At 38.7% G+C, this 144,179-nt stretch overlaps 1 protein-coding gene across 1 annotated transcript; it reads right to left on the reverse strand.

Annotated features, from left to right (window-relative positions):
• Positions 1-8,386: 8,386 nt before the first annotated feature.
• Positions 8,387-118,833, reverse strand: NXPH2 (neurexophilin 2). The gene is made up of 2 exons (XM_066346145.1): positions 118,712-118,833; positions 8,387-10,792 (listed from the first exon to the last, which is right to left on the reverse strand). Exons 1-2 carry the CDS (start codon positions 118,760-118,762, stop codon positions 10,049-10,051), a joined length of 795 nt encoding a protein of 264 aa, XP_066202242.1. The 5' UTR covers positions 118,763-118,833; the 3' UTR covers positions 8,387-10,048.
• Positions 118,834-144,179: the final 25,346 nt, after the last annotated feature.

The following is a 144,179-nucleotide window of genomic DNA, read 5'->3' on the forward strand; positions in this document are numbered from 1 at the left end:
AAGTAAAACTAGCATTATTTGCTGATGACATGATACTGTACATAGAAAACCCTAAAGTCTCAGTCAAAAAACTACTAGACCTGATAAATGAATTCAGCAAGATGGCAAAATAGAAAGTTGATATTCAGAAATCAGAGGCATTTTTATATACCAACAATAAACTGTCAGAAAGAGAAATTAAGGAAACAATCCCCTTGTTGCAACAACAAAAAATGTACCTAAGAGTAAATTTAACCAAGGTGATAAAAGACTTGTATTGAGAAAATTATAAGACATTGAAAAAAGAGATCAAGGAAGATACAAACAAATGGAAGCGTATACCATGCTCATGGATTGAAAGAAAAGGCATCATTAAAATGTCTGTACTACCCAAATCAATCTATAAATTCAATGCAATTCTAAGTAAAATACCAATGGCATACTTCAAAGATATAGAATAAATATTTTAAAATTTATGTGGAACCAAAAAAGAAAATGAATAGCCTCAGCAATCTTGAAAATGAAGAATAAAGTGGGAGGTATCACACTTCCTGATATCAAGTTATACTAAAAGTTCATTGTACTCAAAACAGCCTGGTACTGGCATAAGACAGGCATGGAGATCAACGGAACAGAACAGAGAACTCAGAAATAAACCCACGCCTTTATGGTCAATTGATATTTGTCAAAGGAGGTATGAGCATACAATGGAGTAAAGACAGTCTCTTTAATAAACGGTGTTGGGAAAATTGGACAGGTACATGCAAAGAAATGAAACTAGACCACCAACTTACACCATTCACAAAAGTAAACTCAAAATGGATAAAAGACTTAAATGTAAGTCTTGAAACCACAAATATTTTGGAAGAAAACATAGGCAGTAAAGTCTCTGATGTATCTTGTAGCAATAGTTATGCTGATTTTTTCCCCATAGGCAAGTGAAATAAAAGACAGAATGAACAAATGGGACTATATTAAATTAAAAAGCTTTTGCAAATAAAAGACACCATGAACAAAATAAAAAGACAACCCACACAATGGGAGAACATATTCACCAATACATCTGATAAGGGGTTAATAACAAAAATTTATAAAAAACTTGTAAAACTCAACACCAGGAAGGTAAACAATCCAATTAAAAAATAGGCAAAAGAACTGAATAAACACTTCTCCAAAGAGGACATACAAATGGCCAATAGGCATATGACAAAATGTTCAACATCACTAATCATCAGAGAAATGCAAATTACAACCACAATGAGATACCACCTCACACCTGTCAGAATGGCGTTCATTAACAAAACAATAACAATAAGTGCTGGCAAGGATGTGGAGAAAATGGAACACTCCTGCACTGCTGGTGGGAATGCAGACTTGTGCAGCCACGATGGAAAATAGTATGGCATTTCCTCAAAAAATTAAAAATGGAACTGCCTTTTGACCCAGCTATTCCACTTTTATGAATATATCCTAAGAATATCAAATCACTGATTCAAAAGGAGAAATGCACCCCCATGTTTATGGCAACATTGTTCACAATAGTCAAGATCTGGAAACAGCCCAAGCGTCCGTCAGTGGACGAGTGGATTAAAAAGCAGTGGTACATATACACAATGGAATACTACATGGCTATGAAAAAGAAGGAAATCTTACCTTTTGCAACAATATGGAGGGACCTGGAGATTGTTATCCTAAGTGAAATAATCCAGGCAGAGAAAGAAAAATATCATATGACCTCGCTTATATGTGGAATCTAATGAACAAAGTGAGCTGAGGAGCAGAATAGAGGCAGAGGGGGGATCAAAAGAACCAGAGGGAAAGAGGACAGAGGGAAGGTGGATGAGGGGATGGGATCAGAGTAGGTAAAGGGATTAGTGAAACTATATATATAAATAAAAATTAAGAAACAGTTTGCTGTTTAAAAACTATTTTATTTCATTTTGCAAAACTAGTTCGAAGTATGCACACTGAAATCCTAGACAGATGAAAATGCTGAGTTTGAGACTTTTTTGGGGTTGGGGAAGGGAGATACAGCCTTTAAACTTCATGACAGTAGGTTATATATATATAACATGGAGATACAGATAACAGGACAGCAAACCCTAGAGGAAAGGGGGAGGGGTTAGGGGGAGGGGGGCAAAAAGGGTATATAAAAGGACATGGGGTGGGGGGGGGTGAGGGAGTTATATTTAGTGGGATGCTTGAATCCATGTAAACACAATAAATTAAAAATTAAGAAAAATTGCCTGACCTGTGGTGGTGCAGTGGATAAAGCGTCGGCCTGGAAATGCTGAGGTCGCCGGTTCGAAACCCTGGGCTCACCTGGTCAAGGCACATATGGGAGTTGATGCTTCCAGCTCCTCCCCCCTTCTCTCTCTCTGTCTCTCCTCTCTCTCTCTCTCTCTCTGTCTCTCCCTCTCCTCTTTAAAATGAATAAATTAAAAAAATTTAAAAAAATTAAGAAAAATTAAAAAAAAATTCCACCTCTATTTTACATTGGCCAGTTGTAAAACAAATGCTTTTTTAAGTAAATGACTCTATGATACTTTCTAATGTACCTCACCATTATGTATTGTACATATTGCTTAAAAGCAATAGCTTTATTTGGGCATTGTGGGACTTTTAAAATGTATAGAATGTGATATTTAGCTTTAGTGAACTTACTTTTTTTTTTTTATAGAACTCCTGAAGAAGTATAAAAGAATGAGTTAGCTAAAAGTTGTACATATGAAAATATTACTGCAATGCCCAGCATTGACTGGGAGAAACAATCCAAATAAGGTGCAGTGACTAACCCACCCTAACAACGTAGTGACTGGAAGCATATATTCGTCTCTGTAGCAGTCCAGAGTGGGCTTTTGGTTAGCTGGGTGGCGCTCCCGGATTGTTGGACAAACTGTCACAGGCGCCGTTGCTTTGCCTCCTCCACTGTGCAGCACGTCAGGTGCCCCAGGCGTCTCTCTGAGACGGCCAAAGGGGAGGGCACAGAGAAGCATGAGGGCACTTGAATGTGAGTCAATGTATGAGCCTGGAAGCATACACATCCTCTCCTCTCACCTTCCATGTACTGTCGCTCAGCAACAAGGCCGCACCTCACTGCCGGACACACAGGCATCAGTCCAGTTAGCCAGACACAACTGACTTTCTATTGCGATGGGAGGAGGAGGAGGGTCCACTCTGGTGGACAGCTGACAGCCTCCATCATAAATATGGAACAGCCACGATTTGTAAGAACAAAGCAGAAAAAGAATGGCTTTACCCAGGCAGGAAGAAAATAAGAATTACCAGGCTGTTAAACCTCATCAGGCCTCTTTTATCTGATAAACAAAACTTATTCTAGATGATTTCTAAAATTGTTTCCAGCTTTCAGGGTTCTGTGGTTCTGGGAGCTACCACGCAATGGGCATTGTGTTCAACTGGAGCAATGTGTTTATGTTAAAATGGTGCAAGATAACACTTACATTATGTGGGTAGAGTGGGGTCTTGATTAGTCACTGCATTGCACTGAAGATTTTTTTTTTCTGAAGTGAGAAGTGGGGAGGCAGAGAGACAGACACTACATGTGCCTGACCAGGATTAAGCTGGTGAGCCCACCAGGGGGCGATGCTCTGCCCATCAGGGGTGTTGCTCTGTTGCAACCAGAGCCATTCTAGGGCCTGAGGCGGAGGCCATGGAGCCATCCTCAGCGCCCGGGCCAACTTTGCTCTGATGGAGCCTTGGCAGTGGGAGAAGAAGAAAGAGAGAGAAGGAAGAAGGGGAGGGGTGAAGAAGCAGATGGGGTGCTTCTCTTGTGTTTCCTAAGAATCAAACCCAGGACTTCCACACGCTGGGCCGATACTCTACCACTGAGCCAACTGGCCAGGGCTTGAAGATTTTTTTAAAAAGCAAAAGCAAGTGCCAGATATTGAACAAGTACCTCATACATAGCAGACACTTTGTCAGGTGCTGTAGAAGATACAAAGAAATTAACTCCACCTCTTTTTTTTTTTCTTAAGTATAGATTACCTACTACTTGTGGAGGAGTTTAGATGGCTGGAAAAAAGAGAAGACTGAAAATAAAGATGGATGGGAAATATTCTCAGGATTTCAGACTTCATGTTATGGGGTAGGAGAAGAATGTGAATGTGAATATTGTTACAAGATTTTTACAAAGAAAAAATAAATCTCTAACATGAGCTTGTTTCCCTGTGATCTGTGTCTTATAATTGGAGATATTAAGTTTCCATTTGTTGAAAGTTGTGATTAATTAACTTGGGGTTATCTATAATTTTACTGCAAATAAAAATGCATAACTCCATTTTCTATTGTATAGACCAATTAATTAATTTAAGATTCTTTATGAGGTAGAGTTGAACCTTTAGGGGATAAGATATTCTACACAGTTTACTCATTTCTATGAAAATACATTTTCAGGAATTATAATCACTTGAAAATTCTGCCAAATGTACTGTTAATTCTTAGCCAGTCATACCTCTATTACCCAGGGCTCTTACCTTTTAATATAATGGCTTTATCCTGACTTTATTTTTTTTAGTTTTAGAATTCAAAAAAAATTGTGGTTTTAGAGAAATTATAATCCTGAAAATTTTGAAGAGAGAGTACTTCCAGGTTTTTTTTTTTCCTTTTTTTTTTTTTAGAGAGAGAGACAGGGACAGATAACAGACAGGAAAGGAGAGAGATGAGAAGCAATAACTTGTTGTTGAGGCACTTCAGCTGTTCATTGATTGCTTCTCATACATGCCTTGACCAGGGGCTCCAGCTGAGTCAGTGATCCCTTGCTCAAGCCAGCAACCTTTGGGCTCAAGTCAGTGACCATGGGGGCATGTCTGTGATCGCACATTCAAGCCAGCTACCTCAGGGTTTCAAATCTGGGTCCTCAGCTTCCCAGGCTGACGTTCTATCCACTGCACCACCATCTGGTCAGGCCATTTCCAGCCATTTTTATGTTTAGTTTTGGCTTCTGGATCATGTCTTGATATGAACTCCCTGCAGTTATTTTTGTTTTGTCTTGAGTATCTGTTTTACTTTAGCTTACTTATGTAACATAAGACCTGGGACTAGGAAACAGGTACCCTGCATTTCAGTTAGGCTTGTCACTTACTGCTGGGCATGTCCATTCCTCTGATGGGGGCCTTAGTTTTACTTGTCTCTCAAAGGAGAGGGTGGAACTAAAAGACAGTACAGGCTACACTTTCTTTGCAGCATTACTCTTCTATATGGGTGCATCATTTTTATTTATTTGGTTAACAGTTTTCTGGTTTAATTTAGGGTCAGTTCCTTTAACTTTTTTTCAAAGTATTGTCAGAAGTCCATTTGAACCACATACCCTAGGGAGTCTATTTACTATGTAGAGTCTTAATTCCTATAGTATTTTCACGCAATTAGATTTTATAGGGAAGTGCTTCCCAGTTCTTAATGTTTAGACAAGTTACACGGGGATATTGTTAAAATGAAAACTACTGTGTAGTGTCTAGGGTAGGATCTGGGAGTCTGTGTTTCTAACATACTCACAGGTCACATTGCTGGTCTGGAATCGTATTTTGAGTAGCCAAAATGGCAGCTCCAATCCAATAGAACCAGATCTTGAGTGGAGACAGATTAAGCCTAATGGGGAATGTTTGAAGTACAGCAATTATGCCTAAAATGTAACACATAGTCTCAGGGTTATATAAAGAGGAGGTGTGTTGCAGAATAAAAATTAAAAGCTATCCTTGAGTGGCCATATCAGAGAACCACACTCATTGTTGCTGTTATTCTAAATCATTAAAAGGTGTTGAAATTCCAAGTAACATGAAGGAATAAGGAAATTTTTTCTTTTTTTTACTGATTGCTGCTTTGCTGCATGCTGTCCACGGATCTTTCTTGTTTTCTTTCTGTAGATTTGAAAGTGTCTGTGGCAGATGATATCACATTGTACTTAGTCATAGAAATATAGTCTTCTCTGATTCTTTGTGGTGATGAGTAAAAAGATTGTTTCTGCTGGGGCATGAAAAGGTCTTCAAACTAGTTTGCTGTATAGTAAGCGCCAGCTCTACAGGGACCATGCGAAGGTGCTGATATCCGCCTGAGGATTACATTTCTGCTAGTGTTGTTGGATTTTTTAAGTTTCGAAAAAATTCTTATTGACATATAACATTATATACATTTCAGGTATATAATCTGTTAGTTTAATTTTCATTTTTAAAGGGTCTGCTCCTTCGTCGGCCTAGCGTGCGGAGGACCCGGGTTCGATTCCCGGCCAGGGCACACAGGAGAAGCGCCCATTTGCTTCTCCACCCCTCCGCCGCGCTTTCCTCTCTGTCTCTCTCTTCCCCTCCCGCAGCCAAGGCTCCATTGGAGCAAAGATGGCCTGGGCGCCGGGGATGGCTCTGTGGCCTCTGCCTCAGGCGCTAGAGTGGCTCTGGTCGCAACATGGCGACGCCCAGGATGGGCAGAGCATCGCCCCCTGGTGGGTAGAGCGTCGCCCCTGGTGGGCGTGCCGGGTGGATCCCGGTAGGGCGCATGCGGGAGTCTGTCTGACTGTCTCTCCCTGTTTCCAGCTTCAGAAAAATGAAAGAAAAAAAAAAAAAAAAAGGAAATAAAGGGTCTGCTCCTTTCAATTTGAACAACCAGAGATTGTGTGTACAATTGTTTTACATGAATTTCCTTTTCTTCCACTTCAGTACTTAAAATGGTTTTGAAGAAATTTGTGCATTTGCATATTTAAATAGAATCTGATTTATACTGTGCCAAGCACCAATACTGATAATTGTGCAGGCTTTGAAATAAAGTTATGACTAAAAAATACATGTGGCATGTGTTCTACACTGATATAAAAATATGCCTGAGGAAACTTTCTTTGTTAAAAAAAAAAAAAACCTTGCTAAAATCTAAGACTCATCTAAACTGATTTAATGTTTTTACTTTGCATGGATTTAATGTTTATATCACTAAAGAAATGCATCCCCATGTTTATGGCAGCATTGTTCACAATAGTCAAGATCTGGAAACAGCCCAAGTGTTCATCAGTGGGCAAGTGGATTAAAAAGCAGTGGCACATATATACAATGGAATACTATGGGGCCATGAAAAAGAAGGAAATCTTACCTTTTGCGACAACATGGATGGACCTGGAAACTATTATGTTAAGTGAAATAAGCCAGGTAGAAAAAGAAAAATATTATATGACCACACTCATTTGAGGAATCCAATGAACAATGTGAACTGAGGAACAGAATTAAACCCGAAGGGAGGGGGGGGAGCAGTTGAGAGGGGGCAAGGGAGATGTTGAGGGGAATACGGGGGAGGAGGGATGCATTCAGGGCAACACTAGAGTCTATGTAAACACAATAAATTAAATTAAAAAAATCTCATACATAGTATAATAGAAACTTGCAGCCAGGGCTACGTGTATCAGTCAATGTGTTTTCTAAGTTTATAAAACATGTGAATAGTCCCAAGCCTGTGAGATAAATGCCAAGAAAGAGAAGTCTTGATGGGGGGACGGAAAGGATTAAATTAAAATTAGATTAAGTACCATCAAAAAAACAAACAAATAAAAACAATGTTTATATCACTGAACTGTTGACCATCAGATAGCTTTAAGTTTCATTTTTTTTTTTTTTTTTTTTCTTTCATTTTTCTGAAGCTGGAAACGGGGAGAGACAGTCAGACAGACTCCTGCATGCGCCCGACCGGGATCCACCCGGCACGCCCACCATGGGGCGACGCTCTGCCTACCAGGGGGCGATGCTCTGCCCATCCTGGGCGTCGCCATATTGCGACCAGAGCCACTCTAGCGCCTGGGGCAGAGGCCAAGGAGCCATCCCCAGCGCCCGGGCCATCTTTGCTCCAATGGAGCCTTGGCTGCGGGAGGGGAAGAGAGAGACAGAGAGGAAAGCGCGGCGGAGGGGTGGAGAAGCAAATGGGCGCTTCTCCTGTGTGCCCTGGCCGGGAATCGAACCCGGGTCCTCCACACGCTAGGCCGACGCTCTACCGCTGAGCCAACCGGCCAGGGCCAAGTTTCATTTTATGTTGTAATAATAATAATCATAATGACAACACACTTATGGAGTTCTTACTAGATGCCAGGCTATGTGTTAAGTGCTTTATATGAATTGTTCTTTTACTCTATAATCTCCATAGTTGACCTGCTCTGTTTAATATGTGCATATGGAGAATCTTATCAGTTGATATCGCACACACAGGCATATGCACAGATACTCACATACACACTCGCACACACGCACGTACATACATGCATGTGCACACACAATAAATAATTATGAAGAAAAGAAACAAGAACAGTCTGAAAAAAATACCCTGCAGTCATGTGACAGATTTAGCAAATTCTCTTTATTTACATAGAAATTTGTGCACATACTTTCTCTGTACACAGAAAACTCTAAGTATATATACATATACGGTTCTCACATATTTTACAATAAATAGTATTTTAATCTTGTTTCTAGATGAAAATAAAAAGATGTCTCAAAATCTATCACACTAACCGCAAAATTACAAAAGCACCTGATAAACTCAGAGCAAAAATTTCAAGCCTGTACTACCACACGCTAAGCCTAGTACAATTTTTACTAAACACAAAATCAAACATTGTGCAGATAGCAGGAAAAGGAAAGGGACAGAGATGCAAAGCAGAGGACAGAGCTGTGGACTTTTCCAGCAATGTGGTAAGAGCATTTTTGTTGGTTAGGACTGGTGTTCCTTCAGTCCTCAATTTAATGGTTTACTTTAACTAATATTTTACAGATAAGAGTTGGGGAGTTAACATCTAAAAGTTAACATGTCAAAAAAGGTAACCATTCCATGAGTCTCACGAGTTCTAGAAACCTTTTGACTGGTCACCCAGACATTCACTGAGTGCTAATTCCCAGATCATCCGTTCTACAACCCAGGATGACCATCTACACTTCAGAGAGGACAGGAAGAACTTTGATTGTAAAGAAACATTAATTTGAAAATAATTTCAAAATCCTGGTGAGTCAGGTGTCTTGGTTATCAGCACTTAATAATAATCAGTAGTGGTTAGATATACTCTTTATTTCCTCATAGATTTCATCCTTCACTCAAATAATAAACAGTGGAAGGAGAACTTAACATGGGAGGCTAGAAATAATGAACCTATATTCTTGGAATTTCCTCTCTTCATTGTCATTTTTTTCTCTCATTCTAGCCTAAGAAACAATCACTTTCCATTTCAGAATTGTTCTACACATGTATATAAAAATCATACTACAAAATGAATAGAATGAGGCAATAGGGAGAATACAGACACAACATTTTTGACAATCTCTCACAGCACTGAATTTGGCAAAAGAACCTAAAAACATCATGATCTTTATCATTGTTGAACTGAATTATAATATACCCAGATTTTTTCCCAATACATCATTTACTACTCACATGAGAATCATAAGGGTGGTGACCAACATAGGACACTAAGTGTTTAAATCACATTCATTCAAATCTAGCTCAGATAATAATGTACTGACTTCCACTGTGGCACTGTAACTTCACACACGAGTTTCAAAAACACATTTCACCCCCTGCATCTCTCATATCATAACAGCACAGATATGTGGGAAAAGACAGCAATAAAAAAAGAATTCGATGTCAGAAATGCAATTCAACTATCAAATACAATCTTTGCAGTTACTTTACTGAATCCATTATTTTTATAGTAACCTTCCAAAACATATTTCAAGGCAGGCTCATTTCAAGAGCAATATTTATCACATGCATAATTTGATTCTTTCTTGTTCCATGTTGCTACGTTGATGCTTCTTTTAAAGAAACAACAATATTTCTGGTCCTTAGCCATCTTACACAAAGGTGGTGGCTTCATAAACAGTTTAACTCTTTAGATTAATATACTTATGATTGAGACAAACACATTTCACATTTAGAGATGCTTCCTTTTCTCTTCTTTTTTTAAATTGGTGAACCTGCTGGGGAACTAAAGTTTACTGCTAGAAACAAAGGGATCATTTACCATGGAGAGCGGGGCTTACTTCTTGTCCATCCTAATTCAATATGTATTCCTTCTTCATTTCTATCACTGTAGAAAGGGTCAGCCAGAAGATAGGTAAGGAGTCTCACTATGGTAATTGTAGTCAGGACAGACTTTCTGCACGAGTTTATAATCAACGCTGTAAAAGGCAATGTAAATGCAAATGACCTTGAAGGGCTTGGAGCACAACCAAGACACATGGCTCTGAGTCTGCTCCTGGTAGCAGATCTTCGACGGGTCGAAGTTGCACAGGGCCGTCTTCTTTGCCCGATCTGTTTTTTCATACTCAATGCGACAATTGAAAGACTTGGATTCCTTGGTTTCCAGGGAAGACTGAGGGGAAACTTCAAATTCCACCACTTTGGAGGGGGGTACCAAACTCACTGAAACATTGCCCAGGCCTGTGGAGTTATGTCGGAAATAGACACTGAAGGTTCCATTTCCATGGTCAACAATCTTCCCTGTGATCAAGAGGTTGAGTTTCACAGTTTTAATGTTGGAATGGAAGTCGCCCCACCCAAACATTTTTTTAAATTTTCCCGTTTTTACTATTGGCCTCCGTTTAGTTCTTGCCAATGGCTCCTGAACCTCCGTGATGTTGGCCAGCCAATCCCAGAAGTTTTCCATGTTGTCCGCATAGGCCACGTGTCCAGGCTTTGGGATGGGGGACTGTTTGACAAACAGACGCAGAGGACTGATGATCCTTGAGTGAACCACGTTCCCGACCAAGGTCCCTGGAGCATCTTTGTCGTCCCAATCCAGCCCCTCTGTGGCATGCACCGCCTTTTTACTGTCACAAACTAACTGCGTGAAAAGGAAAAAAGAGAAATAAATTTTAGGTTAGGCTTTGAGCACACACATCCTATAAAGCCAACAACACAAGAGAAAGACTTGCAGTATAATTTCGATTCTTGCTAAACAGCATTTCACACACACAGCTGGCTCAGCGGTGTTAACAAGACGAGTTATTTAATTCAAGCAATGTCAGTCATGAGGACAAAAAATTAAGTTGAAGACACTATGAAGAAAGGGTTTCATTTCAATGGGGTGATGTAATTGTAGTCTCTGTTTCCTAATCTTTGCAATTCTGTCTTTCCAGATTGGGAGAAGTAGTATGTTTTGGTCTTTTTTTTTTTACCAAAAGCATTAAATTTGTGTTGTCTTTTCTTTCCAGGTAGAACAAATATATAGAATGCTGAAGTTTTCTCTCAAGGAACTAGAAACCATCTGAATATAAGATATTGATAAGTCTTAAGTATACTTAAAAATATTAATGATAGCATATTCAAAGGCTTACATCATATAATTTCATAGCTTTTGATACAATTCCATCTCAAACCCTGAAACAAAAGAAGAGCATGACTAGTAACAGAAAGAGATACAAAAGTTTTAGTTTAAAAAAAATTCAAATTTAGTTGCCTTTATAGAAACAAATAAATTAGAAATGTATAATTTGAATTAATAGACTGTATATGATGCCATTCATTTTATTACAACTGAATTATACCCCCCCAAAATAGAATTGCTAAGAGTTATGTGCATGTGGTTTATAAATTTCACCATAATTTAGTTCAAATCATACCCACTGAAACAACAGTTTATCTGTATTTCCTTTTATTTTTATTCTTTCTGTAGTAGTGTAAGAGTCTTTATGATTTCTAAAAGTTATTTAGTTAAGTCAATATGGATTCCAGGGCACAGGGTCGTAACACATGATGAAGCTGTTGCCTGCAGTGAATATTTATGAATGAGTTATAAAGTCTGGAAAACAGAGGTTTCTAGTGGAAACACTGATAGCCTCTTCTCTCTAATGGCACAAACCACGCAGGTAATGATTCTCAGGAAAACTGTCGGCATGATGAAAAGGATGAGAAGAAACCGAGGATGTGTTTACGTACTCTTTCCCCAACCTTTTCAAACTTGGCCAAGCACCTGGGGAAACCAGTCTCAGATTATTATAAAATTTACTGCTTTCAATCAAATTTTGAAAGAAAAAAAAAGAAGAAGACGGCCTGAATTATAAATATTGTACTCAATCACATGGTAGAGTTTAATAACAGTTATCTTTTATATGTTCATAAAAGTTGTGGAGTTCAAATTCTAAAAGAACTTTGTGAAAAGTGTGTTCGCTATACCTCATCTCCAAGATCACTTTAGAGTAGGAACCTGAGGACTTAAGTATATGTGTGGGATTTCTTATTTCTTGCTTTGGGAGGAGTTTTGGACCCTTTGATTAATTTCTTGAAGTGTTTTCCCCCTCATGTCCCATATTTTTTTAAGATTCTTTTCACTTAAATTACTGAGGTTTGGCAGAAGAGCAAACTGACATTTTCACTATTTTAAGAACCTAAATTTGTACTACCTCTTCTCAGGGGCTTACACATCTTGAGTTGATACATATTTTTCTCTCCCGGTTTTGAAAGGCTAGCATATTTGTTAGGAAAAGAGGAATCTGGTTCAAAATATTCTGGGTATTCTGATATGGTAACAAGTTTTTTGATTTTGAATACATTTTTTTTAATTAAAAACTTTTATTTATTTATTGATTTTAGTGAGAGAGAGAGAGAGAGACAGATAGAAACATTAATCTGTTCCTGTATGTGCCCTGACCGGAGATCGAACCAGCAAACTCTGTGCTTTGGGAGGAAGCTCTAGTGAGCTATCTGGCCAGGGCCTGATTTTGAATTCTCTCAGTTATGCTGCACACAAAACTAATTCAGATCAATTAGTAATAAATAGCCTGTGGAGTTAGTACGGCTCTAGTTATGACTTGAGTTTCTTGAGAACTGATGCAGCTCGGTCTAAGTGATGTGTCGTGGCCCCTTCTTCTATGAGAGACCGAGGGATACACGGACAGACAAGAAACTCCTTGATGATCAAGGTTCAACTTTTCTTCTCTGTGATCATGGTTCTTGTAGCTCACAGTCTATTATATATTTTTTCCCATGTTACCAGTATTGCATGAGCTCAGCCTTGCTTGGTGAATGAGAACCACTGGTATACAAGAAATTTTCCTTGACTTCTGTCTGGCCTCTACTCCTTAATTTGGTACAAATTCCTAACCTTTTCCCTCACTCCTGCCTTACATTCTCTCTTTCCTAAGGTAAATCCTTTCTGACATTTTCCCCTTTTAGTTATTGTTTTAAAAAACGATATATCTCAATTATTATCTTAATGGATATTCTGCCAATGATATATTTTTCCACTCATAAGTATGACAACAACCTTTGCTCCCAGCAACAACATGCTCTTTTTGTTTTTTCTTAAAATGTTTGTTTTACATTATACATTTTCCTGATTTTTTTTCTCCCTGAATCTTTTTTTTTTTTTTTTGATTAAGCACATTGCCTGATTTTCTCCTTACTTTTCTGTTATTGGAATCCTATAAACATTGAACCCAAGGACATTTGCAATCATGAAGTGTCTTTCTTAAGTTCACCAGTTGATACATTTTGGAATACATGATAGACCCCATTAAGAGATAAACATTATGAGATTCTTCTCTTAAATCTAGTACTTCTGTTGTGGTTCTGAAATTATTTAATGATAATAATAACAAAAATATAGCTACTTACTGAGACTTTAAAAAAATCTGATGATTATCTTTGTAGTAATTTATTTTGTAACAAGTTGGCTCAAACATGTTACTCACCCTAAGAAATATGGGTTAAAAAAAATCTACATTTATCAAACAGCTAAATTAGATGTGATTATTTTCTTTTAGAAGAGCTCCTTAACTCCTCAGAAAAGATCTCCATATGAGAATTTAAAATAAAATTTAATTTCTAAAAAATAGATTCTAACAACAATGTTTAGGTTCAAAGCTGCTCAAAAAGCACTTGATTTTATGATTGGCCTATATATAAAAAAATAAAATTTAAGAGAAAAGATCTGTAATTGTTCTTTGTTTCACTGAAAATACCCACTGACAGTTTCTTGATGAAAAGTATATGTATATATATTTTAAATTTTTTTTGGCCATCACATTTCTCACTTGCTTTGAAAACAACATTAAATAAGGTGAGAAAAAGCTGTATATAATTCCTCTATTTATTACTCTAAAATACATGGATAATTCTCACAAATACTACTTTCCATATCTAGACCCAAATCTCAAAAAGCTGTCAGAAAACAATGTATAATTAAAGGCGTAAAAATAATTCTAGTTGTCTTAAAAGCTGACAATTGCACCTCCTCTCCCTTTGGTATAACTTGTTCAGCTTTCTTCCTGGAATATTTTCTTAAAGTTTGTGCATCAGTATTGAGAGTGTATCTTCTCTTTTGGTTGTATGATCTGAGACCACAGGCTCATGCTTAACCTGCAAAGACCTAATCAAGGATGACTAAGGTTGGATGAGTACCGATCTAGCCCCCCTACCCCACATCTACACACTCCCAATATGGAAGCAGTATAGCTCTTGGTGCCTGATGACTCACCACCCCTGGCTTAAGTGTTTGATGTGAACCTAAATGTTTTCACCTGTATGTATACAGCTCACAAAAATTAGGGGATATTTAAAAAACAAGTATGAAGTGATAAAAATATCCCCTAATTTTTGTCAGTGGTGTACTTTGCTGGTTGATTATAAGGACTAACTAAAAGAATAGATGGAAATTACTGAGCCCAATCTCTGGCAAAAGATGTTCAATGACTGATGGCTTTTGCACAGTCCCATTTCTCCTATTTTAGGATTGTCTTAAAAAGTTTTATGGGCCTGACCTGTGGTGGCACAGTGGGATAAAGCGTTGACCTGGAACACTGAGGTTGCCGGTTTGAAACCTTGGGCTTGCCTGGTCAAGGCACATATGGGAGTTGATGCTTCCTGCTCCTCCCCCTTCTCTCTCTCTCTCTCTTTCTCTCTCACTCCTCTCTCTCTAAAAATTAATAAATAAAATTTAAAAAATCTAAAAAAAAAGTTTTATGAATTCTAAGGCCTCCAAGTAACTGATTGTGGGTTAATTTAAAATTTTGTTCAGTGCAATATAGTACATTAATGACCAAGTAGAAATCAACCTTCTCAACCTCAGAGCATCAAAAATTTTCCTCATGTTTCCAGTCTCACTGGCATGAGTCATATTCAGAACACAGGTACAGATGAAGCTCTCTTGGTCAACAAATATGTTTGTGGATTTTGATTCTAACTTACTAAATTAGCAAAGGGAGCTGAAAGACATATGTGGCATGTGTCTTCATTCTTTAACAGACAATTTCTATGATACAACCTACTGGGAGAGGGTTGTAGGTGTTTCTAAACCTGCTGGCAAACCACTCTGTCCAAGGCTGTTTGATGTTTCCTACAAAACACAAGCCTGTATCCTGCAGACCGCTTTCGTACTGCGAGGTTCTCTATGCTAAAATCAATATCACTGCTGTCTTTGTCCCATTGTATTACAATAATAATGCAAAAAAATATATATATATATTTAACTGCGAACACAAAATGGAGTTTTAAAGAGCGAGAAAAAGAAGAATTGCTGTGCTTTATCTGTTTGAACATTCTTTGATTTCAACACATTTATCAAAGCTTAAGTAATTTATGTCTTGGCAGGGGTATCAATTTCACAAAGCACACACATTAGCTAGATACAATCATATCATAATAGCTATTTCTGCGTCTTACAAAAGAGCTCGAAAAGATTAATAAAGGCTCAAACCTTCATCAATTAAATGAAGCAGGTGGAAGGGAGTAGAGGAAGAAGACTGCATTTCATTTTAGTTCTTTTGTTTTTAGGGAGGGGAAAGCTGACAGGTTGAAATCATTCATCATAATGAGCTGGAGTTGCATTTCACTGATAATTAAATGCATTTCCCCCCCAAGAGGCAGAGAAGCTGCAATGAATTTTATAATAGCAGATGTGAGAACTGTCACAAATAAGGAAAATAATTCATAAACTAAAAAGTATCTTCCTCTGCAAATACTATAGCAGAAGATTCCTTTTCAACCATATTTGTTAAGTATTTTTCAGTAAACATTTTATTTTAGAGTAACTTTAGTTATTGGAAAGCTGTGTAGGACAAAGAGTTACTGTGTACCTTGCACCGAGTTTCCGATACGTACAGTTCATATCTTACAGTATAATGCATTTGTCACAACTAATGAGTCAATCTGATACACTGCTGTTAACTGAAGTCCATACTTGACTTGGATTTCCTTAGTTTTTCCTACTGTCCTTTGTCCGCTCAGAATTTCATTCAGGATCTCACTTTACATCTGGTCCTTGGAGATCCTGAGGTTTGTCTCGGCTGCAGTAGTTTCTCATCTCTCCTTGTTTTTGATGACCTTCAGTGTTTGGAGGAGTACTGGTTAGGGATTGTGAAGAATGTCCTTCAGTTTGAGCTGGTCTGATGTTTTTCTCATGATTAGACTGGAGTTTTGGGTTTGAGGGGGGAGTGTTGGGCAGATAAAATATATTATGCTCACTTTGTTAAAGATGGCACTGCCCACGTGGAGGCTGTTACCCAGGTGATATTAATGTGTGTTGGGGGTGGGCTGTGGGCAGGCAGTATTCTTGTAGCCTAGGGCTTGGTTTTGGGATTAAGCCTTTCTCACTCTTTTTGATGTGGGGTGGTACAATCCCATCATGCCCCAGATAAGTGACTTTGTATTAGAGACTTCCCTATTTTGTATATTGGATTAAAAGTTTTGATTTCTACACTATAAGATGAGGGCAGAACAGGAGCTTGCTCTCTCTGTTCCTGAGATTAGCATTAGAGAGCAGAGCAGAGAGAGGCGACGTGGAGGAGGCCAGGAGAAGCAGCCAAGATGGCGGAGTGTTGAGTGAGAAAGAAGCCAGTTTGTGCAGAGTTTGTGCAAGGAGAAGGAAGGAGATGGGGAACAGAGGTGAATAAGTCTGGTGAGCTATAAACCTTTGATTCTAGGAAACTCGGATAAGTCAGTAGCTTTGTGAGCACTGAATGTGAGTGGGTTTTGGAGCCCAGTGTGTGTTTTTACTTTCCTGCTGGGTGCAAGTTAGGATTAAAGATGATGGCCCATCAGTTTTTGGCTCTGTTGTTTCTTTACCTATTGTCCAAATCCAATGCGAACCTGCATGGGCCGGGCTGCTGTGACGGTAGCCCTGGCTTCTGGCTTTACAGGGGAGGAACACAGAAGTGTCACTTTTATCACTTTATTCTAACAGCATGCTAGCAACACAACATCCCTGTTAAGATTCATCTTAATCTGGTTTACATAGAGAAGATCCTTTTTTAAAGTTTTGTTTTCAGAATCCTAACAAGGCCTGTATCTTGTTGTTATCGGAAGTTTAGTTTAATTTACATTTAGTTCAGTGACACTTAGTTCAGGATTAGGTAATAAAGGTCAGGAACCCTTAAGCACTTCAATTTATAACTCTTTATCACATCACTGAATGATCACAAATAACCATCTTATTTGTTATTTAGGAAATCATACACTACTTAGAAATTATTCTGGCGATTGATTACTATGTGCAGTAAATGTCTCTGTCACTATTATTACTATTATTGCTATTTTTAATATTAACTTCTTAAAGACTGGAGCCATTTTGATAATTGGTAACTTAAATAATAGAAGCTTATTCTATAAATTCTTACATAGAGTTGGAATTACTTTCTGACTGTATTAGAAACAACGCCCCTTTTCTGGGCTTTGGAGTCAGGCCGTTTTCCTGTGTTTCAGTATGGACCTTTGGATGGGGCTTTCCTTGCAGGTCAACCTGTCTGCCTGGGGGAATGGAGCTAATGACATAAAGCCTCACAAAGGAGGATTCTGTATTCATAGCGTCTTGTGCTGCAGGTCCATGAATGCTACTTGTCTTTTATCGGGATCTGGGACAGTCAGCCCTTTGCAATAATCATGATAAAACCTTTTCCTATGCATCCACCATTGTGATAACTTTACTCCCTCTCTGTAGTTGCATGAGGCTCTGGGACTTAAATGTGAGGGTTGGGGGGAGGGGGTTTGAGATAAAGGAGAGGTTTCTTTATAGCCAGTGGCTAACAGAAAGTTAAGAGCATTTAAAGTTTTGAGCTTCTAAATCAAAATTGAAGAACAATAGCAATTGCAAGGATATATTATATTTTTATATAAGAAGACTCATGGCTTAAAGAAGACAATCCTCCCCAACTTAATTATATATAACTCATAAAACAAATAAATAAAAACAGAAACAAAGCTTTGACCTTCTGAGGTTCAAATTTCATTCAATACATACTATACCATTGTTAGTCCAGGTAGCTCTATCCTATGCCAGTACTAACAGGCAGTATTTGTCTTATTTGAACTAACACCAATGGAAGAGATGTCACCGGCAGCCTTACAGTCCCAGTCCAGTGTTTAACACTTCTAATTGACGTGCTTATTAACACCTATTGACTCTTCACTGTCATACCAGGGCAGTGAGAGGGGCTTGAACTTCCTCAGTAACTTGAAGCTTTGCAGTTTAAGCTCCTGCCTCTAACTATAGCTCTCCTGATGTTGCCACAACTTGTTTAAGAAAGCGGTAGGCCTAAAACAGTTTAGAAATATTTCCATAAAAATATGATTTTATTTTGCAGGAGGAATTTTATTGCTCCACTGACTTTAGCATTTACCTGCAATCATATGAATTCCACTGTACTCCTACATCACACTCGCAAATTACTAGGCTGTGAGAAAAAGGAGAAGCCTGTGTATTGTAGGAAAGACTCTGCCAGCACATCTTCCGGTGGCCTTATTTACCCAATCAGAAGCTGTTCCAAGAGTGAAGGAACGAAGAAAGAAGCAGGGCAACCAACTCAGTCAGGACAGGTGAACATGAACCAGGAAAGAGCAAGGGATGAAAACAGTAGTGATTTGATTCACTGGAAGGATGTGGGGGTAAGAAACCGTGAAATGGAAATCTGGCACTGTCACTGATGGTCCCATCATCCTGTGCAAGCCACATGCCCTCTCTGTGCCTAGTTTTCTCAACAGTAAAATAGTGAAAAGGAAAGGTTACCGCTGTGCTTCAAAGAGACTAAGTGGACTGCGACATAGAAAGGGAACTAGAGCGAGTCAGGTACTTTTTGCAAGGAGGTGAGTTTGTAGTTCAAAGCAGTGAGGAGACCCGAACTGGAACTGTGATCATAAATACTTGCATTTATTTTTAATCACTGATTCACCAAATAGTTCTGGAATGCCTGCGGGTGCATTATTTGTGCTCAAGGCTCTGGGAGCACCTGCGGAACAGGGCGCACATAGTTCCTATCTTCACGCAACAGTAAACAAATAACCAAGTAGTTCTGGAATGCCTGCCGGGTGCAGTATTTGTGCTCAAGGCTCTGGGAGCACCTGCAGAACAGGGCGCACATAGTTCCTATCTTCATGCAACAGTAAACAAATAATCACACACCAATAATATCTCAGATGTCACTTATTTATAGTTGTCATAGACGTCTGGGAATATATATGTATAGATCTATATATTGATAGACAGATATAAATGTAACAGGAAGCAGGGAGCATTAGTCCCAAACAGGAAAAGTAACAGTGGAGGGAGTGAACAGAATTGAATAATTAATATCTTTATTCTGATGAGAGAAATAAAATCTAAGATTTACTAGTTGATAAGTGCAAACGAATGAATTCAAGACAGGAAAACAAATCAGTTTTGGTATTTATAGACCTTTTCTCTTGTTCCAAATTGTTCATCGATTTGTTTATAATTACTAATGAGAGTGTGATAACATTATAAGAAAATAGTTATTTACTAGAGAAAGGCTAATTCTCTTTATTTTCTTTTTTCCAGCTTGGTTGAGATTAACTAACAAATAAAATTGTAATATAGAGGGTGAGGCAAAAGTAGGTTTCAGTTGAGATTAAGCAAAACATAGAGTTTATTCTTGTACTATTTATTAATTATTATATTATTTCCCATATTAAAAATGGTAAACCTATTTTTGCCCCACTCTGTATTTGCAGTGTACAAAGTGATGATTTGATATACATTTACATTGTGAAAGGATTTTCACCATCAAGTTAATTAACACATCTAACACCTCCCCATTGTTCTTTTTTCTATTTGTGAGAATACTTCAGAAAAGGTTCTTAGCAAATTTCTATTATACAATACAGTATTATCAGTTCTGGTCACCATGCTATACAGTAGGTCCTCAGAACTTGCATCTTGTAATGGAGAGTGCATGTCCACTTCTCTTAACCATAAATGGACTTTAATAATCAGACAGTACTCACTCCTGATTTAGAGGTTTAGTGCCTGGGGTGCTCACCTAAGCAGGCCTTGTCTGTCACCCTTAAACCTCCAAAGAGCTGTCGAAAACTTATGATATCTAATCTTGGATTCTGGGACAGTTAAAACTTTGCCTTAATTATGGTATAACTCTTTTCTATATTTCCATATAATTAATGCAATGCATATTAATGTTTCTTGATAATTAAGTATGCCCTGGATAAATAAAAATATTCTAAAATAAAGGAGATATGTCTTTATGTTTATAGGTATGTTAAAACATGCTAATAGACAACAAATCTTGTTAATGTCTATGATTTTCATAAGAACTGATGAATGTTGTGAATGAAAGGTAAAACAAAACAACCTACATTTTTCTGTAATCATGGCATTGAAGAGGCAGCTATACCTCTGTTGTCAATTTTCTGTGTTTATAGTTATTATAAAATATTTACAGCCTACACTGGTTTACTATAAAACACTCACCATAATGTATGCAATAAACAATGCATAGATTGAATACATCACCTACCATTAACAAGGAAGGTCATATCCTTAAACTATAGTATACTATACCAAAATATATGGTCCTCTATTTATCAAAGAAAAATACGACTCTCCAGGATCAGGAAAACTTAGCTGACTCTCAGATTTGTAGATTTGTACCAAGCTGGAAGAGGTGGCTTTTCCTTGACAACAGAATTGGCATATGCTATAAGAGATAAATGAATACAGATCTGTATAAATATTTTTTAAAGGCAATTGGCTTGCTCCTCTAGGATATCCTGGAAGCATTTATTAATGTTCTTTTAGAGTGGCAATCATTGCTAGGTGCCAGTTTGGAAGGATAACTGGTTTGTTTAATAGATCTGTTTCTAATGTTGTTAATGATGAAATCTATATAACTAGTCATTAATTATTTCAGAGGGGATATCAGTTTAAGCCAAGAGCTCCCGAAGTGACCACGGTTATACAGTCTAGAAGTGTCTTGCAGATCTCATTATAGCTGATGAATTAGAGAACCAATAATAAAATGTGGTCTAAAGCCTAGTTTTTGTTGCACATGTATAGTTTATATAATGGGATTGCTTTAACAATTCTGTCCTGTATCCTGTAGTTAAAACTAAAATGACAACCTGATCAACCTCAGCATCCCATTAAATATTTTGCTTGTAAACAAATCTTGGAAAGTTTCTTCTCTGGGTAGAAATTTCACAGAATATCATCTCTGCTGACAAAACAAGAACGTGTATCTCCTGGACAACATGCAATGCTGTATTGATGATTAGTGGTCTGGCTAGCCCTAGAGTTACCTTTCCGGGGCTCCATTATAGAACTGTCACAGCAGATTAAAAGAAGAATGGCATAAAGGGAATGATGAAAGATGACAGACTCAAACATATATCAGTGTGTTAATTGTACCTATTAATATTTTGTGGCATAATGTGACATTGTTTCAAAATTCATTTTGCAAGTTGAAAAACAAATGAATGCATAGAGGAAGAAAGCTAAACAGCAGACATCCGTTCTGCTGAGAGTAGCAAATTCATTTACTTTCCAGATAGCTTTTAATAGCTACTCTTTACAATTTTCTAAATTGATACAGGAAACATAGATGTGAAGACAGAAGTTTTAGCAGTGAGAGCCAAAAAGCTAGACTGCAATGCTTGGCGGTAGTTTTATTGCTAAAGTTAAATATGGTAACTCTTATTTTATCGTGATGACAGTAATCTGGAAAATCAATGACACGACTGCTGCACAAAGTACACACACACACATATACAGAAGTGTCATGTGTAAACATACACGTGTGCATGCACTTATCATACTTTCTATAAACACTTAAAGGAAGTGGTGTGAAAGAAACCTTAGATTTTATTTTGTGTTAGCAAGCTGAATAAAAGGGACTCCTTAACAAATTATGAACAGGCTAGAAACAAATGTTAAAGATGTCTTGTAGTAAGGGGGCTGCTATAACATCATGATACCATAAATAATATGTTATGGGTACACTTCCTGAGTAAAATCAGGTCAGATTGCAGTCTCATTTAATGCAGGTTTTGAAAGTCAAACAAAGTATTCTTTTGAAAATCAAATAGATAGAAACAGTGATTTTGCTGTTAAGTAATAAATTACTTAGCATAGTAAGTGACACTCTGTTTTCACCCATGTGTCTTTATATACCCCACTCAGGTTTTCAAGGAGTGAGAAGAGCTTTATATGATAGAACACATCGATACTTCTGAAATACAATGGCCTGGGAGAGACAACGAGTCTGTGTCTTGACATCTAAAAGTTGACATTTAAAAAGGAAAGTTGCAACAGCGGGAAGAGCAGTCAAATGGAGAGGGGAAATACCAGATATTGTATTTCTATGAGTTTTGGCGGAGTTTCAGTGGAGAAAGAGGAAACATGGTAGGCGGCGGGGGGTGTCCTGGGGAGCGGCAGGGCTAGGGTTAGGGAGAAGAGCACGTGTGTATGGTTTTGTATTTGACCATCAAATCCATTTGATAGTGCAATCTTCAGGGACCATTAATCTGGCAGTTAGCATCACCTTGGCTCAGTTATTCAAACACTAATCTAGGTGTTGTGGTCAAGATAATTTGTAGACATGCTTAACATCTACAATCAGTTGAATTTCTTCTTTTAGTTCAGAATGTCAGCATCTATGGGTTACATTATTTCACCAAACATGACATTTATTAACTTAAAATAATTTTTCAAACTGTTTTATATACATACTATATTTCACTTTAAGGTAAACATTTGCAGTCTATTGGGGATTTCTATAGGATCCCACACAGATGTGCTGTTTTATTATAATCTAATATAAATATATTTTATAACATCAGTGATAGCTTCAATACTATAAAATTCCTATTTAATAAAACACAAATGCATAGTACTTGTATATATGAAACTACTAATTGTGTTGAAATTTTAGCAATAATCATTAGTGACATGTATACTGAGAATTACAGCATCTTCATAAAAAAAATCTTAGTTGATTCTTACACCTCCTCTGAGAGGGGTGTGTGGCAGGAAATAGCCTTGGAGAGCTTAAGAGACTTGTCCAAAGTCCAAGTTTTGAAAGGCAGCTATAAATCTGGAAATCAGGTCTTTTGTATCAAATCACTGCTCTTTCCACACTAACACTTTAAGGGACCTGATACCAAAAATAACAAAACCAAAAAAGAACAAAAGAAAACACACCAAAATCCTCAGTCAATATAATATAAATATCATAACACATTTACTATATAGAAGAATTTTTTTTCTTATTACAAAATGAAAAGTCTATTCTAGAAAATGAATCTAAGAAAACAGAAAAATTAAAGTCTGATATTAACTGTTAATATTTTAATATTTATTCAGGTTTTCTCTCTATGTAATATAAATAACATTTTATATATTATCTTTAATTATTTATAAGGAAACTATACTCAGTTGCATAATAGCTCAAACACTTTATAAGAAAAACATCTTGCTATTACTAAGAGTAAAATCTCGACCCAAATCAGGGTCAATTTCTTATAGAGTGCTTCCTTAAATCTTGAAAGGACATTCAACTGTGCCATCATTTGTCACCAAAGTCTTATTAGAAGAATCTCAGATTATACTGGGCAGGACAAGATCTCTGTACTCCGGGCCAGCTGGGGTAGTACCCCACCCCCGTAGCTCAAGGAGGCCTGGGTGAGCCCTGGCTTTTACACCAATGGCTCTGTCTTCAGAATCATTCTTTATTTTGTTCTGCTGTGCTTTCCAGTTCAGGCTGACAACATGTCTGATATAAAATTCTTAAAACCTTGTCAATATCCTGTGAAATTTACTGGGGCGCACACCATTAATAAGAGTGTCCCCCACACATCTTTCCTAGATAACCACTTCTCCACTCTGGGTTTCTGCTGAGATGGTTGATAGGATCTATGTGTCATATACCTGGATGTCTTTACCAAAAGTTATCTACTCACACTTTTGGTGATTTTTTTTTCTCCAGATAATCAGTTTGACTCTAAGTAAAGGAGTTTACTCTTTATGTTGTGGGTAGGCCTTATCCACTCAGTTGAAATGTTTTAAAAGCAAAAATGAGGTCTCCTAGGAGAAGAAGAAATTCTGCCTCAAGAATACAGCATCGACGCCTGCTGGAGACTTTCCAGGGCCTGGCCTGTGGATGTCAGTCTTGCCAGCCCCCAACTCCTGGAAATACAGCTCTTTAGGTATCTATCTATCATCTATCTATCTATCTATCTATCTATCTATCTATCTATCTATCATCTATCATCTATCTATCATCTATCCATCCTACTAGTTCTATATCTCTGGAGAACACTGATACAATGCCTTTTGATTTAATAATTATGTTCATGTGTGACTATCTTATTTTCATGACCTCATTATGCCTTTTACTTTCTTAGACTGTTCATAGAACCTAGAATAGGGAGCTGATAATGACTTAACTACAGGTTCAGATATAGGATCAAGGGTTTCCATGTTGCTCCCAGAGTAAACTGTGAAAGTTCAGATCGCTTAGTTGTCATATTGTTTATTATCATTTCTTTTTCACTTGACTCCTCTTGTAAACCTCTTGACGACAGCTACGACGTCTTGCTCACTTTTATGTCTGCAGCACTTGTCAGAGTGCTCAACCCACAATCAGTGCCGAATAAAAGCACAATAAAACCGAATACATCAACCCGACTGGCACTGTGTGATATCCTAGACCTTTCACAACTTTTTATTTCCTGAGGGTTTTATTTTTAGGCTACTTGGGGAAATGTTTTAAATCTTAAATAAAATGTAGATAAAGGAATCAAGTAAGAAAAATAGTGGAGATGAGGAATGAGGAGTCACAAGTTGGGAGAATGAAACTGAAGAGTAAGTAATAATAATTAATTAGAATAATGAAACCTAAATCAAAATACTTTAAGATAATACTTGAAAAAGTTGAGATAATTATTAAGAGAATTAATTTACAGAGTGTTATAAAGAGAACTGAATTTATTACTTTCAAGGAGTAAATCATTGCAGTGACATCATCCCTCTGGTGTAAGTTGATATTAACAGATCTGTACCTTTATACTAGACTTTATCTGGAGCTCAGGTCTATATGTGTAGCTTTCCAACAGACAAGTTCACTTGACTGGAACTCTGAATGCATGCACACAATAGCAGTTTTGCACGATGTAATACATAATATAATTCCTCCATGTTAGTGGAAGGAGCAGTTAAAAATAAAAATAGAAATTTAAAAAAATTGGGGGCCGGAGAAGGAAGACTTTTTGTTATAACTTAACTGACCAAAAGACTTCCTTGTACAATCTCTGCTGGGCCGGCACTCTGTTTGTACAGCCCCATGAACTTTTGTACCTTGCTGACAACTGGCACAGCTAACTACACATGCCGAGAGCTCTTGTTCAGTCATCTGATACTTGGCTAACATCAGTTGTGGCTCCTTTCTTGGTGTCTGCAGTTATCTGAAAACAAGTTCAAAATTAGTCTCTTCTGTGTTTCTGGTATCTCCTTGTGGCCTTCCCTTTATTCTCTCTCCCCCTACCCCCCCCCCCCCCATACCTCTCTTCACACCTGGTGCAGAAGTCCTGAAAAAGGTCAAACAGGACTGTCCCCGGATGAGGAGACGATTCAGACCACAGGCAGTGGCCAGGCTCTGTCTCACAAATGTTTCCTGTCAAGCCACACATGTTAGGCATCCGGCCCAGTGAATTTTCTAAGATCTGGCTGTAAGCCTTTAAATAGCTTCCTATTAACTAGAGCAGAATTTCACCCTGAAAAACAAAAACTTTCTCCCTTTAAAGTAAGCTTTTGCAGAATCTCTATATATACAAGAGACACCAATGCTATTACTTAATGCACAATTATATATATTATAATTCAAGTGTATAACAATTATTATAAGCTTTGTGAATGATAGCAATATGGATTTAAACATGAAACTTCAAATTAGAGGGAATAGATGATTGTTGCAGTCAGATCAGCCTCAAAATAGCTCATGTCAGCGTCTCCTCCGTAAAATGCTTTTGACAGTCTGATGGACTTGTTACTCCCCATCTTCTGGCTCCCTATACACCTATAATAGCACTGTACTGGTTGGTCACCCTTCACAAGGCTGAATTCCTTAAAGACAGAAACATTTTCTTATTCTTTGCTATATTCCCAAGCCCAGTATAATGACTTAAATAAAGTAGACATGGATAGTAAACAATATGTTGCTGAAAAAGTATAACCCTCCCCATAAAGTGCCAATATCATTTCAATAGTAACTGCATGACTTGGTTTAATTTCTCCTGATATTTTATGTATTGCAGTCATTTCTGGCCTATACCCAAATCATCATCTCATATTTTAAAAACTGCTGGGGATAAAATTCATGAAGTTTAACGGACTGGTTTTTGTAGGGCCCCTGGAGGAAAAAGTCATGCTTAAAAAAAGAAGTAGGCAATTCCTGGTGGGGCTTGGCCCCCTTGGTGCTTGGAGACTCGTGCCTGCTCCCAGACCCTGGGATCCAGAAGGGAGGTTTGGGGGCTCAGTTGATATCAGGTCCAGGAAAGGACCTGGAAAAGGGATGTTGTGGCTCATCCTGTTTACACAGGGAATGGCCGAGAAAGAGTACTGTGAAGAGTATTCTCGGGGGTCCAGGGAAGAATTAGCACAGCATCCACTGAATTACTGAAAAGAGTGTGCTTTCCCAGGAGTGTCTCTATCAAAGGGAAGGACTAAGAAAGGAGTTATTCAGGTAAGTCACAGTGTTGTGGGGAGAGCAAAGTTTTTCAGACTAAAAGTGTTGTAGACCTAAATCACAGGAAAATGCTGAATTTCTTACAGAACTGCACTTGGCTTTTGTAGACATGTTTAATGATCTAGTGAATAAACCAAAATACTCAGCAACCCATGGAAACCTCCCCAGTGTGCTAGTTACTGGGAAGAGCAGCAATCAGCGATTCGCTAGGTTTTTATATGCAAGTAAGAACGAATCAACCTGTGAATTGACCAGTTTGGTTTGGTGCTTATTGAGCAACCATGGGTAACATTGCTTCATTCAAAACTTGCAGTGGAACGGATGGGGCTTGAAGTGGTGGCAAGAGGACGTGGTCAGAAAGCAAAGCTATGCAGACACTGAGCAACTTGAAGTGCAGACTTATCCTCAACAGTGTCCATCATTCGTGCTTACTTCCTTTCTGATTTCCCTCTTGCGAACATACTCTCCTCCCTTTGCTACCTAATCTTTCATGTCCAGCGTGTCTCCACCAACAGTAACTCACCTGCAACCTTGAGTAATTCTCGAGCCCTCCTTGTATTTAAGCTCCCACATCTAATTCATCACTCATTCCTATATTTTATCCCCAAATCTATTTGAAACCTACTTCTTCACCTCCATGGTCTCCTCCATCAACAATGAGATCTCTCTCCTGGTCACCTTCAGAACATAAAACATATTTCACACACATTTTGGAGGCACCTCTGTATCCCAGCACTGGGCCGGGCAGTGGGGTGCAATGGTGAATAAGACAGTCATAGTTCCCACCTTCTGGAGTGGAGTGTAATGTCTACCAGAGTGACCCAACAGAAGATTTGTAAACAAACTCATTTACAAAATGAATAAAACTATGGGGAGTGCAGATAGGAAAAGCAATAGGTTGGATCACTTCAGACTGTGCAGATAAGGAGTGGCATTGCAGTTCATGTGAGAGCATTAGCCAGAGCTCACTGTGGGGACAGTGCAGGAGCAGTGTTGTAGGCAGAGGGGCAGCATGCGGAAGGCCCCCCAGAAACAGACAGAGCTCAGTGCATTCCAAGACTTATGTGAAGGCAGTTAGCAGGGAGGGAAAGGGCACAAGGTGATATTGACAAGTAGGCAGGGGTCAGGTCATTAGGGCATCAATTTGAGCATCTCACTTGTAGGAAGTGTTTATTTAGTAAATACAGTGTGTCTGTAAAGTCATGGTGCACTTTTGACCGGTCACAGGAAAGCAACAAAAGACGATAGAGACATGAAATCTGAATCCAATAAAATGAAAACCCTCCCAGTTTATGTAGAATGATGTGGCAGCATGTGCGCATGCACAGATGACGTAACACCGTGTATACAGTGGAGCAGCCCACGGCCATGCCAGTTGAGATGTGGATGGTACAGAGGAAAGTTCAGTGTGTTCTGTGGCTCGCTAAATTTGAATCCATGACCAAAGTGCAACGTGAATATCGGCGCGTTTATAACGAAGTGTCACCACATAGGAATAACATTACTCGGTGGGATAAGCAGTTGAAGGAAACCGGCAGTTTGGTGGAGAAACCCCGTTCTGGTAGGCCATCAGTCAGTGACGAGTCTGTAGAGGCTACACGGGATAGCTACCTAGGGAGCCCTAAAAAATCTGTGCGTGAGCCCACATCGAACTGCACTGAATAGGTATGAAACTGGGAGAGTTTTCCTTTTATTTGGTTCAGATTTCACATTTCTATCATCTTTTATTGCTTTCCTGTGACCGATCAAAAGTGCACCATGACTTTACGGACACACTGTATTTGTTGTGTTTTCATAAAGCGAATATACTCCAACTGCAGAATTATACAGGTTAAGAAATGGAGGCTCTTGAAATTAAGGAAAAACTCTAAAACTGAGGTCTCCACCTTGTTAGGTGAATGTCCTTTTTAGTATCACTATAGTCTGTTCAGCATAAACAGAAACACAGAAACAGAGTAGGATGTGATTACTCAGCATCAGAAGATGACAATGCCAGCCTCTGTCACGCACAGATTGAATATAATTCACATGTATCAATCAACAGTCTTTTATCATAATGTGTGATAGCTATGAATGATTTTCCTGAGTTTATTCTAAAAGCAAATACTGCCTGACTGGTAGTGGCACAGTGGATAGAGGGTCTGAGGTTCCAGGTTCAAAACCCGGAGGCTGCTGACTTGAGTGTGGGCTCATCCGCTTGAGCGCGCGCATTCACCAGCTTGAGCATGAGTTTGCTGGCTTGAACTTAGTATTGTTGACGTAGTTCTATAGTCTCTGGCTTGAGCCCAAAGCTTGCTGGTTTGAAGTCCAAGGTCACTGGCTTGATCAAGGAGTCACTAGCTCGACTGGAATTCCCCACCTCCCGTCAAGGCACGTAGGAGAAGCAATCAACGAACAACTAAAGTGCCGCAACTACAAGTTGATGCTTCTCCTCTCTCTTCCTTCCTGTTTGTCCTCTCTGCCTCTTTCGGTCTCTCTTATTCTCTATTTTTAAAAAAAAAGCAAATACTGCCCTCTGCCCTCTTCCCCAAACTCCTTTTATCTAATTATCCCCTATGTTTTCGACATCAAGGAAGCTTTTCTTCACTATTGGGACCAAGTTATACATCTCTTTAATATATCACTACTTGGAACCTGAGAAGCTTGGCAGGAAGTTGAATTACTCAGCTGAAGAGACCATGTGTGGAGGCTCTGAAATTACAAGAAATGGGGAAGGAGCCAAGCTGAGTCCAAATTTCTGGCCATCCCTTCCAAGGCTCGTGGTGTGTGAGTGAAGCCATCTTGGACCCTTTACACCAATTTAACTGCCACATGAGTACCTCTAAGTGATTCCAGTGAATGCCACTGGGAGCAGGAGAATCAATCAACTAAGCCCTGTCCAAATTTTATAACCATGCTATCATGAAATGTAATAAAATGGCTGTTGCTATATTACATTTCAAGGTGTTTTTTTAAACATTTTTGCCCTTGATTATTATTATTTTAAAAATATAAAGTAGAGAACATATTTGTTAACAATGATCTTAATGAGACTTTTTGCAGTATATTAAATAAGTATTTAATGATTTCTGACATTCTTTGTAAATATAAACAAAATATCCTTCAGTTTTTACTTATTACAAGAGTATGATTGATTAATGTTACCCCATTAAAATTAATAAAAAAAAGCAAGAGTAAAACATTATTACTTATTCAAATAAGAGGTACCATTTTACCTTGAAGGAAATTCTTAAAAGCAATTCTGAATGGACACCTAGAAGAAGTACATAATTGAGCACACACTGTTAAGCTACACCAGGAGAAAGCAGATAAAATCCTTAATCGCTTGTTGTTATTTATTTAAAATACTCACAACATACATTGCTTTTATAGCTAGCATATTTTACCTTTAGATGTATCTCACCTGTCATCTTGAAATGATTTAATTCTAAAAAGTGGTTGCCTAAGAATACTTGGAGATTTGTAATTTTTTTTTTTTTTTTTTTACAGGGACAGAGAGAGAGTCAGTGAGAGGGATAGATAGGGACAGACAGACAGGAACGGAGAGAGATGAGAAGCATCAGTCATCAGTTTTTCATGGCGACACCTTAGTTGTTCATTGATTGCTTTCTCATATGTGCCTTGACCGCAAGCCTTCAGCAGACCGAGTAACCCCCTGCTTGAGCCAGCGACCTTGAGCAAGCTGGTGAGCTTTGCTCAAGCCACATGAGCCCATGTTCAAGCTGGCGATCTTGGGGTCTCGAACCTGGTTCCTCCGCATCCCAGTCTGTCGCTCTATCCACTGCGCCACCACCTGGTCAGGCAGAGATTTGTAATATTTTTAAAGGAATCGCATCAGTAGCAAAGGATAACAAAGGAGAAAACTTAAGTAAAGGCTTGGGTTTTCAAGTTACTTGTCAAAACCTCAAAAAAGCCCTTTTCAAATATACGTTTTTCCTTCTTATACAGTGCACATAAATGGAAGTGTATATTTCCATTTCATGCATATTCTCTCTTTAAAACGAGTTTTGAACTAGGAATTAATGATTAATAACATTTAACACCTTGCTCCAGTCTCTTCCGTACATCTCCCCTTCAATGGCTTTGTAGATTTTCTTTCAGGACTTGCCTCATGAATGTACTGAAGCATCGCAGGCTGAGTCTCTCAACATGTCTAAAACACTTGGGAGCAGCCATCTGCTCTACTCACCATGGCCAATTAAAAGATGGCTAAAAAAACAGAAATGCTAATCACCACATCCTCATCAACTATGCACCTGTAGGAGAGAATTCTCTATTATACAAGTGTGGTAGTTTCTCTGTTTCTTGCCTTTGTTTGGGTTGAAAATGTAAGGTAAGGTCTATGCCTGCAAATATGTTGGATAAATATGAACTCAGATGTCCTGGTACCATTTATATCATCATCAGGAATTACCTTCTGAGACAATTGATGAGAAATATCAGAAACAGGATATTTAACACTCACAAGCTCTATAGCCTAGCTTTACTATATGCACCTCTGAAGGGTCTTCTATGAATGGGCGGTACTGAGAGAGGCTGGGCCTCTCTTAGACGGATGGAAATGCTCTTTAGGTATTTTTAAGCCTCTCCTAGATAAGTTTAAAGTTTCTCTTCGGGCACTCCCCAAAGAGCTTTGCTCTGTGCCCGCACCGGTTGAGAGCAGTCCCTATTGGGAACCTGGAAAGCAAAAAGATCTGCTCTGCACCTGAACTGGTTAGTACCAGCTCAGGGCAGAAACCAGAAAGCAAGGACTTCTGTTGTGCGCCTGGGTGGAGAGCCAGCCCTGTCTAAGCCAGACCCGACCCCGGCTCGCATGGGAGGTCACGCTGCGTGTAGAGTATGCTCCCTTGGTGCATCACGCTCCCTCCAGTTCTCTTTTTCCTCCACCTTGTTTTCAGTAAGCCTCTTCTTTTGAATCTGTTTTGCCTCCTCTCCTGATTTCTATCTTGAGGAGGGGAGAAAGGAACATTTCGCTGGTGATAGTATGTGGGTTGCCATATAATTTATAGATTCTTAATTGTGGCCAATTCTTGATGGTTTTGTTGTTAATCAAAAATATTATTACCTCTAGACAGTAAGCTATGAAGTGTTCTGGTATATATGAAGGGTTGTCCAACAAAAGCTAGCTGAGATTTGTGGTGATTTTGCTTAGGTCTAAGTATGAACAAAGTGATAGTGAGACCATAGGTTGGTAAAAGGAATTGATTTCTAACCATGCTGACTGAACCATTAATAGTATAGCCTACTCCTATGATAGTGTTATGGATTAAATTGTTTAATCCCTCCAAAATATGTTGAAGTCTTAACCGCTGGTACCTATGAATGTGACCTTATTTTGGAAGCAAGATCTTTGCAGATGTAATCAAGTTAACAGGAGAGCATTAGGGTGGGCCCTAATCCAACATGTCTGAGGTCTTTAAAGGAAGAGAAGAAAGAGAACACAGGTAAAACACTATGTGAAGAGAGAGATACACAGACACAGTCTCTGAAGATGGAGACAGGACTAGAATTGTGCTGCCACCAGCCAAGGCATGCTGGGGTTACCAGAAGCTGAAAAAGGTGAGGGAACATTCTTCCTTAGAGGTTTCCCAGGGAGCATGCTCTTACCAACATCTTGATTTCAGACTTGTGGTCTGCAGATGGCTACAGAATAAATGTCTACTGTTTCAGGCACCCAGTTAGTAGCACTGTGTTATGGCAGGCCTAGAAACTAACACAGAGAGTGCATTTCTCTGTCTTAATCACTCAAGATGTTAAAATGAACATCTGAGGTTATAAGGAAAATTCATAAAACAAGGAAGTGTTAACTTCGACAACTTTTACATTTTTCCCAGTCTCAAATTGCCTTTCTTTACTTTTAATATACTTTTGGGTGGTCTGTAAGTGATCATTGAAGTTTTAAGATCATGTACCTATTATTATTATCATTATTACTTAAAATTGTTGCAAAGTTCTGAGCAATTGTGTAAGGCATAAAGAAAAATAATTAAAAAACTCTTGGCAGTGAAATAACTAAATTATCATGTCCTGCTAAGAAAAATAAGTAGAATAAATAGAAAATCAAGTGAAAGGATTCCACATTGATACTGGTCTGGCTAAGTGGATAAAGGACCAATAAGCAAAAATAGTTTTCTATATTTTAATATTAACAATGTTATATGTAATTTGAAAAAAGATGCTGTTCATGGCAGCAACAGAAAGTTTAACATACATAGAGTGGGCCTTCACAAAAAATGTCTAGGATTTTTATGAATAAATTTATAGAACTTTATCAAGAGAAACAAAGTAAGTCTACGCTAAGTGGAAACATACCATGTACTTGTTTGAAGAGAATGGATAGTGTGAAGATATTGAAACAGGTAGAGTAAAATGTTCCCCCAAATTGCTTCTTTGAGTCAAGCCCTGACAGAAACTATGGCAGCTGTCAATAGGAAGCTATAAAACAATGGTCTGGGAACAATGGTCCAGCTCCTTTTAAGTTTGTTTTTCAGGTCTGAAGCCAAGCCACAAACCCCAGAGGCAAAGTCAATACCCAGTTGGGAAAGTTCCATCCTGCATCCCATAATAAGTCTTGCACAATTTCAGGACGCCTTGCTTTATTGTTGCTTAGCTAGACATCAGTGGGGTTCCAGTGTTCCTAAAAAGGAAAAATCCAGCCAACCTGCACCCTGATTGGTTAGCCCCAGCAACTCCTGTGCTCCCAAAGGATAAAATCCCCATGCCCCACATTCAGTGCAGAACCTGGCATGCTAGCTCAGCGTCCTCATCCTCTACAGAATCTCAATAAATCTGCCTTTGCTTTAATCAGTCCCTAATCTAAATTCTTTTTATCAGGAGATAAGAACCTAAACTTTTCAATAACAATATCACTTCTTTCCAAATAATTGTATATATTTCATGTAATTTGATCTAAAAGTCCTAAAAATATTTTTTTGGGAGGACATAAAAAAGATTTTAAAGTTCATTCAGAAATAAATAATGAATACTAAACATCTCCTGATATTGGAAAACTGACTAATGAAATTAAAGTAGTAATACAAATTGATATACTTTTTGGAATAGACACAGTAAGAAAAGTTTCATATCATTATCATATAAAGAGATTTTACATATTAACAGGTAGAAATCACAATGGAAATACACATAAAGGACAAAAAATGTAATTCACAAGGTAAGTCATACAAATAGCCAAGGGAAAGATATTGTGAGGAAAGATAAATATTTATTTAAAAATAATGACATATGTTTTCCAAGAGTCGGCATAGATTTTTTTAAAGTGAAACTACTGATGTCAAAGGTGGAAAAGTGCTTGGAAAAATAAAATATTCTTTCTAGAGAGAAATTTAGGAACATGCGTCAACATCTTTAAAAACTGTGACAACCTCAAACCCAACAGTCTATGTTTAAAAATTTACCCTAAAACAAAATAATGCCCCAAATTATTGACCTATGGAAAGACAGAGCAATGGAACTGAACAGAGAGCCCAGAAATAAACCCACCTGTATAGGATCAACTGATTTTCAAACAAAGTGCAAAGTAAGGAAATGGGGAAAGAACAGTCCTTCTAACAAATAGTCCTGAAACATCTGGATATCCAGATGGAAGAAAATGAGCCTTTTGCAACATATGCAATAATTGTATCTAATGGATCTTAAACTTAAATGTAAAAGTTAAAAATATAAACTCTTAGGGGGAAAAGTAAGTAATCTTCAAGATTTTTGTATAACAAAGGTTTCTTACATAATATATAAAAAGTGGAAATCATTTAAAAATTGATAAAATTGTATGTCACCAGATTTAACAATGTCTACTCATTAAAACATTCTGTTAAGAGAATGTAAAGAGAAGCCGCAGACTGCAAAAACATATTCACAATACATTTATCTTACAAGGGTTTACATCCAGAATAAAGTAAAGAAATCATCCACCTCAATAATAAGACAAACCATTTTTAAATGGGGAGAACAGCTAAGCAAAAGAAGATATATTTCACTAAAGATGTACATTTCTGGTGGGAAAGTAAAAAATAAAAGGCCATTTTGGAAAACAGTCTGGCAGTTTCATATAAAGTTAAAGATAGAACTACACTAAGACCCAGCAATTTTACTCCTTGGCATTTATCCATGAGAAATGAGTACATATATCCAAAGACTCTTACACAAATATTTATAGAAGCTTTATTCATAATAGCCCCAAACTGGAAACAACCCAAATGTTCAAATAATAGACAAATATAGATAATTAAATAATGATGATCAAATGGAAAATAAAAGCGATAAAACTATTGGATGAAAATCTAATTCTCTATAGAGCCAAATAAATGGATAATTTCATACCATGGAATACTACATAAAGAGAAACAAACTACTGACTCAGGAAATAAAACAGTCAATATATACTGTCTGAGTCATTGATATGAAATTCTAGAACAGGCAAAACTAATCTATAGGCGGATTTGTCAAAATTCTTGAGACTGTATTCTTCAAATAATTTAATTCTATCATACATAAATTATACCTCCTAAACATTGATTATAAATGTAAAAGAAATGATGCAATCTATGTATAAACATGTTAATTATAGCATTCATAATGGCAAAAAATATACAGTATATTCATTAAATAAAAGCATTAAAATGTATTTTTATATAAGGATTCATTAAAATAATATAAATAAAGAACATTTAATAATATGTTAAGTGAGAAAAAATGATATACTTTTGTAAAAAAAAAAGTTTATATACATGTTAAAAATTATTGGCAGGACATATTCCACAATAGTAAATGGTTGACTTAGGACAATGGATTCTTAGTGTTTATAGTTTCTTCTTTGTACTAATCTCTGTTTCTACATTAAACTTACATAACTTTTTTAAGATACAAATTTATATGTGATGCCTAGCAGAGTATCTTGGACATGATAGTTAATAACTGTGCATTACAATAAACAGAAATGAAAAATATATTAAAAATCTATATGAATGGGTATGTATATTAACATATACACATGCAGGGGCCTCAGGTTACAACGATGTTGACACATGACATTTCGAGTTTGCAATACTCACTCCCATAAAACCTTTAAAAAAATTGATATGTGAGTGTTTCAGTTTATGCTGTTAGCATTGTGTTAGCATCGTACTTAGGAACTACATGGACGAAATAACTAGTTTGGCTGCATGTGGTGGAAAAATATGCAGTACGGTGTACAGTACAGTATATTTATATCCTTTCCTGTGGCTTAGTTGTGTTTTTATATTTTAGATTATGATTTTACAACTGTGGTAGGATAGGTAAGTGACTTAGGTTAGGGTGTTTTTCGGCTTATACCAAAATATGGCTGTTGCTATATTACATTTCAAGGTGTTTTTTTAAACATTTTTCCCTTGATTATTATTATTTTAAAAATATAAAGTAGAGAACATATTTGTTAACAATTATCTTAATGAGACTTTTTGCAGAAGTAACGGAACTGTGTGCGAACCTGAGGACCCCCTGTCTATATACACGCAAAATACAAAGCACTCTCCCAAATTAATCAACTGTATGTAACAAAGTTTCAACTATAAGTAGAGAAAACTAAAATGCATGAGAACCTTTTTTGAAGTTACCAATAAAATAAAAATTTAATTTTTTGTGGGCAAAAGTGTCTACTTAAATGCAAAAGCTGCACTACCGCCCTGGGAGAAAAGAGCAATGGAGACTGCTTTCCCGTATCCAAACAAGGCCCAAGATGGAGCTGAAAACAGAGAAGTAATGAAGCAATGCAGCAGGGGTCACCAGTTGATACATTGTGAATAGCCCATTAAAAACAATTGTTAATATAGCAGGGGAAGAGAGCACAAGACATTACCTCTTTGTTACAGCGGCATCAAGTCCCTCTGATTCAAGGTGGCCTAAAAACAGCTGTGAGAACAGATGAATAGGGTTTCGAATCTCAGGTGGGTTGAAAGTGACCATAGATCTCAGTGTACCCAGTTTTTGAAAAGGATAGATGCTAGCAGGAGGAGGCATTTTCTTTAGGGATTAGACTGAGTCAGAGCTTTGAGTGAGTCAGTGTCCTGCCTGATCCCAGCCCGTCTCTTGCTGGAGTGCAAAACACCAGCTTTGGAAATACGTTCTTGTTTATTTATTTTGTTAATAGCAATTTTTAAGCCAAAATATATTAAGATATAAATCAAGGCTAGTGTGCTAATATGCGGTAGGTCTCCTCAATACACAGTATGGAATAATGCAATGCTGTTTCATTTATGTGCTAGATATGTCTTTGTGCTAGCCTGTGCAGTTTGAAAACACCACCAAATTCCCTTTCCCTTATTGCCCAGTAAGCCATGTAAGGCAAATGGTAATAACCTCATTTTGAGGATGAGAGATCAGGGCACACAGAGTTTAAGCAACTAATCCAAGTTTCCCAAACAAGTGAGCCTTGGAAAATAAACAGAGCCCAGCTCCTTTTATTGCCCCTGCAGGGATACATCTAATAGTCCACTTTAATCAGCATTCAAACCATGTTAACATTATCTATGGCATTCTTTAATTGAATAGGTTGTATAGTAACCAAGCTCTTAGCAAAATACATATTTAGCACTGTAAATATTTTAAAAATAAACCTTAACAATTTCATCTACTAACATCTGCTTTCTAACATTTCCATTTTGCTGAAACAGTTTATGATACTGATAACAGTTACTGTTGGGTATCAGGTCTTATATATATTTAATGATGTCATTCATTTCTGAAAGGGGAAAAGAGAACCTTGACTTTAGATTTAAATGTATGAGGATTTTATTTTCTTATATTTTGCACTGATATTTAATTTGAAGTTCTGGACTGGAGCCTCAGATTTATGATCAATTAGAATTTGACACTGCTCTTGTCAAAAAAGAGATAGGCCCAAAATGGAGTCACTTATGCTAAACTCCACAGCAGCAAATGAAGACTTAATTGCAGTTTCAGCCTCTCCCAAAAATGTGACCTTTAACCAGGTAATCTGGAATTATTTGGTTAGCACCAATGAGGTAATCTGCCTGATAGACCCTAAACCTTCCCCAAAGGAAGGCGACCTTGTCTGAAATAACCCACTCTTTTCTAGAAACTTCCTTTATTCTGACTCCTTCTGTCTATAAAAGCCCTCCATTAAAAAAAAAAAAAAAAGCCCTCCATTTGGAGCAACATCTTGGAGTTTCTTTATTTTCTAAGATGAGATCTTGCCTGATTCATGAAACATTAAATAAAGCCAGTAAGGTCTTCAAATTTACTCAGTGGGATTTTGTTTTTTAACACTCTTTAGGCATCTCTGTTCACTTTAAATGTCGACTCTCCCCTGCCTTGTGCAGCACATAAAAACTGGAAAAACGTTCTACTCTCCATCATACCAGCACCTGTTGACCATCCCTCTGTTGGACGTCGTAGTTAATGTCCTCCCTCCTGCTCGTTTCTTGAATGCCTGGGAGATTTCACTTTACATTTGCTAGGACTGGTTCATTAAAATACTAATTTTAAACTGTAATTATCTGTTGGTTCATATCAGTGGTTGAACCGCAGTGGCGCTGATATCTTCTAACTGCAGGAGAATTTCACATCTGTTCTCATTTCCTGGAGCCCCAAGCACGAGTTACCTTGCACTGGAAAGGAGGCAGTTTGAAAGATGTAGAGAACAGTATTTTAGAAAAGGCAACAAAGGCAGGCAGACAGGCAGCATTGTAAATATGGTAAATAAGCTCAATGGTAAAACTATTCACGATAATACCTTGTGGGGGAAGAAAAACAAGAGCAATCAAATCGGAAGCACAGCAGTTGAGAGGATTTGAATGAGGCAACAGTTTATCTAATTCCTGGAGGATGTGCAACCTGCTGACCCGGTGGGTGGGAAGTGGGGGGTTAATCCTTGTTTTAGAATAAAGGTCATTGATATCATTAGTCTGGAAGAGCATCAACCTGCCTAAGGAATGCCCGGCAGTGACAGAACTGAGTACAATTCTTAAACTTAAGGTATTAAAAAGGCAAACTCTGAAAAACAGCATTTTCAAAAGGGGGCTAGGAATAAAAATATGGATAGGATAGAAGAAGACAGCAAAGGGAAATAAAACAGGTTTTGAGCTCCAACTAACTACATACAAGTCACTACAGGAGGGAGTTGATAAGGAGGAACATTCTTGGTTTGTTACAGATAAGTTTGATGATTAGGGTCCTAGGATCCCATAGAGAGGTATTATCTGCATTGTACAGATGAGAAAACTAAGGCTTGGAGAGATCAGAATTAACTTTAAACTCTATGTCTGGTAACTTTAAACTCTATGTCTTTTCTGTTATGTGATACAGCTTTTCAATATTTCAGAGAGAACAGAGATAAATTGTTGACAGTCTAGAAAATGGCATCAGGTGTTATACCCGTGGAATCAGACCGGACCTTGGTTAAGCAGCCTTGGTACTTGAGTTCTCGCTAAAGAATTCACAACCAAGTCTTAACTACAGTATAAGAGATAGTTATTTAGAAAGTCACAGAGGTAGGAGCAGTGAGCTGTAAAAGAAATGGGCTCAGAAATGAGATACACCAGCAAATGAAAGGGCCTTGGAGTTTAGGAGAGAAAAATGGGGGAGAAGGTGCAGGTGTGCCATGAGTCTGCTGTCCTAAGGGATTTTATTGGTTGTAAAGCCAGTATCCACGGCCACCATCACAGCCGCCTGGCCCATGCAGGTTCACATTGGATTTGGACAATAGGTAAAGAAACAACAGAGCCAAAAACTGATGGGCCATCATCTTTAACCCTAGCTTGCACCCAGCAGGCAAGTAAAAACACACACTGGGCTCCAAAACCCACTCATTCAGTGTTCACAAAGCTAGTGACTTATCTGAGTTTCATAGAATCAAAGGTTTCTAGCTCACCAGCCTTATTCACCTCTGTTTCCCATCTCCTTCCTTCTCCCTACACAAACTCTGCACAAACTGGCTACTCCTTCAGCATTCTGCCATCTTGGCTGCTTCTCCTGGCCTCCTCCACGTGGCCTTTCTCTGCTCTCTCCTCTAATGCTAATCTCAGGAACCAAGACAGCAAGCTCCCGTTCTGCCCCCATTTTATAGTGTAGAAATCAAAACCTTTAATCCAATATACAAAATAGGGAAGTCTCTAATACAAAGTCACTTATCTGAGGCACGATGGGATTACACCACCCCACATCAAAAAGGGTGGGAAAGGCTTAGTCCTAAAACCAAGCCCCAGGCTACAAGGATCCTGCCTGCCCACAGCCCACCCCCAACACACTTTAATATCACCTGGGCAATGGGCTTCCATGTGGGCAGTGCCATCTTTAACAAAGTGAGCATAATATATTTTATCTGCCCAACATTAGTGGAGAGTTTAGGGCAGGTTCCAGGGGAGGATCTCAACGGAATACTCATCTGCTTTCCAGGCGTGCCCTTTCTGGGTCATTGTCTCCACTGACTGGTCAGGACCAAGGCAGAGGTCATTAGTCAGTATAGCTGATCAGCTGGGCCTGAGGTCAGTTGCATTGCTTCTTTGTTTTTGCTCCTTTTTGGGGCCTGGAGCTGAAACAGAGCTGAGGCCTCGATATTATCTCTAGGGCTTAATGCTTAAGGGAGTTGGTCCAAGAGTTTTGGGAGTCCTAGGAGGCTGTAGGAGGCTATTGTTCCGACCCCTTGTTCCTCCTCGAAGGGGTCTACCACAAGACTAGGATATGCCAGGGGAGGAAAAGTCAGGGGAGAGTGAGAACCACATGGCCAATGATATGAGAGGTCAGGGGATCTAAACCTCATGACTAGCTGTGTACTAGCAGAGGAAAGTTCACCCTGGGGGCAAGGTCCTTGTTTCCCCAGGTTTGCCCATTTCTGCCCTGTACCTGGCCCATTGTCCTTGCTCTACTCATGTTTGTCTAACTGCCTACCACGGAATGACATGGATCCTTTCAAAGAGCACATGGCCCATAGCATACATTGTAAAGCAGTGTCGTTGATATGCTAAAGAAACTTCCCTTCAACTCGAGGCTCAGGCCTACTTACAGAATCTGTCTTATGACATTTGTGGGAATTCTCCAGGTAACATCCCAGTGCCACGTGAGTTCCACACACAGGCGTGCAGAGCTAGCTTTCATCGAGAGCAGGTCCTACAGGCTGCCCATCAGAGGAGAGGAGGGGAGAGGTAGAGGGGCAGGTCTGTTACTCTGGGTTATGGTAAGGCTGGTGTGGAGGAATGTGGGGAGAATCCACTGCAACATCGAGGGTACTTTCTCATATTCTAGAGACTGTTTCTTTTAATATATTCCAGACTCAGGTCCTGACCTGAGTAAAATTATAAAGTTGGCCCATAGCGTCATATTGCCTCATGTTGAAATTTTCTTGTTGCCTTCTTTTTCTACCCCTCCACCCTCAAATAACCTGAATGTATTAAGCACAGTAACAATGAGGCTGGAGGGAAGGGCAGACAACTTCTTTGACAGAGAATATGAGTTGCTTCAAATACCATAAAATACTGCTGCCTTTATCTACATGCAAAAAGCAAGTCTCCAGGTGTTAAGAACAAAACAAGTGAAAAATCTTTAAATCTTTGATCAGATAAGAGTTTTAACAATAGTGAACCAAAAGGAAGATAGAACAGTTTAGGAAGGCAAAAGCAGCTCACCCTGTTCTGAATATAGGAGGTAAAGCAAATGAAAGAACTCAATTAAGCTTAATGAGCGCTAAACTACACGATGTTCTATTGACAAAGTAATTTGGAAATCATTAAAAAAAATCATGCTTCAACTCTTATATATTATCTGCTAGAGAGGATGGCCTTGTTCTCCCCCTGTGTTAAATAACAACTATTTGACCCAGAAACTTAAAGTCCATTTTACTTTTCTATCTCCAGAACTCAGGGACGGGGTTGTTAATAATTTAGCTAATTGAGTAAAACCTCATATGCTTCAAATCTTGAAGCAGGGAAATAAAAATTCAAGATTTTCTGTAGCTATGGGGTGCATAATATTTAATGATTCAGAGATCATTAGTAAAAGAAAATATCACAGCCATAATAGCCTCCAAGAGTCTAACTAATGAATGTATCTCCGTTGCTGTTGAAGAATCAGCGGTAGCATCGGTACCAATTTCAAGACAAAGCATAGCTGACAGATGTTCGAAGGGATAAATCAGGCGGCCCCAGAATTAAAGTAATAAGTCCCCAGTGCCTTTTAAAGGCAGAGGTGCCACAGCAAACTATCGGCAGCCATTTGAGTATAACCAAAAGATAGATCCTGGAGGTCTTTCTCTAGCAGTAAGTGTCTGGGTGGTAGACAAAACCCTGCCCAGGTTCTAACCACACCAAGTTTTAAGTGAGAAGAGTTTTTACAGTTACCTCTGTTTTACTGGGGTCTCTAGAATTCTACTTCAGTTATAATGTTTGGGACATGATGTGACTAAATGTGAATCGAGCCAACATAATGAAACACAAATGACAGTGACTCTAAGTTCACTGAAAAGGATGCTTGGGCCCTGGCCAGTGGGCTCAATGGTAGAGTGTCATCCTGGTGTGTGGATGTCCTGGGTTTGATTCCTGGTCAGGGCACACAGAAGTGACCAACTGCTTCTCCATTCCTCTCCCTCCTCCTCTCCCTTCTCTCTCTCTCTCTCTCTCTCTCCTTCTCTTCCCATCCTGCAGCCATGCTAGATTGGTTCAAGCACATCAGCCCTGGGCAATGAGAATGGCTCTGTGGAGCCTCTGCTTCAGATGCTAAAAATAGCTCGGTTGTGAGCACGGCCCCAGATGGGCAGTGCATCAGCTCCAGACTGGGTTCCCAAGTGGGTCCCAGTCAGGGCGCATGCAGGAGTCTGTCTGTATATCTCCCCTTCTCTTACTTGGAAAAGAAGAAAAAAAATAAAAGGATGCTTGGCATGGTGATACAGCTATAATAATAATAATAATAATAATAATAATAATAATAATAGTAGTAGTAGTAGTAGTAAAAGGATGGCAAACCTCCTAATTAAGAAACATGTACTAATTAGGAATCTCTTACATGTCTATTCCTATTTATCATTTAACAAGGTGGGTTAGGGTGATTTCTTAAAAAATATAAATGGTTAGACTTCATTCTGAACTTATAGAGCCCTTGGAAGCTACAAACTTCTACAATACCACTCTCGATCTGACTGCATTACATCATTTATTAAATTACATTGAAATGGTTTAAATGCATGCTAGCTATGTTCTCCTTGTCCATAGCTGATGTGAACCTGTTGAAGTCAAAACCTGCATCTGGGTCACCTTGTGTCTTCAGAGCCTCACATAATGCCTGTGATACACAGATTTGATAAAGGCCTAGCATTTTCCTATGTGTCATAATGTGGTTAATTTTACCATCAACCTGACTGGGCAAGAAGGCCTTTGGTCAGACATTATTCTGTGCTTCTGTGATAGTGTTTTTGGATGAGGTTAGCATTTAAATCAATAGAATGAGTAAAGCAGATTGCCCTCCATAATGTGTGTGGCTCTCATCCAATCAGTTAAATGCCTGAATAGAAGGAAATGGCTGACCCTCCCTTACTATGAGATAATTCTTTTTGCTTGACTGCCTTCAAACTGAAATATCAACTTTTTTCCTGCCTTTGAACTTGGACTGAAATACTGGGTCTTGAGCCTACTGACTCACAGTGCAGATCTTGGGCCTTGTCAGCATCCATAATCATGTGAGTCAATTCTTTGTAAGAAATGGTCCGGCCTAAAAAAAAATGTCTTCAGGCTATTACAATGTAAAATGCAGGTAGCTGTGTAAGAAATTACGTGACAGGCAATGACTGACAGACCATCTAGGCTCTCTAAGATCATGGTTCATTACTTTGTGTCAGAGTCAATGCTCCTTAAAGTAGAATCCATAAACTGTCACTGGTCTAAGATAAATATTCCTGTGTCTAGAAACTTCTATAGAAATCTGACATTGTAGCAATATTTACACAGATGGTGTGAGGAACACTGACTTAGAAAGCAGGTACTACCTCGACCAGTTACATCAGAATGAGGGAGATGTGGAGCCTGAGCATTTTGGGGGGATGCTAATGTGGTGATATTAAACAGATCTAACAACTGATTCAGCACAAATACTAACCAATCAGAATGGAAGCTAGTCAGTGCCCACCAATCAGAACAGATGCAGACTATAAACAGTCAGTACTACAGTAAGTACCCACTGAAGATCAGCTTTTCACGTTAGAGGGTCCAGATGGGATAAATCACCTCATGAAAAAGTCTGAGTTCATTTGGAACATTTCAGCCACACGTGAAGGGAAGGTATTTTTCCTGTCCATATTGATGCACTTTACAGGAATTCTAAATTGGAAATTTATAGGTGCACATTGGCCAAGAAATAGAGTAAAACTGTATTACAGAATGAAGCAAAGATATACTGGGGCTCAAATTATATTCCTCGAAATGTGACAACTATGTAAAGTCAAAGATGACTCATAATGCAGTTCTTGTGTCTTGTCTCCCAATAAGAAAACAAAGGAATGTTGATGCTATTATATTTCTATGGTCTGAGTATTACAACTATATCAAGTAAATTTTATTGAACAAGGTAGGATCCAGCACAGTAATTTTCAAAGTAAGCACTTGTAAGGCCAGTGGCCGTGGCCATCAGGTTCCCACTGACTTCGGGCAGATGGTAAAGAAACTGTGGAGCTGGAGGATGGTAGGCCATTCCATTTATTAGAGCAGGGGTCCCCAAACTTTTTACACAGGGGGTCAGTTCACTGTCCCTCAGACCATTGGAGGGCCAGACTATAAAAAAACTATGAACAAATCCCTATGCACACTGCACATATCTTATTTTAAAGTAAAAAAACAAAACAAAACAGGAACAAATACAATATTTAAAGTAAAGAACAAGTAAATTTAAATCAATAAACTGACCAGTATTTCAATGGGAACTACGGGCCTGCTTTTGGCTAATGAGATGGTCAATGTCCGGTTTCATATTTGTCACTGCTAGATGTAACAAGTGATGTGACGTGCTTCTGGAGCCGTGAGGCGTGCATCCCACGTCACTGGAAGTAGTACTGTATGTGAGCGATGCCATGCTTTGCGTCTCTCACTGACCACCAAGGAAAGAGGTACCCCTTCCGGAAGTGCGGCGGGGGCCGGATAAATGGCCTCAGGGGGCCGCATGTGGCCCGCGGGCCGTAGTTTGGGGACCTCTGAATTAGAGTCTCGAAACAGCGGATAAGCAAGCAGGCAGGAAAACTGCTTCTCCCTCTCTCTCAGGACTCAGAAGCAAACAGGTCAAGGAGGAAAGACCCCTTCTCCAGCAAACAATAGCAAAGAGTGGCCCCTCCCAATGGTGGCAGGCAATCTGCAATTTAAAATCTGCCGCCCTTTGGCCCTGGCCGGTTGGTTCAGCGGTAGAGCGTCGGCCTGGCATGCGGGGGACCCGGGTTCGATTCCCAGCCAGGGCACATAGGAGAAGCGCCCATTTGCTTCTCCACCCCCCTCTCCTTCCTCTCTGTCTCTCTCTTCCCCTCCCGCAGCCAAGGCTCCATTGGAGCAAAGATGGCCCAGGCGCTGGGGATGGCTCCTTGGCTTCTGCCCCAAGCGCTAGAGTGGCTCTGGTTGCGGCACAGCGATGCCCCGGAGGGGCAGAGCATCGCCCCCTGGTGGGTAGAGCGTTGCCCCTGGTGGGCGTGCCGGGTGGATCCCGGTCGGGCGCATGCGGGAGTCTGTCTGACTGTCTCTCCCCGTTTCCAGCTTAAAAAAAAAAAAAAAGAAAAAAAAATCTGCCGCCCTGAGGGCAAGCACCTGCAGCCTTACATAGACTACACACACACGCCGCTGCCTTGTGCTCATGCACCAATCAGGCAAAGTACAAGTGAGCAAACCTAACACACTTATTGCCCAACATCGCACCCCTTTAGGTAGCTTGCTTCACAATCTATACGATAGATATCTCTTCTATGATGGTCCCTGTACAAGGAGTGAGGTACATTATATAAACAAACAGACTCCACTAACAGTACAAGTTATACAATTACAATAATTACAAAGGTGCCCTTCACAATGTCTACACTGAGCACTCTGGCCAAGGCACTAACTGGAGGCCCATCTCTAGCCCCCTACCCCACAGGTGGGAGGACCTGTATAGTCCAGGGTTGTGTCCATGGAAACTGTGTCCTTGGTGCATCTCTACAGTTGGATGAGAGCAGCTTCCCTGTGCAGGAGGCCCTCCACCAGAGCTGGGTCCCCCCCATCAGGGTCTCTCATACTGTCCAGCAGTAGCATGTCCATCCAACAAGGGAGCTGGTGCCCTCTGGTCACAGTCTAAGAGTCTACTACACCGCTCAATGATCAGTTCACCATAGACAGCCCAGCTGTCTGTGCAAATCACCAAGGTCAAGGTCCGTTACAAGCAACTAGACACACAGATCTTTATTAACAGACCTCAATGCCTTTCCGTAAGTGCTTTGTCCATTGCCACAAGCTCCATTCAAACCAGCCCCATTCAAACCCCTCAGCAAGCTCGCAGGGCCTGGCAGGGTCAAACATTTTCAAGGCCTGTGCCTCCTTGATAGTTCTCTTTTCACTGCTGCTGCTGCTGCGAAAAAAAGAACCTGTTATCTTCTAATGCCAACACCTGCTGCATATTAGAAGCTGATCAATGGATTATCAATTTCACATGGGGCCTCCGGCCTCCCCGCTCTTCCGTTAGGAGGGTCTCTAAGCCTTCCCCCTATTCAAACGGGGACAACGGGTCTTGGGGTGGATCCTCCTCTCCCACAACTGTCTCCAACAAGCAATCTTGCAACCATGCAACCTGAATGTCAGCCATATTCTTGGCAGCTGCTGGGGCTGCCTCCTTTCCCTGCTTTTTCAGCATCTGGAACCTCTGCTCTGGCTCAGGCTGCTGCCAAAACTCTAAAAGGACTCTATTAGAACTGACATCCAATTTCTCCCAATCTGCCCTGGCCACAATCAAATCTACACACATCTGTGTGCAGGTGGCCTTCACAGGCCTGTTTCCCTTGTCAGGGGGCAGCATAGGCAGCAGCCTGCACAGCCTTATGGTCCAGCTCCCCCAAATCTGCCACCATCTGTGTAACCACATTGATGGGTTGTCCCTGAGGTGCTCTTGGCTGCTGGATTTTTACCTTCTGGGTGACCACTGGCCAGGCTCTGAGTCTGTGGACAGCAGCTGCAGCTCGAACTTCCTCTTCCTCAGAGGAGGAGGAGTTGGAAACGCCTGCTCCTGCTGACTCAGAGCCACTCCACTGGCATGAATGCTGCTCCTTTCTTGGTGACCATTTCAAATCCTGCAGCTGACAGCTTTCAGCCTGAAGCTGAGACTCAAGCTCTTGAACCTGCAGTTGCTTCTCCACCAACTGTCGGTGCTGGCGTTCAGCTTCCAGTGCAAACTGGAGTCACGGACTTGTAACTCCTTCTCCAGAGATCACTTCAGTTCCAGGTGCCTTTGGATCTCAGCCTGCGTCTCACACTGCAGCTTTTGAGAGCGGTTGGCCTCCCTCTCCAGCGCTTGCTCCAGTTCAAGCCATCACTGGTTTTCAGCCTGTAGCCTGGCCTGCAGTTCTCGGATCTGCAGCTCTTTCTCCAGTGACCATTCCAGCTCATGCCATTGTTGCCTTTCAGTCTGCAGCTGACCCTGGAGCTTTCAACCTTAGGCAGCTTCTAGCACAGAACTCCTGGTTTCCTCTTGCAGGGCTGTAAAAATAACCCAGCCCATGACCCCCAAAAGAAGAGCCATAGGGAACCATACACTGGAAAGCAACAACCACTTCTCTACCCCTCCTACACAGAGTGTTTGTGGCTCCATATCAATCTGATCCAAATCCTGTCGGCTGCACCAGATATATGGCCATTCAGGTGTGCATTGAATTTGGGCAGACGGTAGAGAAACTGTGGAGCCAGGGTGGGCCATTCCGTTTATTAGTCTCACAATGGCAAGTAAGCAAGCAGTCAGGGCAAAACTGCTTCTTCTCTCTCAGGACTCACAAGAAAACAGGCCGATGAGAGAAACCTCTTTTCCAGCAAACAATAGCAAAAAATGGCCCCTCTCAATGGTGGCAGGCCATCTGCAATTTACAATCTATTGCCCTGAGGGCAAGCATCTATAGCCTTACATACACTTACACACAATGAGGTGGGCTGTGCTCATGCACCAATCAGGCAAAGTACAAGGTGAGTAAGCCTAACACACTTGTTTGGCCAACAGCACTATTAAGCATTATCAACCTTATATATTTCTTTTCAGAATTTGTCATTTAAGATTCATACTAAATTAACAAATCTTCGTGTAGTAGAGATGCAAAATAATCCTATTCCATAAATTATTAATAATGTTAATAAGATTTCTTTTTCTTCTTGATTTCAGATATGAAATTCTCATACTAAAAGAGAATAAGACTATATAATGTGTATATTAGATATATACATGTTCTAGTAAGATTTGACATCTTGAAATAATCATTTTTAAAAGAAAAAATGTGTTCTTTAATTTAAATATTTTACTTTATTGATTCTACAGAGAGAGGGGGTGGGGCTTGAGAAGTATCAATTTATAGTTGCTTCACTTTAGTTGTTCATTGATTGCTTATTGCATGTGCTTTGACCGGGCAAGCCCAGGGTTTCAAACTGATGACCTTAGCTGTCCAGGTCGATGTTTTATCTACTGCGCTACCACATGCCAGGCAGAGAAAATGTATTTCTTGAAGTCAAAATAAAGCAATGACATTTAGAATTATACTTATTTTGACAATCTAAAAGCCCCCAAAATGTCTTTTGCCTATTCCTTCCTAATAGATTTTTCTCAATTACTGATCTCCCAGCACTTCCATTACAATTACAGAAGTTACCATTATCTAACCGAATTCCTCCACAAAATTCTGAATTTGCTTTATACCACCATTGCAAGGAAAGCCAATGTCATTTTTAAATTCTTAATTAAAATTAATACTGATATAAGCTGAAATTTGTCTTTCTATAACATTATTCAATGCTCTATGCTCTCTATGTCTCTCTCTCTCTTTCTCTGGAGTCCTAGAGAATCTTCCATATAATAAACCTCTCAACAGCTGAGGACATTCATATCATTGAATGAACCCACTCGTAGACTAAATGCCTCTGCTTGCTTCAGTCATAAGCTTCCTTTCAATTCCCAGAACCCTCCTGGTGACTTCGCTCTGTGACCATGTTTCACTGTACTGACTGCTAACCACTAGGGGCTCTTCTCTAGTACCCACCTGCTTCTCCTGAATTGTATGTGAGACAGTTGTTATCCTCATCTTGTTTCTGCCAGTTATAGTGGTCAGTTTTATTATTAATTTAGTAAAATATTACATAGTTGATGAAATATGAGTGAGAAAATAAAGTTATAATTTACATGAAAATTAAGTTGAATGGTTGGAGAAACTTATAGGTAAATCCTAAAATATTGCTATTGAAATAAGTAAGGGCAAGAAAATTATTTTAAAAACCCACTAAAAAATCTAGAAAACTTTAGATCAATTGGAAGATATCTTTAAGTACTTTCTTCATTTAAAAAAAAGGAAATCTGTCTGACCAGGCGGTGGCACAGTGGATAGAGCATTGGACTGGGATGCAGAGGACCCAGGTTCTAGATCCCGAGGTCACCAGATTTGCTCATCTGGTTTGAGCAAAAAGCCCACCAGCTTGAACCCAAGGTTGCTGGCTCCAGCAAGGGGTAACTTGGTCTGCTGAAGGCCCGCGGTCAAGGCACATATGAGAAAGCAATCAATGAACAACTAAGGTGTTGCAACGTGCAATGAAAAACTAATGATTGATGCTTCTCATCTCTCTCCGTTCCTGTCTGTCTGTCCCTGTCTATCCCTCTCTCTCTCTGAAAAAAAAAAAAAAAGGAAATCTTAGCTAGTTCATTAAGAATGGGATTTGTTAAAAAAAAAAAAAAGAATGGGATTTGTTTAAATGGGTAAATGAAAATCTCCAATCATGGGACAAATAATTTGAAGGATGATATTCCAAATACTGTTATAACCAATCAGAACACATGCCTAGCAATGAAAATGGAGACCAGTCAAAATTCACAGATATGGCCATTTCTGTGAATTTAGAGTGAAGGTCAGCTCCACTCTCAGAGAAAAGAGCTTGATCCTACTACACCAAAGAATTGGCATAGTTCAAATTAAAAAAATAAAGTGTAATGTACATTTGACATTTTTATACAAAATCACTCCTAAAGAGATTCTACTACATAATGAGTTAGAGATAGGATCTGAAAAAACAGTTATCTGACCCCAAAGAGCATTTGCTTGACATCTATCTGGGTATATTGCCCGCAAATGCTTTATGCTACCATTTTTCTTTCACTGAATACCATAGTCTCTTAATATGGTCTAGGGTTCACTAGGGAAAGCTTATGCATATTTGGAAAGCTCTCACCATATTGATAACTCAACATGGTATTTATTTCAACAAAAACTTTTCACATCTGATAATCATATATTCTTTATCCTCTGGTGGCGGTGTTCTTTTTGTATCCGAGTGCCAGACATGAAAACTATCCCTTTTAACTTTCTTCTTTGTGGACTTGGCCTACCATTCTAGCCTGCTGACATCCTTTGCAATCTTGTCAGGCAACATACCCCCCAACCCTTACCCCCAGCCTTTTGCTATCAGCTAATTTAGTAAGACTTGTATCTGTCCTTTTAAAATCTGACCTTGTCAGAAGACTCCCTGGGCAGCCAAGCTTATAACTACACATATTTCCTCCCTTTCTTCTTCATTGGGATAATTTGTGATTGCAGTCACAACCCTGGCTGTCCCAAGATGCCAGGCTGTCTTCTGGCATAGCCTCACGCTTGGCTTTATGCCCATCTCCTCCACAATTTCATTGAGCCTAATATACAGGGCATTTAATAAAGGTACTTAAGTAAGAGAATGTCATTCCTTTTCTTGCATAGGAGGACAAAGAATGCCTATCTAGAAAAAACAAAACAAAACAAAACCAGCTTCTATTTTCCCCAACCATCCTCAGAAACACAAACAAGGTCACAACTATTACCAAAGCCATGAACCGAAACTTGGGGGAAGAATGAGCCCTGACGAATTAAGATATTTCAAAAAGTATCTGAATGTACAACTGAGACAGTGCGTTATTTCTAACACTGGGATTTGAATATTGCAAAAGAATGGGTTGATTGCCTAAATCTAAAAATAATTTCATTAATGGAGGCAGATGTAATGTAATTTAATATGCAAATTAATGCTGTATCTACTGAAAAAATATTAAATCATCTCTTTAACAATTTAACTGAAAATTGCTAGCAAAATTTGAGACAATTTTTCCCTCTTCACCAACTTACTCAAAATTCCTGAGCTTGACCAGGCGGTGGCGCAGTGGATAGAGTGTGGGACTGGGACTGGAGGACCCAGGTTCGAGGCCCTGAGGTCGCCAGCTTGAGTGCGGGCTCATCTGGTCTGAGCAAGGCTCACCAGCTTGAGCCCAAGGTCACTGGCTTGAGCAAGGGGTCACTCGGTCTGCTGTAGCCCCCTGGTCAAGGCACATATGAGAAAGAAATCAATGAACAACTGAGGTGCCGCAACAAAGAATTGATGCTTCTCATCTCTCTCTCTTCCTGCCTGCCTGTCCATATCTGTCCCTCTCTCTGTCTCTCTCTCTCTCTGTCACACACAATAAAAAATTACTGAAAGATAATAACTGTTTTTTAGTTCTGAATATTCTCCCAGCAGTCTAGAAATAAGCTCAAACTAAGGTGAAGTATAGTGCTTATTATTCTTTGAACGTTGTCACATTAAGGAGACAAGTTGTAGGAAGTAAACTTCTGTGAACTGGATAACATCCAGTTGAGGAGTGGGATTCCAACTACTCCTTGACTCAAAGGCTGGAGAATATTAAGCAAACCAGGACTGAAAACAAAAAGCTCTGATTCATTCTCTTCTTTTGACAAAATATACTCTCTGCCCACAAGCCTAGGCTGTGTCCATACACACACAAACCAATTAGAAACAAAATAAGTAAGCATTTAAATGTAGACCAATTATGACAGCAGAAGCTGTGTTCTCTGGCATTCTATCAAACACAAAGCTGTGGGAAGCAGAACTTCTCATACTCCGCTGGTCCCCAAGTGTACTGTAGCAGCAGGGACTGGCAGTGGAGCTGATTCCAATCTACGGTGAAGGACCGAGTCTGGGAGTTACTGGGGGCTGCTGGGATGTGGGCTGTAGTTCCAGTTACGGTGCATGTGGTCATTCAGTGGCCCCATGTGCCCTCTCAGGGTAACAGGGAGCAGCTGTAGGGCCCAGCAGCCCTGGGGAGGAGAGAGAGGACCCTCAGGAATGCATAGGCTCAAACTGCATTTTCTCCTTCATTCCTAACCCTTCATGCATTCTTTGCAGCTTCTTTCCCTTAAACATATTTTTAAATTGTGGTGAAATATACATAACATAAAATTTACTATTTTAACTCTTCATCGACCCTGAGGCCCTTGTAACTTATGGCTCTGTGAATTTTATATACATGCTTTATAAATTTCATCCATGTTGTAGCATGCATCAGAACTTCATTCCTTTTTATAGCTGAATAACATTGAATGGTATGTACGAACTACGCTTTGTTTATCCGTTCATCTGTTGATGGACTGTTGGGTTCTTTCTACATTTGGCTATTGTGAATAAATTCTTCACGAACGTTATCATACGAGTATGTGTTTGAACCTCTGTTTTCAATGTTTTTGTTTTTCAATATATAGATGAGGAATTGCTGGATCATATGGCAATACTACGTTTAGTTTTCTGAGGAACCACCAAGATTTCCACAGTGAATGCACCATCGTACATTCCCACCAGGGAGATACAGGAGTTTCAATTTGCTGGTTATCTTAAGACCCCAGCAGAGTTGTTAGTTCAACCGAGGCTTCCCATGAAGTTACCTGGCATCCGAACTCCACCTGAGACTCCATGAGATCAATTTCACTGTAAGCTATTACAGTTTACCAGCTCCCAAGCTATCATTCCCCACTGGGGTTCCCTCACTAAACCTCTGTTTCTATGCCTCAGGCCGATGACACTCACTAACATAGCTTCATTTGCTAACTCTACGTCTCCCTCTTGGCTGAAGTGTACTAATCTACCTCTGACTCAAACTCATCTGAGCCACCAGGCCCAACACTTATCCAAGTCAGCCCCCTTCCTCAGTCTTTACCTGACCTCCCTTGAGCCACTAGCATTTCTTGTCTCTGCTCCTTATTAGCATCGATCTTACTGCCATCTTCCTAGAGGCAGGCCCACTTATTAAGATAAGGCAAGATGCTCTTTTTGACTCTGATATTGCACAATGCTGTCCTATGACTGGCATAATTCTATTCAAAAATTTTAACCAAAAAAAGAGGCTGCTAATTAATGGACATCAATACAACTTTTCTTCACACTTTTTCTAGCACTTATACTTTCCTTTCAGTAATCCATTCACCTCCATCCTTCCTACTTAAGGCCATACTTACTTCATGACAACAGCTTCCAAACTCATTCAAGCTTGCCTGTTTGCCATTAAATTGCACCTCAGTAGAATTTGTCTTGTCAACTTGCAATCATAGTATAGCTCTTCCAGCAGAAATTGTTTTACTCAAACCCTTCAGTTGTTCATAGTTCCTACTCTATATAATCCAAACACCTGATTCGAGCCATTCAGACTTCCAACAATGGGCCAAATCCCATTTCCCACACTGTCCCCCTCTATTTTATTGCACAGACTGCACATCCCTCTGCATCTGGCTTATAATGTAGACTTTGGGCCTCTGTTCACCAAGGCGTTTTGCCTGATGAACCTCCACATTGGTTCAAGGCTAAGATTTCCTTGATGACTCCAGCTAGAAGTGAAATATATAGCCTTTGGTGGTTTTCCATGGTTTGTAGCATTTGGTTTACAATTTAGCTTGATTTGAAAAGCATGCGCTTGAGGTGTCACTAGAAGAGGGCAGATGACTGGCTGCTAATCACCTTGATCAGGTCACCTTGAGGTATTCACTAATGTGAGGCAACAATCCACAGATTGGTGGGCAGGGAACCTGGCTTTGAACAATATATATGCTGGGCAGAATTGCTTCTTAGGAATAAATACACATCACCTGAGTGCATGGAACTGATGTGTGTGTGTGCATGTGTGTGTACATACACTCATCAAAGAATGCCATTACATTAATTAATTTCCAATGACAGCTATAACCTACATGGACAGAAGTATGTATGTGACATGAGTAGAAGGGTATCTCTGTAATGGACAGACTTAAACTAGAGGCCAATTTATAAGCAAAATATTAAGTGAGTGGAGAATCAAAACTGGCTCATTGCAGGGACCTGAAGATGGCAGTGGAGTAGGCAGATGCACAGACTCTGAGCTCACAACACTGAACTGCATTACCAAATAATTTAGGAACAATCAGCGTGAAAAACCAACTCTAGACTATAAGAACAGTTCTCAAAAACCAAGGAGCAAAGAAGAAGCCACAACAAACCTGGTAGGGAGCACCTGAATCTCCTCTGCTTACAGGAACAGAGGGGGGGCAGTTAGGCTGAGAGCCCAGAAGGGCTCTCACTCAAAGGAAAAGAGCAGAAAATACTGCTCACAGCCACTTGCCTGGTGACCAGGGAATGAGGTATGTTGAAAGGGCCGGCTTGTCTTCCAAAAAGAAAGGGGAGAAAGAGAGACAGCAGTGAGGGGCAGAGGAATGCAGGGGATGACCTGAGAAGCTGACTCATCCAGTGCTGGAGGCAGCCATAGCTGGGGGAGGAGCTGATCCTTCCACAAAAGAAAAGAACAAAGTGCTTCTGGGTCACAGATCTCCAGACATCTCTTCAGCTCCAATCAGCTCAACAAGACCCAGCTGAAAACAAGAAGTAGGGAGGAGGGGCAGTAACTCATGTCTCCATGGAGATCTGAGATACACCACCCCTACTGAAGCTGAGAAAACACCCTGACCCCAGAGAGAGTAACTGGCAGAAGTGGCCTTCAGAGTTTCAGGTTACATCCACTGCATTCCTGGATACAGTTTCAAATAAGCCCCCTGTTTAGATCAGTAAACAAGACTATCACCTGTTAAGAAAACAAACAAATCAAGACTTCAAAGCAGCCCAAATCCGAAAGTGGATTACAAATAATAGCTGATGCCAACCCAAGAAGACCTAGAAATAACACAATTGAAAACTGGAGGCAGCCCTGGCTCAGTGGTAGAGCGTCGGCCTGGAGTGTGGAAGTCCCGGGTTTGATTCCTGGCCAGGGCACACAGGAGAAGTGCCCATCTGCTTCTCCACCCTCCCCCTCTCCTTCCTCTCTGTCTCTCTCTTCCCCTCCCACAGCCAAGGCTCCATTGGAACAAAGATGGCCTGGGTGCTGGGGATGGCTCCATGGCCTCTGCCTCAGGTGCTAGACTGGCTCTGGTTGTGACAGAGCAACACCCCAGATGGGCAGAGCATTGCCCCCTGGTGAGCGTGCCGGGTGGATCCCGGTCGGGCACATGCGGGAGTCTGTCTGACTGCCTCCCCGTTTCCAGCTTCAGAAGAATACAAAAAGAAAAAAAAGAAAACTGGAGGCAGACAACATCAAGGCTAGACTCAATGAGTTCTACAAACAAAACACCCAAACACACAGACATAATGAGAAGACAGAGAAGTGCAATCCAAATGAAACCACAAGAGAAACCTCCAGGAAAGGAACTGAGTAATATGAAAATAACCAAACTTCCAGATGCAGAGTTCAAAATGATGATTTTAAGGATGTTTAGGGATCTTAGAACAACAATGGATGGTCATTATGAAGAGCTAAATAAATAGCAAGTATAAAAAAAGGATATTAAAATATTAAAAAAGAATCAGTCAAAGATGGCAAATACAATATCAGAAATAAAGACCACAATGTAAGAAATTAAAAACAGGATGGATGGAGCTGAGGATCGAATCAGTGAGTTGGAGGACAAGTGGAATGAAGGCATGAAAGCAGAGAAGAAAAAAAGAAAAGAGATTCAAAAAGTCTGAGGAAACTCTCAGAGAGCTCTGTGACAACATGAAGAGAAATAACATCTGCATCACAGGGGTTCCTGAAGAAGAAGAGAAAGAACAAGAGATAGAGACTTTGTTCAATCATATCATAGCTGAAAACTTCCCTAAATTAATGCAGGAGAAACTCTCACAAGTTCAAGAAGCACAGAGAACTCTATTAAAGAGAAACGCACAGAAATCTACACCAAGACACATCATAATTAAAATACCAAAGCTAAGTGATAAAGAGAAAATATTAAAAGCTGCTAGAGAAAAAAAGGCTATCACCTTCAAAGGAGCCCTTACAAGGATGACATCCCACTTCTCAACAGAAACACTTGAGGCCAGAAGGGAATGGCAAGAAATATTCAAAGTAATGCAGAACAAGAACCTACAACCAGACTACTTTATCCAGCAAGGCTATCATTTAAAATTGAAGGAGAAATAAAAAGCTTCCCAGACAAAAAACAACTCAAGGAATTCATTACAACCAAATCAATGCTGCAGGAAATGTTAAGGAGCCTGTTGTAAACAGATCAAAGTGGGAAAAGAAGATAGCAAAAGAGGAATACAGCTTTAAAAAATAAAATGGCAATAAACAACTATATATCAATAATAACCTTAAATGTAAATGGATTAAATGATCCAATCAAAAGACATAGGGTGGCTGCATGGATAAGAACACAGGACCCTACATATGTACATATGCTGTCTACAAGAGACACACCTTAAAACAAAAGACGCACATAGACTGAAGGTAAAAGGATGGAAAAAAACATTTCATGCAAATGGAAATGAAAAAAAAGCTGAGGTAGCAATACTTATATCAGACAAAATGGACTTTAAAACAAAGGATATAGTAAGAGATAAAGAAGGCCACTACATAATGATAAAGGGAGCAATCCAACAGGAAGATATAACTATTATAAATATCTATGCACCTAATATGGGAGCACCCAAATATATAAAGCAGACTTTGATGGATTTAAAGGGTGAGATCAACAGCAATACTATAATAGTAGGGGATTTCTTTCTTTTTTTTTTTTTTTCTGAAGCTGGAAACAGGGAGAGACAGTCAGACAGACTTCCGCATGTGCCCGACCGGGATCCACCCGGCACGCCCACCAGGGGGCGATGCTCTGCCCACCATGGGGCGATACTCTGCCCCTCTAGGGCGTCACTCTGTAGATACCAGAGCCACTCTAGCGCCTGGGGCAGAGGCCAAGGAGCCATCCCCAGCACCTGGGCCATCTTTGCTCCAATGGAGCCTCGGCTGCGGGAGGGGAAGAGAGAGACAGAGAGGAAGGGGGAGGGGGTGGAGAAGCAAACGGGCGCTTCTCCTATGTGCCCTGGCCGGGAATCGAACCTGGGTCCCCCGCATGCCAGGCCGATGCTCCACCGCTGAGCCAACCGGCCAGGGCCAATAGTAGGGGATTTCAATACTCAACTAACATCACTAGATATATCCTCAAGAAAGAAAATTAACAAAGAAACAGCAGACTTAAAGGACACTCTTCAACTGGATTTAATAGATATCTTCAGAACCTTTCACCCTAAAGCAGCAGAATATAGTCTTTTCAAGTGCTCATGGTACATTCTCTAGGATAGACCACATGTTAGGTCACAAAACTGGACTCAACAAATTTAAGAAGATTGAAATCATATCGAGCACTTTCTCTGATCACAACGGCATGAAACTAGAAATCAACAACAACAGAAATACTCAAAAATTCTCAAACACATGGAAACTAAATAGCAGGTTGTTAAATAACGAATGGATTAAGAATGAGATCAATGAAGAAATAAAAAAAATTCCTAGAAACTAATGATAATGAGCATACAACAACTCAAAATTTATGGGACATAGCAAAAGCAGTACCAAGAGGGAAGTTCATAGCACTACAGGCACATTTTAAGAAGCTAGAAAAAGCCCAACTCAACAACTTAACCCTGCATCTAAAAGAACTAGAAAAAGAACAGCAAGTAAAGCCCAAATATAGAAGGAAAGAAATAATAAAGATCAGAGCAGATAAATGACATAAAGTCTAAGAAAACAATACAGAGAATCAATGAAACTAGAAGCTGGTTCTTTGACAAGGTAAACAAGATCGATGAACCTTTAACTAGACTCACCAAGAATAAAAGAGAGAGGACTCAAATAAATAAAATTAGAAATGAGAGTGGAGAAATAACAACTGACACAACAGAAATATAAAATATTTTAAGAAAATACTATGAATAACTGTATGCCAAAAAACTAGACAACCTAGATGAAATGGACAAATTCCTTGAAACATAAAATCTTCCAAAAATCAATTTGGAAGAATCAGAAAACCTAAACAGACTGATTACACCAAATGAGATCGAAACAGTTATCAAAAAACTCCCAACAAAGAAAAGTCCTGGGCCTGATGGCTTCACAAGTGAATTCTACCAAATATTCAAAGAAGAACTAACTCCTATCTTTCTCAAGCTATTTCAAAAAATTCAAGAGGAAGGAAGACTTCCAAGGTCCTTTTATGAGGTGAGCATAATTCTGATTCCAAAACCAGGGAAAGACAACACGAAGAAAGAAAATTATAGGACAATATCCCTGATAAATATAGATGCTAAAATCTTCAACAAAATATTAGCAAACCGGATCCAACAATATATGAAAAAAATCATACACCATGATCAAGTGAAATTTATTCTGGGGAGGCAAGGATGGTACAATATTCACAAATCAATCAATGTGATTCATCACATAAACAAAAGGAAGGAAAAAAACCACATGATATTTTCAATATTTTCAGAAAAATCATTTGATAAAATCCAGCACCCATTCATGATCAAAACTCTCAGCAAAGTGGGAATACAGGGAACATACCTCAACATGATAAAAGCCATCTATGAGAAACCCACAGCCAACATCATACTCAATGGGCAAAAATTAAAAGCAATCCCCTTAAGATCAGGAACAAGGCAGGGGTGATCCCTTTTACCACTCTTATTCAACATAGTCCTGGAAGTCCTAGCCACAGCAATCAGACAAGAAGAAGAAATAAAAGGCATTCAAGTTGGAAAAGAAAAAGTAAAACTATCATTATTTGCAGATGATATGATATTGTATATAGAAAACCCTAAAGTCTCAGTCAAAAAACTACTGGATCTGATAAATGAATTCAGCAAAGTGGCAGGATATAAAATTAATACTCAGAAATCAGAGGCATTTTTATATACCAACAATGAACAGTCAGAAAGAGAAGTTAAGGAAACAATCCCCTTTACTATTACAACCAAAAGATAAAAGTACCTAGGAGTAAATTTAACCAAGGAGACTAAAGACTTGTACTTGGAAAATTATAAAACAATGATAAAAGAAATCAAGGAAGATACAAACAAGTGGAGGCATATAACGTGCTCATGGTTAGGAAGAATAAACATCATTAAAATGTCTATATTCCCAAAGCAATTTATAAATTTAATGCAATACCAATTAAAATGCCAATGACTTACTTTAAAGATATAGACCACATACTCCAAAAATTTATATGGAACCAAAAAAGAACAAGAATAGCCTCAGCAATCTTAAAAAAGAAGAATAAAGTAGGAGGTACCACACTTCAGGATATCAAGTTATACTACAAGGCCATTGTACTCAAAACAGCCTGCTACTGGCATAAGAACAGGCACATAGATCAATGGAACAGAACAGAGAACCTAGAAATAAACCCACAGTTCTATGATGAAGAACTGATATTTGACAAAGGAGGTAAGAAAATACAATGGAGTAAAGACAGCCTCTTTAACAAATGGTGTTGGGAAAACCTACAAAAAAATGAAACTAGACCACCAACTTATACCATTCGCAAAAATAAACTCAAAATGGATAAAAGACTTAAATGTAAGCCATGAAACCATAAGCATCTTAGAAGATAACATAGGCAGTAAGCTCTCCGACATCTCTCGGAGCAATATATTTGTTGATTTATCTCCACGGGCAAGGGAAATAAAAGACAGGATAAACAAATGGGACTATATCAAACTAAAAAGCTTTTGCACAGCTAAAGACAATAAGAACAGAATAAAAAGACAAACTACACAATGGCAGAACATATTTGACAATACATCTGATAAGGGGTTAATAACCAAATTTATAAAGAACTTGTAAATCTCAACACCAGGAAGACAAACAATCCAATCAAAAAATGGGCAAAAGAAATGAATAGGCACTTTTCCAAAGAGGACATACAGATGGCCAATAGGCATATGAAAAAGTGCTCAACATCACTAATCATTAGAGAAATGCAAGTCAAAACCACAATGAGATATCACCTCACACCAGTCAGAATGGCGCTCATCAATAAAACAACACAGAATAAGTGCTGGCGAGGATGTAGAGAAAAGGGAACCCTCCTGCACTGGTGGTGGGAATGCAGACTGGTGCAGCCACTGTGGAAAACAGTATGGAGATTCCTCAAAAAATTAAAAATCGAACTGACTTTTGATCTAGCTATCCCACTTTTAGTAATATACCCTAAGAACACCATAGCACTGCTCCAAAAGGAGAAATGCACCCCCATGTTTGTGGCAGCATTGTTCACAATAGCAAAGATCTGGAAACATCCCAAGTGTCCATCAGTGGACGAGTGGATCAAAAAGCTTTGGTACATATATACTATGGAGTACTACTCAGCCATAAGAAATGATGACATCGGATCATTGACAATAACATGGATGGACCTTGATAACATTATACGGAGTGAAATAAGTAAATCAGAAAAAACTAATAAGTATATGAATCCGTACATAGTTGGGACATAAAAATGAGACATAGACATAGAATGTGATGGTAATGGGGGAGGGGTAGAGGGGCGAGGAAGGAGAGAGGGGGTGGGGGAAAAGAGGGGCACAAAGAAAACCAGATAGAAGGTGACGGAAGACAATTTGACTGGGTGTGGGGTATGCAACATAATCAAATGTCTAAATAATCTGGAAATGTTTTCTCTGAACATATGTACCCTAGTTTATCAATGTCATTGCATTAAAATTAATAAAAATAAATAAATAATAAATAAAAGCTGTAAAAAAAAATAAAAGGTCAACACAAGAGAAATAAAACAAAACAAAACTGGCTCATTGCTAGCTCGTTGAGCCAAACTGGGAATTTCTGTCCGAGTGTCTGAACTGCTCATCTTAGCCCCAAGGGCACTGGACTTTGAAGTTCCCTGTCCTTTGGGAAGACTAATTCTGTCACTTCAGCTGTACTCCATACAGCTTAAATATAATTCCCTACTATTTTACACCTCCCTCTCAGCTCCACCCCACAAACTCCTTGAGACGTCCATTTACCTATGAGTATGGTTTCCTTTTTCCTCAAATCTGCAGCAGGGGACTGTCTTTGGTTTATCCTCAGACCAAGTTCAACTATGGCAGATGTGTCTAAGTATACTGTCCACCCCGAACTCCTAAAGAGCAAAGCTCTCCCCCTTTCTCCATGTTTTCGGGAGTTAACTTACTGTTCCACCATGCACTGACTACTCTGTGCCATCTGCCATCTAGCACAAATGCCACTGCACTGTAAATACCTGGGCTCTGCCCTTGTTTCCATGTGTGAATAAAATAAATTTCCTGAGCACAGGCCAACATCCTGTGTGTCTACAGCCTACATGGCCTACCAACACAACAGGTGCTCAGCCAATATTACTGAAAAAGGAACAACCAGAGGCCATCCTAATAAATAGTCTGGGATAAATTTCCTCCAATTCTTCTTCCTCTCAGACAAATCTACATTGCCTTGCGACAATTTTAAATGTTGGTTGTTCACAAAAATGCTCTTAATGAAAACAAAATTAAATAACTGATCCAAATGCTTCCAGGCCTTAAGTGATTGTAGAGAAGTAGTTCATGAGCATCCCAAATTTTCTAAGCTGTGTTGCTGACCCAAGCCAGTCTGAAATGGAACCATTATACATTGGAAGTTAAGTTTATTTCCTTCCTTGGCTGACTTTAGGAGCTTCCAAAGGAAGGGAGCTGAACTAAAAACTGAGTAAACTTCATTCACAGCTTTGCAGCCTGGTGTGGGGTTGTCTGGTGTGCTTAGCATTAATCTCCAGATTTTAAGGAGCAAAACAAAACGAATAGAGAAGGAAAACACAAGAAATGGAAAACTTTTCTAAAGAGTGGTTTTCACTGTACTTCAAGTAAATTTTAGAAACCTTTTTTTAAAAAAAATATTGTAAATCAGTGCAAAATCTTCACTTGTCCAGGATCCCAAGAGAAAACGCTATCACGATGCATGTTCTGTAATGGGGACATGAGCCCCGACAATAGGACTGGGACCGAACAGTAGGCACAGGGGACCCTTCCCAGCCGTCGGTTTCAGACTCCACTGTAGCCATCAGGAAAACCCAATGTGTTTCTTATCAAACCTGTCTGTTTTCACTGTGCATTAACACACACTCCACCAGATACTTATTTTTATGTCCTCACAAGATAAATTATAGTTTCTATTGCCATATTTCTATTCAGTGCACCACCTTAAATTATGTTAAAAATGCAATTAGTGGAACAAAACTGGCCAGATAAATAAGCGAGAACTTTTTTCTTGTTGTTATAAAAGTGTAGGATATTGAATATATGTCCAATGTAATAGAGTACTCATTTGGACTACAATTATTGGTTACTTCTGGCCTCAAAATTCACACCAGCATAAAATAAATTTATTCTCTATTTTGGCTTCTGTCTTCATGTGTGTGTGTGTGTGTGTGTGTGTGTGTGTGTGTGTGTGTGTATGATGGGGTGGGGCATGCTAAGTAAAAAGCAAATAAAATCTCACCATTAGATCACTCCTGGTATCATTGTTTGGTATCATTGACTCCTTATTTTAAAAATTCGTTCATTCCTCATGCATTCAATTATTTATTTAGTGCTTGTGTTGTACCTCACTTGATGTTGGATGTTCCCTCAGTTTGTCAATTTTCACCTCCTGGATTTCTTTAAATTCCTAGAAAGAAGTAACCCTTCTCACATAAATGTAAGACTTCCATATTCTCAGCATGTTAGGAAGAATTTTGGAGACTTTTTGAAGATGATATACAAGGAGAATGCTGGACTCTTATAAACATGGAGGCAGGAAGCAGTCTGTGTTCACTTTCCCACATATTGGAAATAACACACTTTGCTGCTAATAACCTGATAAAAATATAAGAAGTGAGGTACTGAAGGGCTAGGTCTACCTCTGATATGTATGTTGTTATTTGAATTATAGGAAATTTCTGGGTTATAAGCAAGACCAGTTCTGTAGGTTTGAAAATGTTTAAGTGTTTATATGCCCAAATAGGTAAAAACAAATACTATGTTAAGATAAGCATGTATCAAAGTTTCATTTAATAGGTAAGTGTATTTTTTTCCAACTTACATACAAATTCAACTTAAGAACAAACCGACAGAACTTTGTTTGTAGGGGACTGCCTGTACTTTACTTTCACTGTGTCCTCACACCAAATTATCTAATTTCTGGATTAGATTTATGCAAGCTAGCACAAGAAAAATAGTCTAGCAGCTACAAGAAATTAAACCATGTCCTAAAACAACCTGACTTTGTGCCAAATATTGTAACATTTAAAGGCATATACATATACAATATTAACACATAGGTAGATAAATAGATAGATAGATGCTGGTCCTTTCTTTTATCAAATTGTTGACGCATTTTTTTTGTGACTCCTCTTCCAGAGAAACACAGAAAACTGGAGAAAGCATTATAGAGGTGCAAGAGTTGGTAAAGTTACTTGCAAAGTTAGATAGGGTTATTAGCACATTTTTTTTTCACATTCTTTAATGAAAATCCATAAAACATGTGACCAAGCAAGCCAATTTAGCAATTAATTAGAGATGTTAGAAAAAAATGTTGGACTAATACAAAAGGGATCAGAAATAAAATTATTTTCACTATATTAATATAACTAGCTGATTATAGTTTATCATAATTAATCAAACAAATCATTTCATACTATGCTCACTAGCTTTTGATACAATCACACATCCTCCCCAGAACATTGCTATCGATATTTCATAAAGATGACTGCAATATGTTGGACTAGTGTTGTTGTGCAAAACTTTCTTGCTGTATAAACTAAACCAGTAAGGATGATGCTTTCTGATGATCATAAAAACTTAAACCATGAGCTGGAAGTAGAGGACAAGGGCGGGGTTGCCTTGAGGTCTTAGGCCTATAACAGTGCAGAAAATTGGACATGGAACTGTGGGCCAACAGCAACACAGATGAGCTGAGCCTGAGAATCCTGAGTTGAATTGTGACTCTCAGATCAAATAGTCCTAGATTGGTACAGACAGTTAATTTAAAACAAAAGTAAAAACAAACACTCTCCTAAGGAAGACATCCTTTCAACATCCCTATAGGTGAAGAACTAACAAGACAAGTCTAACCAGAAGTCACCAAGCTCAAGAGAAGGCAAACTCCTTGCAAGAGAGTCACAGAAAATGACAATAAGAGATTTAGATCCTTAAGGACTGTAGAAACTGGATTTGGCAAACTTAGAATGTAGAAGAGTTATATGTGGATGATTAAAAAAATTAGAAATATAAAAAAAGAACAAAGAATTACCAAGAATGACCATCTAGACTTATAAAAGAATCAAACAGAAACTCTAAAACTAGAAAAATATTTTTGGAAAGAAAAAGGCAAAAGAGCCATTTTCATAGAGTTAAAGAAAGAATTCATAGTCAGAAAAAGAGATCTGAAGAAAATATTAGCATAGAGAAAGAAGATGAAAATATGTTTTGAAAAGTTTAAAAATATGAAGTAAATGCAAAGCTTTAGTTTATCTCTAATTAGAATTGCAGGAGAGAAGAGAGAGAATGGAGACAAAATATTTGAGGAAGAAATGTCTAAGAATTTTCCAGAACTAATGAATCACATTATCCACATAAAATAATCTAAAGAGGATGAGTGAAATAATTCTATGAATGGACTTATTATTCTAAAATTCCAATGACAAAGAAGAGATATAAAATCTGGAAGTAAAACTTGAAGCAAAATGTTTTTTCTGTATTTTTTTTTAACAGTAATGAAGATGTTGATGTCCCATCAACTCTATGTAAACTCATCCAAATACAGTACACTGAAAATAATTCTTTTTCATAGTAGTTGTACTACAGTTATTTTGTCTCTTATATGGGTACTTGTATATTTATTATAATTGACTATAAGCTAATAGCTCTCTTGGCACAAAAGTTGTTATCTATTAAGTAAATTTAGAACTTGATTTATCACTCTAAAATCAATTTTAAAAGAGCAGAAATTATTTTATACTAGATAAACGCAACTATTCGGTTCAGTTGTTTAGAACAGCGTTCTCAATCCTGACTACAACATCAAATTGCTTGCAGAGTTTTTATGATGTATATTTTGAAAAAATTTTATGTGCATAGCTGGATGAATTACAACAAAGTGACACATATCTGGTGTGGCTAGCTTACACCAGAATAGGAGGGCAGAACACATCTGTGACAGTGCTCAGGTATATTGACAGGCTGGCTTCCAGGTGCGGCATGCTGGCTTGGAGCAGACAGGTGGCTGGGAATCCCACAGGGACCAAGGAAGAAGAAAGGACCTTGTAGTGGTGGTAGAGCATTTTCAGTTTTTACTACTGGTCAAAGCTGCTTACTTTATATTTTCTTTCACTGTCTGAAATTGAGGTCTAAGGTGACCTAAATTTCCATTTCTTTTTTTTTTAAGATTTATTGATTTTTAGAGAGAAGAGACAGAGAAAGTGGGGTGAGAAATGGGAAGCATCAACTCACAATAGTTGCTTCCTGTATGTGCCTTGACTGGGCAAGCATAGGGTTTCCAATAGTGACCTCAGCTTTCCAGGTCAACGCTTTATCCATTGTGCCACCACAGGTCAGGCTAAATTTCCATTTCTGTTCTCTCTCAGGTCCAGTATATTTACTAGGGTCCTCTCAATCTCATCAGCCTCCTACGCACAGAAGAGAACTTCAATTCTAAGGGCAAAAACCTCTCATGCCAACTATGTATATTGTAACCTTTGTGTATTGGGGTAGGGTAAAAACTATGGAAGTAGTTGAATTGGCTCTTATAAATTTAAATTTTTTAAGATGTTTATTTTTATTGATTTTAGAGAGGGGAAAGTGGGAGAGAGAGAGAGGCAGAGGCAGGAACATCGATCTATTCCTGTTTTGTGCCCCGACTATGGATCGAACCGGCAACCTCTGTGCTTCTGGGCGATATTCTAACCAACCAAGCTATCCGGCCAGAGCTAAATTTAATTCTTAACTAAAGAATCTTGATGTCTGCCCAACAATCTACTCTTAGCTTTGTCCTAATTGAAATGTACTTGGGGTTTATTTGGAAGCTATCCTGATAAGAACTGCTTTTATCTCTGGTGTTTCTGGCTGTAGTTTTTCCTATCCTGCTTTCTCTGTCCAAAATTTCTTTTAAACTTTCTGGCCCAGTGCTAACTCCATTTTTATTTTGCTTTGCATTATCTTCAAATTATTGTTGCATTGTTTTCCTATATGTATATCATTTTTTTTTTCAAAGAGGCCATGAGTAATGAAAGGTAGGTATTTAGTCCTTTTCCAGACACCAATTTCTGGTATCTTGAATAGTCCCTGATGATCAGTTCCACCAAATTACCTAACGTAGCTGTTCCCTGCTCACAGAACAGTGAAACAGGTACAAGTAGTGGAAGAACTAGTGGACTGACCATCCCGAGGTAATGGAATAAACTTGTTATGTGTTTGTGGTCAAGTCACCTCACATCTCTGGGGTTATTTTCTCGTGTTTAAAATTGAAGGGCAATTTGTCAATCTTTATCAAAATTAAAGATGAATTTAACTTTTTAGCCAGCATTCTGTCTCTAGAGAATTTATTTTGTAGATACAACTAACTGCACATGTACAATATGATGGATAAGATTATTCATTACAGCATTAGAGGAAAGAATTCCTTGCCCTAATATTTGAAAACACTCAATTGCTTGAAATTAAAAGGGAAATAATTGAATAACTATGGTATACTCACACAATGCAATATAGATTTCCCCCATGTCTAAAAGTAGAGTGTTTCTATGAAACTTTTTGTAAGCCAAAATGGCATAATGCAAAGAAGCAATTATCTTAGGACAGGTCTTGCTAACAGATGCACAAAATATACTGAGATAAAGCACAAATGCTCAGACACAGTTCACAGCTATGCTGCTTGATGCTTACATGCTGTATGTGCTTCCTAGGCAAGGGGCTTGGTGTCACCCTTCTTGCTGCTGGGGGTGTGTATTGCCTCTGTATCGGCTCATACAAAACAAATGCTGAACACTATTTTTGCTTTTCCTTTTGTGTGTGTGAGTGTGTATGTGTGTGAGTGAAAGTGAAAGTCCTCTTTGAATTTCTTTTAGTTAGTGAAAACAGGTACTGATGTAATTCTTTTTAAACCAAACTTTGTAAAAGCAGGAATTACCTGTGCTATGAAGTGCTAATGAAGGAGAGAGCTTTTTATACACTGATAAGAGAAAACATCCACAGGACATATTAATAGATGAAAGAAGACCCAGTAAAGAAGCATGTACATAATCATACTCATGCCCTATTATTTAGCAGACACTCCTAAGTCTATACCCTACATGAAAATCACCTGAAGAACTTTTAACAGTCCTGATTTCATGGCACCTTAGGTCAATCTATACAATTCACAAATGTGAACAGGCAGCAGGAAATTAACAGAAACACAGGAAACAAAATAGATCAAATATGAACTTAAAAATTCTAAATGTTATTATTAGAGAAATTAGGCTATTGCACTCACCAAACAAAAAGATAACTTTGGAAATTAAAATATGGGCCCTGCCCATTTGACTCAGTGGTAGAGCATAGGTCCTGCGTGTGGATGTCCTGGGTTTGATTCCTGATGAGGGCACACAGGAGAAGTGACCATTTTCTTCTCCACCTCTTCCTCTCTCCTATCCCTCTTTCTCTATCTCTTTCTTCCCATCTCACAGCCATGGCTTGGATGGAGCAAGTTGGCCCTAAGCACTGAGGATGGCTCCATGGCCTCACTTCAGGTGCTAAAATAGCTCAGTTGCTGAGCAATGGAGCAATGGCTCCAGATGGGCAGAGCATCACCCCATAGGGAGCTTGCTGTGTGCATCCTGGTCAGAACTCATGCAGGAGTCTGTCTTTCTGCCTCCCTGCTTCTTACTTAAGAAAAAATAAATACAATTAAAATATGAGAGCAGAAATAAAAAAGTCAATTGACCTCCATGTGTTTTAATGAAGTGAAAATGAAGTTATTGATTGGGAAGCTCAAGCAAAGAAATTTTCAAGAACTCAAAACAACAGACAAGGAAGACATAAGAAATAATAGAGAACATTTAACAATATGTAAAATGGGTCAAAGAGTTTCAGCAGTTGACTAAAAAAATGTTGCATAAGGAGAAGATAGGAAAGAGGTGAATAACAAAAGAAATAGTGGAATAGAAATATTCCAAACTGCAGAAATAAAATATCCTTCATATTGAAGATCTCATTGAGACAAGGTGAGGGAGATGGAAAAAGAGATCCACATTTAGACGTGCTCTGTTGACATTTCTGGCAAGTCAACATGAAAAACCTGTAGAGAGAAAAAAAATGAGGTAATGTAAAGTAAAGAGAATCAGAGTCACAGCAGATTGTCCAATAACAACACTGGACACTGAAACTCACGGGATCAAACACTATAAAAAAACACTGGGATAATGACTATGTATTTAGAAATCCATATTTAAACTATTATTTTATGTAATTTTTCAGTTCTACAAATTCACAGGAAGTTTATCATCTCACAAATTCTCCAGTGCATCAAACAAAAATAAATAATTTAAAAAGGGCATATCATGAACCATAAAAGCAGCAGCTTAAATGACTTTAAAGAAAACCCTCAAAATTAATAAAAACAACTTCATGCTTCAAGCATTGTCCTTCAGTTTGCTGCAGATCAGTGTGTTAACATTATATTTCTTTGTCTCTAAATCCAACAGCATAACTTGTTTCTGTAGTAAATATTTATAAGAGCATAACCTCATTGATGACTCTTATATTTGAGTTAAAAGCTTTGCATTAGCCTAGAGACTAAACATGGAATATATAATCATAGTCACAGAATCCAGATGGAATGAAGTAGAGGAGATTGGAGACATGGTATAAATTCATTAGATTATATAGTTCAGAAAGTCAATAGCTACTTTTTAAAGTTGAAACACACACACAATCACAGACACACAAACACAGTCAAAAGAGGAAAATGTAATTTAAATTGTAATTGTAACTCCAGAAGCAATTACCTCACAAAACTTTTATTTATTTATTTATTTTACTTTTGTTTATTCCTGGGGGAAAATAATGAAAATATAGTAGAAGAAGAAGATAGCCTTACTTTTCATTTTTGACCCTTCTGTATGATTTGACTTTTTTTTTTTTTTATAAATTTTAATGGGGTGACATCAATAAATCAGGGTACATATATATATTCAAAGAAAACATGTCCAGGTTATCTTGTCATTCAATTATGTTGCATACCCATCACCCAAAGTCAGATTGTTCTCCGTCACCTTCTATCTAGTTTTCTTTGTGCCCCTCCCCCATCCCCTTCCCCTCTCCCTCTCCTCCCCCCACCTCGTAACCACCGCACTCTTGTTCATGTCTCTTAGTCTCGTTTTTATGTCCCACCTATGTATGGAATCATGCAGTTCTTGTTTTTTTCTGATTTGCTTATTTCATTCCGTATAATGTTATCAATATTCCACCATTTTGTTGTAAATGATCCGATGTCATCATTTCTTATGGCTGAGTAGTATTCCATAGTATATATGTACCACATCTTCTTTATCCAGTCATCTATTGAAGGGCTTTTTTGCAAAGAACTCATAAAACTCAACAACAAACAAACAATCCAATAAAAAAATGGGAAGAGGACATGAATAAATGAATGGGGACTACATCAGACTAAGAAGTTTTTGCTCAGCAAGAGAAACTGACAACAAAATAAACAGACAACCAACTAAATGGGAAATGATATTTTCAAACAACAGCTCAGATAAGGGCCTAATATCCAAAATGATTTTGACTTTTAAAAATATATAAAGACATGCTGTATAAACAAAGGATTACTGATGGGCACACAACACAATCAAGAGTTCAAATGCCATAGAAATGTTTACCTGAAACCTATGTACTCTTCCTGATCAATGTCACCCCATTAACTTCTAAATAAAACATAAAAATAAAGAAAGAATTACTTACATAAATTGACACAGAGTCATATAATGGAATGTTCTTTAGCCTTTGTAAAGAATGAGATTAGTCAATATATATTTTTGTGGAAGGTTGTACACAATTATATGTTTAACATAAAAAAGAAAACAAATGCCGCCGAATTTTCAAAATAGTAATTGTGTGATTTCTATTCAGGTAAAAAAAAGTACATATGTGTCTCTGCATGTGTATGTACAAACACACATAAAAATACCAAAGAGGGAGGTTATAAACTGAGAATACTAGGGAAAGAAAAGAATCTTTAGGTATTCACTTTTAAGACATCTCCATTGTCTTAATATTAGAAATAGTAATACATAATATGTAAATATTACTTTCATTTATTTATTTATATATATGCTTTTTGGGGTAATCCCTTCACCTTCTTTTATCCAGTCCCTGCATCCTTGCCCCTCTGAAGCAGTCTACCTGTTCCATGTGTCCCTGCCTCTGTTTCTATTTTGTTCCTCAGTTTATTGTGCTCATTAGATTCCACATATAAGTGAGATCATATGGTGTTTGTCTTCCTCTGCCTGGCTTATTTCACTTAGCATAATACCCTCCAGGTCCATCCATGATGTCGCAAAAGTAAGATTTCCTTCTTTTTTACTGCTGGGTAGTAAGTATACCACAGCGTTTTTATCCACTCGTCCACTGATGGGCATTTGGGCTGTTTCCAGATCTTGACTATTGTGATTAATGTTGCAATGAACATGGGAGTGCGCATATATTTTTGAATCAATGTTCCAGGATTCTCAGAATATATTCCTAGATGTGGAATCTCTGAGTCATATTTGAGCAAACTCCATATAGTTTTGCACAGTGACTGCACCAGTCTGCAGTCCTACCAACAGTGCATAAGGGTTCCCTTTTCTCCACACCCGCGCCAGCATTTGTTGTTTGTTGATTTGTTCATGACAGCCATTCTAAAAGGTGTGAGTTGATATCTCATTGTGGCTTTAAATATTACTTTTTAAATAAATTCTGTACTTTTAAATTACAAAGATAATATGTGTTATAAAGAATCAAAAATGCAAATTTATAAATGTTTAGTGTTATTACTTCCTTTCTTTATTTAAAACTTTGAATGCTTAAGTATATTATTAAAATTCAAAGTAGTTTTTGTTTTGATAGGCAAATAATGACAGAATTATATATTAAATAAACTCTCTCTTTCCCATGAAATGGAAATGTTCTCATGATCATAGAGTAATTTCCCCCATTTTAATATGTTTCTCAATTGATTCTATTCCACTGTTCTATTTGCTTTTTCTTGTGCAAATAGCATTTCTCTTATTACATTAGCTTTAAAGTAAATTGAATACCTGGTATTACCTGTACCATCTCATTATTTTTTTTCTCTTTTACATGCTTGAGAATTCAATAATATATCCTTGGATTTATTTCTCTATATGAACTTTCAAATTATCCAGTCCAGTACAAAAAAAGAGTCTACTGAATTTTAGGGGAATTAAATAAAACATATTTTTTACTGTAATAAAAAAATTGAAATAAAAAAAGCAGTATGGTTAAATCAACAGAAGTCCTTTCTACTATAAGAAGAACTACTCAAAGCAGGTCTCCTATTAACTGTATGAGGAAAACAAGTAAGCGTGTCAGAGAATCCCACCTTCATACACAAAACAAAATCCTTACTAACAGAAAATCAGTGTACCTGTAAACTGCCTCACATGCAGATCACAACAAACGGAAGTGTTGACGAACCACTGTGTTCACAGACCTGTGGTTACCATGAACTGAATGAACAAACTTCAGTGAAGTGTGGGAGTCTCTCAGGCAGCTTTGTATAGGGGCCAGTAGCAGAGCTACACGGTCAAGAGTGGGAGCTGACAGCTCAGGACTGTGGGTGTGAAGATGTAGTTCCAGTCATGGTCTTTTCCACAAACAATTAATCATATTAATTATATATATATATATATATATATATATATATATATATTTACTGCAAAATTGATGACTCGGGTCATCGAGTCTCAGCAGCTACAAAGAAAAACAAACTGCTCTGCCAGTGAGGGGCTTGCGGCTCTCGGGAGAAGGTATAATTATATAACACAATCAGGGCCAGATGTGTGGCGCCCAGCACAGTGGGAGAGCTGCACTGGCACCACGGCAGGAAATGTGGCTCGGATCCCTGCACCCCATTGTCTGGCCATGAGATCTGGGGCTCTCTTAGCTTCGATTCCTTTATCTGTAAAATACGGATAAAAATGCTGATGAGTAAGGCTGTTCTGAGCATTCAACAATGTAGAAATCACCTCTGACAATGCCTGGCCTTTATGGAGTGGGCTTTCAACAGATGCTAGATATTAATGACGATCAGAAATGTACGACAGGCATATATAGGGCAGCGAAGGTAGTATTTTAGTGTCTGGAGTAGAAAAAAGCACTTAAATGTGAACGTGAATGACGTATGGCAGGCATGATTAGCTACTTTTGTACTGTGAAATTAAACATTGCCAGAGGGGGAAAGCTGAGGAGGCTGGGAAATACACAGGAATTCATGAGAAAGGGCCTCAAATGTTAGGTCAAGGACTCATGATGGTATGTTATAGCAGTTTTTCCTTTTAAAAATGGAGTAAAAAAATAAGATTTACATTTTACAAAAACCCTCCTGGCAACAGCGGAGAGGATGGACTAGAGGAATCTGTGGTAATGCTGCAGGCAGCAGAGTCATTTTATTTCAGAGAAAGCATTACACCATTTTTTTTAAAGTCTCAATGGGAGAGAGATGATGTGTGCAGAAAAAAACTAATAAGAAATGAGTATATTGAATAGCTGGAGAGGTGACACAAATTCTTGGAGATAAGGAACCCCTTGTTAGGCTTAATCTTGCTGTCTTACCTTTCTTTTCTCTCTAGCATATTTAAAAATAACAAAGGCTTAAACTTCCCCCAGCTAAGGTATCTTGTCAGCAAGTGTAACACCTGTAAGTTTGCAGAATTTAGATGCAGCACGTAGATATGAAAGTGCAGTGTGCTTTGAACATTCTGTCTTTATCGAATGTGCAGACCCACAATAGTAGTGAATGGAACGCAGCTATTTTTGCTTCAAAATGAGCTGCTTGATTTAGCAGAGCGAGTGCGGGCTGCAGAGAGAGCCAGACTGAAAGTTGTGGTCTAGTTGATGACTTACACTAGGAGTGAGTTAGTTTTCCCCAGAGAGTCAATCTCATCTGTTAGTGCATCACTCATGAAATCTATATATTAGGAGAAGCAGATGAGACATCAATAAACGAGTATATTCCAAAGACAATACATGTAGCAGAGAAGATAGCAGTGTGGAGGTGGAGAGCAACAAAGGAGTGCTCTTTACATAAGGCGGTCAGTGAAGATGCCCATGACCCATTTGTGATAAGGTCCCATTTGTGCATACACTTGCAGGAAGTGAGGAAATAAGTTTTAAAGATATTTGGGAAAAAGAGAATTACAGGCCTAGAGAACAGCATGTACAAAGGCCCTGATTCAGGAGGAAGTACGGTAAGTTGGGTTTGGGGGGGCTCCAAGGAGGCGTAAGAGGTCTCAGTAGAAGAGTGGGGGAGCAGAGAGCAGGAGGGCAGTGCAGATTGCATCACGGGTGATCCGCTGGCTGCATGGGGACACCCAGGAAGCAAAAGGTGGTGCCCAGGCCAGCATCTCCTGTGAGTGATCAGAGACATGGGAAGCCATTCTGAGCAGAGCCAAAGCACCGTCGGGCGTGCTTGAGGACCACGAGGGCTGCAGTGTCAAGTACAAACCGCAGGGAGAGTTGGGAGGGAGGTCATTCCAGCAGCGCAGATATTCTGTAACGGGCCAGTAGAATAGTGAAGGCCTAGACTAGATGAGGAGGTGAAGAGGCTGTGGAGTGGTTATATTTCTGATACTTAGAAGGAGGCACTGGCATGATTTGCTGCTAAATGGCCAAGGTGTGACCTTCGGCTCAAGGAATTTTGGTGGGACTTGTAGTAATAAAACAAAGTAAGTAAAATGCCTAGAATTGGTAGTTGCTCAAAAACATGAGTTCCTTCAACCTTCCTTTCTGGCTTGTTGGCCTTTGCAGTTCCAGGCCGATCCAGCTTTGCAGCACAGGCAGAGCTCAGCCGTGACTGGGGTGGGGGTGGGGGTGGGGGCAGGAAACAAAAGAATAGTAGGAAACTCCACATCAATCAGATCTGAGCTTACATTTTTCAACAGATATTCCCGCCACATCAGTTAGAAGCCCAAATCATAAATGACACAGGGAAGAAAGAATAAAATAAAGCAGAGGAAAAAACAGTGGCATTGGGTGCTTTTCAGCTATTATCTGTTACCTCCTGCATGTTTGATTACTGATGTTCTGGGTGAACAAAAATGAAAAGGCTAAGCACCACATTATTTTATACCTATCAGTAGGGCAAGCAGAGACAAGAACTGCTTGAAAAGAGATATTTTCCTTTTAGACCAGCTCTGATTAGATTCTTGTAGGTTCCACACCGAAGCCCAGCTAAGCAACATAAACAAACAAATTGTGTTTTCAGGGCTCAAAGCTTTAATCCAAGTAGATTTAATAAAGCCTTGTAAAGCAACAATCATTGGTGGCAGAGGATTTAGTTCCAGAGGAAGCAATGGAAAAAAGAAATTCTCTGAACCTGATAAATACTGAAAAATAGATGAAAAAAACATGATTAAATGTACTTAGCAGAGTGTCTAGCATCTGAGGAAAAACTAAGTCATTTGGACCGAATGTGTCCCTGGAATATAGTTTTCAGTGATTAAGCTGTAAGGCCGCTCTTCTCCAAGTGAGTGTCAAGCCACCAGCTCGGGCACAGCCTTGGTTTTCTCAGCATGCTGCTTTGTTAGCTGTTTTTCCACAGGAAACACTGAACCTAGCTTTTTCCGAGGACAAGGCATCTAAAAGGCCTCCAGGTCTTACATTTGAAAGGGAAACATTTATTGTGCCTCCTGTCAGGTCCTTGAAGCTTAGTTTAATTCTTATAGTACTGCTCTTTGTTGACTATATTGTTTTCAATTTTCAGAGATGATACTTGAGACTAGGAGAAACCAGAGCCCTCACTGTTACGTCCTAAAGCTGGAGTTTAGCCTGAGACAGGTCCTAGAGTCTAGATAGAGGCCTCTTTGGCCTCTGAAGTCCTTCCTCCTAGCGCACTCTCTGTCACCGGCTTGTATTTACACCCTCTGAGCACCTGGATGATTTCATCATTACTCCTGAACCATTCATTTTATTATATTTTATCAGGACAACCTTAGGTAGGTAGAAAATTTTATCAACTTTAGGGAGTATTCATTGCACTTAGCAAGACCACTTTCCACCAATCACAGCCATGACTTCAGCTTGCAGTATGTGACAAGGCTACAGTGAGAAATGAACTCATGTCACACCTGACTTCACCAAATCACTGCTGTGGAGTGTGTGTGTGTGTGTGTGTGTGTGTGTGTGTACTTACAAACAGTGTATATGGCATTCTTCTATTGCTCAGTGCAGATCATTCACTGTTGGAAACCTGTTCCTGTCATCCTAACCATTCCCCACCTTAAATGATTTGTTGTTATTTCTACCTTTAAGAAGAACATCACCCCACCAAGAAGAAACATTAAGTAGTTCATAATACATGATTCTTCTAGTTCTAAGGAATGGGGTGAAATGGTAGCACTCCACCACTAATAATTGTTTGTGCATGTGTGTGTTTCTTGTCCAAATTAGTTTGTGGATCAAAAAGAAGAATAGTATAGTTGATTAAACAAACAAAAACAGAGAGCTTTTTATATAGCAGACATTATGAGACATGCTCTCATAATGCAACAGGATTACATATGGTTTAAAATCAATCTGAGATGGAAGACACCACACCAACAAGAGGACAGTTGTTATGATTGCCCCTGATACTACTACCAAGCCTTAGTTTGCTGTTCCAAATTATGGACAATTCACTGATTTTGTGTTAACAAATGAGAGTAGTGAAAACAATGAACTATGACATAGCATGATTAAAATATAATTTGTATTTGTTTTGAAAATATAGTCTGGAATATAAACATGGATTATGCCTATTCCATAACAAAGCAGTTGAGAGGCGTTAATTACTGGAATATTTTATTTTACTGTTTTAAACCTCTTCAAGTCTTGAAATGTGTAGCTATTTGAAGTAATGCACTACAAATATTTATACTTACTGAGTGATTTTTTAAATTTTATTTTATTTATTCATTTTAGAAAGGAGAGAGAGAGGAGAGAGAGAGAAGGGGGGGAGGAGCAGGAAGCATCAACTCCCATATGTGCCTTGACCAGGCAAACCCAGGGTTTCGAACCGGCGACCTCAGCATTTCCAGGTCGACGCTTTATCCACTGCGCCACCACAGGTCAGGCCAGTAAGTGAGTGATTTTTAAACATTTTATTTGATGCTTTGTGTTTAATGGACTCTGTATCCTCAAATAAGCAAGACAAATTCACATACCTACCCATCTTCTGAATTCAGATTTTACCGTATTTTATTAGCGTCTTAATCTGAGGCAGATATGGGGTCCTGGGGGAAGAAGAAGAAAGGCAATGAATCCACAAAGCCATGATTTCTTACATGATGTGAATATCTGACTCAGGAAATGTTTGTTGACTTGAAGGCAAATAATTCATTTAGAGATACTAAATTGTGACTTTCAGGTAAAGTCCAAGAAAGCAAACTCTTTCACAGATGGTTTTAACTGAAGATAAGAACAAAGGATGTTAGTTATGTTTATGTTACATAATACTTGGCATTGCAGATGCACTGCTTTCTATTTCTGAGCTTTTCTCACACTTGTCCCATCAACCTATGTATATAGTTCCTTTTATTTCAAAATAGTCTGCTGACAATGAATTGTATTTGCCAGCTTCAATGATCAGGGGCTTTTTCTGACAGCATCTCTGTGCTCTTTTTATTTTCCTGCATTAAAAAACCATTTACTGTGTGTAAAGAATTTTCAAATGCACAGTAAGAAGTATTATCATTATTCCAGTATGACTACTTCTAGCATTTACTGTCATTCACATTATCTCCATTTATATTCTTTTTTCATGGATGCGTGAGTTTGTCTCATCTGTATAATCTCCCAATTGTATCTTTATACTGATACTGCAAGTACTTATATATTTACTTTTCGTCCTCAGCACCATTCATAACATCTCCCAAGACATGGCCAACAGAGTTTAATTAACCTAACATTGATATATTTCCCTCTAGATTATTAACCAAGATATACAAATTGTTATTAAATTGGACTATTATTATACCGCTATACTTTTCTAGGATTTCTAGAGATTAAATATATTCAATCCATAACTGAACTAAATTGCTTAATTTGTATCAAGTTTTTTTTAAAAAAGGAACACACACACACACACACCTCATAAACAACATTTTATTGGTTGAGTATATAAGAGATGCTTTCATATTATTTAACCTAAATAAATTCTAAATTTCTGCTCACCCACTGTACTTCTAATTTTTTGAGTACTGGCCAAGGCTTCTGGAAGCAGAGACAGATGTTACTACAGTAAGCTAAGTGAGTGAAAATATAAAATAGTAGTTGGAGGTTTGAAGTTCTTGAATCAGGCTGCCTGGTTTCCAAACCTGGCTTCCATCTCCCCAGTTATGTGATCTGGGATAAGTTTCTTAAAATCTCTTATGGACTACATTGTGTTTTCCCAAAATTCATATGTTGAAGCTTCACATGAGATAGGATTTTAAAGAGGTAATTAAGGTTAATTGAGGCACTAAGGGTGGGGCCCTAATCTAATAGGATTAGTGCCCTTATAAGTGAAAGAGACTACAGGGTGCTCTCTGTGCACATGGAAATGAGGACATAGTGAGAAGGTGGCCTTGGGAAAGCCAGGAAGAAAGGTCTCATGAGAGATGAACCCTGTGGTACCTTGACCTTGGACTTCCAGCCTCCAAAACTATGGACAACTACATTTCTGTTGTCTAAGCCACCCAGACTATGGTATTTTGTGTAGCAGCCCTAGTAGACAAATACAAGCTCTATAACCGAGTTTTCAATTTTATGGTATAAAAATAGCACATATCTGATAAGGAGTATAAGATTGAAAAGACATTTCAATTACCTAACATACTATCTGACATATAGAAAGATCTCAATAAATGTTAGCTATTATTAGTTTTAAAAAGAGAGTGCTTAATTTACCAGAGTCAAACAGATGGCTTTAACATGAAATACATTTTTCTTTAAGGCATAAGTAATGTTTTTAAACAAAGTATAAATAAACAATTCCTGCATAAAAATACTGCCAGACCAACAATGTAGATGAATTTATTCTTTGATTAAAATGTTTGCCATCACCTAGACATCAAGCTATGCATAACAGAGTCAAAACTATGAACTAAAATTGGGAAAAACATTAAAAAAATAAGATGTGGCTTTATAAAACATTTTAATGACTTCTGTTTTCATTTTGCAGTCTAAATGTTTGGAATCATGCAGAAACAAAGTTTTGCTCAAATTTAAGCCATTTCCTGGTAGCTTTTTAGGTATCGTGTGAATCTAATTAATTTTCTAGGGTTAAATAGATCAGAAATTTCCTTCTATATCTTTTTATACATATTGGCCCAATTATTCAACATTATCTGTTTTTCAAAAAAGCCACAGAATACTGGATATGGGTTTATTCTCCTCCTGAGATTCAGAACTTTCTTTGTGTTTTGCTAAATACTCATCAGAGAACAGGTTATAACTGTTGTTCTTAAAAAGAAAATATGTTATTTTCTCTTTTAAAAAATGGATTGATGCCAAATTCTGCTTAGAGTTTTATTTTTTTCTGGATGTATGTAGAGAGTTCTAATATTGTTCCAACTGCTTTCTGGGATAAATTGGATTTACTTGTTCCTTAAAGAAAATGATACTTTTTTCTTTTATAAAATGAAATTGATACTGGATAAGGGCTAGTATTATATTATTATCATTACTTAATTGAAAGCACAGTTTCCAGTACATACTTGCATACTTCGAGCCCACCCCGACAGTAGAGATGGCTTTCTTGGCATTTACTTTTGAAAGTTCCACAGAGTTTCTATTTTCTTTGTGTTCAACGAAAGAGTTGTGAATAATAGTTAGAAATCCTTTTTTACTGCTGGATTACTGTTTGAAGGGCAATTTGCTGAGCTCCATCAGGGGAAAGTTCAAAAGATGCTTTCAATATCTGAAATAAAGCTTTTGGTTTGCATTCTTTTCCTGCCCCAGTCTATGTTTTCTCATTTATCCCAGCCTAGAAATAACACCATTAGTTTTAAAAGGCAGAAATCTAGTAATGATCTTTCATTCCTTCAGTTGTCTGCACTCACATTCGCTTCTTCAAGTCTTGTCAATTTTACCTTCTAACCTTGTTTTGTACTCATCCATCAGTCTCTGTCTGTAAGGCCTCTACCCTTCAAGCCAACAGCTTTGTTCACTTGAATTGCTCAGTGAGCAATCACTGCATCTCTGTGACCCCTTTGGGTAGCTTAACCAATAGAAATTTATTTTCTCACAGTTCTGGAGGCTAGAAGTCTGAGATCAAGGAGCCAGTAGGGTTGGTTTCACCTGAGGCATCTCTCTTTGCTTATATATAGCTGCTTTCTCACCTTGTCCTCACATGGTCATCCCTTTGCTTTGTCTCTGTCCTAATTTATTCTTATAAGAATACCAGCACATTGAAAGCTCCCACACATTTGATATCATTTTACCTTGACTGCCTCTTTACAAGCCCTGTCTCCAAATACAGTCATGTTCTGAGGTCCTGGAAGACAGGACTTCAGCATATGAATTTTTGAGAGGACACAATTCAGTCCATACACTTCTGATGCTGAGTATAAAAGGCTGGGCACTGTCTGTTATTCACTCTTGAAGTCCTGAGCCACTATGTAAGATACATTTCTACTCCGAGGCACCATGCTATAAAGAAGACCATTGACCAGGCCACATGTAGATGCTCAGGTTCATGGCCCCAGCTGAGCCTTGCCTTTGAATCATGTTGGCACAAAAACCGGACAAGGGAGTCAATACTGCAGTGGATTTCAGCCCCTACCCATCAGAGTTACCCAGACATTTTGAGTCTTTCCAGATGATGCCCTATACTTCGTAAAGCAGACGCTATCTCAGCTGCAGCCAATTCAAATTCCTGATCCACCAGACCCATGAGCACAGTAAATTGGTTGTTTTATGCCACTATGTTTGTAATGCTTTGTTGCACAGCAACAGATAACTGTAACACCATCTCAGGGGCATCACATATCTTCTTTTCTCTCCCTGCTCTTTATCATCTTCCTTTGAGCCCCACCTAAAACATCACCTTCTGAGAGAGGTCTTCTCTGACTTCCATTATAATGTGTTCCTTCAATTCTTAAGAGTTCCATGTTCTTCTCAGAGTTTTCATAAACATTAACAGTATTTATTTGCTTATTTTTATTATTCAGTTTTTGCCTCCTCCATGTTACTTGATTTTTAAGAGCAGGAATCACTTTTCATTTGTTCACCCTGCATAGGATAAGTTCCATGTGCTCATAATAGGAGGGTGTGGGATATTTGGTGAATAGATAAATGATTATAGGTTCAGTATTGCTCCATTCTTTTGCAGAAAAAAAAAATCATTGAAAGTAAACTGGTCAGATTTAAAAAGAGGCTCAGTTAAATTTAAGCAGTACACTTTTACTGAGTATCTGCTCTTGCTAGCTCTTATCTAGGAGCCAGTGGTGTAATGATGACTGAGGAAACACAAGTGCTAAATAGATCCTCTAGGAGAGCACAGTGGCATCTCACAAACAGTCTACTTTTTGGCATAGTTTCCCTGGGGCTCTGGGGACTTAAGGTTGGAGTAAAAGTGATGATACTATGGGGTTAAAAATGCTCATTGCTGTCTGAACTTAGTTGGTGAGGTTGTATTCAAGTTTTCCCATAAATACCAAGATGAGCCTTTTGAAGTCTATGGACATTACAGATTAAAGATTTAAGCACAATTGTAGATAGATCTGTTAGAAACCATGGAGATCAACTCATGGAGAAGTCTGGAGGCTTAGGGTCAAAGGACCAGACTGAAGACTCAGGTCTCCAAATCAGCATTCTCATTGATAGTGAGCAGAGCCATCAAACCGTCAAAAGGAGGAGGTGGTAGCATGGCCTTGACAAGTCTAGCTTCCCAATCCCTAAATCACTTCTTTTGGAAATTGCACACTTTCTTATGCCCCAAAGTTTTATAATTATTTCTAGTTATTTCTCTCAGTTCTCATGAGTTATACATTGCCTCAACCTACAATCTGTGTGTATGGACTTCTGCCAAAATCTAAAAATCATGTCTGTGCAGGCTGCTACAGTGGGCAGGAATGGATAGGTATGTGGATTAAGAGGAAACAGAAAAAAGAATAATGTGACTAATGTGGCAAAGTAGGTTAAGGAATTGGCTGATTGCTCTCAGACATCTGTCTTTAAATCCAGAGTATGTCAACTTGAAAATAAGAAACTGTGGATTCCTACAGACTGCTTTCCAAGTTTGCTGATCTCATACATGCTGTGTTAGCAGGACGGCTTTGTGATTAGAAATATAATCATCTTAGGCAATGAAAAATGTGTTTAGATTCTTGTAGGAACATTTGGCTTATGGAGTCATAGAAAGGAGAAGGCTACCCATCATGTACATAGCCCTGGAAGAGACCTTTTAAAAAGCACCCACATGCTTAGGTAAGGAGAAAAAGTAGAAACACTGACTGTGTTAAACCATGTAGGTGAAGACTCTTTTCAGGATACAGTCTCTTGTAGAATCCTTGAGGCTGTGGACTTCTTACTATATGATGGGAGACCCTCAGGTTCTCTGGTATGCTGACTCAGCCTTTTAATTCTTGTACTCAAAGCTTCGCTATTCATGTCCTGCCCTTTTCCTGCCTTGTCACCTTGGCTTTATGAGCCTGGGCTGTGACCTGTCTGACCTCTTCGTCTCAGCCTAGGGTCTTTCAAATGTTCCTTCTTCTGGTATTCTGATTCTAACTTACAGCCTTGCGCTTTTATCTGAAGTCTTAATAACTGTCTCATCTCAATTTTGAATAATATGGCTCTTCCTGGTTGCATTGCTCATTCTTTTTATTCCACTTTTAGAGCTTTGCTTGCTGCTATTGATTATCCTTGCCACGGCATGTTTTACTTACAGACAAAGCTGCTAGGTTAAATGGAAAAATTCTGAGGCAAATCATAAAATCTGGTATTATTCAAAATAAGCTTTCAAGCAATTTCCCACTTTTCATGCAATTTCTGTGACTACCTGCTCTTAAGTTGTCTCTTGTCCTGTCCCACATGCAAATATTTATGTGGTGTTTTTTTCTCTTTGAGAGGTTGAGAACAGTTAATTTAATGAAGTAACTTGTATTGTATGTTCTAAGAATTCTTTCTCATCCTGTATACCTACACGGCCTGTAATGAAATGATTTGGAGAAGTTCCCTTATAAATAGTTTTTCTATTGACTGAAATAGTTCTGAGATTGTTTGGTATGAATGGCCCAATAAGAAGTATATTTCGCCCTGGCCGGTTGGCTCAGCGGTAGAGCGTCGGCCTAGCGTGCAGAGGACCCGGGTTCGATTCCCGGCCAGGGCACACAGGAGAAGCACCCATTTGCTTCTCCACCCCTCCGCCGCGCTTTCCTCACTGTCTATCTCTCTCCCTCCTGCAGCCAAGGCTCCATTGGAGCAAAGATGGCCCGGGCGCTGGGGATGGCTCCTTGGCCTCTGCCCCAGGCGCTAGAGTGGCTCTGGTCGCAACATGGCGACGCCCAGGATGGGCAGAGCATGGCCCCCTGGTGGGCAGAGCGTCGCCCCTGGTGGGCGTGCCGGGTGGATCCCGGTCGGGTGCATGCGGGAGTCTGTCTGACTGTCTCTCCTCGTTTCCAGCTTCAGAAAAATGGAAAAAAAAAAAAAAATTAAAGAAGTATATTTCAAGATACCAAGATAAAAAGAAGACCATTTTGTTAATTGAGGGTAATTTAGAGAAAGAATGGAAAACTATCAAGATTTAGAAATAACATCTGAATTTAATGAATATTATTAACTTTTTATTTTTATTTTTCAATTATAGTTGACATACAATATTATATTAGTTTTAGATATACAACATGGTGATTAAACATTTATGTACCTTACAGAGTGATCACTCCAATAACTCTAGAACCCATCTGACACCATACATAGTAGCATTATTTAGAATAGCCAAGAACATATGACTTTAAACTGGAATTGAATGAACATTTAGATATTTTATTTCTTTATAAACCAGGAGGGAAACTACTTTCCAAATCTGCCAAGTGTCTTTAAACTCGGAGATATTATTAATATGTCAGCTTACAGAACCAAGAATGAAGAAGATCTTGAAAGGCAAGGAGGAAAGAGCTGAGGTTAATAGAAATATGAAATCTTGTACTTAAACTTGAAAAATACGTTCCGCAGAAACTAATTTTATGTAAAAATTATGTGTATGTTTAATTGTCCTCTAGCTATCATTAAGCCAGCAAGAAATACAACAACTAAGAATGTTCTTACAACTTTGGGCTGCATTATAAGAGCAAATAATACAAGGCCATTGAAGGAGGTTATTTTACCCATGCATCTCAGGTTCCATATTGACATTCATGGTTCTAAAAGAGGCATTGCATTATGAGTTGTCTCCAGATGATGGTGACCAGGATATGGAAGTGTTATAAACATAAAGTCAGAAATAGTGGAAGGACTTAAAGGTATACATCAAGAAGAGAGAAGATTTCTGCAACAATAGGAATGCTATTTGTAAATATTAGAATAAATGTCAAGTAGACAAAGGAAACATTTTGGGTCATTGTAAAGCTTAAGGTTAAGACTAGTATGAAAGTTATTAAGAAGCACGACTCAGCTTGCAGACATTCAATTCAGTAAAAGCTTAATTACCTATCATGTTCTGAGCACTGACAATACAAAGATAAATGGGGTTTTATTCTATGTTATCCAGCTTATATTTTAGAAGGGGAATACAGGTTCTGAGCACTAAATTTCAACATCAAATGTTTTACCCTCACCAACAGGCAATACTCTGGCATCAGTCGTGTGCCCTGTGATTTAACTTAATCTGATATTATTTACCCAGATATACATCCATAGGTTAAAGGGTTACTGTCCTGCCCCCTGCTTCAGATGCCAGTCACAAATCCAGGTTGTAACCTGTTTTTGGTATGGTGACAAAATTTCACCAAGTGAGAAGAAGGTCAAGAATAAAATCTTGGGAAAATCAGGTAAAAAACTGTTTAAACATAGATATAGTGCTATTCTGGAAAATCCATGATAATGGATGCCTGAACTTGGAGTTGTTGGTTTTTATGACTTAAAAGCTCATTCGTCTCCTGTGATTCTGTGAATATGAAGAGAGCTGAAGGCTGAGACTGATTTTGGTAGAAGACTTAGGTTCTATTATGGTGTCTTTATTTCTCCCTTTCCCATGTCCCTAATCCCCACACATTTTAATATATATTTCAGAGTCAGTCTGTTCCTAGAATGTCTTAGTCTCTCTGGGACATTCTCTCTCAAGACAGAAACAATGCACTTGGATTAGTCAGAGCTGGGTGTTCCCTCCAGGTTTGAAATTATTGATATCCTAATCAGCATTTGTAAAATAGTTATATGATTTTCAGGTAACTAAGTACAGTAATTCTTTAAGTCATAATGCAATGTGTCATCCTTTGAAAGACATTGCCTGTCTAGATTGTGGTCAACAACTCAATAATCAACACAAAGGAGTTGCTCTGTTGTCTTGTTGAAAAGAACCTGTATTCTCATTTGCAGACACAGTCCAGTGTAATGGAAAAAAAGAAAAAAGAGTTTGGATTAGGTTTTGGGTTTCAAATGTGACTTTATTACTTTTTAAAAATTATTTTCTTTATTTATAAAATGGGAATGATATGTAACCAATGGGGCTGTTCTTGAAATTAAATAAAATAATAAAGAAAAACACTTGGAATAATGCATTACACTTAGTGGACTTGTCCCAAAATGGTAATTTTATTTTGAAAAACGTATTTTCATGTCCCCTCAATGTGGCAAAAATGTTTCTTTAGTCTTTAAACACACACTTACTACCTAGGCTCACAAAGATAAGACTCAGAGAAAAAACTACGTGGTTTTTCAAAGGGTTGGTATGGCGCTGATAAATGGGTCTTTCGTCCAATATAGATTTCCTCGATAACTTCAGTGTTCATTAGAGAAGCACCTGTTCTATTCTCCCTTTTACAGTTTTGTTCTTACAACCAAGAAAATGAAAGCACCCAAGTTCAATGCAACGCAGTGCAGCTAAGATTTAAATACACTGAAACAAAGAGTCACAACCAAGGTGACTGTCTGAATTTGTCCCCTTCGCTCTGCTGGTTAGTCAGCATTGCTTTCAGGAAATATGTTATTACTCATGCCACGTATGCTGCAATATTAAAGAGGGCAGAATTGGGTGAACTGGGAATTTAGTCCCTCACCGGCTTCTAGGGGATGGACAGGCCTGTAACACCATCCTCAGAGACCTTGTCTGCTCCTAACTCACCGATTCACTACACAGTACAATGAAGTCAGCAAACCCTGAAGGACATCTTGGCACTAATAATAATTAATGAATTCCTGGGTCTATTTTCTTCAAAAAGAATAAACTTCTTAAAACAATGAGTTAGAGTCCACATTGGAAGCAGGATGATGACTAAAATTGCAATTATTTTTCCATGGGCAATGTTTTACTGTCTAAGGGCCAGAAACTTGTAGCACTATATCAATAATAAAAATAAAATAATGAGAATAACCACAACCACAATACATAATAATAATAATGTGCTTTTATTCACACAACAAATAATCATTAAATTCCATGTTAGATTTCATGTGAGACTGCTGTGCTGCACGAGGAGTCACTGCAGAGAGAGGAGGGCCAGAGCACCCACACAAATGAAACCTGTAGGCATGCACACCTACAATAGCTGACAACAAAATGTGACACACACGCACACACATTCAGAAGAGGAAAAAATGATTACTGGCTGTGCTGGTCAGAAAAAGCTTAGAAGGGAAACAGCAACGGAATGCAGTGGGGAGCTATCTGGAAATAGAATATGGGCTGAGCAAATGTACGGAGGACACACAGAACAGGAAAGGACCAGGGAGGCCGGCAATAGCAAGAAGTCCCAAGCGCCTGCTACACAGCATCTCCACAGTGGGATCATGCTTCGCAAGGCTAGGGATCTGGAGGAGGCGGTTACAGAGGACTTGGGTGCCAGGTTGAGGAAGTGTGATTCTGCTTTGCAGTTTAGTTGATGGGAAGCCATCTGCTCTCAAGTAGGAGAATGATATACGATCAAGGGCACAGTGCAAGAAGAATGTAGCAGTAGTGTAGCTGTCTCAGGTCCTTTTTTGGAATGAGGCAGGATCTGTATGTATGTATAAAATAACAAAACACAAGAAAATATATTGGCACTGTACAGAATGGGTTACAATGAGAAAGCAAATAAAAACAGAAATGAGAACACATAGGAAGCAGATGGGAAGATGCAGTTCTTGATCCTAGAATTAACTGAACACAGAGATAATAATAATAATAATAATAATGTGCTTTCACTCATGCAACAAATAATCATAAAATTCCATGTTATATTTCATGTGAGACTGCTGTATAGGAGGCACTGCAGAGAGAAGTTGTTTTGTAATAGCTGTGCTCATTTTACCCTAATGGGGCCATTTTGCATTGGTGTTCCATATCCACAGCAAAGAAGCATGCAGACTGACCCATGCTGGGCTCAAGGTTACTTTCAAGTCTTCAAATAAGGGTCCGGAACAGCATGAATAACCTGACCAGCTAGACATCAGGACTGCAGCATAGACGAGCAAGAGACAAGTCAGGAACCAAAGATGATTTCGGTAATGGAGTCCTAGTTACCTTGGAGGAAAGGGTCCTAGAACTGTGTTGACAAAGTCTGTCTTTTGAATAAAAGAGTGAAGAGCATCAGGTAAAGTATTATTTTTCAACTTCCTGGCTGGAAGTGCTGTTTTTGTTTCCTCTCATAATATGCCACAGATGTCCAACTGTTCTTGAACTTTGCTTGTTTGCTTGTCTACCTTCTCGGAAGATTATCAAAGTGTGATAGAGTCTTCTTGCTAGTCATCCTGAAACGAATCTACTCATTAAGTTAATTTTATCTTGGGTATATTACATAGTCCAATTAAGTTTCTAAGCCAGTCATATCAGAATAAATCAACCATATTGTTACATAATTCTTTTTAATAAACAGAGTTATAATTATATGAAGGCAATTCTGATGATACCATATGCTACAAAGCAGGGAACTTAATTTATTTCCTTGATTTGGAGAGACAAACTCACTCATGTGTAATAACTTTTATCATCCAAATTTTAATTCTTATTACATTATAAAGTTTAAAGTCCCTTGCTTGCTTTATAGATCACAGTAAGAATTAGTTCATGATGAGGCTTGAGGGGAAAAGCAAGGCTGCGTAATAGACCCGAAATGATGTGCTTGAAGCCATGCTGCAAATTCTGCTAAAGCAATATTGGAAACAGGTACTGCTTCCTCCTGTTCTTTTAGACAGCCAATGTAAGTAGAGATATGAATAGGGGTTGGGTGGGGAAAAGTACATCTTGAAATAGATCTTAAAAGAAGGGAGCCAGGCCCTGGCCGGTTGGCTGGGTGGTAGAGCATCAGCCTGGCGTGCAGGAGTCCCGGGTTCGATTCCCAGCCAGGGCACACAGGAGAAGCACCCATCTGCTTCTCCACCCTTCCCCCTCTCCTTCCTCTCTGTCTCTCTCTTCCCCTCCCACAGCCAAGGCTCCACTGGAGCAAAGTTGGCCCGGGCACTGAGGATGGCTCTGTAGCCTCTGCCTCAGGCGCTAGAGTGGCTCTGGTTGCAACAGAGCAACTCCACAGGTGGGCAGAGCATCGCCCCCTGGTGGGCATGCCAGGTGGATCCCAGTCGGGCGCATGCGGGAGTCTGTCTGACTGCCTCCTCGTTTACAACTTCAGAAAAATACAAAAAAAAAAAAAAAGAGGAGAGCCATGTTGGGACAATCCCGCTACTTCCCCCCTCCCCCTCCACAATTTCCTAGCAAGTAATATGTGCTGTGTCAACTTCTGGAGAAAATGACTTATTTTAAAATATAGCAGAACAGATATTCATTTAAGAGATCTGAGAAAGGGAATGAAAACACCTTTGTTTGACAATTTGGCCTGATTCTCTGTGAATGCTGCTGATGTTTCAACTTTACTCTGGATAGGAACAAGTGAAGCTGGCAGGGGAATTTGGTCTGTGGAGCATGATGTTCAGGACCTTTTATCATCTCTGGCCAATACAGTGCTGGCAGAGCTGTGGACACCTTGGCCCAAGAGCTGGACGATTTGCAGACCTTGACGATTCGCACACACTCATTCATTCAGCCACTTGGCATTAGGGAATTCAGAGATGGTCATGGAGAAATGTTTGGCACGAGTCCTGATAGCTACCTTTGCTTACCTTCCCTTTGAAATGATTTTTCATAAAGCTAGAGAAAGAGGAAATTGTCTCCCACTTTTGTTTTCTTATTTATAATAGAATGAAGTTGTAAAATGGTATGACCCCAACCCCAGTGATTTCTGGTAGAGATAAACTACCTGATTGCTCAATTGGGGATGGCACCTCTTGTCACTTAGCTAGTTTCCTATCTCCAGAAGTAGTACCACTCATGAGTTACTTGGGGCCTTAAAGTGAGATAACCTAGCACAATGTCTTAATGTAACTAGAAAAAAAATCTAGATTAAAGCAATAAAAGTAGAAAAAATTGACTTGAAAGCAAGGTATTGCATGTATTATGTACTTTTCATAGTGGTTACATCTTGATTGCTACTAGAAATGACCAGGTATTAAATACATTTATTTCTATTTCCTTCCAGCTCTTATATAATTAACTAAATGCAGGACAGAAGTAGAGGATCCCCAAAGCAGAGAAAGCCCTGTATTACATTCCATTTGGACATTAATGGGAAGAATGTTACCATGGTAAAAATGCACTGTTGCTAATTCATGACACCTTCCACAGAGTCTAGCATATTGCTCAGTATTTAATGGGCTTGCAAAGTCAATCCCATGCCATCATCTGCCCATAATTCTAGCCAACTGTCAGCATTCCAAATGAAAGAGATCAACATAAAATTAGGCTTGAATCGAACCAGTTCCTTAGCAAGATATTGATGCTAGGAATAATGAGTCTTGGGCTCAGAATCCAGATGTTTTAATTTATTTTCAACAACTTCAGAGGTGCGACACTTGGAAGTCAACACTTGGCCCTACCTTCAGCTTTTAGGTGGGGCTGGAGCCATGAAGGAGGTACAGATTTTTTCTGGAAACTATGTAAGTTAAAATACTGAGGAATCCTGACATAAAGGAAGGGCTTTTATTTATTTTTATTTTTTATTTATTTTGTATTTCTCTGAAGCCGGAAACGGGGAGAGACAGACAGACTCCCACATGTGCCCGACCAGGATCCACCCGGCACGCCCACCAGAGGGTGACGTTCTGCCCACCAGGGGCCGATGCTCTGCCCCTCCGGGGCGTCACTTCTGTTGTGACCAGAGCCACTCTAGCGCCTGGGGCAGAGGCCAAGGAGCCATCCCCAGCGCCCAGGCCATCTTTGCTCTAATGGAGCCTTGCTGCGGGAGGGGAAGAGAGAGACAGAAAGGAAGGAGGGAGGGGTGGAGAAGCAGATGGGTGCTTCTCCTGTGTGCCCTGGCCGGGAATTGAACCCGGGACCCCTGCATGCCAGGCCAATGCTCTACCACTGAGCCAACCAGCCAGGGCAAGGAAGGGCTTTTAAATAGAGCATACTGAATAAAACAGTGGTTGCTTCTGATAATTAAAAGATAAATTTGGTCTTATGGGAAAGTATCAGCATGTTTTTTGTTTGTTTGTTTGTTTTTTGTATTTTTCCAAAGTTAGAAGTGGAGAGGCAGTCAGACAGACTTCCACATGTGCCTAACCGGGATCTACCCAGCATGCCCACCAGGGGGCGATGCTCTGCCCATCTAGGGTGTTGCTCCACTGCAACCAGAGCCATTCTAGTGCCTGAGGCAGAGGCCATGGAGCCATCCTCAGTGTCCAGGCCAACTTTGCTCCAATAGAGCCTTGCCTGCAGGAGGGGAAGAGAGAGACAGAGAGGAAGGAGAGGGGGAAGGGTGAAGAAGCAGATGGGCGCTTCCCCTGTGTGCCCTGACAGGAAATCAAACCCGGGACTTCCACATGCCCATGTTCTACCACTGAGTCAGCATGTATTTTTGACAGAAATTTTCTCAGTAATATTTTTGCTGAATATTCATATTAAAAACTCTAATATAACTGTAGAATCAGAGAAGATGATATTAAAGGTTTATTCTTATAGTTCCTGGACACAATGTGAGTACCCACTAACAATAGGGGATCCCAAGATGTATGAATATGACACCCACTGAAGGACAGCACATGCGCATAAGACAACAGCGGGACGTATCAGAGAACCAACCGCCTACCTGGCTGAAAGTCTATCCAGTCCTAGCAAGCAGGCGTGTCTCCGCTGTTGGGTCCAGAGCAAGTCCAACTTATTCAATGAACATAAATAAAAAAGAAATAATCACCTAATTTAAATCCAGACTAAAGTTTTACCAAAGCTCAGGTTCCAAAGGTGTCCAAAAGGTCTGGACAATCAGCTTGAACATAATGGATTACACCATTAGAGATATGGTAGTGATTAAAAATAATGAATATTGCTTGGTCTTGGATATGGCAAATACAAAGAGCAATGATATTTTTATCATGTGTTTTCACTTCTAAATCCATGCATATTGGTATAATTTAGTGAGATTATTTCTTATTTGTAAGACTGTTCTCTTTGGTAAATATTTGTAACTCACATTTCAAAAAACTGGCCAAAAAAAGCATTCACAATATAGTTCATAAGATTTATGATAGCATCAAAGTAATTGTTTTGATCACTTGTGGCATAAAAAAGACAGCAAAGATAAATGAATTTACATACTTGATGATGTAGCTTTTTGAAGTCATGGTCATATGGGAAGAATCTATTTCTAGTTTGAAAAAGAATTAATGTTCATCAGTTGATGGTTGGACAAACAAAATATAGTATATCAATATAATGGAATATTATTCAGTCATAAAAATTGACTGCTACAACATGGATGAACCTTGAAAACATGCTAAGTGAAAGAAGCCTGTAGCAAATGATCACATATTATATGATTTCATTTGCATAAAATGTCCAGAACAATAAATCCATATCAGAAGTAAACTAAGATTATCTTGAGCTGGAAAAGAGGAAGGAGATAGAAAGCAACTATTAATGAATATGGCATTTTATTTGAGGTGATGAAATGTTGCAAAAGTATATAGTAGTGATTGTTGCACATCTATACTAATCGTTGCACATCGTTGAATATACTAAACCCACTGACTTATACACTTCAAAGGAATGAGGTTTATAATCTACGAATTATATCTCAATGGAATGTTATAAAAATGACTGAAGCTCTCCTGTTATTTTATTTTTCACCATATCTTTAAATATTCTACTCTCTTTATGAACATTATTAGTAAGGCGTTACATGGCCATAAGAAAAACTATATGTTTTCAGTAGGTATAAAGTTATGGGTTCATTGTGGTTATTAGAATGTCATTCTTTTCTTTTCTTTTTTTTTAAAAGAATTTTGTCTCCATAAATAAAATACGCACAAATTTATTTCTCTAACTAGTACTGACAAATAATTTGTGCAATAATAATTAGCTTAAAAATGGATCTCTTTTCTGTCAGAAGAAAATATAGTAACAAAGAAAACAATAGAACAACTTTCTCAGAGGTTAAGAGAAAGAGAGCAAAGTAGTTTATTGTCGTCTTTGGTACTGGTCCTACTTTTTCACATTAGTACTTAAGGCTTGTATAAACTAGCTGTTGCAGCAGTGTCCAAAACTTTATAATGCCTCTAGAATGTTTTATTTATTAAATTTTATGTACTTCATAATTACACAATGATTGAAGGATGTAACTCCACTTGGTGGCAGTGCATGCTTTCACTTACATGAGTCAACATGGTTGATGGTCTAGTCCACATAGAGATAGTCCAAATCACCGTCCACACACTGAGATTCTGGAAGGAGTGCTGATGGCAATGTGGCTAAGACGGTAGCACAGAACTGCTCTTTCTCTTTTTATGGTTATCTGATTAGACTAAGTTGGCACTTTGGGTCCAGTCTACAAAGGTATAAGGGATGTTGCACATTGAACATGCAATAGCAAGCATTACACCTTAGCTCAGTGTCCTTGTTTATACCCCCTAGAGGTCAGCATTGCGGTAAGGCAGCCTATTGCCCAACATGACCACTTTTATGGGCTGTCTCCCCATCACTGTCCAATCCTTGGACAAGAATGACAGAATAAATAATAAAAAAGGTGTGCAAAAATTACAGTACTGTTGATAGTTAGAAATATTTAATATTGAAATGGATAAAAATTATCCAGAAATGTAAAATTCCGGCATTTGAGGTTTAAATACACACACACACACACACACACACACACACACACACTACATGGTGAAAAATGTATGTATTGTGACAGGAAAAAAAAATTACCATATATAAAGAATGAAAATAGAAACTTTTACTTCCTGACTATTGTATTCACTTTTAGAAATCAAAGATAGCATGTTACTGCAAACCTAAGAATTAAGAGGAATCAATATACAAAACAGAGCCCTTGAATTTAAATTAAAAATGGCACTCTTTAAAATAAAATTATGCAGTGAGCAGCAAGCTTAAGTACTACTCTGTAATTAGATAATCAAATGAAACAAAAGAGTTTTGCATTCTTGCTTCAACTTCTTTTACCAAAGGCTACACCTTATTATTTTTATTGGACTTGCAATTTCTTATTGAACTTAGTTCATCCAGTGCTAAATTTTAAAATTTGATTAGTAAAGTTATTATTGAGAATACCTTATATAGTCTTTTCTATTTATGAAATCACTTTCATATATTTTCCCTATATTATCAATGTGCTTTTAAATTTTCTAATTGATGAATATTGAACATATAAAATATTTAAAGAATAATTTTTCAAAACCCCCCAAATTTAAAATAAGTTCAAGAATTAGATATTTCCTACATGTTATTTTCCTATTTCCCCTTCATTTGCCTCTTTATCCCAAGCAGAATTGTTAGCTCAAAACATAAAACAGTAAAAGCTTTCAAGGGTTTGAGGAGAATTGCTTGAACTAAGACAGAAAAAAAGTGATAATTTTAAATCACAAATCATTAAGAGCACAATTTATAATGTCAGAATAAAATAATAAATTCACTGACATGAAATTTTTCTCTTATGAAAACACCATAGTCTAAGTTATGTTTTTCATAAGGGATGAATTTAAATGAACAAATATTCTTCTACCAACTTAATTTAAGAGCAATGCAAGCAGTTTCTGGTATCTAAATCAAATGAATAGCAAAGTGTGTTGTTTATATAAAGGGCTTGTTTTGTTTTTCATCTCAAAAGATAAAAAACTTTTGCTTGGGGGTTCTATTGACACCAGAAAGTTAGATTACAAGTGTCCATTACCTGTGAATCTCAGGGAAGTTAGAGGAATAGTAGGCATTTCACTGATTAGGAAGCTTTCCAGTTAAAACGCTTTTTCTCTGGGTCTTGAAGAGAAACGCACAAGTGATACACACAGTGGTGTTCACGGTGACGTGAGGCTCCTGCAGGAGGAAAATGATAGTGCACTCTTCTGTTGTAACCAAAATACAGGTTTTCTCATTTTATTCTTTTTCACGGTGAAGGCTGAAAAGATGTTTCTTTTTATAGTTCACCATTTACTATGGTCAAAGGAAGCATTTTGTGAATGTGAAAAATCCTTGAGTGTTCTTTTTTAGGATCTCTCATGGAGTAAAAAACACAAACAACTTGAAACATATGCAAACAATCTAATTCTAAACATTAATATATAGTCCAAATATAGCCAGAGACATAAGCAAATGAAAATTAAATAATTCATTATTTTTGGATATAAAATAAGCTCATGAAATGAGAAAAAAAACTACCTAGATATTCTAGATATCACAAAATCTAGCCCAACAAGTCGAGCTATAAACATGTAGGAGCAATGTGGAGCCTCGTTCATCTGCTCGTTCGTTCATTCATCAGCAAACATTTACTGAGTACTGCTCTCAGGTCACAAACTACGTAGTTTTAAAGACACAAAGGTAAATAAGACAAGTCCTTACCTTTGAAGACCTTATGGACAAGTGGATGACGACAAGTCTACCAGACAATAATTTCAAGAATTAAATGAAAAGAAAGAGGAGGTATATGCACAGTCCTAGCAATTTCAGACAACTTAAAAAAATCTAAATATGAAAGGCTATAGCAGAGCAGAAGTATTAAAGCCCTCCTTGCAAATTATGAATAACAGTGGTGGTTCTATCGCCATACACACTACTTTGTGGCTTCTCACATAGTGTGGCACCAGGACAAGATCTGTTGCCTAAAGGAACTGGAAAGTCTGACTGAGAACATTTTGTGGCCAAATGCATCCCTTGAGTATGATAAAAATAATTAGAAGAAAAAACACCTTTTAAGTTGTTTAAGAAGCATAGAGAAGAAACTAAACAATATTGAATTGAACTGAATTAAGTTAAACAATGAGTTTATTTCATTAAATATTTTTGACAATTGCTTTTATACTTTAGACAGTAGAGGGAGAGGGAGAGAGAAGAGAGAAGGAGCAGGAAGCATCAACTCCCATATGTGCCTTGACCAGGCAAGCCTGGGGTTTTGAACCGGCAACCTCAGCATTCCAGGTTGATACTTTATCAACTGAGCCACCACAGGTCAGGCTGCTTTTATACTTTAAAAGTATAAAATAAACCCGTATCAGAGGTACCAGTTTTAACTCTTAGAACTGTAGTAACTTTGGGAATACACTGGTGAAAGGTGCTGACATAACCATAGAGTGGTAAGGAAAAGCTTTCTAGAAACCATAGCCCTACTAGGCTACTTGCTAGATAAGAAAAGACTTTCTTAAATATTTCCTTTGTTAACATTGAAATCCTGCCATTGCCATTTACAGATAATTTTACTTATTTTACTTTTTAGTTTAAAGGTGATTTTCTATAGATAAGAGTGTGGTAAAATTAGCTTATATTTTAGTTTTTACAATGGTAGGCTCATTGACTTACTATGTTATTTCAATATTATTATTATTATTATTATTTATTTATTTATTTATTTACAAAGACTGAGAGAGAGTCAGAGAGAGGGTTAGATAGGGACAAACAGACAGGAACAAAGAGAGATGAGAAGCATCAATCATCACTTTTTCGTTGCAACACCTTAGTTGTTCATTGATTGCTTTCTCATATGTGCCTTGACCGCAGGCCTTCAGCAGACCGAGTCACCCCTTCCTCAGGAGCCTTGGGTCCAAGCTGGTGAGCTTTTTTGCTCAAACCAGTTGAGCCCGTGCTCAAACTGGCGACCTTGGGGTCTGAAACCTGGGTCCTTCCACATCCCAGTCTGATGCTCTATCCACTGTGCCACTGCCTGGTCAGGCTCAATATTATTTATTAAAATATGGTTTTAATATGATTATTAGCTTTAAATTTTATAAGTAGTATATGTATGTCTCTCAATCCAATTTTTTTGAAAGAAGCAAGCCTGTTCCTAATTTTTTTCATCTTATGAAATATAATCTAAGAAAAATGTAAGTCTATTTACTATTTACATCTTTCAAAGCCACAGTTTTGTTTTATTAAACTACTCTTTCAAAAGCTGCATTGTAATAACCCCACCATAATCAGGGAGGCAAAATCCTTCTTTCTAAACCAGATCATGTTAAGTGGAGTAGCACCAGAAGGAGCTTTAACCTGTTTCCTTTAAAATTTGTATCTTATTTCAATGCTATTGCCATCAACCTATTAACACCTAAAATAGGAAATGTGCTTCATTGTATCTTTTATTCTCCCTACCTGGGCACAGATGATCTTTCCTCAGTTATTCCCACTCTGGCTTCTTCATTTCATTCTGGTCTCAGCTCAAACGTCACATCGGGTAGGCCTTTTCTTACCACCTTCTACAAAACTTTGCCCCCTTGCTCAAACCACACCCCTTACTCTAATCTCTTTCTCATTACCCTGGGTTTGTTCTTGCATCACACCTTTTACTTGTCTGAAAGCTTCCTGATGGCTTATTTTCTTGTTATCTCCCGTCTCTCTCATAGAACATATGCTCATGAAACCAGGTATCTGTCAAATGAACCGGGATACTTTGGGAGAGAGAAGGTACTTGAAAAGAAATGTTTGAGTAAAGAATCAATGAGTGGATACAACACATTTAAGAGAATATACCACACTCTCCCCGAGACCCAGCTATTCACAGAAACCCAGAGGAGAAGGATCACGTTTAGTGAAGATGATTTTAGGAGCAAGCTATCCACATGTTGCTCTTGGATCTTTAATACATTCCCAAAGTGAATTAGAATTTGGAATATACTGCAATATACATGGACTAGATTTCAATATCACCTCAAACAACTATGTGTATTGAATTGCCTTTTATGATTATGGAGTTAATATTTTAGTTAGATTTTATGAGCAAGAGTTATATAAATTTTATTTTCATATTGGCTGTGAAAGTATTGTGAGCAATTATTTTATTTTACCACCTTAAAATACCCTAAATAATAAATTCTTTCAGAATCTGGGACAAGGGAAAGTTTTGTTTCTCTGAGAAATGGGTATGTTTCCTCTTCAAAGGAGATGTATTATAATGTAATCACATTCTTGTTTTTCTTGGTCACCAGATAAAAGAGTAGCAGCTTGCACAATGAATTTTAACAACTGCATTAACTTTTATGTTTAAAGAGGTTGTTTATCTTCTTATAATTCTGATTTGATTTTTTTTTCTTTTAAGTGAAAGGAGGGGAGATAGTGAGACAGACTCCCATATGTGCCTAACCGGAATCCACCCCGCAACCCCTGTCTGAGGCTGATGCTTGAACCAGTCGAGCCACTGGCTGCGAGAGGGAAACAGAGAAAAGAGGAGGAGGTAGAGGGAGAGAAGCAGATGGTCGTTTCTCATGACCGAGGATCCAACCTGGACATCCGGCCGCCGGGCCACTGCTCCATCCACGGAGTCAACAGACTAGGGCTAATTTGATTTTTCAAATTAATATTACTATATTTTTCTTTCTAAGGTATTTTCATTTCTTATTTAAAAGGCTGTTAGGAATACCAACTTAAAACTGTAATACTAAATATTAAATTTAATACTCAACATTAAGTAATAAATACCAAATTGAGGAAAAGCATCATTGAGAGTGTGCAGAGATAACTTCAGGAATATTTGAGACACTTAAATTATTTTGAGTTTGATGTCAAAGATACATTAAATTATGAAATTAAGGCTTGAAGGGGTTAAAACATAAATTCTGAGAACAGAGCAATAAAGAATAATTTTTTCTTTTTTTTTTTAGTGAGAGGGTGGGGGTCAGAGACAAGGAGAGAGATGAGGAGCATCAACTTGTAGTTGCAGCACTTTAGTTGTTCATTGATTGCTTCTCATATGTGTGTTGTCTGGGGGCTTAAGTGGAGCCAGTGATTTCTTGCTTAAACAGTGACCTTGGGCTTCACACCAGTGACTCTGGCTCAAGCCAGCGACCATGGGCTCATGTCGATGACTCCACAGTCAAGACAGCAACCCCACGCTCCAGCTGGCGACTTCTGGGTTTCAACCGAAACCTCAGTGTCTCAGGTTGTTGCTCTATCCACCGTGTACCATCTGGGCAGGCTAGAGAATAATTTAATTCTAGAGAACAACATAGTTTTAAGGGCATCCTGTATCTAACAATGTGTAAAAAACATGTAAAGAGAAAAACTCCACTTAAATTATTTTCACTCAAATCGTATTTAGTAGATACAGAATTCTGACAAGCCCGTTTTTCTCAGCATCGGACTTCTTATTCACAGATTTGGATACAAACACTATTCCTGTGCGGTCATGGTGGGGACTGCAGGAGACAATAAAACATCTAGTGGAACTCCCTGTCCAGAATTAATGGCAGAAGTCTCAAGAGAAGGCCTCTTATCTGATGGAATTAGTCCTGGCACTGGGCCACTTCAAAAGAGACAACTATAGCTGAGACGTGTACATTGTACATCATACATATCTTATTTTTTAGATAAACTTTTTACTTTAGGACAGTTTTAAATGTACAGAAAATTGTAAAGCTAGTACAGAGTTCCCATTTACCCCACATCTGATTTCCTCTATTAATTAACATCTTACATCAACGTGGTGTATTTGCTGTCAGCTTTGCATTTCTAGCAATGTAGCTTTATCGAGTTATCCTCGGGTCAGTGGGAAAGCCCTCGAAGCGGATTCATGGCAGAGTGGCTTTGTAATGTGTCACCTTGACTGTGTTTCACAGGATTCCCTTCCCCATGTGCTTCCAGTGAAGATGGGCCACTATTCTTATATACAGTGTTTAGAGTAGCCACCATTCTGGAAAAGGCTTCAAAATTTACAGCCTACTCTAAGACATTCTTTTCCAAATCAGAAAGCCAAACCTCATCTATCATTTGTGCATTCTCAAAGATAACTGGATAAATTAAGAAACCCGACCTTACATTGACAAACACCCATATATCTAAGTGACACAGTAGTAAGATAAACAGGCCACCCTCTTTCCAACTACTAATGGGCAATAATAAACTCTTCCACAAATCATTCTGTTTTTCCCAGAAGCATATTCTGAGTCTGTCCACATACGCGATATCTGCTTAGGTTTTAAGGTTACCCAGCTTGACTTTCTGACACAGAAACAACTGTTAGGAACATGGTGACCAATGGGGAAACTCTGATCAGTTAAATACAGCATGTTGGAACCATAGCTTACCTGCTGCACCCGGGTTCCCAGCTTTGGAGGAGATATACCATCAAAATCCTTAAGTAACAGTCTGTCATTAAAACCCAGAATGTCCTTAGAGGAGTATTTTACAAAGTAGAACCAGCTCCCTTTAAGCTAGTATTTCTTAAAGTGTCTCTAAAACCTGCATTAGAAGCCCTTGAGATGCTACTTAAAATCCGGCTCCTGGGCCCCGTCTCAAACACATGGTATCTATCTCCTCAATAGCAGCCCCAGAGCGAGCATGTAGAGCAATCCTTCCAGGCTGTTGCATAGTACAGGTTGAGAACTACTATCTCAGATCAGTAAACCAGACTCATGGCCTGAGTGGACAGACAGGTGGAGCTCTCAGAGCCGATGTGGACCGTCTTTCGAGAATCAAATGCTGGTAAAAGGAAGAATACGTTCAATTCTTTACAGGAACTGAGCTTAAAACAAAGGACAAAGCTCCTTTTGCCAAGCAAATATCTAGGACAAGAACAGCCACCTGACTAAGCCAGATTCCGCATATACAAGCCTCTAATGGGTTAACACTGTTACCAGGCTGACATGCGTGTTAAAGGGATTTTAAGCTAGCTCTATCTGAAGTTCAGAGAGCCATAAAGGTCCAGAGCTTTGCTCCTCATGCCCATCTCACTGTCACAATAACTCCAACCTTCCCCTCGATTTGAGTCTGTGTAGGCCGTTCCAGTCTCTCCTGTCTGTGCTCAGCCTAACCTCATCTAATCCGTTCACCAGAGTCTGAAATGTTCTCCAGCTGCCCACAGCTAATCCTTACTCCATTTGTTCTCTCATCTGTATTACTTGACGTGACCCATCACCTATGCCTGTCAATCGCTCTAGCAATAGAACAACCCTGACACCCAGTTTTTTGGGCAGGTCTCCAATAGTTAAGGGTCATGGCACACTCCAGTCATGTTTAGGCATCACAGCCGTTCAGTGGTATTTAGCTGTATTTCTTTGTGGTTCTGAACTTCCCGTGATTTACTAATACATCAGCTGTGCCTCCTATTTGTTTTCAGCAAAAAGTTAAGCATGTCTGTGGCACAGAAATGATTATTCTGAGAGAGCAGGCTGCAAATATAAGGGGCTGGGAAAGGAGACTTAAGCTTTAGTCCCAAGTATGTCTTCCTCCACCCCCAGAGTTCACTAAAGTTGGGATACTGGTTTTCTGGCCGCTTGGAGATAGAAGAATATTTCACTTTCAAAGATTCTTATTGAAGTATGTATCTAATGCAAAATGTATTTCATGGTAGGCATTCAAATGCATGTATTATCTGAAGATAAAAAAGAAGGTTGGCAGTTTCAGCAAAAGAGAAACCTAGTAGCTCTAAGATTGAGAAAATTAAAAGCCAGGTATCTGAAACTCACTATTTAAAGTACTTGTAGGCCTTCAAAGAGGATGGCATGTGAGTAGAGCTAAGCATACAAAACGTGATCATGTTTCAGAGTGCATGTTGACAGAGGTGGAAAGCCTAGATTAGGCTAGTTAAAACCCAGAGTAGCATCAGGTCAGGCAAACCGAAACTTGGAGAATTTCCTTTCTGGACAAAAAACTGTGGTACATAGAGAAGTAGCCAGGATAACATGGTCCCCAGAGAAAGGCTTAGCAGGAGTTCCTGTTGGAAAGTAGATAAAGCTAAGTGTTCATGACAGGGAGAAGGGAGCCAATGTGAGGACAAGAATCATGACTTCTGCTTCTTTGGAAGCACTCTGGCCTATTCCTGACATTTTGGGAAGTGAGAGCTTTGAACTACACTATTACATCACCAAAGTCATTCAATGATGGGAGTACCAGAGCCCTTTGTCACAGCACCACAGGAACCAGATTTCACACCGATGCTGGCATCTCTCTCCGTGAGTCACACTTTACCCAGAAACACCCAGCATCACAGAATTCTTAATAAAAAAATCTTCAAATCTCTAATAAACAAAACTCGCAGATGACAAAGACGACAATTTTGCACACTGCAGGCCCTAATAAAATGTTCTTCTTCCATTGTAGGCATATCAACTAATAACAAGTTGAATATACTTCTTTGGTCCTACATCTCTCCAATATAAACCCAAAGACGAACAAATCAAAACCAATTATTATAGAAGAAATTTTCTGGACTACATGGTCAAAATTAACCATGTCAATTTTGGTCTACTAATTTAAATACTGTACAATATAGAGGGAGGGCTTATTATCCCCTATAATTTCCATTGTTCAGAATCCAGAAGAAATGTTGTTCCCAGGCCCTGGCCGGTTGGCTCAGTAGTAGAGCGTCGGCCTGGCATGCAGGAGTCCCGGGGTTCGATTCCCGGCCAGGGCACACAAGAGAAGTGCCCATCTGCTTCTCCACCCTTCCCCCTCTCCTTCCTCTCTGTCTCTCTCTTCCCCTCCCGCAGCCAAGGCTCCATTGGAGCAAAGTTGGCCCGGGCACTGAGGATGGCTCTGTGGCCTCTGCCTCAGGTGCTAGAATAGCTCTGGTTGCAACAGAGCAACGCCCCAGATGGGCAGAGCATTGCCCCCTGGTGGGCATGCCAGGTGGATCCCAGTCGGGTGCATGCGGGAGTCTGTCTGACTGCCTCCCCGTTTCCAACTTCGGATAAATCCAAAGAAAAAAAAAGAAATGTTGTTTCCACATGAAAATCCAAGTTACTTCCCTGAGAGTCCATGTGGTGATGCCATGGATAAAGAGAGGATGTCTTTATTTCACAAGAGGGAGCATGTGGACTATGTTTAAAAACAATACTCTGCATGCTATAAAAGAATTAGTTCCTTGCTGTCAAGCTACCTAGATCATACTGGGAAGGAAAAAGATGTACATTTTAATTAATGTCAGCAATATATGCAAAAGTAGATTATTAAAAGCTAAACTATGCATATGCTGAAAATATTAAAGTCATAATCCTCTTCTGGAAAAAAGAAAATATATATATATATAAGCATCACCAAAAAATGTTTTTCTATGGCATTTCCTACATTAGTCTTTGATGAAAGCTAAGAGTCTACCAAACAATACTGGCTGTTTAGGACAGAGAGAGACAGTACCATAATAGAGATTTATTACTCTCAAAGTAGAGACAAGACGTCCTTCTGTCAATAAAAAGATACCACTTTTAACGTGGAGAGTAACGTTCAAAAAGGGAGTGTTATTTGTGTGCATGTCTGTGCATATGTCTAAAGGCAGGAGCAAGAACACGCTGGCCTACCCTAGGAGTCCCTAACACTCAGAAAGCCACGGGAGCTTAGGCGGCGGCTTTTCCATGTTACAAAAGGCCCAGATGCAGTCCACTGCAGACCTCACTTTACCCTAGTAAGTAAGGTCATTATTTATGCATAGCTATAATTTCATGAAAACATATCTTAAATTTGACACTAAGAGATATTCTGTTTACACTTTTTAAATTTATTTATTTTTTAGTGAGCGAGAGAGACAGAGACAGAGACAGATGCACAGGAAGAGAGCCGTCTACTGTTTTATTACCATGTTTATCTCTGCGGAGAAGAAGCAACTCTGATAGTATACTTTCACAGGTACATTTTTAAAATATAAGAATTGCCTTAAAAGAGAAATTTAATTAAAAATGCATTCCAATGTAGAAGTGATTAATACAATTTACAAAAGTAGAGTAACTCATAGTTTACATTTCATAAATTTAACCCCAATTTTTCAATAAAAAGAAAATAAATTCTAGTTCCTAAGAATAAACTTGAGCTAAAAAATCTTAGAGGATAAACACTGGATCAAAATTTCCACTCAAAAGTGCTACTCTCTAGTTTTGATATTTATAATGCTATCTGGGTTTGTGATAAACTCTTTGAAGAATGTAATCCCATTATATTTTAATTGTAACAAATATGCAGATGGTGTGATGCAGCTCACAGTTTTGTTAACCAATTATTATTTGTAATTATCTATTTTACATTTTCTATTTCATTTTTTATTTTCTCCAAAGTATTTTCTCATGTCTGCATTTTAAAATACATGTATGGAAATTTGAAGGTTTTACTAAAACTCAGAGCCAGCCCTATCAACTGGCTAGATCTGTACTTTAGGCAAAACAAAATGTGTGAGTATCTGTTCAAGAGAGAACTATCTACCAATAAGGAATAACAAGATCACTCATCATTCATCTAACTCAAAAAGAAAAATTTGTCAAATAGAGACGTGTATACTGAGCACAGTGCCTGATAGAGCTGGCACTCAGTTACAGCATGTGACAAAAGTAGGCTTACAGTTGTGAGTATGCAAAAGACTTTATTCTTCTATTATTTATTAATTAATGTATTATTTTCCACGTGAACAGATATTACAGGGTGGAACAAAACCTACATATTGCTTGATTTGAACTATATTAAGAAAGACACTAGGTTTATGCAAAAGTCTGTCCCCTTGCCAACAAAGACGAAGTATTTAACTGGGAAAGACCAAAGAAGTCACTTGGGTTAGCTTTCACAGCCAGGAATCCTCTACAACTGTGGTTCTCAACTAGGGTGTGTTTGTTCCCCAGGGGACATCTGTCAATGTTTGGGAACACTTTTGATTGTCAAAATTGAGAGAGTGAGTACCAGCAACTAGTGGGCAGAGGCCAACAGTAATGCTGAACATCCCACAATGCACTTCTGCTTACCCATTTTATAACCATTTTATTGATGCATGACTGACATACAAAGAGGTGTAAATTTTTAATGTACACAACATGATGAGTTTAAAGATAAGTACATACCCATAAAAGTGTCACCACAATTTATGGCATAAACACATTCATCATTTCCTAGTGGGGAGAATCCATGACCCCATGAGCATGTCCTGACCACTGCCAGACAGCACTCCCCACTAGTAAGCAACTTCTTTATTTTGAAATTCACATAGAAATAATATTTGTCAAAAGCACTATAGAAAAAGAAGCAAACAAATATGAAATCACATGTTAAGCTCAAAATTCTTTTTCCAGATGTTAATTTTTAATTTATTTTTCTAATCTATTTAAATAATAGAAGAAATGAAAACAAATAATTAAATGTACATACTGAATTTTTATTGGTTGTATTACTTCTAATTATTCTATTATTTCAAAGATTTTAAGCCTTTATGCTTTAATTTATTCTCATTAGATGGCTTCTCTTAACTTCCTACTATGAAAAATAAGAAAATTGAAATGCTTGACTGTCTTTACCTTTTGTATTCCTTTAACCTCTAAATTTTTACATTATTTTATTTTAGTTCATTAATATTTATAGTTACATTCCATTCTTTTTTTTTTATTTTTTATTCTGAAGCTGGAAACGGGGAGAGACAGTCAGACTCCCGCATGCGCCCGACTGGGATCCACCCGGCACGCCCACCAGGGGCGATGCTCTGCCCACCAGGGGGGCGACGCTCTGCCCCTCCGGGGCGCCGCTGCGCCGCGACCAGAGCCACTCCAGCGCCCGCCCAGGGCAGAGGCCAAGGAGCCATCCCCAGCGCCCGGGCCATCTTTGCTCCAATGGAGCCTTGGCTGCGGGAGGGGAAAAGAGAGACAGAGAGGAAGGGGGGGGGTGGAGAAGCAAACGGGCGCCTCCCCCACGTGCCCTGGCCGGGAATCGAACCCGGGTCCCCCACACGCCAGGCCGACGCTCCACTGCTGAGCCAACCGGCCAGGGCCACATTCCATTCTTAAACTGTATATATTTCATGTTTTTTGTGAAAATGCTTTTCAAACACAGCAAACTAATAAACAGCATTTATATAACTGAAGTGATTTAAATAACATTCCCCCTTAGGGCCACAGTGAGACTGGACCACAGAGGAGGAAATGAAACCCCATTCCCTCCCAGGGTCAGAGGCTAAGGAATCTTGCTCTGTCTTCCTCACTTCTTCAGAGCCACAATCAGATTTCACTGTATCCCACATCGGTCCCCTGTTCTCTATTCTTCTTGCTTTGGAGAAGTAATACCTCTCTGAAAATTTTTCCATATAAAGTCTCCGCTGAGATAATTGCATGCTCCAAATGCCATTTTTGATTTTCTGATTTACTCTTCCTCTTCTCCCCCTTCCTTTTCCTTCATACTTGATTGATAATTTGGCAATCAGTTCAATATTCCTTTCTCTTCAGTACTTTGAAGACATTATTCCATTGCTTCTCACATCCAGTGTGATTAATAAAGGGTGCATTTGTTTTATCAGTCATCTATTTTGTTTCTCTGAAATGTCTTAGTATTTCCTATTTTTTTCATTTGAGTTCAGAAATTTCACCAGGATTTTGTTTGTTTGTTTAATCAGCCATACAACAGGTTTTATTATTATTATTATTATTATTATTATTATTATTATTATTATGTTTGTTCCCCTCATAGCGTGTTGCTTCTGGGGCTCCTCACTGGATTTCCTAGGTTAATCATCTGTGTCTCTTCCCTGTTCTCTCATATTTCTCACTGGGTCTTTTGGCTCTGTCATGGTAGCTTTTCTTGACTTCACCGTACAGCTCATTAGTATGGTTTTAGCCTGTTCTTTTCAATCTTCTCCCTGACTTTTTAATTTTGTCAGTTATATATTTCATTTTCAAGAATTCTTTCTTGTTACCCAGTAGCTCTTTCTTCAGGAGGCAGCTTGCTCTTATTTTCAGGGCAGAATATCCTCTTGACTCTCTCCAAATACTAATTAGAAATCCTTAAAATTGAAATCTGCCTCCTCCAGAGTAAGTTCTGTTAGTTACTCGTTGTCCTTCTTCTTCTTTTTTTTTTTGCTAATGTGCTCTCTTAAATGTCTGATGATCATTAGTTGTTTGTTCTAATTTAGAGCGAAAGACTATGGTGATTAAGATAAAAACCTAAAATGGGTCTTCTCTGTAGGTGTTTGGTCTCTTTCTCTAACAGAGGTCTTCCTTTAGTGAGAGCTTTGATTACACTTTCTCAAATTGGAACGTATTGTGTCATTTCCCCAGAATATATAGTCATCAAAGTGACCCACCCTTCTCAAGCCAAGACATATAACCCAAGCCAACTAGGCTATCTCAACCAGAATGTGCTACCTTAAAGGAAGTAAAACCAGACCTAAATTAAGAAAAAACAAAAAACAAGCTGGTATTTATTCATCGTCTTGATTCTGCCTAGATATGTCTGGTTCTTCAACCTTTCATGTAAGCTGTCTTGTTTTCATAAATTTCTTCCCTGCCTAAGTTCGTCAGTCAGTTTCTGTTGTCTGTACACAAAGAATCTAAGCTGTCATAGGTGAAAATAAAAACTGACTTTTATTAAGGTACTAGATATTTTACATTTTATATATAATCACCATAACCCAATAACTATAATTACCATTAATTTATGAGGAAAGAAACTGAAACTGAGTAGACTTAATGGCTTGATCAAGATAATAGAGATTAAAGCAGTGAGTCAATCTGATATCAAAACCTATGCTTTCCCTGTATTCCAAAGTATTTGTTGAGTATCGAGAATAAAGACCTGGCTGCCGTTAAGAATATGTGATGAGGCCCTGGCCGGTTGGCTCAGTGGTAGAGCGTCGGCCTGGCGTGCAGAAGTGTCGGGTTTGATTCCCGGCCAGGGCACACAAGAGAAGCGCCCATCTGCTTCTCCACTCCTCCCCCTCTCCTTCCTCTCTGTCTCTCTCTTCCCCTCCCGCAGCAAGGCTCCATTGGAGCAAAGATGGCCTGGCCTCTGCCCCAGGCGCTAAAGTGGCTCTGGTCGCAACAGAGCGACGCCCCAGAGGGGCAGAGCATCGCCCCCTGGTGGGCAGAGCGTCGCCCCCTGGTGGGCGTGCCAGGTGGATCCCGGTCGGGCGCATGCGGGAGTCTGTCTGTCTCTCCCCGTTTCCAGCTTCAGAAAAATAAAAAAAAAAAAAAAAAAAAAAAAAGAATATGTGATAATACTGGATGAAAGATTCAAGGCTGGAAAACCAGGAAGAAAAATTTAGATTCCATGTGTTAAGTATAAAGGAGAGCAGTCTCATTCTTAATTGTGGAGTGGCATAGTAAATCAAAAGAGAATTTAAGAAAGATGATTCTACGGCATGTGAAATGAAATTAGAAGGCTTATGTTAGAATGAGGCAGATAAGCTAGAAGGCTTCTGTAGTGATGAAATGGCAGCAGGTGGTGGGAAGAGACAGAGGGATTTGGAAGAAAATTTCATAGGATTTTGTGACTGAATGGATATTGTAGGGGATAAAGAAAGATGAGCCAAAAAAGACTAAAAGGCTTCCAGCTGCAATGGGAAAAGCTGAGTGAATATATTTACCTGCCTCCTTCCCAAATTTCCAGTGAAATGAACTAGGGATGTAAAAACCAGAAAAAATGCATAGTGGTGCTAGAAGGAGGAAAGGATGCCAAGAGTCCACAAAATTTGAGAACATCTAGAAGATATATAAAGAAGAGTGAATCAGATGGTGGAAAAGCCAAGTGTGTGCTGAGCAGCCTGCAACCAAGTGAAGGCAAAGAACAGCGCCTAAGAAGTAACCTCGGATTTACCTCCCATGGAGTACCAGCTTCCCACCAGCAAACTCGGTGCAGGAGGAGCTGGAAGAGCCCTGCCCGCAGGCACCAACTAGGGACCTACCAGGAGGCTGCTTGGCTCTTCACTGAGCAGAAAGAGGGCTGCGGCTTACCCTTCATTGGGAGGCTTCATTCACCTGGGACCCCTTTATGTGAGGTTTCAGTCAGGTTAGACCACTTAGAAAATTAAGTATGGAATCTGCAACAGAAAGCTCCCTATTTACACTGGTAGACCTGCAGAGAGAATGGGCAGTCTCCTTGCTACTACTGTTCCAAAACGGTTAATACAACTTCAGGGGAAATATGGCATAAATTCAAAGGGATGAAGTAAATATTTTTTAAATTAAGGTAATAGTATATATAAGTTTATGCTAAATAAATTTGAAGATACACAAAAAAAAAATGCGTACTTTTCTTTTAAAATCAACAAAAGGGATTCCATAAGGGTTGAAGAAAAACAACTGAATTGATAAGCACCCAAATGTTTATAAAAGATCTCGCCTAACAGAAAAAGACCCAAATGAATTAAAATAATTCCCAATAAACTTCCAAGGAAAAAACAACTCTTAATTATTTCAACTTCTTCTAGAACTGAGGGAAAAATAGATTTTTTTCTAACTATGATTTTAGAATAATACCGATACAAAATCTTCCATGTTTCACTTTGCCATATTTTACTTAGAAATATAGAATCACTGTTTCTAAATAAAATGCTAACAACATAAGAACATATATATATCAATGTATTAGAATATAGATAGTTTCTGTATTATTTAAATGGCTTAATGTTAGGAAAATTATTCATAAATAAGAAACATGAATAAGTTAACATTTTTAAAATATAGAATCATTTTGAAGAATGATAAAAACATATCTAAAATCAACCTCTATAATTGCTATAAATTTATTCTAATATGGACAAGTACATTCTTAACTTGATAGATTACTTATTAGAAACTAAATGTAAACATCATATTTAGTAAAGCTTAAAGTTGGAATTATGAAAAAAAAAATCTACTTAACAGTGTTATTCAGCGACATTCTGAGAGTTCTACCCAGTACATGAGTAGAATATATTTGAATGTAAGAGTCACAAGATTTCAAAACAGAGAGCAAATATAAAGTTATTTACAGATATGATTGTCTACACATAAAACCCAGAAGAATTTAATTAATAACCCAGTTCAGAAAAAGAACTGATATAAGCATAATTATGCTAAAATAAACAGCTTTCCTCATATACCAGCAAAAAAGAATTTTTAAATGTCAGGCATGAAAATTATATCCACAATGCCATAATGCATAAAATATCCAAGAATAAAAAATTATTCAAGAGTAATATAAAAATGAAATTAAACATTTAAAGGCTATTGAAAAAGAGAATTGAAAAATGGGTAATTATTTTAAAAGAATGAATCACAAAATAAAGAAACACAAATTATGAAGTATAAAAACACACTTGACTGTTCTAACATTTGAAAACAATGAGATGTTCTCCTCTAATAGATTGACAAAAAGTTAAAAAGAAATACACTATCCAGATAGGCAAATAGGTATGTATATACACTGTAAGTGGTACTGTATTTTGGTAGAGTTATTTAAAGTAAAATTTATTTTTATTTTTATTCATATTGTATAGTCCCAGCATTGAATCTGCATTTTTAATTCTAGGAATACATTTTATAGATACACTCATAATTGTATTCAAAAAATTCAGAACAATGAAAAATTAATACAGGACTAATTAAATGCATTATGGAACATCAATGCCATGAAATATTAAGGATTCTTAAAGATGTAAATTATTATATATTGTATTAAAATAACCACAATATATTATTGCATTAAAAATGTATGTTATAGAACATTATGTTGCACTGGTATAATTATGATAAAAGCATACATAGCCATGATCTTTGATAAGATGCATATTAAAATATTCATCACTAGCCTGACCTGTGGTGGCGCAGTGGATAAAACGTCGACCTGGAATGCTGAGGTCGCCCGTTCAAAACCCTGGACTTGCCCAGTCAAGGCACATATGGGAGTTGATGCTTCCTGCTCCTGCCCCCTTCTCTCTTTCTCTCTATCTTTCTCTCTGTCTCTCTTCTCTAAAATAAATAAATAAATTTAAAAAGAAGTTAGAAAAAAAGTAGTATTTAAAATATTAATCATGAACATTTCTTACTGTGAGATGGCAAAAGGAGGCAGGGTGAGAATGGCCACTATAAAAATTTCTCAATGTTAAAAACAATGTAAACAGAAATCTATGGTTGGATTTCCCAGAACCAGACGGCCAGGCAAGTGTTTGACACAAGTGATTTTACAATGAACCGCTGGCAGAGAAGTCCGCTGCGGGGCTGGGGTGAGGCGGTAGGTCAGAGAGTGGGAGGGAGCCCGGAGTGCAATCTCAGGCCAAGGCCCACTGAAGCCTCGTCAACCTCCTGCCACAGGCACGCTCCCGAGTGTCAGTTATACCTCAGAGCCAGGGGGCAGCGCTTTTCACATTCTGGCCCTTGTTGGTCATTTGTCAAGAATTACCCTGGAGTAAAGGAAACCGCAGTCTGGCTCTGAGCTCTTTCTAGTAAGGTGTATCCGACAACCTGAGGACATCCTCTGAAGGAAAGTTACAAGTGCCTAGTGGTAAAATAAAAACCAAAAAGGGAGCATAGAGATGCTAAATGACATTCAAATGAATTTGAGTAAAGAGTAACATCCACTACCATATACTACCTTTATAATAAAGTCCATTTTTTCATAAAAAGTACGAAAGAGAGAAAGAGTGAGAGAAGAACAAGTATGCTACCAGTAAAGCAAAACTCTATATGAATGCTCACAGGTCTGCACAAGTGTGAGCATCTGCAGTAATAAATGGCTTCCCCCACCACGCTAACTGCATCTCATACTCCCACCTGTCCATTAGAAAACAAGGATTAAGTGGCCCTCATTAGAAATTAGGGCCGTTCTCTCCTTGTTCATGTTGTTAATCTGCCGTAGTGTGGATTGGGATCTTGAGAAATCAGAGTATCTCTCAAGTCCTCTGCTGATCCTCAGTGGAACCACATACTCAGCCATCAATTAACCCTCAGGCTGCAGAGAAGCTGGAACACTTGGCTTCAAACTCTGTGAGGCTCATTGTGAGGCTCAATTCTAAATAGAATCCTAATTAAGGAACACGATCCAAGAATCTGTTTGTTCTATTTAACTTGTTTGATTTTATAACAAACTTGCTTAGAACGTTCCTAAAATGAATGAATGAGATTTTTACCTCAGCGCGGTCACTGAGCAGAATGAGATGTTTCCTATAAATGTCCCTCATGTACATCATTCTAGGTTCCAGAGATGGGTCTCACAACCTTTTGCTACAAATGGATGCTGTCATGACCCAAGGGCTGGACTGGATGGATAGTTCAACTTTCACCATTTGCATGGTCTACAGTCCATCTCTGAAACCTTTCAACGCTCCTGTTTCTCCACCTATAAAATAGAGGCAATAACTACTCTGTTTACCTTTTGGAGCTGATGTGAAAATGAAACATAAAATAAGATGACATACATGAAAGAATCTTGTAAACCATGTAGCACTTTATAATAAGTCACTTATCTGAACACAAAGATACCATATTAAAGAGGAGGAGCTGGTGACTTCAAGATCTGAATTCATGAATGTTGGAAGCACTTGAAGACCTGTACGGCTTTGGACATGTTGAGTGTAAGTTGGTAGTAAAACATCCAATTACAAATAAAACTGAACAGTAAACTATGGCAATATGACCTTGGAGACTGAGCAACAGGGTAGGAACTGAAGTAAAAATTTGGGAGACATCAACATGAGAGCAACAGGGAAATTCACGGCTATGGAAAACACGTCTTTGAAAGTTTTACCTCTCTTTTCATTTCTGTTACCATATTCCTTATAACTACCCCATATGTCTTCTGTTTGGACCATCCAAATGCAAAACTCTGTTCATAAAAAGTATCATTACTACAGAATGTTAAATGATTGTTTAGGGTCTTTATTCTCTTGTATCCATTATTCCTTCAAAATATCATGCCGATTATCATATTCCTACTTTCACTGATTAAGTCACACACACATAAATGTGGGATAGAACGTTGGAATGAAAATCACATGGGTGTAAACAACTATATAAATTACACACAGTCTCTCCCTTCAAATAAGCTAGCTCAGTATCTCTCAGTCTTCAGATTGGACTGTCAGAAATTTCATGCTGGTCCACAAAAGAGTTAACCACTCTGATGTATGAAAATTATAGACTCAATGATCTTAGTCTAATTTGCTTATGCTCGGATGATTTCTGCCTTAGCGATCTCCAAAATAGTTTTCCCATTCTCACCAGTTCCCAAGTATGAAAAGGTTGAAAACCACTGCTCTAGGTTAGTTCTTTAGTTACCTACTGTTTCAAGTGAATAAATATACATGTTATGTAACAGAGTAAATCTGGGAAGATTTTTTAAATTGCCAGTGTTATGACAATGCTTGAAAATCACAATACATATTCTTGCATGAAGAATTTTATATGTGTTTTTATGACCTTAAAATCACTTCAGTTGGCCAAAAATAGCAATCTCACATAGTCAAGGTTCATTCCTAAAGACATTTATGTAGTTTAAAGTATAACTGGACTATACCCCAGGAGCATTCAGGCTGTTTCAGTTAGCTTGTTTCTTAATGTTAAGACCATTAACAATTTTCTCTAGCCTCAATAGGTCTGACATGCCAGTTCTTAGTTGGTTTTCTTTTAAAAATTTTGTACCGTTTATGTCTGGACTCCTGAAAGCTTTGGAGTTAGTTTATAAGTATTCCTGGTTTAAACAAGCTGTTTTACTGAGGCATACAAAAGTCACATGCTAGTTTTTTGGTTGAAGTACAGTATTAAACTCTAATGTTCCTTATTTTAAAAATTAGAATTTAATTGAGTCAATCTACTTTTTATTTAAATGAAAACAATGAGTAAATGTTAATAATTACAATTTAAAAGTCATACATAGGAGGGGAAGTCCTGAATGTACCACTGCACCATTTTAATACAATTTTATTGATTTTGTTGATTATGTGTAAAATAAGTGTTCTCCTTGCCTAGTTTCACTAAGTTTTCTTTCTACATTGTCAGGGGTAACATTAAGAAGTTTTGCAGTGTTCTAAATCTACTTCTAAACATATGTATCATTTGTGATGCGGTTAACAGCATACACTTCATGTAAAATTTATGTTTAAAACAATTACATTCGTATATAAGGCATTAAATTATACAGTAACTTAAAACGTAATTCATTTTTAAAAAACAGTATAGATACTGTTTCTATTTATTTTTAAAATATATATACTAAATTCATACATATATATATATACTGTTACTATATATTTTTCCATCCACTTTATCATTAATGACTTCATTTTGTAGATGAGGTGTCCAAAGCTGTTACGTGACCTGCTCAAGACACACACCCCCGCCTGCCCACACATGCAGGCATACTCTCGAACCAGATCTCTTCTGTTTATATCTATGGCCTCAATGTCTGCAAAATACAGTTTCAGTGTAAAGTCTGGGTCAAAAGAGTCAGTAACCATTAGTTAAATCTGCAATTTATTTCAAAGTAGTACCCAAGTCTTTTCACATTACATGCATTGTTCTTCCCAATACACACCGCGAAACATTTTAAATGGCCTTCTCTATCTTGTTTTATTGGAGAATAGAATGTGATAAACTGTGTGAAAAAATTTGAAAACATGTAAGCATAAACAAATCTAAAACATCATTTTTATCACTGTAGTTTTATAGAACTTCCCACTTCTCTTACCATAGGTCCATAAATCTAAGAAAGGCAAAATTTACAAGAATGTCACTTTTAAAGACAACTATTTTAATTTCTTGAAAATCTGGCTAGAAAAAAGAAAAATATATCCTATAGTTTTTTACTTTGAATAACAAAACTTTCATTTTTAATAGTATAGAAATAGAATTCCTTTTATATATTAATCTTAGAGCATAATAAATCAGTTTTTAAAGGTTTTTATCTAAACTTTAGCAAATTAAAAATGACATAAAATGGAAGTTTTCAATCAATTATATCTCAGAATACTTTCTGTAGCATGAAAATCTATACTGTAACCTATACTTGCTTTAGATCTTCTTTATTGAGCAGGATAATGAACTACGAATGGAATTGTCATCCACACCTTTGGTTATATCACAGAAATAAAAAAGTTCAAATAGATTCTTAACAATAAAGACTCATAGAAACACTGACTATGGCATCTGAATTGGGCACAATTAAAATATCCATGATAAAATAGTGATACAAAATCTTAGAGTGGTGCAATAAAAAAGTTAATTGGGGAAAGATTATTTAAAATAATTTAAACATGCTACAAGTTACATTATAACCTTTATGCAAGAATAACACAGAAATTAATTTATTAACTCATCACCCTGCATACTACAATAATACCTAGAAAGTAGCTTCACATGGATGAGTGCTCAAAATCATTTGGACCAATTTTTTTAAGCAGTTTTAAAATAATTGACTCTCAAATCAAGATATTAAATGCCAACTTCAAACTGGCAATAATGCTTATGGCTAAGATAGAAATGAGATTCTTTACAGAAATGCTGAAACAGCCCTAACTGAAGGTACTTAACATCTGCAGCTGTAATTATTTTTCCAAATCTTACCCAGGAAAGCTTCAGGTAAAGAAATCTGCAGAATATGTAAACAGTAAGACAATCCTAGTGCTTTTACAAAATCACAAACCTAGGACACATTTATAGTCATCTTTGCTAAATGACTAAATCATTAAAAATGTATTGATTAATTCTTCAGTAGATAAAAGGGGCAACATAATATAAGAATCAACATTTGTTAATTCAGTTGATTTACAAGAGCTACACATTATAAGATGACAATGTAAAACCTCTAAAAGGTTTTTTCCAAAAAAGCCTTTTTTTAGCATTTTGACCACTAATCAGAAACAATGAAAAAAAATTTAAATACAGAACGAAGATTAAGAAAGTTTTGTTTCCATTTGGAAATTTAGTTAAGCTCTAAAATAAGCTCCCACTGAGCGCCAGTATCCTACACGGAAGGCACTTCAAACTGAACCAGGTGACGACCTCAGAACATGCCAGGGAACACAATTTATCCCGGGTGGTGAGTGGCTGGAACAGAAGATTCAATTGTCTATTTCTAATTCTCATTTTAAAAATATTTAAGATAATGATGCTCTTAAGAAGGAGTTAATTTTAAAGGCCAGCCAACTCTAAATTGTAACCATAATATGATGTTTTTCCTCCTTCACTAGAAGACTATTGATCCCATACTGGGAAATACTGATTTGATGTTTATTGATCAAAATTGTATGAGGGAAACGGTGATTTCTGAGTGAAAGAGAGTCATGGGTTATCACTTCTTGTACAGAACTGGCAGTAAATATATATTATAACTATCACACTAAACAAGTATTGAAATTATTAATTTGTTACAATAAACAAAAATATCCTTAAGGTTATATGGGACAATATTACATAATGAAAAGGAACTTAGAATTTTAACACCTTCCTTTGTAAGTGTTCTTATTTTATAGGAGTCTAAAACTTTGCTGACACTACTTTTAATTTATATTTTACTTTATAAACTCATATCACAGAAAAACAAGTAGAAATGTATAACAAACTTATTTTAAAAGTCACAGCTAAATTTTATCTTAAAGTCAAGCTAATCATCCATTTAAATTCAAATTTAATCTTGGTATAATTTGAATTTTATTTAAAGGCAAAAGTCACACTTATTATGAGTTATAAATTATCATGCAAATCTGTAAGAAGTTGTCATTGGTGAAGTCTTTACCTTGGATCATGTCATGGAATAGCACTCAATTTATTATAATATTAATTTCAAATGCTAATATTCTGTTTGTTAGATGGCAGAAAATAAATAATGTGCTATTAATGTTTTCATAAAGAATATGTTGCTGAATAAACATTTCAAAGAAATACATTCAGGATTGACATTTAAATTTTGCAAGTGCATAGTAATCTTATTAATTAGATATAGTAACCTGTCTATTAAAACACTGAACATAGTCCAGGAAAAATTGGACAGACTGGTAACATACACACAGACATCATAGGTTACCTGCAATATTTATCAATTCAGTTTATTTTTTTTCCTAATAATTTTAAATATCACAAAAATAAGTAAGAACATTGTAGCTATTGCACCGGTATTATGGGGTTAGTAACTTATTTGGGCCCAACTCCCAAATAAGGCTGCTTAAAGAAGCAATTTACTTAAAATTAAATTTCAATATCCTCAAATGAATTCACTAATCACTAAAAATATTTAGCATTTAAAAAAAAATACATTCTTCCGATTTGCAGTGCAGATGGAAAAGTAAATCCAATTCCAATAATAACCCAATCTGCCCCCACTCCATCCCCACAAGGGTAGATCTATTAAGTATATATAGTTCCTGGACAATTTTAAAATCTAGAAAACATCCATTTGCTGTTGGGATTTAGCTAAGAAGTTCAATATCCTCTGGAAGAAGCAGAATAAAACTCAGCCATCCAAAGGTCCTTTTTGATACTTGCTGGGGTGGATGGAGCATGTGGTGAGACTGGGAAATGTTTTAATTTAGATCGACCCTGTCCAGCCACTCTGTTTTCCTTTCAGATCTCCCAACTCTCTTGTGTTATATGGCTAGAAACAACTCTAAGAATGTGGAAAATGTAAACAGCCTTTTATTGTCCAAAAGGACAGCAGTGTAAGGAATGTGTGCTTATCACACAGCGGCAGCTCCCGCCTCACTCACCATGATAAAGTGCTCCAGGAAAAAACATTACAACCCAAACACAATCCAATAATGGATTAGTATCTGACATAAGCTTACTTAAAAACTAATCAATCAATCCATACTGTAATATTAGAATCCAGGTCTTAAAGAGGGTATGTAATACCATCAAGATATATTTCCTATTCACTCTTGACTATGGTGGTATGAAAAAATATCTAATATTTGCAATATAGGATATTATACATATATTTACAATATAGGATCCCCATACATGCTAAAATATATTTCATCATCTGTAAGAACACAGTTGAATAGATACACATTTCATGATCACTAAATGCAAAATTAAATGAACAAACTGAAAGATTCATGCAGACATTCTGAAAACCCTACCTACATAACTGATTTTCCCATATTTTTAGAGTTTTATTTGCACACACCATACAAATAATGCTGTTAGATCACCCTTTACTGGAATCCAGATTAAACATTTAAAAAAGCAAGTGATACTAAAGACTAATGTGGCATAAATGTTGCTTGCATAATGCCTTACTTAAATGTAAAATTGATGTTAACATGCAGTATCACATATAGCCAGTCTATGCCAGTTCATTCAAGAACATGTGAGAGCATCAATGCATTTCTTCTTGATGCCAGTGAAGAATTTCTTAGATAATGCTGAGCGGTGAAGCGAATCTCTGTTCTAACAGTAGTGGGCCAGTCCTTCCTTACAGCAACCTCTCCTCTTCCCTAAGTCCTTATAGAGTCCCTTCCACCCTCAAAACTTGCAAAGTATCTTGGCCTCTGTAATATCATACATATTATAAAGAAACTTTCATAAGTTACTTGATCTTTCTCTCTAAATAAAAATAATAGAAAGAAAGTGATGGATGAGAAGAAAGGAAGAAAAATGGAAGGAAGGAAGGAAGGAAGGAAGGAAGGAAGGAAGGAAGGAAGGAAGGAAGGAAGGAAGGAAGGAAGGAAGGAAGGAAGGAAGGAAGGAAGGAAGGAAGGAAGGAAGGAAGGAAGGAAGGAAGGAAGGAAGGAAGGAAGGAAGGAAGGAAGGAAGGAAGGAAGGAAAGGAGGGAGGGAGGAAGAAGGAAGGAAGGAAGAAGGGCCAAAGAAACCACAGCATCAGGAGAAAGCCCTCTTAGCAGCACCCTATCAAGACAAGTACCAATAAAACAGGGAAGTCTTTCACAAAGGCATACTGAGCCAAAGTAGTCCCTTTCTATAATTTCTTTAAAAGTTGTCTTCCTGAAGGTGTTATTGGGAATTTCCCTTAAATGTAATTAACTAGCAATACATACAGTATACAGGTATATTTCAGAAGGAGGAGAGCAAGACGCCACGCGGGAAAAGCCAAGAAAAATTAGTTACAATGCCAACAGTCACCTAGAACCTCGCTGGCGAACCCTGAACCACCTTCTAACACTCTCCCTATTTCTCAGCGCCCCCTGAGCCGCCCAGACCGAGCGGGAGAGGTCTTCCGGAACATACATACTCCGTAGAGATGCCTGAAAGGGGGTTCCTGTGTGGAGTTGGGTGTGAAAGTTATATTCTGCGTTGCTGCCAACATAAAACCCAGCCCTGTCCCCAGCACCAGATGAAAAAGGAAGAGATCCAGTCTGCAGCCCCCCCCCCCCCAATATATCTTTTATCCTAGTTTTTCCCTAGCAAGGCGCCACTAACTGGCCCTGTGAAGGAGGACGCGCGATGCAGCGGTTGGGAAGAAGTGTATGCGGGCATGACATCCAGGGCAAAACACCACGTGAAGAATAAAAGCCACCAAGCCCCTCAAATTCTGGGCTGGAGGCAGGCAGGTCTTCCAACCCACCCTCACCATATTTCTCTACTCTCAGCCTCTCCTGGCTGCTTCTCAATAAACCTCTTCCTTCTCTCACACCTTCTTCCTGGCCACTTTCTGCTTACTTTACGCCAGCCTTCAAGTTCCAACCCTTGCTGAGCCCCTCACCGGCCCCAAAGTCCCTTCCGCTAAAATCCCCGACTCTTCCCCGCCAGCCCTGTGCCATGGCAACGCCCAACTCCCTCCACTGTGCACTTCCCCAGCCCCACGTCCCAACCAGTCCACAGCTCCGCTCCTGACTCCGACACAGCGCCGCTTTCCCGCCGAAACGCGTCCGCAGCGCGTGGGGCGCGCGGCCAGCCCGGCACTCACCAGCTGCAGCAAGCCGGGGACCACGACGAGGGGCAGCGGCCGCAGGCGCATGGTGCCGGCTGGCGCGGCGTCTCACGAGCTGCTCGCGCTCGCCCGCCTGGCGCGCATCTCCACTTCGAGGGCAGGACTGAGCACGCCAGGGACCGCGCGCGTCCCTTCCGGAGCCGGCTCGGCGCGGCGCGGCGCGGGCCGGTGGGCGGGCGGGCGGGGAGGGGGCGGGTAGCGCTGGCCGTCGGGCCCGGCCCCTCCTTCGAGGGTGTGGAAGAGGAGCGCGGGGCCGCCGCGGCGTCGCACGGAGCGCGGGGCTCTAGCTGCGCCCAGGACCCCGGCGTCCCGAGGGCTGCGTGTGAGCCGGCGGCGTCCGCGGGCTGCAGGCGCTGTCTCGGGCGCTCGGGGGGCGGGTTCCCGCGCGAAGCTGCTTAGCGATCCTGCCCCGCCGTGAAGCTGCGGGTCCGAGCTGAGCGCGACGGAGAGCCCGCGAGCCCGGCGCCTCGTCGGCCCTCGCAGAGGTCCGGTCCGGCTGGCGCGGCCGGGCCAAGGCGCCCTGCCTGTTAGCCTGCTCTCGGTGGGCTGGGGCGGCGAGAGCCGGGCGGTCTCCGCGCGTGGATGAGGAGAGGAGTGCGCGGCGAGAGCACCCAGGGAGTTTTGGGGGGAAGGCGACTGCCGGGTTCTGGGTGGGGCGGGGCGTGGGGGGCCGCGAACTGGAAAGACTCGGGCAAGGGGGTAGGGCTGGAGCCCGGAACATCCCGGGAGAGCGCCCTGATCCTAGGCAGCCCGAGCTCGAAGAGCCCCGAGCCAGGGGTGCAGTGTCGTGGGCGCGGCTGAAGGGTCCCTGGAAGTGGAAACGGGGAAATAGAGGAACCTGGAGGAGGGGCAGCGGCAGAGCTACGAGAAACCGAGATGGTGTTGCGTTCTGGCTTACTCCGGTTTGACGATTGTCTAGACAGCTGGGTGTCCCGGAGACCCACAGAGCTGCGCTACGGGGACCCTGTGCCCAGTGAAGGAAGAGAAGAATGATGACAGGAGACCCCGCTGCGCTCTCCCTCTCGGGGAAATCTTGGAGAGGGGTATGGTGAGGCTGCAAACCTGCGCAGGCAGTCTCAGAACGGTGTTAGTTAACAAGTTTCCTTTCAGGAGATAGAGATCCTTAACCTTTAACTCTATTTGTGCTGAACACTCGAGGAGAAAAGTCAAAGGGCTATGGGGATCTCAGACTTCCACAAATTTAGACATCATCCATCAACCCCCATATTGAACAGATAAAAATCTAAGCTCCAGAGAGGTCAAGTCACTCTCCAAGGGGTGAGTCTCTAAGCCGCCTCTTCCACAGAATAAGCAAGCAAACCTATTTTCTACATTCAGAATCACAAAGCTTTCACAGAAGAAAACCAACCATGTTGAAGCAAGGGACTGGAGTTGCGATTGGTTTCCAGACTTTAAAAAATAAAACACAGGAAAGAGTGAAGTTTGGGTTGGAATTTTCAGGAAAAAACAATGTTTCCTTCTCCTCTTACTAATCCCCACTCCAACATAGGAATGAGACAGGACTGTGCAAGTGGTCAAGCACTGCCTTTAGCAGAGCAGCCTCGGGTCCTAGGTGCTGTGGGCAGAGGGATTGACTTGGGTAGGGTTAGGTCCCCAGGGCCCCTTTCACTGGGTGTGCTTAGATTGTGGATTTGGGGACTTGGGGACAGAGGTTATTCCAGAGTCCTCTGGGATCCCACTGTGACTTTCAGAGGTTTGGTTCGCAGGTGGAGTATCTCGACTCAACTTTATTGTCTGTATGGAGGGGGAGCAGCAATCTAGGGACAAGTATCCTTCCTAACCCCTTGCCAAGCCTGAATGAGGAGTTCTAGGGCCTATTGCAAAGGATGCACAAGCTCTATTTCTCCCCTCTTATCCTCAGATTCTTCCTATTCCTTTCAATAGAATCTTAAAAAGAAAGTCATTATTTGCACATCTAAATCTATGGCTCACCTCCGGTATCCACCCCTCACTTCCACAAAAGTTCTCTACCAATGCTTAGATCCCACTTCTAGGAAGTTATTCTCTCCTAAAATCATAAATAAGATCATTTCAAAAATTGGAAGAGATCTCTATAGGTTAATCTTCTTGTCTAACTTTAGGTCCCTGGATAGGGCTACATTCATTTACAGACACGCTTTGGGAAACGGGAGGATTTAATGGAGAAGGGTTTGGCAGAGAGAGAGGATCCTTGTTTTGGAGAGGAAGGAGGGCAGACAGCTTTGCAAGGTACAGTCCTCCAGTGTCCTCTCTGCCTGAGCCTCAGCTGACTTATCTATGACCCAAAACGTGTGCTCCCTTCTTGATTTAGTAGTTTCCAACTGTTATCACTAATTCCTGAGTGAGAAGTACATGCTATTAAAATAAATAAGTGATATAATGACTTAAATGTTCATATTTCTTAGACTATTCTCTGCATTTGGGGGAAACTTACACATAAAATTTTCAAGCACTAAACTTGGATGTGTGTCCTAGTAATACTAAATATGCTCACAAAGGAACGTGCTGAATTCCAAACTTAAAGCTAACGGACCCGAGAGAACTTGTGTGTCCCTTTGACTAGACTATGTTAGAAGCTCCAAGGACTCCATTGACTAAAGTCGGGAATTATTGTATTTATTTATAAGGTGACTACTGATAATTTACTTTATTCGCTAAATTTTGGTGTGTGTACTATGGGAAAGTGGAAGGAAGGGAGGAAGAGAAGGAGAAGGGAAAGGGGGAGGTAAGTGAAAGCACAGGTAGAAGCGTGTGTGCCTGATTCTCTTTAGGATGTAGTCTAACCAGGAAACATGAACAACACACATGGGAGAAAGTTGAGAAAGCCACTCCATGGGGGAGGAACAACATAAGCGATGACATAGTAGAAGGGCTTCAAATGGCAGTTGAGGGGCGGACAATAAGTGAACCAGACCGGCTGGAGGAAATGTGATGAGGAAAAGGGAGAGGGAAGGGAGGTTATGGGTTAGACTGCAGAGAACTGGGAATGCATCCTAAAGAGTTTAGCTTGGTCTGCAGGAAATAAGGAGCCTCAAAACTTTTTGGAGTAGAAAAGTCAGACATCAAATGGCATGAAGATTATGCATTGTTAACAGGCAGGGGGGTATTGAGGAGGAGGTTGCATGAGGAGACAGCTATGGTAGTTGGAAAAATGGGAAGGAGAGAGAGACATGGTAAGAGCTATTATAAAGGAACAGTGAACTGAACTTGGGGTTCGAATATTTGAAATCTTTCCTGGGATATTAGAAGATTTTTTTAAAACATCATCACTTTCTCTCTTAGGGGCAGTTGCCAACTAGAAAATCAGGTCTGAAAAGCCTTTTAATTTTTCAGAGGTGGATTTTGCAGGGTGAGGAGCGTGAGTACGGTCTTTTCATACAGACACGCTGCAGAAACGGTAACCTACCAAATTTTGCTACCAGAGAATTCTGCTGTAGTCTTTTAAGAAGGCAACTTACAGAGATGCTGTCAATGTTTTTGAGAGCAAATTTGTCAACTTTTGTCCATGGTTCACTTGGCTTTTTTCTTGTGCTTCTCTGTAGTTACTTCCTCACCCTTAACTGTTCATTACATCATTACCAGAGTGCAGATGAAACATAACATTTCAGAGATGCAGTGGGTAGTAGACATTAGCCAATGTCTCCTTTTGCAATTAGGGATATGGAAGCTCAAAAAGTCATGTGACTTGCTTCCGGTGAACTGGGAGGCATAGGCTCATCTAAAACCTGATTCAAGGCCGTCGGTCTCTCAGTGCCGTGCACTTCCCAGTTCATCACTCTGTCTCGGGTATTCTTCAGCTGGCCAGCAGAAGCTTTGATGCAGCGAGTGAATGAACCTTGTGCTAATAAGAGTTGTGGGAATGATCTGTGGACACGAAAAGGCCCAGAGTCTATCTTATTATCAGGAAAAGAAGTCTGATAGCGCTGATCCTGAAGCGCCGATCCAGTCATAATTCTGGAAGGGTGAGAGATAAGGAGAATGACATGGCCCAGGGCTACTGTGCAGTGTCAGAGAAGTGGGATTTGGGACTAGAATCTGTAGTGCTTACCCTGAGAAAGCAGGGATCTCAGGGGCCTTTGGACCCCTGAGAGCTCTCTAATGAAAACTGGTGAACTTGGGTAGCAGTTCTTAACTACTAAATCCTCTTGAGTTGCCACAATTGTTGAGTAATTGAATAGTTGTGAGTCACTATTTAGTTAAATATGATGCTGTATCACATTAGCTCTCAGCCCTGACTGCAGAGAGAATCAGTGGGAATTTCATCTCTAAAGGTGGGCTTGAGCCCCAGTCTTTGTCACTGTTTCACTGTGCAGCTATGGCAGAGTGCTATACTGCTTTACCAGAAACTCATTTTATTCTTCCTTCCTCCTTTCCTCCTTCCTCTCTCCCTCTCTCCTTCCTTCTTTCCTCCCCCTAAAGAATTGTAGCTCCACATTTGAAACGAACCGAGGCTTTAACAGAATATCATTAGAATCTATTTATATTCTTAACTCTGTAGGACTTTCTCTTTTTCCTTTTTATGAGATAACTTGTCAAGACAAAAAGAATTTTTTTTGAACTTACAAATACATGTGCACGTCAAAAATATAGTCTAGGCTATATAAGAGAAATTCCAGCCATTTAAAGGTTATACAGAATTTGGAAAAGTTCGTACACAAGTCTGAAAACATTCAGTCCATGGATAGTACACAGCCGCTGTTCAGTTATCGCTGGTTATATGCAGCTTTTACTTGAGACTGCTCTCCCAGAGGGAGGCAGCAGTGTCTGGGCGCTCTGTTGCTGCTAACGCTGTGTTTTCAAAGGTCAATCCAAAATCAGAGTAAGTTTCTTTTGAATAAAGTGTAAGCTTTGATTAGCACTATAAGAAGGAGTGGTCTAAACTTCAATTCCATCCCCTTCTCCTATTTAATTCTGTTTTGTTAACATATCAGAAATACAATGTGCTATTTGGAGGAAGAGTAAATGAATTACTGGTTTTCAAATGAAGTGATACGACACATTAACTTGAGGTGCAATGTAGAAACAAAGCTGGCACATCAAACTTAAAAACTAATAAATTCAAGAATGGAAAAATAATTTAAATTTAACCAAAAACCAAAGATAAATTTCTTTCTCTTTAGATATTGAGACATAAAATGAAACAAATTTCTTTTTTTAAGTTTATGGGCTAATGAAAATCTGCTGTTCTTTATTTTCTTGTTAAAAAGAGTGAACCATGGCCCTGGCCGGTGGCTCAGTGGATAGAGTGTCCGCCCAGTGTATGGACTTCTTGGATTCAATTTCTGGACAGGGCACACAAGAGAAGCGACCATCTGCTTCTCTCCCCCTCCCCCTCCTTTTCCTCCTTCTCTCCCTTTTCCCCTCCTGCATCCAGTGGCTTGATTGGTCAAGCGTCAGCCTCAGGTGTTGAAGATAGCTCAGTTGGTCCAAGATCAGCCTCAGGTACTAAAAATAGCTCAGTTGATTGGAACATTGGCCTCAGATGAGATTGCTTGGTTGATCCCAGTTGGGCTACATGCAGGAGTCTGTCTTAATATCTCCCCTCCTCTCACTTAAAAAAAAAAAGGAGTTAACCACATAACTGGAACATGTTTTAAAACAAATCTATTTGCTCACAATGCTATATGGAAGAACAAATTATAAAATTAAATAATTTTAACTTTAACAAAAGATAATTTAGTTCACAGTATAAAACACAGAAAAAAAATGACTCACTTTGGAAGTGGAGTGGATAGTGCATATGAGACTTTGGCCTGAAGTTCTCAGGGAAGACTTTGAAGTGAAGGGTGTCCCAGAGAGAGCAATGGCTTTGTTTCCAACTTCTCAGTCAGACCCTGCTGCATGGTCAGGCTTTCTGCTGACCTTTTACCCCCATAAGTTCTTGAATAAATTGAGACATGTATTGGTGATAAATATGAGGTGAACTGGGAAACCTTTAAAAATAATTGTTTGGATAAAACTGACACTCATGACCGTTTGGCAATGATACTTATTATTTTATGACATAAACTCTAAAAACGGGTTGCATTTTTAAGAAGTAGAAAAGAAGTATCAAAAACTTACAATGTGATCCATAGAACTATTCAAGAAAGAACTGGACATTTTCTTTTTAGGTATGATTGGGGGATTTATAAATTTTATCACATAAACTCATCAGTTGCTCCAAGTTCAAAGACAAATCAAGGGATTTCTTTTGAAGTGAAATTGTTTCTTATCTCCTTCGGTGGCCACAGCACTATCTCTTCACCATCTCTTCACTTGGATGTGAGAGGTGCTGCCAGGAGTGTGCAGTGGTGGATGCCACTGTCAACAGCCAAGAGAAGAGGCTAGAGGGAGGAGAAGTGAGGCATTCTGGGGTTCCCTGTGAGTCCTGTGATGAGCACGTGACTGGGTGAAGAGAACATTACTCAAGATCAATAAGGCAGGAGAGAGCTTCTCTCTGTGTGCTCATGTTACATCTCTACCAATACCACATCAGACTGATTTTATAAACTTGTCATTATCTTTCCTGGGCATTGTTCATATTTGACTGACTAATCACTTTTTCTAGTTGTATATAACATTTAATGAGTGTCATTACTAGGAAATCATTTCACCTGCTTTTGATGTTGCTTAGTATACAAAGACAAGGCAGGAGAGCAGAGCCATAGATGGTTAGAACTGGGACATCTCACTTTCCCCTCAGTGTATAGATAAAAAACTGAAGCTGAGAGAGGAAGAGTGATGTTCTCAAAGGTCATACAGCCTGGTAGTGGCAGAAGACTAGACCCAGAGTCAGTAGCTCTTTTGACTTTGCTAGGCTTGCTCTGGTGTAGGGTAGAGATGCAGCAGTCTAACTGTCTGATCTACAAGGATTAAGAAAGGGACAGGGAAGGAAAAACACATTAACATAACAGTATCTTAGCTAATCAAGTGGAAATTTTCCAATTAGAGAATGCGTAAGGTTCTTAGAAAGGGAGGACAGAAAGCCTGGGTGAAAAGATATTGGAATGGCCTCCTCACCTCTCCTGCACGTTAACAGGACACTTCTGGTTTGGCAACCCAAACACAACTCTGATAGGTCAAACAACTACAATAGAAAGGCACTTAATGGCTGACATGAATAAGATTCAAAGGCTGAAAGTATAGTCGTTTCAGGCAGTTGGAGGCTGAATGAAGTTTTTTGAGTAGGATCCTGGCTCAGCCATTCTGAGCATGTAACTTTGTAGAAGTGGTCCGGGGTAGCAGGTGCTAAAGCTTGAGGTTGAGCCCTTGAGAGCAGGGAATGCAACCCTATCTTTAGTTCTTTTTCATTGTTCATTTTCAGATTACTTTTTCTCATAACATGGACTTTTTCTCATTTAGTTACCTCCGAGTTCTCTTTGATAGGTGTTTGACTGATTCTCATCTCCTTACTTCTCACGGTCTGGCTTTCTGTATCTGCTTGGACATCACTGGAGTACCCTTCACCTTATTTAACACAGACCAATTCTTTCTGTGTCAGGTGAACTGAGGTTCCAGCATGCGGAAGATGGTTTAAAATCTCCAGAGCAGTTTGCTTTACCCCTTCCTACCTCTAAATGAACATGAGTTGCTCCTTATGCACCACAAGAGCCATCATTTATCAAAACAAAGTGGCAGCTACACATCTTCTTAGGTTTAACTACTTCAAGTCACTGTCCACCAGCTTCAAGCAATTATGACTCATTTTTTTGCGGTTTTTGTTTACAGCCAGGTTCTTAGTTTAACATTGCATTCTGAAATACATGAGGCTTTTGAACTGTGCTATTTAGCAGATGGAAGAACACTAAATTGTATAGCGTTTGAATGTTTTTGTGAACTGCAACCGGCATATTTCATGTTGTAGTCTCTCTGTAACACAACATTACCACATAGACCACATAGGTGCTGCGTTCATATTTTATTTCAGCTGTGTTGAATGAGTGGTACTTTCTTTGCCTTCAAATAGAAATTGTGTTAGGAAACTAATGGACTAATTTTCCTTCCATGATAAAGTACAAATTTACATGAAGAGTCTGCTGGGGTTTGGTAGAAAAAAAGTCCCACTTTCTAAGCATTTGGGAGCATCGATATCCCCCTTCCACTAATCTAAAATGAACTTGTCTAATGTTTCTTTAGTACAGTAACAATCACACCAAGATTCCTTCTCTCCATTTATTGAAATGTCTTGAGTGCTATCTACTGGCCAAATGTGGCATTGCCTCATAATGCTTGGCCTTCAGGAAAATTGCGAGGGCTCTTTTAAGGATACCTTTATTTAGGGGATGAGTATATACCACCTGTTTTAGCACATATAACTGAGAACCTGCATTCTTGAATGCTTTCACTGCTAGAGATTATTGATTGCCTTCTAGATAAAAAGATTCCTCAATAAGAATCATACAAGTTACAATATAAGTGAAATGCATTAGGTGGATAGGTGTCTTACTTGTCCTTCCTTGAAATGGATGACTATGGATAGCTTTGAGTTGTCTCTTACTTTACTGATTAATGTGAATAGATTAAAATAAGTTACTAATTTAAAATGAGCTATACAGAATCAATCACTATGTCTTCATGTGTATAGAAAAGAACAGGAAGTTTAAAAAATCCTGTTTTCATGTGTATAAAAAAGAACAAGAAGTTAAAAAAATCATTTCCAGTTAATTTTCACTCAATACTAAGTAGAAAGCACATGCCAATACTAACAGTATTGATCAAATTAATTGAAAGGTAACAGATAGTCAATATTCAGTAGGAGTTAAAATTCATCTAATTTATGCTAATCAACTTGTATTTTCTGCTCAGGATCTTTCTTTTTAAAGCATCTTGCAAATTATCCAGAGTAGTACATTATGCTTTAATTAGGATTGCAAAAACGAGCAACTCAGAAGGGAGGACAAAACAGCGAACATCTGAGCCAATGCTGTGTGATTTGGGGAACACAGTCAGAGAACTGCAGGATCCTGTTTATTCTTGTGAAAGGAATGACTGTCCCAATTAAGACAAACAGTTATAGAGGAAAAACCAAAGACAAGGGATCACTATTATTATTTCACTATCAAGAAATAATGAAGAGAAAGGCTTAATGTGTTGGCATTAACCCTGGCAAATATGTAGAATATGAAGCTGTAATGTACAGGGACTTTGTGCAGACACATAGATTTAATAACATATCGGGAAATAGAACGTCCTATCTTAGTTTCTAAGCTATTAAAATGCAACTTATGCTGACTTTAATTCATTATTTTACATTGTTTTTCCAATAATTGGGAGTTACACTTATACCAGTTTGTGCCTATGTAGTCTACTTCACATTATAATTTAAAAATTGAATACCCTGAAGTCTGAAATTATATAATATATGTGATATATTATTCCATTATTTGTATGTTATTAAATAATTATAGCTGTAAACATTTGGTTGATAACAAAAGAGAGAAAATATAAGTTAAAAATACATAACCATAATTTAAAACCATTATGTTTTAGCAATAGAATATTTTCAAAATTTTATTTATAGGCACAAGCAGGACTCTCACTAATACTTATTTTCAATCATTCCTAAATTGAGCTTTCTACTTAATTTTAACCCCAGGTGCTTTACAAGTATTATTACATGCAATCATTACCACAGCCCAGTGAGACGGGTATTATCTGAAATTTGCAATGACAAGCAGTGAGATAGAGGAATAAAGTACTTAGGGTGAGATCACTCAGCTCTCCCGAGATAGGACCCAGAATTTGAACCAGGAGATTCCTGCCCTGATCATCATACAACATTGTCTCCAACTTTATTGCTGTTCACATCTTGTCAATAAAGTTCCAGATCTGCCCAAAGTCCTCTTTATTGTTCTCTCACTGTGACCAACAGAAATGGAAAAGTAACATAGGGTATGATACTACTAAAGAAGTTGTGTGTGTGCGTAAATTTCTGGTGCAATGTCTGACACTGAATGAGAATTCCCCCAAAGCTGATTAAACTGAATCAAGTGAATGCTGCTTCCCACTGGAATGGAGAGTCGCCTTTTTTCATTTCATGAATAACCCCTGTGATGGCATGCTCTGTTAACCAAGCTGGAAACCTCCACTTCCCAGTTTCCTTTCTCCTGCACAGTTCCATGTGAGAACTGGCCAGACATCTCGATTGGCATGAGATCAGAAGGACCCCACACCATTGCAGCCTTCCCTGATAACCTAACCGACTTCACTTTCAGCAGGCAGACCCACTGGACCAGCAGTCCTACCTTGCCTCTGCCTCCGCCATCTGCATACAGCCCTTCTTCCCCAGTGCCATCCCTCCCGCCAGCAGCTGCCCCGCCCACTGCCGGGAGCTTGGTGTGGAGCCACAAGAGTGTTGGGCACGCAGGTATCTTCCCTTGATCTCCCATGGATTCCCCCTCGAGACCCCATGTAGCTTCACAGAATGTCCTGACTGAACCTTAACTGACGTCATACCCTCTTTTTTTATTTACCCAGTTGAAAATTGGACACAGTGACCATAACTGGTCCATCAGCACAGAGGCCCTCGGTTTCCCTCATGTCCATTCCCTGATCACTCCTGGCTAACATGCCTTCCTCAGGGAGGATGATGCCCCTTTTTGGAATATGGTGGAATGAACATTATCATTGAGTCTTTCCTGGCTTTTCCTTCCTCTGCCTGCTAATGAGGATTCTGCCTGAACCTGGTGACTGTTTCCCTCTCTTTTCCTCCCTAAGTAGAGTCCACTTTGCCAGACAGCTCAAATCACAGTGGTGGCAATTCCAGAGTAAACGTGACTGAGGCTGAACTAAAGGAGACAAAGAGGTCACCCCCCTCCCCCTGAGGGCTGGAGGAGCTTTCCAGGGGGTGGTTAAGGTGAGAGAGGTGGAAGTAGTCTAAGTATGTAAATGCAGTGGAAAGGAACAGAGGAGGATTCTAAATAATATTACAGGAACCATACAGTCCTCTCATGGTGCTAAAAATGTAAGTTAAGAACTTGAGTTATTTTGAAATTAGTTTCAGCTACATGGATTGGGTTCTTTAAATTGTGATATGGCTCTGGGACCAGACCATGTGGACTGTGGCTTTGTAAGTCTTGTATGAACATAATAGACTTCATGAATATTACATGATCTCTAAATTGGCAGTAAAAACAATTCACCCAAATCTCTCAAATTTCTCAAGACCACAACACCTGTTCAAATCCAAAATGGATCTTTGATGTATTATTCAAAGGTGTGCTCCAACATTTTTTTTTAGTGAGAGGATGAGGAGGCAGGGACTAACTCCCACATGCGCCTTGACTGGCATCCACCCAACAAGCCCACAAAGTGGTGAGACTCTGCCCATCTGAGGCCCTTGCTCCATTGCAACCAGAGCCATTTTTAGCGCCTAAGGCAGAGGCCATGGAGCCATCCTCAGCATCTGGGGCCAACGCATTCCAATCAAGCCCTGGCTGCAGGAGGGGAGGAGAAGAGAGAGAGATTAAGAGAGAGAAGTGATAGGGGGAGAGGGGGAATAACAGATGGGTGTTTCTCTTGTGTGCCTTGACCAGGAATCAAACCCAGGACATACCACTGAGCCAACTGGCCAGAGCCACCAACATCTTATAAGTGTTATTCAAAGTACATTTTACTAAATCACTTCCAAGGAAAATTAATAGCTACACAAAGAAAAAATTCTGAGTTCAACCAAATTGCAAAACACTAGAAAAACAAACAGGTTTGTTCAAGGACTATTGAAACCCTTTAATTATTTTTCTTGGAACTTTTTAAGTGTCTCTTTTTGGAGTAGTGTGATAAAATTATACTCTGAGGGGCACAAAGAAAACCATACAGGAAAGATTCAGTGGGATAATGGGCAAAGTCAAATGTGTCTGGATTTTTGTCTCTGCATTGATCATGAGAAGAAAAAAGCAAGAGTTAGACTTGTGTATTTGACCTGGTAAGAAACAGACCAGCTTTTAATAACATTCAGTTTTTATCTCGTAATTATATTTCTGCTTTGAGAAAATAAAAATTTAGTTTGGAATAGAAATTGGTGTTTATTTTTGTTTTTCTTTTTTTCTTTTTTTGCATACAGAAAACTCCCCCTTTGTTGTGCTTAGTTTCCTGGGTTTTTCAATACCTTCAGCAATTTCCTTACGCTATTTCTTTGTAGTCTACTCATCCCCACAATCCCAAACACCAGTAACCACTGAGTTATTTTCCAACTCAGTAGTTTTTCCTTTTCCTGAATGTAAAGACAAATACACACACTCACATAGAAAACATGTGGCCTTTGGGGTCTGTTTTTTTTTTTTCTCTTCACTTAGCAAAATGCGTTTATGCTTCTTCCATGTTGTTGCACAAATCAGTTGGAGCTTCTATATTGCCTGTACAGATGCTTTGAAGTTTGTTCTTCCATTCTCTCATTGAAGAACATCTAGGTTCTTTCTAGTTTTTGGCAGTCATGAACATAGCTCTGTGAACATTTGTGTTTCAACTCACTTAATATTATAGTCATTTGTTAAATTTATGTTTAACTTTAAAAGAAACTGATACATTGTTTTCCAAAGTGTCTGTGACATTTTACTTCTCACAAGAAGTAATAGTTGCAAGTGCTTCACATCCTCATTTGCATTTGATATTGTCATATTTAAATTTTTTAAGACATTTTAATAGGTGTGTAGTGATATCTCATTGTATTCCAAATTTGCATTTCCTAAAAACTAATGACGCTGAGCATAATTTCATGTGTTCATTTGCCATCTATCTATTTTCTTTGGTTGTGTCTATTCAGATGTTTTGCCTGTTTTCTATTGTGGTGTTGTTTTTTTTTAATGATTGAGTTTGGGGAGTGTTTATGTATTCTCGATACAAACCTTTTATCAGATACATGATTTACAAATCTAGTATCCTATTCTGTAGGGTTTATTTTTTAAATTATCTTAAAAGTGTCTTTCGCAGAGCCAAAGTTTAAAATTTTAGGAATCCAACTAATCAATATTTTATTTTATGGATTGTGCTTTTAGTGTCGGATCTAAAAGCTCTTTGACAAACCTAATATAATACAGATTTCTTCTAGCAGAGGTTTTTCTGTCTGTTTGTTTTAATACTTTTATCTGTTATCTCTAGTTCTATGACAATTTTTAAGTTATTTAAAAAAATATATAGTGTGAGGTATGGATCAAAGTTCTTTTTTATTTTTTTCTGCAGGATGTCCAAATACTCTGCTACCATTTGTTGAGAAAGGTTTCTTTATTGAATTGCCTCTGAACTAGTGTCAAAAATCAGTTGCCTATATTTATGTCATCTATTTCTGAGCTCTCTATTCTATTTAATTGATCAATGCATTTATATTCTTTGTAATCTGACATTGTCTTGATCACTGTAGCTTTAGAGTAATTATTGCTAGTAATATGAGGTCCTAACTTTGTTCTATTTCAGAATTTCAGAATTGGCTATTCTGGTTCCTTTGCCTTTTCATGTAAAATTTAGTATTAGCACGTCAATATCTACCAAAAAAAAAAAGCTTTCTAAAATTTATGTTGGGATTACATTTTTAATTTATAAATCAAACTATGTAAAAAGATACGGGATGTAGTTTTCCTCATTTCTTGACCTAACACAACAAACAAACCCAAAGTAAAACACCATAGTGTGACACAAGTTTTCAATCATTCAGCAACAGCCTTTTTCTCCTCCAGCTTTATGCTTGTGAACTTTTCAGCCTGGGTTCTCATTTCCAGACAAAGCAAATCACCGCCCCTCCACCGTACAGTGACATTATCATGCCCATTAATTCACTCCTTTGCCTCCTCTAAAATCCTGTCTCCCCCTTATTTTACATTTATTTTCAAGGTTTAGCTCAGGTAAAATTTTCTCTGGCTTATCTACTGAGAGCCATATCTTGGTTTCTGTGTTCCTTTCATAGATATTGTGAGCACCACTCAGTAGACACTTCTCAAATCTCAAACATTTTGGTATATCGTTACTGGTATTTTTATCCAAGAATGCCTCATCAGAAGCACCACCTGGTAAAACTCCCTGAAAGTAACGTCCATATTTATGTTCTTTTATCTCTATATAAAACTCAAGATTATGCAGTATACATGACTGATATCCTTAAGTATTAATTAATTAGAACAAATTAACTTTCAATGTTTGATACAAGCTTAAAACAATAAAGTAAGATTTCTACTATGACTCCAAATTTAAATATTTGTGCTGGGAAGTATTTGGATGTGAGTAGGGCTGCTTATGTAGTTCATCTCAATAGTTCCAAATTGTCTCATTTCTTTCCATCTCTTCCATTCTCTTGGCATCTGGTGAGCTCACCTAGTACTTCTGGTCCCCTACATCAGATCTTCTATATAGGACCAGATTTTCTGGGGCTTTGCTTATTTCATTCTTCTGGTCAAACATTTTCTGTTAGCTGTACCATGTCTTCAAAGGTCTTTTTCTAAGTGATGTGTGGAGATCAGAAAGAGAGAAGGGATTTTGATCTCATGGATTGATTTTTGATGCTACACTAACAGAATTCAGGTTAGAAATTCAGTGGAAAGTGCACAGTCTTTGAAGTCAGATAGTCCTATATTCAGATCTGAACTCTACCAGGTACCATCTTTGTGGACTTGCTGGAATTGTACAGTTTAAATAAAAGCACATGTAATAGTTATAGACCATGAAGACCAAAACACATGTTAGTTTTTTTGCTCCTGTTTTTCTATAATCCCTCGCTGATAATATAGTAATAGCTGTTATTTATTTAACATTTTTTTGTATGTTAGACCCATTGCGAAGTGATTTATGCTCATTTTCTCATAATCCTTAAAGCATTCTAATGTTTTGGTATTACAATACCATTTTTCACAGAACAAGCAAAGAATTAATTTAAAAAACATTTTGTGCAATTCTAAAATAAGAAAGTAGTGAAGTCAACACTTCACACTATGTAAGACTTGAGTTCTAGATACTGTCAAAGGGTGAATTTGAAGGCCTAATTGGCTTCATTAAGCCCTTCATGAATCAGGCATTATCCTTCCTGGCAATTGGAAGGACCCTCTAAGGGTTTACAAATGGAAGGTTTATACAGGTAGAGGAGGGTGGCAAGGGAGTTATTGGCAAAGGAAAGAAAGAATTATTTTTAGGCCCAGTCATCTTCTTCAGTGGGGAAGGGAATGGTGAGGTTTTATTATGCAGATTACCTCACAAGTATTGATCCAGAAATTTTGGATTGATTGGTTTAAAATTCCACTCCTAGGAGAGGTTGAAACTGCATTTAGGCTAGTTAAAGAGACTTGGCCTAAAAAGAGTGACTCCATTTTGGCCTGTGTTTGTTTTTAACATTACTATTACGATGTCTCACTAGTTATATGCACTGTGTATCCTTAGAAATTTTATGTGGGAGGTCAACAATGGGGAACATTTAACATCTAGCAAACTTATGGAAGATATATTGTAGGTTGCATGGATTTTTCATCTCTCCTGCAAACCATACAAGAAGAAGCTTTTACCTGTAATATACACTTGTAATTTTATTAAGTATATTCTAGTTGGGTAAAATATATGTATATATATATTTTCACAGCACTCTGTTGAACTTTTCCTACTGTGATTCTTTATAGCCTGTTAATCAAGAAGTGCTGGAAGTCTTTCAGAACACTGTCACTGCTGTTCTTTACCTGGATGCTTTCAGTATGGCCCAGCTGGATTACAAGACAGCTCTTCTGGTTATGGTGGAGTTGGCAGTTGTAGGAAAGGACTTGGCTATTCATAATCAGAGATACTGCGTGCACTTTTGCAATTGTTCCTTTCTGAGTCCTGTTCCTTCCAGTGACCACTGGGGTGACCTTCCCACAGACCTTGGAGCTGCAAGCACCTTGCCCTCCCTGAAGAGTCAGCCTCAAGGACTGGGCTTCCCAGAGAGAAGATTTTTGCTTTTTCGTGACCAACTTGCATCCAAGATTTCAAAGAAGTGCAATAAGGGACTCTAATGATATGGTTTTCTCCTTCTCTTACTTCTCCACCTCCTACTACCTTTTAAATTTAGTTCTGCTTTCTTCAAAGATACACATAATTTAAAAAGCTTACTTGTTCTAAAATATATATTATGAAAAACAGTAGTCTCTTGCTTACCTCCTTCCCTGTTATATAACTAGATTTCCACAATCAACCACTTCAATCTATTATATCTGGTTTATTTGGCATTTATTTTTATTTATTTTATTTTTTCTTTTTATCTATTTCTAGTTTCTTCCATACATTTTTTAAAATAAAATTATATTGCCATTCTTAATTATTTTTAACAGTATTTTCTATTAATTTTCTACTATGGAAGAAGTTAAGACTATCCAGTCATAGACCCTAAAGTTAGTGAGGGACCCCATATACACAGTCGTCCCATAGGATAATAATGGAGCTGGAAAATTCATATCACCTACTGACATCATAGTCGTGCTGACACTGTAGCCATGGCTATGTGGTTGGCTTGGTGTGTTGCCAGTGATGACATTATAGCCATCACAGCATCATAGATGGTCCAATATCTTCACCATGGCAACATCATAATACAGGGCATTACTCAAAACTGCTATTATAGATTGAGAATATAAAGCAAGAAATATTTTTATACAGCTATACAATGTATGTTTTAAGTTAAATGTTATTACAGAAGAGTCAAAAGTTAAAAGTTTACCAAGTAATAAAGTTATAGTAAGCTAACTTTATTAATAAATAAATAATTTTAAAATAAAGTTTGTGTCCAGTACCTAGGTCTACAGCAGTGCCTGGTAATGTCCTGGCCTTCCCATCCGCTCACCACTCGCTCACTGACTCACCAGAGCAACTCCCAGCCCTGCAAACTCCAGTCCTGCTGTTCCCTCCACAAGTATTCCATTGTTTTAAATCTTTTAGATCATATTTTCACAGCACCTGTCTAGATTTAGATACACAAACACTTACCATGTGTTGTAATTGCCTACAATATTCAGTACAGTAACACACTGTACAATATTCAGTACAGTAACACAGTCTTTGGAGCCAGAGGCTGTACCACATAACTTAGGTGTGTAGTGGTATGAGGCTGCACCATCCAGGTTTGTGTAAGTGCACTCTGTGATAATTGCACATTGACGAACTCACCAAAGGATGCATTTTTCAGAATGTATCCTCGTTCTTAAATGATGTATGACTGCAGTCTTTCTGTTACTTCTCACCCTCGTAACCCTTTAATGTAGTTATATCAAAACCTTGGTTACATATTCCATTTTCACACTATTATGACTATTATAAAAGATACTTATGGATAAGCTTCTTAGAAAATTGTAATTACCTTTTATTTTCTATGCATTTTTTTAGAATTAATAATTTTTATGTTTTAATTTATATTTTTAATTTTAAAAAATATTTTTAGGTGAAAGGAGGGGAGATAGTGAGGCAGACTCCTGCATGTGCCCCAACCGGGATCCACCCAGCAACTCTGTATAGGGATGATGCTTGAGTACTGAGCTATTTTTAGTGCCTGAGTCTGAGGTGCTCCAACAGAGCTATCCTAAGCACTCGGGTCCATGCTTGAACCATTTGAGCCACTGGTTGTGGGAGGGGAAGAAGGGGAGAAGGTAGCGCAGACACAAATAGTCACTTCTCCTGTGTGCCCTGACCAGGAATCGAACCCAGGACAGCCATATGCCAGGCTGACACTCTATCCACTGAGCTACCGGCCATGGCCTATTTTTGAAATTTCTAAGTACTTATTGGTAGTCAAACCACAAACTTTCCCTCAAGTGTTTAATCTTCTCTCTGTACAAAGATAATTAGTAGTCAATCAGTTTCAATGGGGAGAGGTGTATCTCTCTAGGAGTCTCTGACTTGCTCCAGAATGCTCTGCTTCTTTTATCTTCTCTTGCTGCGCAGAGTACAGACTGGGATCCACCTGCTTATCAGACTTCTGGTTTTGGTTTGCATTTCCAAAAAGTTTTAAAATTTTCTGTTTATCTCCAGCATTTCATGGTGACGAGCTTTTCACATGGGTTTACACCTACCTGCCCATTATGCCGAGGGCTCAGTAGGCTCTCTTGTACTAAAACACACCCTTCAGAGGTGGAAACTTCTTGAATTACATGTTTTATTATTTTCTCCCTTCTTTTTCTGTTTTATTTCTCCCCTTTCTGAAAAACCTATTATTCAGATATTGGTCCTTTTAGGCTCTTATTTCTTCATCTTTTCAATTCCATCTCCTTGTCTTTTCTCTTACTCCTTGGAAGGTTTCCTTCATTCCATCTTCCAAGCCTTCTATTGAATTGTTAGTTTATGTTATGATGCTACATTACAAGAACTCTCATCCTGTTCTGGTTTATGGATGAAATACCTCCTCTTATCTTTTAAGAATATGATTTTATTTTTGGAAATTTCTTCTCCCTGCAGCACCTTTGAATATTTTTCAAATTGCTTTGGTCTCAGTCTTTCATGTTGAGGGCTTTCCCAAGGATAGTAGTCCTTGGCCATCTACGCATATTGAGGCATGAGTTACTGACAGGCTGACTGGAAACATTGTATGTATGAGTGTGTCAGCTCTGAGCTTCACTGGAAATTAATTTGCCTTGACTATTTCCTTGAAGAACCCAAAAGTCAATAGTGGCAGCATTTTTCTCCTGGTCTGATGAGAATGCTCAGAAGAGAATCTTCCAATCTTCCCAGAGGCTACAAGCCTTGTTTTTTTTTTTGTTTGTTTGTTTGTTTTTGGGTTTTTTTATAGTTCTAGTAGCTGACTGGTGATATCAGTCTGCAGGGAATGGTCTTAAAATGCAGTTTATGAATTTTTGTTTAATCTTTCTGTGTTGGTAATATATCTCCAAACTTTCAGAGTATCTGATACATTTGAGTTCAGAGACTCTTTTATAATATTCAGGGATGAGAAAGGGCAATTTACCTATCAAAGTGGAGTTGAGGAGAGGATTTAGGGAATATTTGTTTCTCAAAAACACTTTCAACTGACCTTCCTGTTCTGATTACATTTTCCTGAGATGTCTGAACCCATCTATTTCAGAACCTCTCATACTATTGGCTTAGGATTCAGCTTCTCAAGTCTGCTACAACGGTTTCTACAAGTCCTTCTGCTTTTCCCAATATGTGTTTTCAGCTTCTACCTTCTCATTATTGTTTACCCTATGAATTTAGCTTTTGAAATTTTCAAAAAGATTACTAAAAGTTTTATTTATGATTATTTTAACAGGGGCTTGTGAAGGAGCCGAAAGAAATGGATGTTTTCTCCTTGCCTATTTTAACCAGAATGCACTTTTATTCTTTCCTGTGTCATCCTGTCTTCTCACCTGAACCCAGACATCCTATTTGCTTCAAATCTCAGACCAGCTCCTCAGTCCTGCCCACTCTGCCAGACCCCTTGCTCATCTGACTGTTTCGGGGTCCTACTGTTTCACCTCTGGTGCAGTTTCTTCTAACTGTCCCGTAGAAGCCCCAATGAAGCACCAGAGTTTTCCTCTGCCCTCAGGTTCTTAGACTCACACTGACCCAGAGATATGTCTGGCTCTGTTTCCAGATCTCAAAGCATTCTAGGGCCTTTGCAGTCCCACGCTTGAAGCCCCAGAATGAACAATAAAGTTCACCAAGGCACATGGAAGAACAAACCTGCCCCAAAGAATTACATCTCCTCCCAGGAAAAATATTATTAGTTAGGTGATTTTCATATATGATGCCTTTATAATCACTACTATTACCATTTACAAGTCTAGAAATATGTTTCTCACTTGGTCACATTTCTTTCTTTACATTTTTGTCTTTTCTATTTCTTTGGGGCAAAATTTTCTAATGTTGTCCTTTTATTTCTGGTCAATACAGTATCTCATTTTTCAAAAAAGATAAATCTAACACCTTACTATATATATACCGGTACTTTTTTAAGGTATAGGTACTCAACTCTTTTTAAAAAAACAGAGTTTTCACTTTTAAAACTTATTAATACTTTTCAAGTTATGAAATTAATGTACATTTATTGTGGAACATGAAGTTCAGTGAGGTTACGCAATTAGCCTAATATCATCCATTTAACATCAAATTTAGTATTCTCTCTCATACCCAAACTATTAACTACTCTTCTATACAACATTTCATTAACCTAAACTGTCTTTTGCAACAAAAGAGCTATATAAATGGTAATTAAATATAAATGAATATAAAAATTTATCCAAATTATTTTCTTTTGGTCTTACTAATATTCAATTTCCAAGCTTATAAGAGTATTGGTCAGCATTTTCTCAGAAGTAATGAACTTATTTATGAATTAATTCAACATTCAACAGATATTATATGAGTACCCACTTACTATGTTCCAGACTGTTGATTTTCTTATTTTGGGTTTTGTATGTGGGCTTATCTTTACTTTTTTCTGCTCAAAAGATGGATTCTTAAATTCCAAGGGTTCCTTGACCTGTGACACTGAGAGGCAAATAGTTCCTACGTCGCCCTAGTCTTGTGAGGGAATGATGGTCATTCGCCTGCAGGTGCCGTTATAAATTACCAGCTAAGTCTGGCTTAGGAAATCAAATCAATATATTAAATCAACAAGTTTGTGAATGATTCCCAGCTGTATGGGCAAATTCCAAATCATCTCTGTAGTCACCGGGGGGGGGGGATGAGAATCATTGGGATATGTAATGGGGAAAAGACATCAGTTGGAAGGAAAACATAAAAAAAAATTCAGTGTTTAGGATAAAAGAAAACCCACTACTTGGCAACATTATCAGTTTTTATTCTTCAATTTATGCACCTTCTTGATATTTAAATTATTCCCCTTCCCTAAGATACTAAAATAACAAGATAACTCTGAATGTAGTAAATTTTGGCCTGAGGACAGAAGAAAGTAGACTCAGTTTGTTTTCTTGCCTTTTGTGTTTGCCAATGAGGAGGCAAGGGACCCTCCAGTGTAAAATACGCTCTTTCCTCCATTATTCGTGAAAAAGTAACACAGAAATGGCTAAGTGAATATTATCTGTTTTTTCTACTGAGCAACTATGCCATGGTTACATTTTGCTCAAACGTCATCCTCGGGGAAGTTGGACTCGAAGGTGTAATTACTGGCTGCACTCGGAATCATCTGCGGTGGTCTGGGAAACTTCCAGGGCCTGGACTCTAGAAAGCTCACACGTGTGTGATTCTGCCGGGCCATCAGCATTGGGGAGCTCTGGGCAGCAGCATGAGCCTGATGGGAGGGCATCAGTCAGAGCTCTGGTGGCCCGAGAGTCAATGGAAGGCTGAACTAGGCACATCCAGGTTAATAAGATAAAAATGGAGAGCTCAGTTCATGTTGGGAATGGAGAGGAAAGATAAAAATACCTTTAGTAAAAGACTTTAACAGAGCATTAACTTAGTATGTTAAAAAAAAGAGTTAGGCCAATACTGTTCAAAAGAAACATAATGTGATAACATATGAAATTTAAAATTTTCCACTAGGTACATAAAAAAAAAAAAAAGAAGGCAAGAAGATAGAGGCGGAATCCTTTATTATAATCTATTTCATTTGATATAATATATTATAACTATTATCACGTTAGAAGTTATCACTGTGAAAAATTATTAATGAGGTTATTTTACATCTATCTTTCATGCCGAGTCTTGTGTGTATGTAGTTTACCTGGATTTGGTCTCACCCCATTTCAAGGACTCAAGAGTCGAATACCACCAGTGGCTTCCATACTGGATGGTACAGGTCTGAACTAGGATAATCTGAGGTAGGAATTAGACTTTTCTATGGAAAGTCTAGTGGTCTAGGTTTATGAAAGAGGTTATGGAGAATTATGGCTTCAGTAATGAATACATTGTTGAGGACACTGTGGATAAAGGGGGCAACTTGTCCTATGCAGCTATACAGTAGAGAAGAAAAACAATTGGGGAGATAAAATAACAAGCAGTTGTTTGCACTTTAACTATGTGGCAGGCACTGTTCTGTGCACTTAACTCTGTGAGCTAACTTGGAGCCACAGTGTAGCTGATGCTGATGTGAGTGGTGTGCATTCTTTGGAATTTGGCAATATAGCAGTTCTGAGGTTAAGTATTACCTCCATTTTACAGATTAGGAAAACAAATCCTTTCATCTCATTTTCTTCACTTTGGTATACCTTCTCCCTTTCTCTGCTTTTGCTATTATCTCTCTCTGATTTAAATTGTTGTGTGTGTGTTTTTTTCCACTTTGAAGAAAAGGTAGTAAGTAGAATACTATATTCTTTGTTCTCCAACTCTGCTACCTGACTCTCAGCTATTCACACCTCCTACTTTGACTTAAATCTGGTCAATTTCCATTTTACCACAGTGCTCCAGATTAGCACTTATTACCAAAACCCGCTGGGCATGATAAATTTTCAAGCCTGAAAATCCCAAACATATGAACAACAAAAAGAAAGTTGTTACCCAAACAAATAAAAATGGATATCTCTATATTGTAAAAAGAGTTGATTTTTTTTTCTTTTGAACTTGTTATGAAGTTCAATGGATTTTTCAGGATTCCTCTTTTTAGCATTATAGGTGGCTTATACCACATCAAACTCTAGTGTAAGGAGAAAGACAGATGCCTGGCTTGGAGATGGGACTTTTCTGCTCATTGTTGCATAGTCCTTAAACTCTAATTTGAGGATAAAAGAGAAAAACCCTTTCCACAAACTTGTATTATCAGGTGGCATGCTGTGCATGTTTTGAAGGGCATCTAACCATCTCTACAAAACATAGTTTCATGGATCCAAGGACTCACTCAAAATATACTATATGTTCCTGAGTTACTACATGAAAAGAGCACAAGACCTGGTTCATGGTAGATGTTCAATCAATACAATCTGACTATAATACAGGTGAGAATTCATAAAGCACTAGTTATATGTGACCTAAGAGTTAGGGCCTTGGGAATGCAGGCAGGGCAAACAAGTTAGGAAACCCAGGGAGGCTTCATGGAGGAGGCAACTTGAAAAACAAGTGGGATTTAAAGAGCCATAGCAGATGGCAGAAGGACATTTCATGCATGAACGAGGGTACAAAAGTTAGAAAACTATAATTCATTAAGGTAATATTAAATAAACTAATTTAACAAAAAGAGGTTTCTATTAATATTTATGAAGAGGTAAGACTAGTGCATTTTTAGCTAAATTTCAGAGGGCTTTTGATTGTCAGGTGCATGTTTTCCAGCTAAGTGCACTGAGTAACAAATTACCCCCTGAAACTGATCTCATCAACACCTCCCTCAAACTCTAGAAGCCACAGCATACACTGGAGAGACTTCCCGCTCGGGCTTCTCCTGCCTGCATTTACAATGGAAACCATCGCTGAAGGTGGGTAAGCAAAGATAGAAAAATGCTGCCTGTTTTGCATGAGTTTATGCCGGGAAATCATCTTGCCCAACTGGGGAGCCCCCGTCAGAATAGATCACGTTTAAATGCACAATCAAAGCCAGGTCAAATGTGTTCCAGAACAGATTGAGAAATTTGAAGCCAAATATGAAAAACCATGCTAAATAGTTGGCTGTGAGAGAATTTGGTTCTATGTGCTGAACCACATGTAGTTCAGAGGGTGGTTTCCTTGTTGACTGCTAACTCCATTTTAAAAGCAAGACTCTGCCCCTCCTGCAAGTATGGCCAAGAACTTTTTCATTTATGCCACGTATTTCCCATCTGTAACAAGGGGCCAATTAATATAAGCATTTAATATGGTCTGAATTGATCACAATTAGGTGCAATCCAATTTCTGTGATATTACCTGCAATAACTCGATTATCCATTCACCTTCTCTAGTTCACTTTTTCCATTTCTTTTTTGTTTTTCTGCTCTGAGTTGATGTCCTGAGTTTTCTCCTAGATACCATGTGCTTCCAAATTCTCATTCTACATCCTTGTTTTGCTTTATTTATTTATTATTATTATTTGTATTTTTCTGAAGTGAGAAGCAGGGAGGCAGAGAAACAGACTCTCACATGTGCTGGAGAGGGATCCACCTGGCAAGTCCACTAGGGGGCAATGCTCTGCCCATCTGGGGCATTGCTCCATTGTAACCAGAGCCATTCTAGCGCCTAAGGTAGAGACCATGGAGCCATTCTCAGCACCCAGCCCAACTTTGCTCCAATGAAGCATTGGCTGCAGGAGAGGAAGAGAGAGATAGAAAGAAAAGGAAGAAGGATGGAGAAGCAGATAGGTGCTTCGCCTGTGTGCCCTGGCTGGGAATCAGAGCCAGTATTCCCACATGCCAGGCTGACACTCTACCACTGAGCAAACTGACCTGGGCTTGCTTTTATTTTTAAATGATAACTTTATTTGTGTGCCTAGAGTGTCTCTTAAGAGATAGTTGCAGAACTTGATTCTTATGTAGAACATTCTATTATATCTACTCCTTGGTTGGGTTGTCATGTAAAACTAAATATAAGGAACACAATACATTTAAAATACAAGATGCTATAGGCCCAGTGACACATCTCAGAGTGTGTCCTGAAAGGGTATTTTATTTTAGTGAAAAAGAAATTATTTTACTCTCAGAATAAGTTGCTCTGGGATAGATAAGTTCAAAAACCTGGCGTCTGCCTTTCCTAACAGTTGGAAGACCTGGCAGGCTTACTTTTGGATCATTGGTAGTATTTAAATATCCAACGATGCCAAATCCCAGCTCTGGCTCTTCACCCCCAAGTTAATAAACTGATATTTTGGACAGCCGCTACTTTTTTGATAGTAAGATGAAAAACTATACAACATTATTTTATTTTATTTTGAGAGAGATAGAGAAAGGAAGGGAGAGAGATGAGAAGCATGAGCTTGTAGTTGTGTCGCTTTAGTTGTTCACTGCTATTCATACATGCTTTGCCTGGGTGTTCCAGCCAAGCCAGTGACCCCTTCCTCAAGCCAGTAACCCTGGGCTCAAGCCAGCAACCATGATCCCATGCTTAAGCCCCGAGACCTTGAGGTTTTGAACCTGGGACCTCAGTGTCCCAGCTCAGTGCTCTATCCACTATGCTACCACTAGTTGGCTAAAAATTATACAACATTTTAAATGCTTAGAGAAACTCTTTTTCATCCAAACTTCCTTAGCATTTTTTTAAATTTATTGCTCTTAACGAGATAGGAAAGGAAAGAGAGAGAGAGAGAGAGAGAGAGAGAGGAACATTGAGCATTCCTGTATGTGCCCTGACTGGGGATCGAACCAGCAACCTCTCTGCTTCAGGATGATGTTCTAACCAAATGAGCTATCCAGCCAGGGCCTCTTATAATTTTATTTGTATTTCCTTCATTATTTTTAGATTGCATGTTAATTTTATTTGCTAATGCACAATCTGTGTGGCACTTACTGTGACACAGATTACTGGTTTCCCACCCAACATCTACCCTCCCTCCTCCCTTCTCAGGAACAGAACCCTGCATTACTTAGCAATCAGTGTTTCCAGCTAAGGGTGAGCCAAAACCCGTTCTGCTGTAGCTGGTCATTTGACTAAGCTCTGTCCAGACCTACATGCAGAAACATTGTGT

Source organism: Saccopteryx leptura, chromosome 7, assembly GCF_036850995.1.
Source record: "Saccopteryx leptura isolate mSacLep1 chromosome 7, mSacLep1_pri_phased_curated, whole genome shotgun sequence".
In the NCBI taxonomy this organism is placed as follows: domain Eukaryota; kingdom Metazoa; phylum Chordata; class Mammalia; order Chiroptera; family Emballonuridae; genus Saccopteryx; species Saccopteryx leptura.

What these genes read in the sequence shown, in the direction of transcription:
- NXPH2 (XM_066346145.1), bottom strand. Translation starts at nt 118,762, where the DNA reads ATGCGCCTGCGGCCGCTGCCCCTCGTCGTGGTCCCCGGCTTGCTGCAG. An exon ending in TCCCCGGCTTGCTGCAGCTG is followed by an intron (nt 10,793 to 118,711) that starts GTGAGTGCCGGG and finishes CTTTTCACGCAG; the next exon opens with TTAGTTTGTGACAGTAAAAA.